The 129,194-nt window shown below is 31.2% G+C and overlaps 1 protein-coding gene, 1 long non-coding RNA gene and 1 other non-coding gene across 3 annotated transcripts; 1 reads left to right on the forward strand and 2 right to left on the reverse strand.

The window, feature by feature from the left end:
• Positions 1 to 19,472: 19,472 nt before the first annotated feature.
• LOC148276632 (uncharacterized) lies at positions 19,473 to 78,269 on the reverse strand. The gene is made up of 2 exons (XR_015823689.1): positions 78,213 to 78,269; positions 19,473 to 20,526 (listed from the first exon to the last, which is right to left on the reverse strand). It is a non-coding gene; the product is annotated as an uncharacterized LOC148276632 (long non-coding RNA).
• A 25,392-nt stretch (positions 78,270 to 103,661) lies between these two features.
• Positions 103,662 to 103,734, forward strand: TRNAA-AGC (transfer RNA alanine (anticodon AGC)). The gene has a single exon. It is a non-coding gene; the product is annotated as a tRNA-Ala (tRNA).
• An 8,934-nt stretch (positions 103,735 to 112,668) lies between these two features.
• Positions 112,669 to 114,707, reverse strand: LOC148276634 (glutaryl-CoA dehydrogenase, mitochondrial). The gene has a single exon (XM_088233997.1). It carries the CDS (start codon positions 114,231 to 114,233, stop codon positions 112,917 to 112,919), a length of 1,317 nt encoding a protein of 438 aa, XP_088090123.1. The 5' UTR covers positions 114,234 to 114,707; the 3' UTR covers positions 112,669 to 112,916.
• Between the last annotated feature and the right edge of the window lie 14,487 nt (positions 114,708 to 129,194).

Below are 129,194 nucleotides of genomic sequence, written 5' to 3' on the forward strand. Positions count from 1 at the left end.
ACATTTCCTCAACTCTTCCATCTGTTGACTTTTGTGAATTAAAATACCTAAACGAAAAGTACGAAAATTAAAAAAATAGTGTTTCCAAGCGTTGGGTCAGCGTCCTTGAGGTGATTTTCACAAAAAATTGCGCTATATAAATTATCCAAATATTTTTATTATTATTATGTTGCTTATAAGGTGAAATAATTCGGAAAGGTGAATCTCACCCACATCAATAAAGATTTCAGCGATAAATCTAAACCCTTACAACTCTCCAAGGGGTAAATTAAGTGTATCTACAGACATTTCAGCGTGCTCAAAACATTAATAAGAATAATTTTATAATTAATTTTTCATATTGGTGCAATAAAACTGTACAAGAAAATGTGAATATCCTTTTTCTAATAAAATAAAATAATTTTACTCCGGCACTCTGACCCCCTATCGGTTTTTTTGTTCTGCTCCTATACAAATAAAGTTTTCTTACCCCTGCTATAGCACATAGGAAGTTAGCAATATATTTTTCGATGGTAAAGAAAATTCGTAACAAAACACGTGTAAGAATAAAACATTCACCTTGATTCATCTCGCATCTAAACCTTTCACAGAACGGGACGTAAAACCCTTTTTTACCGGATTTCTCATCTGAATTATTCAAAACCCTGGTCAATCCCTAAAGAACCACCCCCACCCCAACGTGTTAGCTACGTTAGAGTAAAGAAACCCATTTTTAAATCTCATGTTTTACAGCCATTATTAAACGGGGAGAGAAAACATGCGGGCTTTAATACTTACAACAAGGTTCTTACAGCTTTAAATAAACTTCCAGTTTACACAGATTCAGCAAAGATAAAAAATTACACAATTAAACTAACTTTCGTCATAATCATACCTTGATTATTTTATTTTCTTTATGTTCATTCGTCACGTGTATGTAAGGTGATCTTATACAAAAATGACAATTGGGTGGAGACAGGAAGAAAATCCTAAAAAAATATGAATAAATATACTTTGCTAGAGAGTAAAATACAAACTTTCATTCTATTGACCCTTTCGATTGTAATAAAATAGGTTCTGTAATAAAATCGGACCTCTAAAATTAATATTTAATGCTAGTCTTTAAATTTTTGTTGATATTTTACATTTTTTATGTTCGTTTACTTACTTAACTCTTTTTTACAGTTATTCTTACAATGTCAAAATTAATTAATTTTGATATTTTATAATGTTTGCGTAACTAACGCACTCTAATTTTCCAAGACAAAATTGAAACTTATTCACATACACACATATTCTCACCCTAACTTTTACATCTTAATACATACCTTCGTACACTCACATATACCTTCACCCAACCATTCTCTTTCTTGCACATGCTGTTGATATTCCAAATAAATTAAATTAAAAAACTGAAAGAAAATTAGAATTTTTAGTCTGCATAAGCGGCTCCTGACTAAAGTACAAAGTTTAACCCGCCTATTACTGTGATGTAACCGGGGTCGCAGATTGCCTTTAATTATTTAATGTCTCGGTGACTATTATGAGTTATCATTTAATCAACAACATATAATATCATTTTGCAGTAAGCTGCCTGTTGTATGCTGATGATGCAGTCTCTAGAATGTATGATGTATGCCTGGAGAGTGAATTTGCGATGAACAACAGTAAGTCAAAAGTGATGGTATTTGAAAGGGATAGTAAGGTTACTAACTGCATAATAAATGTAAACAACGAATGTCTCGAACAAGCGAAGAATTTGTGTATCTAGGAAGCATGTTTTCAAGAGATGGAAGAGTAAAAAAAGATGTTAAAAGGAGAGTGAACACGGGCAACAAAATGAACGGAGCACTAAACACAGTTATTGCTAATAAGAATATGTCGATCGAAGCTAAACTGGCAGTACACAACGTAGTTTTAGTCTCAACACTTATGTATGGAAGTAAAACATGGAACTGCCAGAGGAAGGATGAAAGCCGGGTGAACGCGGTTGAAATGCGATCTTTTTGACGAATGTGTGGGAAATCAATGTATCACAGGGTTGCAAATGATGAAATCCGGCGAGAGTGTAAATCTGAGTCAAGTATAATTGATAAGATTAAGAATGGGGCTCTGAGATGGTTTGGTCACGTTGAACGAATGGACTACGAAAGAATGGTAAAGTTAATATGGAGAAAATGAACGGTAACGTGAGACGAAGACGACCAAGGAAGACGTGGCATGTTCAGATAAACCAAAATCTTAAGTCTGGTCATGTCAAAAGCAGACAGAACCAAAGGGCATGTGTGAATGTGAAAGGAGCTAGGAATGTATGCCAGAATAGACGTGTGTGTCGGTTCATTCTCTCTGCCTACACCTACGGGGAAATGGCGTGATGGTAGTAGAAACATAAGTATCTCCCTTGAAATGCTTGGATTTTTTTTAATATTCAGTTTCTGAAAACATTACACAGTGGTTATGAGGGGCACATTGTAATTAGTAGTTGAATCGCCCTCCAGTCGTCAATAAAAGGCAGCTCCGAAGATGGTATCGTTTTATTAAATTTACTTTTGAAGATAACAATATGTCTCCAACTACACTCGATGGGTTTACTGTACTTATAATGAATAATATTCAAGTTAACATTTAATAATAAATTATCGTAGTCACGACGTACTAAGTAAGGAATTTAATTTCAATGTGTCCTCCTAGAACCAACGTATTTGGTTATGAAGTGCATATTTACATTCAGTAGAGAGATGCAAAAAATATAAAATTTTACAAGTCATTCTACAGGGAAGGATTGAAGGAAGACGTGTGCAGGTAGAAGGCGCATCTCTTGGCTTAAGAACTTGCGTGACTGGTTCAATAGCTGCTATGTGTTTTTTATAGCTTTATTTCATATTACTTGTATTTCTGGTGGACGCTTTTTTATGGAAAATCCCCAGCTGCATGACGAGTATACCAAAAGAGAGATGAAATATTTACAATATCATTCTTCGAAGGTAACTCTAAATCAATAAATATGTAGAATATATAACACTTTAAGAAATTAACATGCAAGCATTTACAAAGTTTATTATCTGCTACTGAAGATATATGAAAAAAATAAAAATAAAGGTCTTATTTTTAGAAAAACAGTTTTATCAATTACTCACGCAACAAGGAAAAATCAAAAAGGACCATTTACGTTATCTCTACAATTGAAATACTTAATGGCGACCAAACAGGGGCGTGAGATTTTCATGTTTCTATCGTAAAAAATATTGAGGAAACGGAAGCGACATCGCATCGGCCCGGACCGTTAGGGACGTAAAACCGAATGTCGTAATAAAATTTAACGATTGCCCTTTGCGGGAAGGCCATAGGGTGTGACAGCCCTGCACTTGACGAGATAGGTTCCAAACCAAAAATAGTAGATATCTGGTTCTGACGTCATATTACGTCACAAAATTTCTTGAAAGAATAAGTTTTTTCATATTGGGTAAGCTTTCCAAGGTAACGGGTAGATTTTAGAGGGTGCTGTATATTTCAGAATTTAAAAAAAAGAATTGTACGACGGAAACGAAAAAACTGTTTTTTTCAAACGTCAAATGGTATATATCACAGCGAGGCACTATTGAAAACCTTTGAATTTTAGTAAGCAAGCATAGTTTCATTGAACAACAAACAGTAAAATTGACTTAATAGAACTTTGCCTAAAAGTTTTTGTTGAATTACGCGAAAAAAAACAAAATCTTGTCTGTATAACCTTTTATAGTAGGTGGGCATTATTCATATATTTGTTTCAAGATAATTAGATGCATGTAATTTACAAACGTAGACTACTTAAAATGTTTAATTTATATATAAGCAATACTGTTTTCAATATCCTTACTATAATGGGACAGTATCTATGAAAATACAATGTTTGTAAGGAAAAGCAGTTACTTGTTTAAATAAATGGTAGACCTGTCATCAATTCTCGTAACAAAAATTACCTGGATCTTCCGTTTCAGAAAGGTCAGTAACTCATTTATAGTATGAATGATGCATGCAACAAAAATTATCAAGATACGCTGCGATTGGTTTACCAATGCAGTGTCCTATGCACCATAAGGTGCGGAAAGGGAATGATGATGATGAAAATAAATTATAAAATTAATCCAAAATAATTAAATGTTTGAAGATTAACTATAAAGTCTTTGAATGTGTAAATTACACAGATGCTTGGTATAAGACCAATTTCAAAATGTATATTTATGTAACTTCTTTGAAAATAAACTGCACTGATCTGAACTATACCTTTAAATTATACATCCAATTTACAAGTAGGTGTTTAGAAAATCAATTTTATTCTTTTTAAAACACTTTTTTGTGTCCGGCTAAAATTATGCCTGTAGTTGAAAAAAAAATGTTTAAAAAAATATTTTATTTTTTAAATGTGGCTTGCAAATTATTTTAATTATTATTTTTTTTATCTTTTTTTTTATGTAAACCTCATGGTCATTTGATGGTTATTTTAATTATCGACGTTTTTGCTTAAGGGCTTCAATTGCTTTCTCACATTCACTAATATGCTAAGTGTACCCCTTTTTACGGTTTATTTGTATTGATTAAGGCAAACATGAAGTATTATTATTTTACTGAACTTATACTAATTTTCACTCGTACCATTAGATATAATCCTTCATTATATTATTTAAGATGAAATTTGACATATCATCGAAAATATAAGAAACCTTCAAGTAAACATATTTTGTTTTTCATGTACAAATAAATAAAAATTACAAAAAAACATGTAGATTGATAATGAACATCATGCAGCATTATCACATACCAATGCTGTCTTTGCTGTAGAAAAATTTAGAACTAAAGTCGGATTCTTTTCATCTCTGCCAAGTATCCTCAAAAAGTTAACGAAATCTCCTAAACAGTACTGTCGATGAATTCCTACAGCAAAGCCAATCATTCAAGAAGCAAGCGGTGTTATTACTCCTGGTTTAAAGATGACACACTCGCCATGTTTGCCTAGATCATGCTATTCCCGTACCTTTTGTAATTTAAAAGAGTTTCTGAAATTACTTAGGTTAAATAAATAAATGTACTTATATATATTTAATACCAATCCATTAAGGCATTCGTAAGCCTGTCAATTGGCTTGTAAAACACGTATTATCGTTAAAGGTAACTCGAGTGTTCAAATATGTGCACCTCCCCTTATTCTTTAATAAAACGTTTGCAGATTTCTCGTTTCCATACGAAAATAATAAAATCCATCTGAAATCAAAACACACATGCGATATTGTTATATATTTTTCAATTTTATATGTTTCTAGTGCCGTAAAACCAGAAACCTTCCCTTTGCCATTATCAGACCCAGCCTGGCACTGTTCACGCGAGATTTGCTGTTTTCCGATACAATATCTTTAGAATTTGGCTGTGAAATGTAGCCGGGTCTAATAATAAAGAATGTACCTCTCCAACAAATCTACTTTAGTAAAAATATCAGCAGAAAATAGCTAGGAAAACAATTTTACTGAAGTAGGGTTAATATTTAAAATTTCAATGTATTTCGTGTTTTTTTTTTACTATCCATCCTTAAATACTTATTTATAACGAACAGCAATTATATTACAAAATTCCCAGTTCGTTGAGGTATAATTTATTTTCAACGCGCTATCTATAAGTTACAACGCGTTTTAACCAAATACAACAGTTTTATGGCTTATTAAATATTTTAAAGATATTTTAAGTGAATTTATTATTAAATGCATACATAATGTGGAATTCGTGTCCCATAAAATTGATTATAACATGTAAACTTGATTAAAATGGTTTAGTTACGTAGTTGGTTTCAGTGTATTACAAAAGGATGGTAATATTTGTGGTTTAAATATATAACAACAAGAGGAGACACAATCAAATGATATGTATGTTCAAGTGTATGAAGAAAAAGCTAAAAACTAATTTATTATAGACGCATGAAGCGGTCCATCCTCTCTGCCAAGCTAATGGCAAAAAAATGATGTTAGTAATAGTAGATTTAAGTATAATAGACGTTTTTTATAAAATTATATAATTTATTTTGTTTGTGTTAATATAAATATTGCTTTCATAAAAATTTTATATTTCTTTTTTATTTTTTGTTGAAAATTTACTTATTGAATCTCGTTGTATTTTTTTTTTTCATTTTATTCTCCTTGTAAAAGTTGAATTACATTGTTGAGTCATGTTGTGTTGTAGTGTATTGGGGAAGTTTCTAGCGCATTTCACTTCTACAGGTATTGTAGGACATAATTACATTGATCTAGTGTGGTGTGTCGTGCAAGTCACGTCAGCATTTTTTCCCCCTAAATTGATGCGATATGAAGTTCATTATTTTGATAACTTTTTAATTAAACACCATAAAAAACTTTGTAATTTTATAAACTATGTAATGTATTGCTGTGCCCTTGAAGACCGCATGTTTATAATTCACACGTAATTATTACGTGAATATGCACAGTAAATACACGAATGATTATTCAAATGTCTTGGATGCACGAATATTTAAAAAACTTACAACGAAAAAAATCGTTTCCTGATATAGAAGGAATAATGTTTGTGAACATTTTTGGTTAGATATCTGATTCAGAAATGTGTAAGCACCATTTGAAATTTGCTTCCAAAGCAGCAGACAGCGTAAAATTACGTGGTTTTCCTTACTCCGCACAGGTAAATGTAAAATGGCGGGTAATACGGAACGTGAATTCTTCCGCTGTCGGTTTCTTGAAATTGCTAACTACATGTTGACAAAAATGCAGCACATTTTTGGCCCCAAAAAGCTCTATAATGCAGGTGAATTTTTCTTAAAATAAACAACTAATATTTTCACATAGTAGCTCAATAGCACTTTCTGTAATAAACTTTTAAAAAGATATGCCTCGGTATTATTATTTTTTAAAGAATAAAAATAAATACTCGAGTTTTTACTATGTATTTAAATATTAAAATTTTGTGACCATTTATAAATACAATTAAAATCGTGTAATGGTAAAGTAGGATTTGAACCTCGGACCTTTGGTCCGTGAGTCCACAATACTACCACAGGAACACAACCCGTTTCAAATATTGAATGGAAGCTTTTATTCATTCTACTTTAAGCCAACTCAAACCTTCTTAAAGTTATAAATAATTGTACCTGAAAGGATATACCACGGAATTCATATTGAAGGAAATGTTCAGGAAACAAAATTTTGTATTTTTGCGATTTTCAAAACATGATAACTTTTGAACCAAATGAGATAATTTTAATCATCAAAGAACTTTCAATGTAAAGTAATAATTATTTTGATACCAAAAGTATATTTTAAAATAGCATGTCTTGGACTACTGACATTTTTTTGCGTTAAAACAATAAAGACTTCAGATTTTTATTTCAACTTCTATGGATTTTGACTTTTTAATTTTATTCACGAATAAAATAGCTTATAGCGATAACTTTTGCATTTTAAATTTCAAAGTTGCGGAAAGTAAACTCCCGTATTTTATTCTTTAAGGTCCACATATTATCGGTACAATGTGAAATTATGCAGAATTCAACAATTTACACAAAAATATCAGTGAAATCGAACCTACAACAACATTCCTGTATTTCATAAGTGTCCGGATTTGTGTTTGAAAAAGACTTGACCTTGCCGGGACAGAATATTGAGCATTTATAATTTCAAACATTTTAATACTTTCTGCATTCTTAACTGCCTGTTATTCAAACATTTTGACTCTACATTTAAACCGCGAGTTACATTTTTGAATGCTTGCCTAGCTGCATTCTCCGGTGGATTAAATCGCTCCTCAAATTTTTCATTATGTATTAGTGATTATATTTTTGGTCGCACAAATATTTCGACTTTTATTTTTTCATCACTAATTTAGGGAACTTTTGTTTGAGATACATGAAACCAGAATTGTTGTCCGTGGCATTGATGACATTCTATAGATGGTGGAAAAATAATGCATACATATTTGAAAATTGGATAAGAAACTGCAATTAGTGCACCTATTGGTACTCGTGAGATGAAAATCATGTTAACCAGTGTTATTTTTAGGAAGCTTACAAAACTGTAAATAGTGGAAATCTACCTTAGAAATCAGTATTTAGTTTATCAAACGTAAGGATTCTTCGTTAAACTATGAGTTTACTGAGTAACAAGTTAGGCGACAACATTATTTTCATAAATGGTCCCGTAATTTGCCTATATGATCCTGTGATGTAGCACCGTTGGAATATTTTCTTTAATAAAACAAATTAACAACTTTTGAAGCAATAAAACAAGACACCCCGTTTTAGAAATAACGCCGGATTTGTTGGTAAAAGTTTCTTAAAATTGGACCGATGGAATGTGCTACTTAATTGCTTGTTACTTATGTCATTTTTTTTAAAAATTATTTTAAAAATATAAATGTGTATTTTTTAAACTTTCGAACACAAACAAACATAAAAATTTCGAATCCAAACAAACATTTGTTTTTTTTATATTTAAATTTAAAGTTCTACCACGCTTAGAAAACACAAAATTTACTCCCAAATATAAATAATAATATTCTGTTCTGCTTTTATTATCCTTATCCTTATTTCACTTCAACAAGAAGTATGTGACACGCTCGGCTCAGCTGAAATAATTTAGCGTTGCTAGTATTGAAATAATTCTATCAAGTTTTAATAACGCCCGTAAATTTACGTTAAAATTATAGCCCCGGTTATTCGTACTTTCATAATGCCAATTTAGCGCCATGCGTGACACTGTAAAATTACATCACTTAACCGAAACCATAGGTAAATTTTGTAACGAGAAACACATTTAAAGGTACGAATAATATTTATACAATCGTCAGAAAATTAAACTTAGTTAAAAAAATATTTTATGTGTCCAAGTGGACAAGAATAAAGTTCTTCGTCTGAAATTGAGCCATAACCCCGGACAAGTGCTTTCTCGTTACTGTTAACTCTCAAGTAAAATTCCTTAATGTTGAGTGGAGATATTCCGCCCCCGTGGTGTAGTGGTTGGGGCGTTTGCCTAACAAAGTTGAGGTCCTAAGTTCGAAATCTGGCAGGGTAGAAGTAAAATACTTATTTTTAGGTGGTTCTACATTGCAATATTGCATTTTTCATAGACTGCCTCCTCGACTAAAATATGAATCCCGTAACGTTGAAATGGCTTAATAAAAATTGATTAATCGATTTTTTAACATCAAAAATATTTTTTTAAATTAAAATAAAAATACTTTCTTTAACGTCGGTAAACGACCGGCTTCTTAAAAACTACGTGCATCATTATTAAGCCATATTTTTAAAAACTTTAATCTTCACTCCATATCTTCAAAAACACAAAATGACATTTGACATAAATTCTTGATGTTTTACCTCCAAATGTACAAGATTTAGGTAGATACTGTTATGGCTGCGATACGCACCCACTTGCTATTCAATGATGCTCAAGCTTACACACAGCTGAAAACTTACTCTCACACAAATAAAGACGAACACACCTCTACAATTACTTTCATACAAATACATACAAACACACCCTTTCGTTTACCACAATTTAATATATATGATTTGTATTTCAAAACTTCGCTGGTGTGTCTTTAAACCGTATCTTTTTTATGTTGACTGTTGGTTTCTGTAAAATAAATCAATAAATAAAATTATAAAATATAATCATATAAATTTCTTAATTATCCCTTGGTAAAAGAGCTCGTTGTAGCTCCGAAACCGGTCGGTAAATAAATAAACAATACGTGGTTAAAAACATTTTTATTTTATTGTGAATACCCACAAACTTTTTGTTACCTTAACATTTTATTTAACTACATAACTGACTAGATTTAAGACTCCCATTATAAATTTGTGCATCGTTTAAGCAAAATTGTATTTTATTTCAATCTTTCTTGACCAGTAAGAATGCAGAAGTTTCCAGACTAAACCGACAAGAAATACGAAAAGCAGTTTAAGCCGTTAGGAAATCGCTGGTACTTTCAGAGCATATAAAATCGGACATTGCAACTGGTATATGGTGCATTTATACATGCATACTTGTACGTAATACACCTTTATCCTCGTCTGGTTGCATTGTTAGGAGGCCAAATAAAACTTCAGCCACTGCCATAGGAAGCTTTAGCTCTTAACAGGGGTCTTGAAACATAAGCTCGTGATATAACATTATATAATTATTACACATTGACCCCTAAAAGGCCTTTCCTCGAACATAATTAATTAACTGTATACATAATAAATAACTATAACATATAACGCCAGAACCGTGCAAACGTTGTAAAAACCACAAGCTAAAGAAGTTCATACTTTCATTGATAAAATTGGTTGCAGAAATCTCATGGGGTTGACTGATAGATGGCCAACACATGATAATATTTATCTTTTGATCATTATTTTACTATGTGACCACATTTAAAAAAAATAAAAAAATGGTATCTTTTAATTATTGTTTTTTGTGTCGGGTATTAACGTAAGTTGTGTTTGTTTTTTTCCAGATTAAAAATGAGCATAATGGTAAAAGGACACTCGAAAGAAAATTGCGCCATGAAGCGGAATGTCAAGTACACGAAAATGAGCATTTTTAACACCTCTTGCTGTCCGCGTTCAATCTAGAAAATAAAACTACCATAGTTGCTCGCGATATTGATGTATTTTAATATTTTTTTTAATTTAGGTTTTGACGTTTCAAATACGGAAATACGATCAAAGATGGCGATGTACAGTCATGTGACTACAATTAATCTGCTCACCCAAGTCTACGGCGATTTGAAGAGAATATGGTTTAAGCGGTCTTAATCGAAGTTTGCTGGTCATCCGAAACGCTTCATGTATTTTAAGACAAAATCACAATTTCAGTGTACACTGCGCAAATATTTCGAGCCGCTTTGGCAGCTTTATTCACTCGATTGAACGCGCACAGAAGGCGGTATCGAAAATGTTTAGGTTTGTGTCTGGTATTTTAGGTCGAAATTACCGTATGAAGAATCTCACTAACATTATTAAAGGTTTTAAGCTCTTTTATTTCACAAAAGTTTACAACTGGCAGAGTTGAGAAAATAATGGAAGACAAATATGGGCAGACTAGTGAATGATACACAGTGCGTAAAATGGCCTCATAAACCATCCGATGCCAGGTCATAAGCCCTGCAATGCCTAGCCTTCCATATTCTTTTCTGAAAAATGAATCATTTTTCTGTTGCTATAATATATGTTTATTTATTATCATTTCATATACTCGTACATCAAATTATACATTTTTACAAGGTTGCTTTGACTGTCTAACTAGGATTATTGTTTTCATTCTAAGACAGTAAAAAATATATATATATATATACAGTAATTGAAATGTAGAATTAATAAATAAAGACAGAGAAAATAAATTTAAAAAAAATAAAATTCAAAGTAAAAAACAAAGTATAAAATTAAAAAGAACATAGTAAAATACATAGTTAAAAGTAGACTTAAATTGTATTTAAAGACAAAGTAAAAGGCAAAGGAAAATACATAGTTAAAAGCAATGTAAAAAATGTTATAAAAGGCAAAGTCAAAAACAAATTTAAATGCATAATAAAACATGTAGTAAAAATAAAAAACAAAGTTAGACATATAGTTTTAAAAATAGGTGTATGTATTACAAAAAACATAATAAAATACTTAGTAAAAACAAAAAAACATAGTAAAAGACAACAAAAAACCAATTAAAAAGTAATGTGGTTCTCCAAAATTCAATCAATTAAAAATTGTAATTACAATTTAAATAGAAACCTATATATGTTAGCCATCTAAGAGCCCACATCAACCCCTCATTTATAAGCTAGTATATTTTTAACAAATTACAATATAGACGGAGAACATTTTACAGAATGGGCAAACTCAAAATATTGTAGTACATTTTGATTTATTTTCTCGTTTTTTGTCAAATTCAAGGTCCTCGCCGGTTGATTCTGGCCCGCGGGCCGTGGTTTGCAGAACCTGAAGCTAAGGCCATAAGCGAAAATGGGTTCCTGGTCCAAAAACGGACGCAGAATTTACGGAAACCACGACTTAAGCATTCCCCGGCGAGGTGGATGGAGATTGTGGCAGTTTCAGAAACCGTTATGGGACCCGTGAATAGAAACTGCAACGCGCAAAGAAACGGCAGAATGATGGCCAAATTAAATAAATATTATCTCTTTGGGTGAGATTCAGACACCTTATAATTACAAACATTTAGATTTTGTTTAACATTGTACAGGAAGCACAGACTCGTTAATCAGCGGAATATAAATAACCGTTTGTCAACAATGTTTTTAGTTTGTCAATTTTTTTTGTACACAAGAACTGGATGGAACCCCTAGGAAGTTGTTAATATTAAAAAAAAATTATACGCCCTATGGGCTTTTTTAATTAGTAGCAATTCATTTACGTGCAGTAGTGTATCATAAGTATATGAATGAAGTTAACAGTAAGAGTAAAGTAAGAATAAAGTAAGCTAAAATATCAAAATATACCAATATAGGTTTGTATATATACAGTAAGATAATAAATACATTTACACATATACATATAAACACATACATCCACATGCATATGCACATATTCACACATACATATATACATATACATATACATATATATATACACATGCATTATGCTTATGTTTAAGTATTTCCTCAACTTCTCCATCTGTTGACTTTTGTGAAGTTAAAAAGTTGAAACCTTTATCATGTGGCTGAGATTCACCCGGCTGAACCATTTCACCTACTAGGTACCGCTTAATTTTTTATTTCAATTTTTGTACTTCTTATTCCAGTTAGTTAAATTAATGTTTTCTGTTTATTGAGAAAAAAAAATGGCTTAGGTTAAGAGTCTATTAGCAAATTTAAAAAAAACATAGAAACATAGAAGTAAATTGTTTTGTATTTTTAAATATTTCTATTATTGATGTTAACTATATTATCCAACAAAGTTTAATTACATTAATTTTTATCAATAAATTTTGTTCTATTAAGGTTGTTTTTAAATTTTATGTTATAGATTTTGTTTCTTCACAAAACTTTGCAATTTTACTACAAAGTTAAATATTCAAACTGTTTTATATAATTACCTGTCTGAACGTACGAAAAATGCATGTGTTTGAAAAAAAACCATCTTAGGTTAAATCCTCAAAATAAATCGAGTAATGATTTTTTTTGTTTTTTGTTTTGGATGTTTATTGCACTAACTTTGTAGTTCATTGTTATATTTTATAGGAATAAATAAAATTACTTTGTTTTATGAACCAGTTTTTTTTATAGTCACAACCTAATGGTTTCGGCAACTCACGTTGCCCTCTTCAGGGTTATATAATCCAATATACTTTTTATATAATCCTAAAGAAGGCAACTTGAGTTGCCGAAACAAGTTGGTTGTGACAATAAAATAAGTGGTTCATATAACAAAGTCATTTTTATAAATTTTATATTTGAAGCACTAACTTGTGGTTATTCATTATAATGAAATGAATAAAAAAACTTTGTTTTTAACCACTATTTTTTTTCCACCAACCGGTTTCAAAGCAAACAAGCTTCTTCTCACTAACGTTACGTTACGTAAGAAGCTTGTTTGCTTTGAAACCGGTCGGCGGAAAAAAAATAGTGGTTTAAAACTGTTTTATTTATTTTATAACAAAGTAATTTTATTTAAAATAAAGTGATTATTTCATTTGCGCACCATTTCTTAACTGTGTGATATATTACCGTAAAGTCAAATTGAAAATATTTTTTCATTTATAACAACATAAGATTGCTTTTAGATACTCGTTTATATCATTGAAGTTATTTTCAAATTGATCAAAATTAAACAATTATGGGAAAGTTTTCAGTAATAAAATAATCATACAGTTATAAGGTACGGGCGTTCAAAAAATACAATAATACGAGAACCTTTATGGTCTATTTACTATGTTTCATATTACGAAAAATGCTCCAAACTTGACTAATTTTTAAAATTAAAAATATAAATATGTATTAGTACCCTAACTGTTGGAGATTTATTTTTTTAAGTCACGTAATTTTTTTTGAAATCAAAATATTTACGTGTTTCAGTCCTTCAACCAAGTCACCAAAAATCCCAGTCAAAATGTATCAGGTAATTTAAATCATATACACCACAGGATACTGAAGTCATTTTCTTCATTTTTTTAATAAAAACGATGATTTTACTTAAAGAAAAGTTTTTGAAGTACGCAATCACACGCAAGAAACAATTCCATTTATAAATGTATAATATTATACAACAATGTTTAATTTAGAAAATTAACTAAACTGTTGCATATTGTTTCGCAAAAAAGTATGTGTTAAAGTCGTATGAAAAATTCACACTAAATTAATGTTAAGTCAACAATATTAAGAAAGTCATTTAACATTCAAAGCGCTTGTGTCCGTTTATTAACACAAACTAGATGCATATAACGTTGTGGCTAAAGTGATAAAGAAAAACGATAGTATAGTTATCTTTTTCGCTCACATACAAATCATAGTGAAGTCACCTAGCAATTGGCTGTCAGTTTGAATATTGACAAGTCTGAACTGGCAAGTTAGAATTGACGCCGCACCGGGTCGAGTAATTTGGTGATTTCAACAAGTGAAAAACGTAAAATGATTGCATTTCGCACTTTTTAAAATAAAAGTGAGTTTGTTTTACATGCTTGTAGTTTATTTCTTCTTTTTATGAGTTTATGAGTTCAAATTAAATGAATTTGAACTTTATTTCGTAATGGTGTTTTTAATCAGATTGAAGAATACAGTTCATATGTGTGTGAACTAAAATAAGAACTTTTAGAGATTGTTTTTAAGTCAGTTGAAATTCTCAGTAAAAAAAAATCCTAAAAAGAAACCGAAAAGATGTTATTTGGCCTCGTGGTGTATTAGTTAGCGCTTTTTCCTGCCATACCTAAGGTCCCCCGATTAATCCCTGGCAGGATCGAAGTGAAATATCTGTTTGATAAGTGGCTTATCATTGTAAAACTTCGCTGCCTCTCTACTAGCGCTTGAAGCATGAAAATTGTCATCTTGCCTTTGTGTTTATTAGGTTAAAAAGATCACATAAATGCTTTGATCGATGAATCAAAGCAGGAAAAGAGAATTAAAAACGATTTTTGATCAAGGATGATTTAATTAACATCTGGTAACAATTAATAATTTAATTTGATTAATTACTCAGTTCTCAAGAACCTTTTTTGCGCGACCATACAGCTCAGCTTTGGTGCACTAATTAGTGATACGCTTTTAATACCAGGCCTAGGACTAGGAAATATTTCATTGAATTAATACTATTTGTAGAATAAAATAATAGTATCAATATTATAAGAATAAAAACTGGACCTAGTTATTGACTGAAACAAGCATTTTAATAAAATATAAATACATGTAATAATCTTTAAAACAAATAAACATTCTTGAGACTTTGGGAGTGACGTTTTTATATAGCAAGATGATATGAACATTACCATACATTTTATTGAAATGAATAGAACTCTAACCAACTGCACTATGAAAACCGAGACATGAATGCTTCCTTATCTAGTATTAGCGTGTTTTTAAACAATTTCTGAATAAATTAGGTTCAATATAAATTTTTAAAGCATTAGCTTTATGATTTTTTATGTTAAATAATGTAAGCACGTGTTTAGTTATTGTAAAACCACTCATATAAATTAAATGTGCTAATCGGTTTCAGAAAGCAACTGCTCCTTTGTATAGGATTAAAACGTGTTCTGAAACCGTTCGGCATTTTAAATTTATTTTAATAAGTACAAACAAACTAAATACTTTGATGGGTTCAATTAATATTTCAATGACTTTTCAATCTTGTAGTGGATTTTAATAACTTTTGAAAATAAAGCTTACGTGTTATAGATTTATTGAATTATATATTTGATAATATTGATGTTTTTGTTGATATTTCTTGATAAAACTCCATAGTTAATGATAATGTTAAATTTATAAATAAATTTATCAATGAAACTTCTTGGTTTAATTTTACTTTTTATTATTTTAACCAACGAGCGCTTTCGCCTAAGTAGGCATTTTCAAGACTGGTGAATTGTTTACAATGTTTACAGCTTTCATACTATTCGTAACATAGTTTAAAGATAAGATCAAATAAGTATTTTAACAGGGGACAAAAAATATAAATATTTATAACTAGTTTGCTAAACAGTTCATTTTTGGGTGTTTTTGGACCGAAATTGGGATTCAGCTTTTATTATTTAAAAGGTGGGAAAATAACACATAGCAAAATACAACAGAGTAAGAAAAACACGTGGAGTGGTAAGTTTCATTGATAAGTTTATTTATAATTTTATCATAATCACATTTGATTATGCTTAAAGTCAAGAGTTTGTACATAAACTAAAATTAAATATCAACATTTATGGATAAAAAAAACCGTTTTATTATTCCTACTAACAATAAAGCATCGTCACAGTTTGTCTCATATAATGCAAAACGCATGATTATTTTGTTGAATTTAAAAATAATATAAGTTTTAATTAAATTGAAAATAGTCTGTTTCACTGTAAAACAAAAATTATCACAGTGATAGCGCGCGGGTGGGCGTCAAATACGCAACATTATTAAAAATCTCGTCTAATGATCATAAAGTACACAGACCCGTTTTTCCGTTGTAATATTCCTTTAACGTTGGTGAAAACAAAATGGTGGGGCGGAAAAATCGGTGAGTTCAAAAAACGTAACCATCCAAACATTTTCGCTAATGATACCATCAATAATTACCCCATGCCAAGCGACGGAGACGTTATACGCGCCAGGATGTTATGTTCCGTCAAAATTTCCATGGTAATGAGAGTCATTAGGCCCGCCTACCAAAAATTTACTTGTGTTCTAGAAAACCTTTTCTTCTGGAATATTATTCGCTGTTTCCATTTTAAAAAGCGACGTGTCAAAATCCAGGTAATGAAAACATTAATTTATTTTAATGATAATTGATACGCATCTGAAGAGATTTTTTTACGCTTTGTTAAAGGGTCTAGTGCTAATGAAATGTATTTAAATAAATGATTTTAGGGAAATTACAATGTAATTAAAAACGAATAATTAATTACAATAATTAAATAACTTTTTTGTTATTTTTCAAAATTATTTAACAGTAAATTCAGGCCGTTTTTCATAACCGCTATTTGAAATAAATATTTTCAGGCGTTGCCTAGTATGTAGGTGAAATAATTCAATTAGATGAATCTCGACCGCATAAATAAAGGTTTTAGCTCTTTAACTTCAGAAACATCAACAGATGAAAGAATTGAAGGAATATAGATGTTCAAATATAGGCAGAATGGTGAATGTTACACAGTGTGTAAAGTGGCCACTTAAACCAGCCATTGACAGGTCAAAAGCCGTGTAGATGCCTAGACTTCTATATTACCTTCTCTTAAATATTCTTCATGTCTGTTGTAATATGTTAATATAAACAGCTCCCCAGGGAGTTGAATTCAGTTCTTGTCTACAAAAATTTGGACAAACTCAAAATATTGTTGATAAATTACCTGGTCCATGAAGAAGTAAAGAAATTGAAAAAATAATATTTTCAGGCGTTGCCTAGTATGTAGGTGAAATAATTCAATTGGATGAATCTCACCCGCATAAATAAAGGTTTCAGCTCTTTAACTTCACAATCATCAACAGATGAAAGAATTGAAGGAATATAGATGTTCAAATATAGGCAGAATGGTGAATGTTCCACAGTGTGTAAAGTGGCCACTTAAACCAGCCATTGACAGGTCATAAGCCCTGTAGATGCCTAGACTTCTATATTACCTCTTCTTAAATGTTCTTCATGTCTGTTGTAATATGTTGAAATAAATATGATTTTTACGCTAACACACTTCAGAACGTTAAACATAAATATTTTGGAATGATGAAAAAGTGCAACGAAGTTATGAACTGAACTGATTGTCCATGATTTATGTTTAATTTTTTTTTTCATTTAATAAGAAAAAAAATTCAGTACCACAATGAAATGCCAGTAGAAATATTCATCATTTAAATAAGAAAAAGCTAGAGATTAAACAAATAGAAAACAGCGTATAAAGAATATTCAATATATAGTATTCGCTAATAAGCGGAATGGGGAATGTTGTAAATACGTAAAGTGGCCACTTAACCCAGCCAATGACAGGTCATAAGCCCTGTAAACGCTCGAATATCCATAATCCTGAATTTGAAAAAATTCTACCTCATCTCTGTAGGGATATTAATAAAAAATATAAAGAATATCACTCTTTATTTTGAGGCTATTTTGATTTTTTATAACTAAAACATTTAATATGGTATTATTTTATAACAATAACTATGAAGAATCAAATAGGTTTCTTTTATCTAATTCAAGATCCTTAATAAATACCCACTGCGAAATATTTCTTTAAAAGCAATACATACAGACAATTTGAAGTTTTGTAATTTTTTTTTGTCATAAGCTGCTATGAATAAGGATTTTTTGAAACAATAGAATAAAAAATGTAATTAGCCTAAAAGAACTTGTAAAAATATATTACGCAATAAGTCAATCAGTTTTGGAATATGGAATAATTGGATGGGGATGTGCAAATGACACATTGATCTAACAAATAATAATTGCACAAAAAGCTTTAGTAAAAATTATCTTAAGAGTCCCAATCAGAACTAACTCCCTCGGTACGTTCGAAAATCTTAATGTAAAATCTACAAAACAACTATTTGTAAAATTTCTGTTACTATACGCACACAAGCATTATTCTCTACCTTCTTTAACTTCTTACACAAATACAAAAGTTACTAGATACTCCACCCTGAAGCTGCAAAAAAAAAATTAATACAACCTTCGGTCAAAGAGGATTGGCCTACTCGGTTAAAGTGTACAATCTACTTCCATTATCCATAAGGACAATTAGTAAGTACTCACAATAAAAAAATGCTATTACAAAATTGATAGTGGAGGTGGGTTGCACATGGATCGATGAGGGGGGGGATCAAGACAAATAGGTAAAATGTGTGTACTGTTAATGATAATTAGGTTAAATGGACTAATAAGATTTTTTTGTTATGATTATGTTAACTTTGTTAAATAGATAATTTAAGGCATGTATGCCTCGTATCATGGCACTCGTATGAAGACTCTTCTTTCTTTCATAGTTTTAGTTCCCTTACTAAACGTAGAAGCATTTCGGATCTGTCTGTCCTCTTCAAAATTTTAAACAATTTTATTGATATTCTTTTTTTTTATAATTCATTGCCCAAAAAAATTATGTTCAAAACTCGCCTATTTATCGTAGCTGCTACAAATTTAATTTACTTTGTACCCATTTAGATATTTTTAATACAAAATTTTGTGACTTAAAAAAAAATTTTTTGAAACACTGTAAAATGAAACATTTGTCAGTGTGTAATAAGTTTATGTTCCTTTAATTATGTTTATTTTTTTTTAATACCAAAATCTTGAATTGGTCTACTATATTATGAAAATCTCTCTCCTCCACTTCTTCACTCTATTTCCTCATCCCTCAACTTTCTTACGAGCTCTTTTTTTTTCTCATGTCTTGTATAATATATTATTTTTCTCTTTACTGTGTAACATGTTCTCTCATTATATTTGTGAAAAACTTTAACTGGATGTATGTACTATTTTTTATATTTTGTATTCTTATATAACAACTGTTGTTTTTCCTTAATAAATAAAAATAAAAATTAAAAATGTTTCACATTTTGTAAAATGTTTTCCTCAGCATGGCACACCCCAGTGAGGGAACATTATTCTGTATAAAAAAGAATACAAACAATGTTAAAGTATAAATAAATTGATAAATTCATTTCTACCGTTTGAAGATTTAGAAAAAAATATTTATCAGTGTTTGAAAAATCATTAACCGGATGAATTACAATAATTATCGAAGCGGCTGTAAGAATTTTCTCTTAGGATGTTTTCGATAGTTTTTTTATAAAGGCAATTTTACTTACGCGAACAGTATCTCGGCTCATCACTTTTGTCCCCGCAGTTATCCTCCCCGTCACAGAACTTATCCAAAGCTATGCATTGTCCTGTATCGCAGTAAAACTCACTGAGACGACAAGGAGGTCCATCTTCTATACTTTGTCCTAGCACCAAAGACACCGAGACACACAAAAACAACACAAACAAATTTATGGTGTCACAAACATAATTAGTTTTCCCGCGCATTTTCACAAAATTTACCCAAAAACACTATGATTTCAATTTTCCCGACGCAACACCCAATTTTTTAAGATTTTACGCTTAAAATGACGTTTTAATCTCATCAAAAAAGTGTATTTATCTCACATAATAAAAATATATTTCTAAGATGCGCTGTGTTCTTATAGTATTAATCTATGAAGAAGCTGATATTTTTTTACGCAGACACTAAAAACTTAGTTATATTTATTGAATACATACGGAACGCTTTAGCTTTATTTTGTTTATTTTGTTGTAGAATATTATTTAACTGTTTTAGTTACTTGTTTCAGAAAGTCCATTCACTGTCTTAATCTTCTTGATCAGCATCGAAGCGTCCATTAAATCTGAAAAAAATGAAAAAAAAATATTTAACATATTGCATATAAACGTTTTACAATATTTGAGTTTGTTCAAATGTTTGTAGGCAAAATTCTGGATTTCACCCCCTCGGGAGTCATTAAGATTAACAGATTACAACAGGGATGTAGAATACCTTAAATAAGGGGATATGGAAGTCTAGGCATTTACAAGGCTTATGACCTGTCATCGGCTGGTTTAAGTTGCCACTTTACACACTGTGTAACATTTAGCATTTTGCCTATGTTTTAACATCCATATTTCTTCAATTCTTCCATTTGTTGATTTTAGTGAATCATGATTATTTTTTTTTTAAATGTTTTTTTTTTTTAAATTAATACAACGAACGTTTCATAAAATATATCATATACTACAATATGTTTATTATTATGACCAAATCCTTGTTTATAAGTTCTTAATATAATTTACCACGGAGTTCGTTGGTAAAGATTTTAACAGAGAAGGAGAAGCTATTTAATAATGTCATATGACTGCCCAAGAGCAATGCGTCTTTGTTGCAAATCTATCAAACGAAAAAAAAGATTTTAAGGGAAAACATATCCGTCAAATGCCACAATACTCAAACCGATATTTTACTGGTTAACATAATATATATCCAATAAAACACAAAATTAACTGACAAATTAATGGTCTACATATTAACAAATGTCACATAACTAAAACTGATATGAATGCTTAACATATTGATGAATGTTATGATACGAAATATATATTTTGATGCCATAATCGAAATATAAAAGTCCAGAAACCGCGTACACGCATCAAACTGAAGCCGACTAAACTACTCATGAATGAGTAGTTTTACGTTTTAGCCATTTGTACTCTGTAAACGTCGCTTAGTACGCAAGTGCCGATTAAAATTCCGTGTTATGTCGTTTATAAGAGTCAAAATACTGCTGGGATTAAAGGGGAATAGGGTAAGATCATATTTCATGTGTAAGTAGCGAAATAACAAATAATATTATTTAAGAATTAGATTATTTTACTTTCTATCAGATTGATTATATTTTTTTATTTTATTCAGAAAACATACAGTCATACATAATAAGTATTAAAAACAATATTTTTTTTAACATAAAAACACCAATTAAGTTTTCATAAATTATGCAAAAGATATAAACATTAAAAGTGACAAAAAAATTAAAAGTAAATAAGAATTTCAAGTGAGAAAAGAATAATTGTTGACATTTGCGTTTTCCATGGGGATAATAAATTAAAATAAATGAAAATACCGAATGTACACTCCGAGTCATCCACGCACACATATGAACGCACATATAAAACATACACAAACATATACATTACATGCGGCACATATACATAGAATAAACCACTCAAGATGCACATTCAGCAACTATTCCAAATAATCGACCCCATGAAGAAATTTTCTGTATAAATGCAACGTGCAGTTAAAAATGTCTACATCAATACTGAGTCCATTATAATTTCTACAGGTACGTCTAATGAATGAATTCGAGGTAGTGCCAAAGTAATCGAATTTTTTACTCGGCTTTCTATTAACAAACCTCAGTATAATATTAAACGGTATTAATTTACTTAATAACTAAATGATAACTCAAAAATTGGACCGACAGAATGAGCTTCGAAATTGTTAAGACGCGGGGGACATTTATCCGATAAGTTTTTTTTAGTTAATGTTTTTTTTTTTATTTTGAACATAATTCAAAAAGCTCTGAACAAAATAAAAATTAGTACCCATAATAATTTTGAAACCAATTTTATTGACAAAAAGCTTGTTGATGCAAATTTATTATCGAATCAATGAACGCTGAGGTCACAAATGTATAACATTCTGATCAAATTATTCACTAAGCCACGTTCTGATATCCTGCAATAAGGTATGGTATCGTGTGTGCGTTTGATTTGCTTTGTGTAGAAGAACAATTGAATTACAATAGAACATCACACACATACGATTATTGCAAACTGAACATTAGTGATTACATTACGCGAATATCGTTTGGAGCATATAATTATAAAGTTTGGCAAGCACAATGGTATTTTAATAAATACATTTCATTTTCAGGGACGGCTCTTTTTAAAATTGTTTTATTTCACTAAAATTTTAAAAAAATAATTTATTTATGAGTTAAATTATAAATTTTTCAAATATTATACTTATAACTCCTATAAATACGAACTTTTACTTTTTATAAGAAACGCACAGTGAAAATGCATGAAAGCTATTTTGACACTATTTTTAAAGCATACATAAAAACTGAAAAATATTGGATTTTAATAAAACTTTTGAAACAGCACATGTTGAGACCATAAATAAAAAAAATAACATTGTAGTAAAATTTTAAGAATTTAAACTACTGAAATTATACTTGACAATTTGGAAGCAATACACTAACATAAGTGAATAAAAAATTCAAATACTCCAAGTTAGTTTTAGAGTATTTTATATATTAATGAAAAATTTAGTATTTTATATAATAATGACTTATATCTGTACAAGTTCAAAGGAAAAAATTATGATGTAGGCCAACGACATTTGACTATTCTATAAAAATCAAACTGTTGTAAACAAAAAATACATAACTATGTTGACTAAATGGGCAAACAGAAACATACTGACACTGAAGGAAAAATGAGTAATATTATCCCTTTTGGAGAAAAAAAAAATGCTTACACAAATAATGAACGACTAATTGAAATTAAACATGTTTGATACTTAGGACTACAAAAAGACAATTGACATGGACAATTCATAATAATTTAATGAGCAGAGTGGCAAAATAAAATGTCAATGTTGGCATATGACCTTTTCTAAAAGCGGCCAAGGAAATTTTTAAACAAACGAAGCAATTAAATGTAACTGAACTCTTTCAACTAGAATCCTTAAAGTTTGTTCATAAATAAGGCACTGATGCAATTATAGACTAAGAAATTAAACTTGAAAAAAAATGTACTAAACATGAACCCAATACGAGAATATCAGAACAATATCATATGAAACATTCTAAAACGAGAAAAATGAGACTAATAAATCAGGGACTAAAATTATATACCAGACAAAAATTAGAAAAAAATCAGAGAGCCTTGACAGAGAATATTTGAAATAAAATCATTAACAACAGAATATGAATATTAAAAACCTGTTTTTTTATTTAATGAAATTAATTTAATATTTTACAAAAACTTTTAAAAAGGTCCTAACCCTATGAAAAATTAAGCTTTTAGTGACGTACAATGCATACTGAATGCTTTTCAATAATTTTGTTCCGATTGCATTAAAAATGCAATTTTAATTAAGGACGTTTCAGAGAATAGTTTATATTATTAGTCACATTTATATAAAACCAAAATATTTAAAAATGAAATTTTGTTTTGCCTATTAGCTTCATATTATCTGTTTTATAATTTTGTAAAAAAAAGAACGTTTTATAATATTCACCAAATACTTAAGAAATACATCAACTTCTCAAGCCTTTAGTAGAACAAAGAAGAACTACAATGAAAAATATTTCAAGAAAAATGACGAGATTTTATTTTTATTTTGAAATTTAGTCATGTAAATTTATTTGATTTTCAGCTTTTATTTAAAAATGAAGTTGGACACTAGGAAATAAGACCATCGGTCTTATTTCATCCGCCCTCCAGGCCGTAATTTATGAGCGTTTTTGGGCCCTCGATCTTATTAGCGTCAAGGTTCAGAACAATTTTAAGGCGATTACAAGAAAATGATAGCAAAAACTTGAAGAAATCGCACAAAAAATGATCTTTTTGAATACATGCCATCTTCTTATCATAGCCACACTCCCAGTCCCTTTTAAACATAGGTATTTAAACTAGTACGTTTTCTGGACGTCAGGCAACTGTACGCTAGGCCACTTCTCGTTCACACACATAAAAATGGTGACAGTAAATATAATACAATCCATGAAATAAGATTAAAAAAGATACTATTATTTGTGTCACCTAAAATAGCCACATCGTTTGGTCAGAGGAGTCATATGTACCTTGCTACCAAAATTTACAATTGACACTATACTTCTTGATTCAAAATTAAATACAAATAAACAGAAATTTCAATTATTTGTTAAGAAAGGGCTTCTGGATTTGGGTCCCGAGAACAGCCTTGAGATGGTCACACCACCAAAAAAGTAGTCTATTTGAACTCGGAATAACTATTGTTGCTGGTCTAATATTTTTATTTATTTATGTTTGTATCTATAAAGTGTTTTAATTATCATATAAAGTATTGTCGTTTATGTATATTCGTAGGTATTTGTGCGGAAGTTGGAGAAGCAGCAGCTGGTCGGTGAAGAGCAACCAAAAAACCCGCGACGGTGGCATGCTTCTCGGCTCAATATCTGCACAGTACCTATGTGTATTATATTACTACAGTTATGTTTTTTTTATTTATCATTATTGATTTAAATATTAATGTACATCTATGCATACATTTATGTGTGCGTATATATGCGAATATATAAATACCAACTACTGTAACTAGAACATAAATACTTTAAATAAAAAACTAGATACACAACTAATGTAAATAAATGCCTCAACACGGGTTATGCCCAGTGAGGTGTTCATGTAGAAAATATATATATATATTTATTTTAATGAAATAAAAAGCGTCTGGAAACAATGTTTCGTTTTTAAAATTATGTATGCATATTTGTTTTGTTAATTAGTTAAGGTTTGACTAGATGTTCAAATTTAATTTGTAAAACTATATCAAATAAATGCGATACAATAAAAATAATTATTTTTTTAATGTTGTTTTTTTTCTATTGTTAACACTCGCAGGTACTTCAAATTAAAATAAAGTTTTATGCAAGCGTTATATAGTCAGAATTTGTTTTATACAGGCTGCCCGTTCCACAAAGCAAAGTCAGTTAATTAAGAATGATTTTTTTATGAATCATGAAAATGTTTTAAGGTTTTTTTAAGAATTCGTATATTTGTTTTAAGTTTTGCTTTAAACTTTACATTTCTCAACCAACACTTTCCATGCTTTTCTTCATTTTAGTACGCAAAGTCGTATAACAGGGGGCGTAAAACTTTAACGTAGGTAATAAAATTTCAGAATGGATTTAATCTTAGAAATGAGACGAAATTTTGTTTTAAATGAAGGAATTATATGTTTTTATGTTCGTTAAAACGGCTCAAATATAACAGTTTTTCACTAGTTACTATGTGATATATTTATTTAGTTATTGATCTAGCGGTTAGTTTGTTTGTCTATCATGTAAAAGGTCTCAATTTTGAAAAACGTTGACATGAAAAATTAATTTTTAAAAAAAATGTTCATTTACTTTAAGAAAGATGGATTTTTTTGAGTAAAAAATATAAAAGGTTAAACGTGTGCATGGTTTGTATTCTTCTATTGGCGTTTTTTTTAAAAATGTTTTATTGAACTACTGTAGACAAAATATAAAATTAACAGTTTAGCCTTTAAACATCTTTATTTTTTAACGAAATGTATTGTAATTTTTATTTGTTTTATTTCTTTGTTTTTAGTATTTACGTATTTGTTTATTTTTTTATTAAAAAGGACATTTTTTAAATTTTATATTAATGGTTCAATATTTTTTATAATCGTTATGTTTTCTAATTTGCCTTCATTCAAAATTTTTTGGTTTTAATATTATTTGAATTTTTTGAGTATCGATTAATGAAAAAAAAACACGTTTTAAATAGAAGGTTGGATTGGGTTGTGATCCCGTGGCTAGTGTTGTGGACTCACAGGCCAGAAGCCCGAGGTTCAAACCCCACTCTGCCCCAGCCGGATTTCTATTTTCTAATAGTGAGTTATTCACAACTTTGAATCGGGTTGTGGTCCCGTGGCTAGTGTCTCGGACTCACGGACCAAAGGTCTGTGGTTCGAATCCCACTCTACCCCAACTTGATTCTCATTTTCTAATAGTGAGTTATTTACAACTCATTGAAAATGGCCCTCAAAGTTAAATATTTGGGTAAATCATAAGAACGCAAATATTTCTTTTTACAAAAAAAAAAAACTTGTTGGCCACCAAAATTGAATTGAAAAAATATTTTTAAAATCCCTGTCTTAACATAGCAATTCCCTAGCTAGTCGAGACCTGAATTAAAGAACCTTTGTACATTTTAAAACTGTGAAATAAATAAACGCATTCCTTGTCTGTTAACTTTTGTAAAGTAAAAATAAGAGTTTGTTTTTACACAACAATCTTTCATGGCTTTTTTAAGCTAGGGTTTCCTAGGACAGCGGTGCCCGTATCTTAACGGCCGTAGTAAACGGTAATGCGGTGGACAGCCGTCGTAACAGTGACTAGAGAGTGGTTTTATTTTTTAACGGCTTTATCAACACCGTTTTCCTAGGAAACCATTTTCTAGGCACCGTTACGACGGCTGTCCACCGCATCACCGTTCACTACGGCCATTAAGATACGGGCACCGCTGTCCTAGGAAACCCTAGATTTTCTGACATGAATTTTCAATTAAAAAAAAATGGTGCCAAACGGGATAATGAAACTCTGCAGTTTGCCTACCATATACCGCATCTGAGGACTAATTCTTTTTAAAAAAAGGTGGTTTTCCGTGCGAGAAAAGTTTCGTGTTCGATACGTCGCCTCTTTTATAATTTTAAACGAATTTTTTTTTTGTACATTTATGGCGTTTCCGTTATTCGCCGGCGACCTTTCTTGCGGGGGTTGAACATCACCATTGGATTGATGCTGCTCATTTTGCATGCATTGCTGCTGTCAAGTGGTTGTATTTGGCATCATACCGAAGGATGTCGTTTTACCATCGCCACCAGCAGCCCTAAACCTTATCATTTTATTTCCTAGTGCTTGATTTTTCTCCCTTCCATGTCGCATATAAACCAATTGTATACCAAAATGTTCTATTTTACTTTTGAACTTTGTCAAATCGGCAAAACTAGACATTTTTGATGCGGAAATATTGCCATCTACAGAATCCTAGGTATTATTTTTATTTAAATAAAACCTGTAACATCATCAGATCCTTTATTCGCCTCAAGAAGCTCCCTGTAATTTAGCTGACTAGGCATATTTGTGCTTAGCATATATTACATAGTTAAATACTAGAGAGACTGCATGTCCACTACGTACCGCTAACCACATCCGAGGACAGAAATCTCCTTGGTAGTGCCCACATACACGGGAAAATGCTCGTTGCCGAACGAAAAAAACTGCCCGAAAGAGCTCTCAGTCAACTTGTAGCCTTAGCACCTTTATACGGAAAGAACGTTATCAAGAAGTTCGTAATGTAAACTTGATTATATTGAAAAAAAATGTTAAGTACATGTTTTACTGACTAGGATTAAATTGAATGGGCATGATTAACTTGCCAAACTGATTACGATTTTTTTGAAAAGCCTAGAAATTATTTTTGGAAGCCATCAGATCTGAATATCTGACAAGTCCTATAACAAGGCCACATATAGTAGCTTCTCGCTACTATATGTGGCCTTGTTATAGGACTAAAAAAAAAAAAACAAGGCCACATGTAGTAGCGAAAAGCTCCATTCGGCAATCATCATAGAGATATGAAAAGGGACAAGACCACAGGATGTGTTCAAAAGATTGATTGGGATACTTGCAGAAGCGCGATTGTTTTTTACTATAGTCATTTTACATAGTAATGAAATTAATCGTTTGCATATACGAGTACATGGGCACTTACATAATTTAATATTAAGCACGCCTTGCTTAATATATTATATCTAATATCAAGTGCCTATGGGCCTTAGCAGAGGTAGGAAAGGCTTCTAAATTTCATCCCATATTACATAATTTCATAATGCCTTTAAACCCTTTCACACGTGAATTATTTTTGTGGATATACAAAGTTTTTCGTACTCTGTGTGTACTAATTTGATTTTTTTTAAATGTTTTATAATTGAGAAATTATTAAATGTTCATGTTTCATGAACACAGGCCTTCACAGTGATAAAAATTGACAAAAATCATAAGAAAATAAACTAATCATCACACCGTTTTCCCGTAAGATTAGGCAGAGAAGATAGAACGCCATATCACTCTGTCGGACCTCGCTTCAGAAGAAGTGTAGAAACACTAATATATTTTGTTGGATTTTGTCATGTCAAGTAGTTTTTGTTTTCTACATCTATCAACATTCGGATCATAAATCCTTTTAGCCGTTCTATCACTCAGCGTGTCTAAACCAACGCAAATTACTTTCTTGATTTTGTCGAAAATGCTTATCTCAACCTTACATAATGTACATATCTCGATATTTGAACACCCATCGTACATAGTTCTACCACACATTCACCTGAGAGTTTGCATTTCGACAACATTCAGTATACTTTCATAATTAATTTTCCCATTCCATACTTTGCTCTCATACATCAGGGTCAGAACCAGGACACCATTGTGAACTGCTAATTTTACCTTTTACAACAAACCCGTGTTATTATTTAACAATTTAATACGTTTAATCAATCAAATTAAATACAATCAATAAAACTTGACAATATCATTCAAAAGGACAACATGAATTTGCTCCAAAACAAACAAACCAGCCAGAAGCCAGCTGTAAAATTAAAAAATCACTTTTTTTTAATGTTGACTAACAACATAAGCAGAAAAACAGTTACAAATATCGGTAGTAAATAACTCACTTAATAAACGGTCAAAAACGGTCGGTAAATCAATTTTAAATTTCGTGTATGTTTAAATGCACACCCGGGATGAAAGGGTTAATCTCGCATACGTTTCAAACTACCTACTAGCATTACGCAGGATCTACAGCTATCAATTAATTTTAATCTAAACTTCATTACAGCCACACCCTTCCACAACCCATATTACTAGTTAGAAATTATTGCTAATTACAAATTATTTTATAAGCATGCTAATAGAAACAGCATAGTAAATGGTGTTTGCAAACACTCTAGAAAGTGAATATTGGATTATATTGCAAGTTAAAAAAATATTTGTTTTTTTTGCCAAAAATTAATTTTTGTTTCCCATGTTTTTTCAAAATAACGCTTTTTGAATTCTACCAAAAACTTCTCTTTGTCTTAAATAAGACATCACGCTATTTCTTTGTAAGGGTAGGCAGAGAATATATAACGTTATTTTACGACTTTGAGTACAGATTTCATTTTCTTTACATACATACATATGTAGAAGTCACCCGAAAATTCTCAGTGTCAGCTGACCCACTGTCATTTTAAATACACGCAGAAATAAAATAACACATTTCTTGTAAGTAAACAATTAAATATCAAATCATTCAACTGGTGTCAAACCGCTAAGAAACAAAGAATTAGTACACGACCTTAAAATCTCATCCTGAAGTAAAATGAACACAGGACAAAATGATAACATCTTCAGTGCAGTTATAGCGTGTTGTTCAGACAAGCACAGTCAGATAACACAGCTAATCTGCTAAAACATGTACCTTAATTATTCAGTTCATAAAATGCAGTTTCAACATGTACAAACACAGTCAGTCAACAAAGTCAATCTGCTACATCATGTTGTTCACTTACTAAGAAATAAAGTCTAGTCGGACATACACACAGATAACACTGTCCATCAGGACAACTTCAAACAATCCCAACTGTGTTCAGTGATTCATCATAAAACGTCTACGCAGTTACTCTTTAGTGTGTAAAGTTCCAACTTAAACCAGCCAACAACAGGTCAGAAGTTAGGACTTAGAAGAGATGCCTAGACTTCCATATTACCTTCTCTAAAATGTTTTTATTCAAAATCAATAGTCTATTTTTTGGTCACAATATTCATAATCAAAAGTACACTTGCTTAGTAAAATAAGTATTGTATGTGAAACTGTTTTTTGTATTAAAAATTAATAAATCAAACTAAACCAAAACAAAGGAAATGTATGCAAAATAATGCACGGGTTTTTCCAGTGTTATAATTAAATATTAAATAAATAAATACATTTTCGCCATAGTTGTAATTACGTTCAGAATGATTTGTTATGTTATGAATTTCTGCACGTTAATTTAGCAGTTGCTAATGTGATGAAATATTCATTTTGATTTCAGGATGCGAATGCTATTAATTCCATCACTAATTACAACATTCGTCCCTCAAGCTGCGCCATGTTGTATCCAGCGCTCAAAATTACAAACCTCAAAATTATAAATTTCAGAATAGTAAATCAAAAACGAGGAAATGGTTTGTTCATACGACAGGATAAACCATGAAATAATTCATTTTATGCGCATCGTTGGCATCTGTACCAAATTTGTTTCAGAGCAAACAATTTGATAAACTTAAATTAAATTTTAATAAAACCTAGAGTAAACAATTGATTAATGACTTGTCATAAACTGATGTTCTCGTATTTTATTTGTATATACGTGAATCAATTAAGAGAAGAAGGGGTGAAAACCTCCAAAAATGTGGTTGACCCCTTTAATTCCTGAACACAGATTTAGTAGTTTAACAAAAATAAAAATATTTGTGCTATTTAACGCTTGAAGACGATTACACATTTCACTTGTTTTTTTTTTAAATTGCATATATAAAAAAAATAGTCCCATAAATGTGTACCGTCAGGGTATTGCAATACACGAAACTCGAAAAATCTTCATGTATCTGAATTTCGCTCAACTAGGTTCGACAAAAAGTCTCTGGAAAATATTGGCCATTCCCAATTGAATAAACTGCCCGATGAACTAAGAAACGACATGTCGAATGACAAATCAATTGAAAAATATTACTTAAGTCTTTTTGAAAGTAAAAGTTCTTATGTAATTTATAAAGATAATGTAAAATACTGTGTTTTACATTTTAATATCATGTTTTCTTGCTATTTTGGATTGTATCAACTGATATTATGTATTGTCACAAAAATGTTTTCATTTTATGATTATGTACCGCCTCAACTGAGTTTTTTTTTTAAACTCCTGGGAGATTCTAGTTTATCTATTAAATGTTTTATCAATAATAAAAATCATTGGTCACTTTACACGATCTGTAACATTCACCATTTTGCCTATATTTGAACATCTATAGTCCTTAAATTCTTTTATCTGTTGATGTTTGTAAAGTTAAAGAACTGAAACCTTTATTAATGCGTTTGAGATTCATCTGATTTAATTATTTCACTCACATACTATCAACGTCTGATAACATTTTTTTTCCTCCATTTAAACCAGCCAATGACAGGTCATAAGCCCTGTAGATCCCTAGACTTCTATATTCCCTTTTCTCTATCTCTGTTGTAATATGTAAATACAAATAATTTTTCATTTTTTTCTGGGGAAACATTTTTATAAGCTGATTTCTGAAAGTATGTAGATAGTAAGTAGATAATGTAATATACTCCAAATATACTGAAAGAGATCAGTTTGTATGTTCCCAATAATTATTCTAGAGCAAGATCTCTTGCACTGTTTTACACACCCAAAAGCTTATAAATGCAAAACAGAATTCACCCATTATTAGGGCAACGCGATTGCTGAATACGGCTTCTGCGGATAATATGGATCTATTTTTCCGTGCATATCGGCAGTTAAGCAGCTGTCTGCTTTCTATTCATTAATTTCTAACTTACATTTACAGTCTACATTACGTAAGGAGTTAAACAGCCCGTTAAGTAATGCAGACTACAATTGTCAAACAAATAAATAATATTTTTTTTAAATAAGGTTGAAAAGAACAAAAAAAAAAATTATATGGATACATTAAATAATCAGTAGTAAAAGTCAGAATCAGATTATTGAAATACTCTACATTTGGTTTAGTAACGCTATTCCTATGCAGAACTGGGTGCGAAAGGGAAATAATGATGATTTATGGGATACCTTGTTTTAAATGAATTACAAAAACTATACGAATAAGTTTAAATTTAATAAGCCCTTCAATTGAAAATTAAACATGTAAATTTCATTCATTAATACCGTTTTTATGATTCGATGCTTTGTTTAAAATTACATGCCGACATGGAAGATATTAATTATGCAAAACATCCACGCTTCATAACACGGAAAATGTGGCCATCTATCTACCTCGTTTTTATACCTGGCTACAAGATACACATTGAAAATAACAAAATCAGGTTCCTGAATTTCAAACCGAATCGCAATATCTATCTATCTATGGGCGGGTGAACAATCGCACAAGTCAACTTTATCAAATAGGGAAATAACACGTTTTTTTTAAACATTTTTAAAGTAAAAAAGGTATATAAAATACTGTCATATTCATCATTCATTCATCATTATTCATCATCATCATTCCGTTTCCGCACCTAATGATGCATAGGACACTGCATTGGTACACCAATTAATCAATTAATCTTAAAAATTTTTTACATGAAGGTAAGATGATCAGTCTTACGCTTCAGGTACCAGGCCAGGGACAATGAAATATTCTTGTGCGAAAACACCCTTTTCAATAAATATTTCACATCAACCATGTCGGAAATCGAACCCGAGACCTCTTGCATGGCAGGCTAACGCGCTGACCATTACATCACGAGGCCGACGCTACTTCTTAGTTGCATAAAAAATATTTTTAAATTTGTTATTTTGAATTCCGCAAAAATGGTCGTTGCATTGGCCACGCCTCTATACGTCACGATCCATGTTCATTTTCAACTTTGTACCAAACCAATGTGATAACAAAAACAATTGTTCTAATTCAATTTCAATTTTTAAGTCTTCTATTTAATTTATTTATCTATCGAATCACTATGTAAAGCGCCCTCGAGGTATTATTTTTATTACGATAATGGCACTTTATAAGTTATCCATAATAATAATAAAAACCATTTAAACTTTTTTAGAACATCGTCACAAATCTTGACGTCACAACTATCAATGCCAAACATGTCAAAGGCATTGAAGGTATCCTGAGGGGTGGGGACGACGTGTTGGCCTCTGTCCATACGTCCTCCTCCCCCCTCCTTAATCTGAATAGAGTTTATAATATTTATAATAACTTTCCTCTATGCGCAGCTGACAGAGTCCCCCAGGGCTCTATAACTCTCTCCCCTCAATGCCAAACATGTCGCGTTTTCCTAGTGACTTTTTTAAAATTATTTTTTTTTAAAGCTATATATGAAAACATTTCTTCACAATATCTGTATTGATTTTGAATGTACAATTAATTTTTCTAAATCCTTTTCGTATACTTTTATCGGTATTCGTAGAACTTGATATTTCCCCATTGTTTTTTATTTGATCATCTTGTAGTACGCAACTATGTTCACACGTGCTGGCAAAATGCGTAAGTCATGTAACAGTATTAAGAATAATTTTATCAATGTTCTTAATTACACAAATTAAATTGAATAGTTTTCGGGTACAAAAAACGTTTTCTCGAAGAAGAACCTTTTCTAACTCTGTGCCTTAAACGACTTAACATTTAAGAGTTATCACTTCAATATGTTTTTCAGATTATAAAAAATAGTATTTTGCCTATAAATATGGAGAGAAAAAAAGGACAGTCTCTCAATGTGAGATTTGATTCTCGCAATGTTTGAGACACAAGAAACAGTCTCCTTAAAATTAAGGCATTTTGGCTTTTATGATTGCTTGTGATTTGTGATTGCCTTTGCCTCGTGGTGTAGTGAGTAAGACATTTGACTGACGCACGGAGAATTTCGGGTTCGATTCCTGGTGAAAACACAAAAACTTAACGTGACTTTTATCAAGCCTAGATTTTATGTGCTGTAATTGGGCTCTCTGGTATGTTGTAGTGTAAAAAAATAATATCAATCAATCGAAGTTACTATGTCTGCATGCAATCTACCTACTTGGGAGTCTAGGTTGAGCTCGGATGTTTTAATTTATTTATTTTTTTATTTCATTGTGATCGTTTACTTTTGCACACCCAGTGGTGCATATGGCACTGTTTTGGTATACCAATAATGCAGCATATCTGGATTATTTTTATTACATGAATGGTAGGGTGATCAGTCTTACGATTCAGGTGCCAGTTCAGGAACAATGAAATACTGCAGTAAAGAGCTACATTTGAATCAAATACTTTAAGCCTACTCTGCTAGTAATCGGTAAACAAATTTTCGGACAGTGTCCAATTTCAAAAAATTATTTAATGAAAAACAATAATAATACAGTAAAAAATAATAGAAGGAATACAACAAAGCAGGCAAAGACAAGTTAATACATTAGACAGGCATTATGGAATCCAGGTTCATTCTACAAATATACATTCAATTTATTGGGAATATTTCTTCAGCCTATTTGTAAAAAAACTCAATCAAGATAGAAACTCAACTTAATCAAGATTGTTACCTGATATTAATAAAATGAATAAAAATGCCATTGAAGAATTACAATTTAAAATACTGCATTATTTACAGTGTGATAACTTACAGATTGAACATACAAAGTAATGTATTTTTCATGTAGAATAGTATTGATTTATGTTTATGTTTTACACTGTTTTTGTAAAACATAAACATAATATCAATCATCATTATATATATCAGTCTTACGATTTCCGTGGTTAAATACTTAAAACATTTACTGTACGCACAAAGGGTTTTGAGTTTGATTCACAGTGATATTTGAATGAGAAATTGAATATTTTTCAAGCCAGGGTGTTTTGTACTGTATTTCAGCTTTGTAACCTGTTATGGTTCAAAAAAACAAATGAAACTATAAGTCAGCCCGAAACGCAGGGTGATTCCACTGCTTATTCCAGTTGTAATAAATTGGGGTCTCTATCATGAAACCTATTAATGATTTGTCGGTGACTGCTAGAGACAGGCATCGGCATTTTCCACACTTGTTTCAGAGCACAGCGAGATTCTTTCAATATATCAAGAAGGATAACGGGATAGCAGGATATTCCCACCCATATTCTGTGTTTAAAGGCTTTTTCTGTCGTTTTTGTATCGAACACCCGCCTGGGGAGAAGTTTGTGCCTGAACGAACCGAGAGAAAAGAAAAAGAGTGCGGAATTTCATGTTTTTTTCCCCACCCTCTCAGAATATTGCGGTAACAATAATCCAGGGATTCGGGTCTTTGTGGCTTTCGAGTATTTTCAGAAATTTCCTGAAACAGGGAAAAACAATTTGGAAAGTAATGTTTTTTCAATAAGCAAAATATTACTCGCTCCTCAATAATACCTGCGCATTATTGTGCCAAAAGTTTGTTTATTTAAGAATTAATCAACAAACCGCTTTGTAGCGGTTGTAAAACTTTAGGAAATCCGTAGGAGTTTGTTAAAAAATGTTATTTTTGTAAACAGATAATTCAAAGAGGCATTACATGTATGTACAGTAAGTAGAGCGTTAAAAAAATCAATGGTAAAACAACAACAATGTAACAAGATTACGTTTATAAGGAAAATAATAACAAAAATATAATTAATATGAGCATTAATTCGGTTAACGCGATTCGAGATCCAGGAATAAAGCTAGAGTTTCCTAGGACAGCGGTGCCCGTATTTTAACGGCCGTAGTGAATGGTAATGCAGTAGACAGCCGTCGTAACGTCGACTAGAGAGTGGTTTCCTAGGAAAACGGTGTTAAATGGTGTTGATAACACCGTTTTCCTAGAAAACCACACTCAAGTCACCGTTACGACGGCTGTCCACTGCATCACCGTTCACTACGGCCGTTAAAATACGGGCACCGCTGTCCTAGGAAACCCTAGCTTAACTCTTGTACTCACGATTTACGTTCTCCACTCATTTTAAAAATATCAAAGAAAAAGCTCTAAGGATGTTAGGATTCCAATATAGAATTTGTAAACCTTTTAAATACATAATGTAAATTTATCGATCATATGTTTATACAATGACAAGCCCGTAGTTATTTGGAATTTAGATGTGTTGTCTGTTTACCACATAAAAAGTACAAGACTCACATGAATTTAATTCAGTCTATGCAAAAAAAGTTTCTTCGTAACAAAACATTGAAATGTAACCTGAGCATAACCCTTCAGTTTTGTGATCAGCGCTAAGAATATGTTGGTATAGATAAGTTGGAATTTAGGAGACAGATTTTAAACTTTATATTTCTTTTTAATATGATTGATTGTAATATTGACTCTACATTTCGTTTAAAGAATGTAACTCTGAATGTCCCCAGTTGGCGATTGATAGCGTAAATTTTATATTCCAACATTAAATAATAATATGGCGTACTTTAATGCATTATCACGTACGTTAATATTTAATAATTATGTAGAAAGTAATGCTGATATTAATATCTTTAACGATACCTTAAATATATATATGCAAATGCAATTTAAAAATTCAAGTAGTCCCTTATACGTATTAGTTAGGTGAAAAAAGTTGTAATAACCTGCTATTATATATTTTTTAAATAACTTTAGTAATATTAATTGAATTTAATTAAGCTTGTCCATTTAAAAAAAAAACCTGTTTGATTCTTATATTTGCATTATTGTAAAACCTAATAGTTTCAATATGTTTCTCTTTTGGGTGATACCGTGTGTGTTGGATTTGTTCCGACATTTCGGTTACCATTGCAGGAGCCATCTCTGAGGTAAACTGATTGTTTTGTAGAAAAAAGTGTGTGTTTAAGTACCAGAAATTTGTTCCGTGTCGCAGTCGGCAGTAATCACATTTCTATTATTTTTTGTAATATGTAGTGCTAGGAACCATGTTGAGTTTAATTTCAGCCCGTCGTCTTTGTTTATGTTTTTTGGGTGTCTATGTACTTCAATTGCCTTTTTATTATTTGTGCACTGTAATTAGGTTTATGCCAAATTTTCGGTGTACATGCGAAAAAATATCCGGTGTCTATAAAGTGTTCCGCAATTGCAGATTTTTCTGGATGCCCAAGTTTACACGCTCTTTTGTGTACGTCAATCCTTTTCTTTGTTGTGCGCCCTGTTTGTCCTATGTATGTATACATACTTTATCACATCCTGGTAACTAGTTTATAAACAGCTTTCGTTTCCTGGGGATTCTTATCTTTTGGGCTCAATAATGGTTCTTTATTTTTCCCACAGTCCCAAACGTTGTTCCAATATTATGCCTACTGCCGACTGCGACACGGTACAAATTACTAGTACTTAAACACATTTGTTTCTATAAAACCCTCAGTTTACGCTAAAAATGGCTCCTGCAATGGTAGCCGAAACGTTGAAACAAATCCAACACACACGGTATCACCCAAAAAAAAAACATATTGATAACAGTGACCGTGAAAACCTTCGCACCTATTTAATCTAATAGTTTGTTCACAATAAATTTTTCTTCTTTTTCTTAGCGTATTCTTCCATCTTGAAAGGCCCCACCTACTTACTCGGATCTGTTTAAAAGGTTTTGTGGCCTCTTTTCAAATCCGCACATTGCAAAATCATTTTTTTAAATGTTGCAATGAACGGTAATTTTCAATTATTAAAAAAAATATTTTTTATAAATTTTTTGAGTATGCCAAAATGAATGTTTGAAGAACATTTAAATTAATGATGGAAGATTTTATGAAATATGGATGTTTGAACATAGGAAAGATGGACACCTAAAATTTTAAGATGGAGACCTTAGGAGAATAAGAGAGGCATCGAAAGACCTAACAAAAGATGGTCCGACGACAAAGTCGCTGTGGGGGTTAAAAATTGGCTGCAAGCAGCAACCGACCGAAAGAAATGGAAAGATATGGAAGAGGCACATATCCAGCAGTAGATGACAGAAGGCTGATGAAGAAGAAGAAGAAACATAATCAAAATTGCGAATGTTACCACTTAAACCAGCCAATGATAGGTCATAAGCCCTGTAAATGCCAAGTCTTCTATATTACCTTCTCTGAAATTTTCTCCATCTCTGTTGTAATTTGTTAATCTAAATGACTCTTTAGGGGATAAACTGCAGTATTTTGTCTACAAACATTTAGACAAACCAGCGACAATCTTCCACTTCAGGGAGGGTTACCTTTTTTTTCTTAAAACTTTTAGCGCTTAAAATATTTTTGAGTTATCCCGGATCACTGGAATATGCAGTTTTTATCAGGTCATTGTAAATTTAAAGACGATTTATTTGACAATGTTTGATTATGTCCAAATGCTTGCAGACTGGCTGGATTTCCTCCCTAGGGAGTTGTTCATATTTAGATTTATTTCAACAGAGAGGGAAAAACTTTTCGAGAAGAAATTTGGAAGTCTAGGCATTGACAGGGCTTATGGTTCAGCCGGATGAATCTCACCCACGTGATAAAGGTTTTAGCTCTTTCACTTCACAAAAGTCAACAGATGGAAGAGTTGAGGAAATGTGGATGTTCAAACATGGGCAGAATGGTGAATGTTACACAGTGTGTAAAGTGGCCACTTAAACCAGCCAATGACAGGTCATAAGCCCTGTAAATGCCTAGACTTCCAAATTTCTTCTCGAAAACTTTTTCCCTCTCTGTTGAAATAAATCTAAATATGAACAACTCCCTAGGGAGGAAATCCAGCCAGTCTGCAAGCATTTGGACATAATCAAACATTGTTGAATTACTACCTGGTAAAAGAAGAAGTATAAAAAAATTGGAAAATTGTTTCCAGGCGTTGCCTAGTAGGTGATTTGGTTCAGCCGGATGAATCTCACCCACGTGATAAAGGTTTCAGCTCTTTCACTTCACAAAAGTCAACAGATGGAAGAGTTGAGGAAATGTGGATGTTCAAACATGGGCAGAATGGTGAATGTTACACAGTGTGTAAAGTGGCCACTTAAACCAGCCAATGACAGGTCATAAGCCCTGTAAATGCCTAGACTTCCAAATTTCTTCTCGAAAACTTTTTCCCTCTCTGTTGAAATAAATCTAAATACGATTTATTTGTTTTAAGTATTGTCGAGTCCCCCTTGTGTTGCTGCGGATATGCTAACGAATCTTCAGAAGACATCCTATGGTCTTGTCCTTTTCCCCCTCTCTATGATTACCGAATGAAGATTGGTCCTGTCGGATATACACATCTGGTGTCTTTTAAAAAGTTTTGTAATCATGACGGCGAATTGATCATGTCCAATCAATTATATCTCAGTCAGTGAAGAATTCACTTTTCTCTTTTCCCAATCCAAGGATTCCCACATTTCAGCATAAAGATGTTAAGGATCTCAGATTACAGAAAGCTCCTTCGATCAGCTTTTATTTCTTTGACCGAAACCGAAGCTGCGTCCAAAATTCGTTTTATTAGTCGAAACTGGCTGAAACTGAAATTGAGACTTAGATCAGTCATTCAATGTTTCATTTATACGGCATGTATTTGTTTTTAAAAAAATCTTTCCAACCCATAAACGTAATTATTTATAACTGGATTTGAACTCAAAGCAACCTCATACATTTATCATGCCAGAAAATATTAATTTTCATTGCACCGTATTTTATGCACCGTACAATTTAAGATACAAATTAAGATCTTGGTAGAGAATTTATATCTTTGACTGAACAGGGAACTCTTGCATAATATTACATGAAACTTTAATTTTTAATTACATATATTCTAGAGTTCAAAAAGTACCCTTTGCGAAGATATATTTTGTTCTTCTGAACATAATTTCTGTGTAGTAAATTGTCATGCGCTCTGACAATGCAACATAAAATCATGTACCAAGATATAACATTAAAAAATTCAGTATTTAATGCAATTAGAAGTTTTGTTAAATTTATTTGAAAAATACTCTCTATTTTATAAACCAATCATTATTATTATTTATTTTATTTTATTTAGTTCTATGATAAACATAGTCTTATATATATTTACAACTCAATATTTACATCCAAACTTATTTTAACATTATTTTCGCTATTATACACTATTATACACTTAATATTCTAATTTATAATATTCACTGTTTCATATGTACATTTTCATTAATTATATTCACTATTTATTCTCTAATATTTTTCATATATATACTTTTTATATTTAATTTTAAATATATTTACATTTAATTCATTTTTTATGCTTTCTGGCATTTCCTCAAATAATTGTATTTCCTTGTACATAAGGCAGTTCTGGGACATTGCTTTTGATTTCTTTTCAAGTCTTATATTTTTAGATCCTCTTGTTGCATGGTTATGAAAGAACTCATTATTTTTTAGTATATTTGGAAAATATCTCGGAACTATTCCTTTAATAATTTTGATTATTTCTTTAGCAACATTGAATTTGATTCCTTGATCAATTGTCATGATTTAAATGATAATTATATTTATTCAAAACATAGTTAAATTTTAATTTATTACATATCCAAAAAAAACTCGGTCCATCTCCTAAAATAAACGATTAACTTGTTCTAGAAAATGGAATCAAGTTGTGGTCAAGGGAGATTTGAACCTCAGATCTTTGGTTTGTGAGTCAAAAATAGTACTTTGATCGATTCAAATCAGGTTGTGGTTCCTTGGTGTGTTTTGGACTATGAAGTAGAAGTCCTAAGTGTGAATTCGACAAAAATCAATTGTTATTTTTTAGCAAATCAAAAATTACGGAAAAATAAATATATTGTTTTTTTGGGACCTTATTACAGTACAAAACACCTAGACCCTTAATCTAACACCTTATCGGAATAGAACCCGAACTCTGCGAGCAAAATAAAATGTTGTCAAATCGGTGTTCTAAAATCTAAATACTGAATCAAATTTACTACTTTTTAAGTTCCATTCTCAATAATTAAATCAATTAATTAGAAATTCAGATTTAATTTTATATGGCCATTTTTTGTACTATACTTTCCTAAAATTAAACAATTTACTTTTATTTTACAACGGAGTTTTAGTCCCTACACTTATGTATGGAAGTGAAACATGGAACTGGCAGAGGAAGGATGAAAGCCGAGTAAACGCGGTTGAAATGCGATCTCTTAGACGAATGTGTGGGAAATCAATGTATGACAGGGTTACAAATGATGAAATCAGACGAGAGTGTAATCTGAGTCAAGTATAATTGATAAGATTTAGAAAGGGTCTCTGAAATGGTTTGGTCACGTAGAACAAATGGATGACGAAAGAATGGTAAAACAAGTATATATAGCAAAAATGAACGACAACGTGAGACGAGGACGACCAAGGAAGACGTGGCATGATCAGATAAACCAAAATCTTAGTCTGGTCATGTCAAAGGCAGACAGAACCGAAGGGTATGTATGACAAGATGTATGAATGTGGTAGAAGCTAGGATTGTATGCCAGGATAGACGTGTTTGGCGGTCCATTTCCTCTGCTTCCCCTTACGGAAAAATGGCGTGATAATAGTAGTAGTAGTAGTGCTTTTATTTTAACATTTAAAATTCTGCAGACGACGAACGAGTACATCAGCAAAAATAATCAAATAAATTATTTCATCAAATATTTTATGTACTAAGAAAATAATGTTACAGTCAATTATTTTAAAAATAATAATAGGAACGTATAATAATCTCACCTTAAGTCCTTTATTATAAGTGCTTTTATACGTACCAGTTTAGTAAAGAAACGTTGTGCTACTGTGGCACCAAAGCTTTTTTAATACTCGCAGCTCAGACAATACTCTCCACTTAGACCAATTATTATAGTGCTGAAATTAGGAAAATCCTCTTTTCTGCAGAATAGTATGGTGAAATGTACTTTTCACTACGTTTAATTAAATAATATCGGGTTGTTAATGAGTAGTACGGATTTCATCCCGGATGTTAGATTGAAGTAAGTAAAATTATATTTATATTTAATGTGATAAATTGTAACTTTCTATTCATGGAATTAAGAAGAGTCCAGAAGCCGCATACGAGCATCGAACAAAAGGTGATTTAACTACTCATAAATGAGTAGTTTTACGTTTAAACTCATTAGTTTCTTTGTAGACGTCACTCAGTACGAAAATCCTGATTTCAATTCAACTATGCCGTGTTGTTTTTTTTTTTTCTTTTATAAAGCAAACACACAGTGCAATTACATAGTTTTATATTTTACACAGTAAGACGACACTCTAATAGACCAGTAAAGTTGTGTCCTTGTAAAGTGTAGAAACACTGCTAGGATCTTGAAGAAACAGGATGGGATCACATTTTTATTGTAATTAGCAAATGAATGTGTAACTAGCAAATTCATTACTTAAAAATTGAATTATTTTTCCATCTGTCAGATTGTCGAAAAAAAGAAAATCGACATTTTGTTAGTGTTGCCAGGGTAGTAATTTTTTTTGACCCTTTTTAGCCCCATTGAAGGCAGAAACTAGAACACTTGTCATACCTAGGACTCACCATTGACAAAGATTAAAAACAGATAAAACCCATAAATGAACTTATCAAAGTAATGGCATTATTACATAGCCATCATCATAGACCTCATACCAAACAAAGAAAAAATTATGATATATGAAGATTTGCGAAAAGCAAATCAAGTGACATGATCCTTCTAGGGAACCGGTAAAAATGCAGATCTTACAAGGATACAAAGATAACAAAATAAAATAATGAAACTTATATACAACTTACTCTACGTGACCCCAACAAATAAACTGTATAAAAACACACCAGTTTGACATATTATACTTGACAAAATTCAGACTGAGAAAATTGTACGCAAAATTGCACTGAAAAACATACAAGACAATGACATAACATTAACTGAAAATTCTGTCACATACAACTATAACAACAAACAACAACAGCACTGCCACATTGGAAAAAAAAACAAAGGTAGGATAGTCAAAATAACTTTACAATGGACTTAAATACTACAATGACGTACCTTACCACTTGAAAAATCACACTAGAGATAAATTTAATATCAACCTAAAAAGCGTATCATAACTATACTAACCCGACGCGACATAACATGACTAGACCCTGAATTATTTCTTATTTTAAGCTTGTGGGTTTTAAAAAATAAGAAAACAGTAAAAATCTCTCAGAGATTGGATTACACGTGAGAAGATAAGGTTTGTCTTTCGTGTTAAAGACATAGTGAGATGAGGAAGAAGTAGAAGGCGCTTTTGGAGAGATCTTGTGGACTGCATGGAAGACACGATACTTGCATAAATTCCTAAGACTGAAAACTCCAACAGAAGATGTTTACCAGAAAGGCTGCCGAAAAGAAGAAAGAACATCTATGATTATTTCAGAACAGTCCACCATCACAAACAGGTTATACAACCTAGACTAAAATAAAGCAAAAAAAGGAGCTAAATATTTGTTATAACAGCTGACATTTTTGCACAAAGTCGTGATGTGCTATAAAAAAACCATTGGTATAATTCAAACACATTTTATTGCTTGGAAAAGGTAACCATTACAGGTTATTTACGAGTTCATAAAATTAAGCAATCATTTTAGTGCGTGCTACTGGCTATAAAATTGTAATTTTTCTTCGAATAAATGAAACGCATTAAAAATTAAATATTTCAGACATTGCCACTTTTCATAAAATTTAGTAGTTTAAAAATACCCGATCAATCATCGTTATATCAGGTAAATCTAAGGCAAATACTTTTACACGATTTCTAGTACCAAGTAACTTAGAACAACACGTCAACATGTCAAGTTTAAGAAAAAGTTACTGGAGTTTGAATACTTCCGGTTTAAAAATTATGTTTGTAAATCATGCGTAAATACGACGTTTTCTGGATATAAAAATCCTTATAGATTTACGTTTAAAACTTCGTTTTACTAAAGTAAGGAATATCACTCAAGGCGCTAAATAGACAATACTATAGTGTAGACGTAACTTTTGGCATATTTAAAGTAGAGTAAAAAAACATTTTAAAAGCTTACCTTTAATAAACTGTAATTTCTTTATGTAATACGGTAACACAGATAAATCATAACTAAATATGGGTGAAAACGCTAAAAAATGCCTTAACTGTAGGCAAAATTAAAAGTTTTATAAGGACAATAACTTCAAATTGTCCTTTTAACTAAATATAATAATAATAAAGATAACATTATAAAACTAATTAAATAAAAAAGTGAATTAGTTTTGTCATTAATTTTTTAGTTCGCGAGTTTCATATGAATTTGTGTATATTATAGAAAACTGAGTGAATAATATTATTTTTTAGTCATACGCAAACTTAGTTCTTACAAATTTCTTCATTTTTTATTATCTTTCCGCACCTAATGGAGCATAGGGCACTGCATTGGTACACAAATCACAGTGTATCTTGATCATTTTTGTTACATGAAGGAATGATGACCAGTCTTACGCTTCGGGTACCAGTCCACGGACAATGAAATAGTCTTATGTATAAACATCGTTTAAAATACATATTTCACATCAACCATGTCGGGAATCGAACTCGAGACCTCTTGCATGGCAGGAAAACGTGCTTAACACTACACCAAGAAGCCGACAATATAAATAGCCCTTAAAAATTTAATCGGAGATAAATATTAGAGCTGGAGCCAGCCAATTTTGTTGTTTTATCTGAAGTTACCCGATTGCTTTCATTAAATTATTTGAAAAAAAAAATTTTGTACAATTATTTGATCATAAACAAAACTAATTTTAGCAATCATGTTTTTTTTTATCAATTTTAAATAATTACAAAATATTTTTTACACAATACTTTACATAATAATACAATTGTCATGCCTTACTCGTTTTTAATTAAAACGTTGCATAAATAACACAGCTACAAAACATTTATTAAAAACATTAAATAACATGGGCGTGTATAAAAAATAAGTATACCAATTAATGACCATTGACCAAACTCCTAGAAAATCCATGTAATTAAAATTAAATTAAACAATTATAATGAAACTACCCCTTTATTTCGGTTAAAGCCTGTGACTTATAAGATCGCGTGACCATCCCCTTTATTCACAGACCTCTAGAAAACACCCCTAGATATTCGATATTTGAATCACTAATGAGAAAGTCTTCTTCTTCTTCTTCTAGTGCCTTGCCGGGTCCCCCTGACGTTGGCGATCACTACAGCGAAAGCATGTGTATCTGTCCTGCGCTAATTTTTCATTTCGCAGCCAGGACGACTGCTTATTTTATTTTATTTTTTTTGTACATAATGTTATTTGTACATTCTCGGGCTAATTGCCAAATGGCAACTTCTTCCAACCAACCAATAAAATAAAAGTTTTATTTTTATAATTCAAGTTACAGAACATATTTAATAGAAGAAAAAAAAGATTAAAAAGTTAAAAATATATATAATAATAGAAATAAACGTATTTGTTTATAAATTACCTTAAATCAAAACTATTACTCAATGGGAAAATCGAAAAAAGAGGAAAGAGGAAAAAAGAAAGGAGGGGAGATTAAGGAAGAGAAATGAGATGTTTTTTCAGACGTGATTTAAACAGAGATAATGTTGTAACATCTTTGATGGTGGATGGGAGATGATTCCACAGTCGAGCCGCATGGACACTATATGAGTTAGAGTTATTGATGTACTCGCTGTAGGGTTTCCTGGGAAAAGATGACCAGAGTGGTTTCCCGTTGCCTTCTCTGATGGATTTTCTCTCGGGGTTACCTTCCCTTGGCTGGTTGGCTTTGGTTTTGAGGCGCCAAAAACTCGCCTTTCATCATTTCGTTATCTGCTGTGATCACACCGTTATGAGTATGATCCCAGTGCCCGGGGTTCGCGACGTGGACGCTTACGAGTTGGACTAGTCAGTAGTGTTGCACTGGGCGTTCGCAGCATTTTATAGAATCACATCCTCTAGCAAGATGTGATTCACTGCGACCCTACTGACAGTTCGAACCCCGAATCGAAGAAAGTCTAATTTCATTTATTTTTTAAATTGCGTTTTCATGACGCCACTATGATTTCAAACATACAAAAGTCTTTAATTATTTATTTTATTCGTAAATTTTTGTGATCTCTTAAACCCGCAAATAACAAATGTTAAGCCTTTTAAGTGGTTTTCCATTAAATTTTAATTTATGTGGGTAGATCCTGAAAGAGAATATGGTAGTCTAGACATTTACAGGGTTTATGACTTGTCGCTGGCTGGTTTAAGTGGCCATTTTACCACTGTGTAACATCCACAATTCCTCAACTCTTCCATCTGTTGACTTTTGTGAAGTAAGTGCTGAAACCTTCATCATGTGATTAACTCCCATCTAGCATGTCTACAATCATTTGGAAATACTCAAAACATTGTTTTGAATTATAAATAAAAAATAATTTTAAAAAATTGCTTTATAAAGAGTCGTGAAACACAGAACACTCGAGCTTAAGGAAAAAAAAGAATTCTTACAGGGAATCGAACCCGGAACCATTCTTGCTTGAGTCAAGTGTCTTAGCCATGATCCCACGGAGACCTGTTAATGTTATATTTGTGTTTAACAGTTAGAGGTCAAAACGACTCGTATATATTTTTACATTATTCACAAAACACGAACATTCTGAAACACTGAATTCCAAAAAATATGTTTTGTATGAACAACGCGACACCTTAATCAAGAAATTGTATTTATGTGAGGAAGATTAATAAGGTTTAGTCAGGCGATAACTTAGAGTATTATAATTCGGAAGTATCGAAATAAATTGGAAAATAAGCAAGTCATTACATTAGCTGTAAATATAAGTTAGTCCGTCTTTTTTTTTGATAAAAAAATGAGCACCAAAAATAAAACAAAATATTTCATTCTAAAGAAAATTTTCTGCTCCACAAGATATTGCGTTTGCTTTTACGTTACAAATTTTTATTTGATTACAAATCTTCAAAATAGAATGTCAAGTAGACGAATGTGAGCATTTTCGACAACCCTTTCAATCAAAGGAAATTTGAAAAAAAAAAATAAAGATAATTCATTATTGAGGTATTTGTTGTAAAAAAATGAAGACGAATACACAATTTTCTTATTTATTGTTATTCGTTTTCTTGTTTCATTGATTTGAAAAAAGAGGACATAACTTTTGTTAACACCCATCCCTAAGATAAAAGTCATATAATGAAACTTTAATGTCGGTTTTCGAGAAAGATATTTTTATTTAGGACCATCTTCAATAATAGGGAAATAAAACTTTTTTTTTGCAGTTTTTAATAAAAACTATAAAATACAGATTAACAAAAAAAAATTCACTGCTTTTTAGTGGAATTTTTGTTATTTCCCGTAAAAACGATCAATGCATTGGTCACGCCTCTAATACGTCAAGAGTAAATTTTGAACTTTGTTTGTCACCATTTAAATTATTGACTTACACTCTGTGTAAGATTCAACATTCTATTTGTTTCAATACATCAACTTTTTCCCAACTCTTACATCTGTTGACCATTATAAAGTAAAAGATCTAAATCCTTTTTTTACGTGGGTAAGATTTATCTGGGTAAATTATTTTATTTACGACTGAAAAAGTTATAACTGTTATTTTTATCAATAATATTTTGAGTATGTCAATTTTTTTTAAAACTAGACAGGATTTTACTCCCCAGGGCAGTGGTGGTGAGCTTATGACCCACAGGTCAGACACTGACCCACGCAAACTTTTTAAATGACCCATGCGTTGATATTTATAAATTCATTTTTTTTCAAGTGACACCACTGATTTTGTGATCCCATGAGCTAGTATCAAAAAATAAAAAACAAAATTTTATCTTCTCTCCAAAAAGGTTCACCATCTATGCCCTAGGGTATCAAAATTCTTCCAAGGGATCCAATTAAGAGCATGAACATTTAGGCTACTCAAAATATTATTGACATGGCATAGACAATTCGATATGATCGTAGAATAACGACGCATGTAATTTTCTTCAACTTTACATGAGAGCGGTTTAATTTTTTAAATAATAATAATAATAATAATAATAATGTTTGAATAATTTATATAGCGCCATTTTTGTGAAAATCACCTCAAGGACTAGTCATGTGTCATAACTTGATAAGTACAGAAATATATCATTCTATACTTCAATTAGTCATATATATGTTTATTTTTTCAAGCTTATAAAAAAAGCCATTTTAAAAGTTATTCAGTATCAAATATACAAGAAAGTCATTGTCGCATTTTCCACACATCCGTCGTTGTTCTACGATCCCGACGAATTTCTGTCCAAAAAAAAAAGAAAATTTCAATATTAAAATTAAAATAGTTACACAGTAATTGTCAAATCGATACTAATAAAAAAACATTTACAATTATATATATATATCACCATCGATTTTTACTTCTTCAGAAATGTTCGATGGAATACGATTTTGCTTCGATTACTCTTTTTTGTGTATTTAAGTTACGCTTGACGTAGAAAAAATTCAATTAAATATGGTTTATTTCTGATACCTTTTTAACCTCCCTTTTCGAACCTTGCACGGAAGTTAATTTTTCCGTTGAAAATTACAGGAAACAAAGACGAGGGGAAAACGTAATTGGTTGATTGAACGATAACAAAGAGAATTGAAAAACTTTATCAGAAATCCAACTATTCTAGCAAAAGCATATTATCCGGTCATTTCACTTATACTTTGTAGTGAATATAAGGATAACGATTGATCTGGTAGTGTAAAAATATGACATTTTATACATTTGCCGAAAATACGTAGCGTATTTCTATTAAAAAATGCTGGTTAATTTTGAAACGGGTTTTCAATAAAAATAGTTAAAAACATTCATCATAAAATATAATTTTCCACGCTTAGAATAAAATACTTATGCCCGTTTTAGTGACTTCTACATAACGATGGTTCAGTTACATTTAGCTACTCGTATAACTAGAAATGAGTAGTTTTGAGAAATTTATTTACGGTCACATATTTATAACAGCAATTTACATTAAGATATATATACAACTAGGGGACCCGGCAGACGTTGTCCTGTCCGAACGTTGGTTTGCCTGATATTAGCAGAGATAATGTAGAACTAATATCAACTAGTAGAACGTCTGGATATAAGCTTGAAAAAAGACTTTTCATTGATAAGTAGGTACTTAGGTACTTTTTTGTTATTAAATTCCAAAACTAAAAATTGTTAATATTCAAATGTTTAATTAAAATGGGTACCTAGGTACTTGTTTATGGTTGAATTCCAAAACATAAAATAAATATTTTTTCAAATATGGCATTCTTTTTGCAAACGTCAAACTCCGGTCGTCTCACTAATAAAGGGGTGTACTTATGTAAGAATATGACTTTTAAAAATGTTTTGAATTTAATATTATTTTAATGTTACCAAAAATCCAATAAAAATAATTAAATATGTAGAAATTATAAGGAACTCGAGGAAAGAATCTGATTGAGATTCACAAAAAAAATCTATTTGTAAACATTCAAAAACAAACTTTTTTTATACACAAAAAAACATCTTTCCATTTTTTTGCAAATGCATTCTCCTTGTATGCAACCCTGGTAGATCAATGAATAAAACACTTATGCTCCTAACTTATATTTTACATATTTGATTGAAGATTTTAATATCTACGAACACGCATAGCGCATAGATCTATATTTTTCCGAAAACCGCATGTAAATCGGTTAAGCCATTTAGGAGGAGTACGGGACATCACACGTACAGAGGAATTATATACATAAAGATATGTTTCTATGATATGTTTCTATGTTGATATGGTTTCATGAGTAGCAAAATCATACGTACCTGTTTTTAGTTTTATGCTGGTGAAACATTTAAGCCTAACAAAGGATAGTTGGCCCATTTTTAGACAGTAAATGTATTTTTTTTAGAATCTGTTATTTTTATCATTAATATAATCCACTTAAAATATATTTTCATCATTTTTATTAGTTTTTCCATTTTCAGAATTAATACTCAAAAGAAGAACAAATTAATACCTTGTATAAAATAATAAAAGTAAACATAAAAAAGGTAATCTATTACAGTTTTTACAAGTTTTTTCTTTTTTGCACCACAACAGGCCAGGAGGCCTAATTATAGTGGTGAATTACATCACAGAGCACCCAGGCTTGAGAAAAATCACATTTTTAATTTTTGTGTTCTCACCGGGAGTCGAACCCGGAGCCTTCCGTGCGTGAGTCAAGCGTCTTGACCACTACACTACGGAGGCCGCCATATTGTGTATTTGAATAAAATTGTAAAGTAATAAATTATATTTTTTATCGAAAACTTTCTATTGGATTGAATATGCTTATCCAGTAGTTTAGTTCTTTTTTCACATATATAATTCCTCTATACGTGTGATGTCACCGAACTTTTCCTAAACGGTTTAATTTAGTGCGGTTTTTAGAGAAATATAGATCTTTGCAATGTGCGTGTTCGTAGATATTAAAATCTTCAATCTAATATGTAAAAAATAAATAAGAAGCATAAATGTTTTTTCATCAATCTACAAGACAATCTAAAAGACATATGCTAATATTTAAGTTATTAGATGCAATGTGTACGGCTACACATAACCAAGACGGGAGAGTTAAAAGTATCCAACAATCTAGTAAATATTGTGAATTTATGTTATTACGATGGTCAAAAGAATGAAACCCTTCCTCTGGGATACTCAAAAGGACCATTTTGTTCAATTCGGGTATTTTGTTGGAATATAATACGATATCAGTGGCCATGCATCTGTTCCCTAGAGCAAATAAAACGATACAACCCTGTGATGGCGGGTATTTGGGGATAATGTATTGAGACTGATACAAAGTAGTTTTATTCCGATTGATTTGCTTTTTATTGCAAATTTTGTTTTCGTCATAAGCCAACTTATTTTTTTAAATCTACCTCGTTTCCCAATGTTACATAGGACACTGTATTAGTTCTTCTAATTATACTTATTTTTGATAGGTTTATGGTAATGTGACTAACGTTACGCTCCAGGGACAATGAAATATCTGCGGTGACACGGAAAAGGGGCATAAGTAAGCATGGTGAAATTTTTCACTACGGCTGTTTTATTTACTGACTACTTTAACCTAGATGTTTTTTTAATTATTACAAAGTAAATAAGTTATATTTGTTCATTTTAATAATGAAATATATTTCTGTCGAGGTTTGTTCAAGAGTTAACAAATTCATTGCTTGTCGGTAGAAGTTCGAATTAGTTCTATTTTCTTAGACAGTTTTTTTTACAAATATTGTTTGTCATTGAATGAAGTTTAAAATGATAGTGCGAACTCAAAAAAGTAAAAAAAACCTGACTTGTACCCCCTTTTTCACGACACCACAGATATTGCCGTATTAAACTATGTTCATCATCATCAACACTCCCTTTCTAATGTTGCATAAGGCACTGCATTGGTGCATCAATAGGGTATTATCACCCGGGAGATATATCGAATTCATACCACTCTCCAAATAAAAGATTACATAGTGTTTATATAAATTATTTTCGTTTCGAAAATAAGGTCTCTCGAAAACGATCGTTTCGTAAGTTGGTAATAAATTTTGTCACAGAAGTTCACGAGTAATGCATTCATTTTAATGTTGGTAAAGCCACAGGCCACTATACAAGGAGAGTTGTCTATGCATATTAGCTTAAGCCTCCCCTTTACCCACTCCAGTTCCAGGTACTGACAGATGAAAGTAAAACGAATTACATCTTACGTCTCGATTTTTTTTTTATGGTTTTCAACCTCTTCTAAATATTTAATTATTATGATAATGATAAATTCAATTATCAATTTATCATGAAAATTATAAATCACAACTCGTAGCGTTTGATAAGTGACAGGACGCTGTAAATGTAAACAAACGACACATAGAAAAAGAAAGCTATCTACAATACTCTATAAAATCCTAAGATATTGATGAAAAAAAAATCCAATGACCGCACAAAACATCCAAAGACGTCATACTTGATGATTTTCGTTTGTTTTTGGCACCATTCAAATTACTTGAATATAATCCTTTATATCTCCCTTATTTCCTTACAGATTTTAATAAAAATAGTACCTATCGGCTTGTAACTTTTTAGATTAATTTATTACCTAATAAAAAAAAACATGATAATTGCCCATTGCAGCGCATCTTGATCATATTTTTTGCATGAAGGTAGATGATCAATCTTACGCTTTAGATACCAATCCAGGGACTATGAAATATTCTTGTGTAAAAACAACCTTTTAAATCAATATTTCATATCAACCATGTCGGGAATCAAACCTGAGACTTGTCTTATGGTAGGCATACGCGCTGACCAGAGTATCACGAGGCCAGTAAAATTTTATGATTTCGGTTCATAATGTGCTAATAGTTTATGAGTGTATTTCAGCAAGTATTAAAGACTTATATAAAAACCAAGACATGTAAAAAAAAGTCCGGAAGGCCGTCAATGACGATCTTTAGACTTTATTCGGCAGAATCGAGGGGCTCTGGATTGACATGGGAAGAAGCGAGAGTGCGGGCTGGCGATAGGGTCTCCTGGAGGCAACTGGTGATGTCCACAGGCTCCACTTAGGAGCGGATGTGGAAAAGAAGAAGAATGAAACATAGTGTGTAAAGTGGCCACTTCAACCGGTCAAGGTCATAAGCCCTGTAGATGCCAAGACTTATGCGTTTTCTTCTCTAAAGTGTTCTTCATCTGTGTTGTGATATGTTAGTACAAAGCTTATAGCTTGTATTTAATATTTTTTCTTCCTTAACTCTCCAGGAACGGTTTGTTTTTATCTAAGAAACTCTAAGAAGTCAAGACCACTTACTATAAGCGGAATTAATGCGAAAGCTAACGGTTGTTGTACCCCTTGGGAGGGTTTAATATCAATATCTTCTCTCACTTCTTATTAGCAGTTAGTTCATAAGCATACCCTTTATTATCTAGTGGCACTTTGCTTATTTTTATGCCTTTGTTATTAGGAAATAACAATCTCCATTATAAACTACTTGCTTACACAACTTAGTCCATCGGCATCATCCCCTTTTCCGCACCCAGCTGTGCATTAAGCACTGCATCAGTAAACCAAATTGTCGGTTTGCCTATAAAACCGACAAACATGAATTGGATTGAAAAAATGTGTTCTTCCGCGCGGTAAAAATTTAAGCATTAAATTGTACTGCGAAGTTTCTTGAAAACATATGTCGAACAAACTACTTTGTATGACGTCGCTAGTTTTACTGAATTAACTGTTAATAAGAGAGTAGTAATAGATTTCCGGTTTACGGTAAGTCAACTGACGAATTAGCAGAACTCGAAGAGAACTTGAAACGTCCCACGCGTAGTATTTCAAAAATACAAAATAAAAATAAAAATCAAAGCGCTAATAATATGATACATGAAAACCGACATTGGAATAGTTTAATAAAAAAATATTTAAAAATCATTGATGTTCCTCATTCCATTATGTTTTGAAAATAAAATAGCTGTTTCTGTTTAACGCTTTAGGTGCCAATCCAGAAACAGAGGATTATTACAGTTCAAAAACCTTCAAAACTAACATTGTATATTCATCCTACCAGGAATCGAAACCCAGAACCTCAAGAATGGAAGGCGAACACGTCAACCACTAGAAAACGAGAAAAACTTTAAAATAAACAAAATTTAAACAAGCAACACGATATAAAGAAAAATGTAAAATTTAATAGATAAATAAAAACCTTTTCATGTGACAGTACGAAAACCTAACCTTGTAACCAATGGTAAGAAAAATTGCAGTTTGGTAAAACAACGAATTTATCGTCACTAAAAGAGGCAATTATAACGTACCCCGCACGCTGTAGGTAATCTAAATTAGACTATTTTGAGTTATGAATGCAGTTTTACCAGACTTTTTTTTATATCTCTTTACCACATAAGTCACACATCCACAATTCCTCTTTTTTCTCTAACTCATATAGTGTCCATGCGGCTCGACTGTGGAATCATCTCCCGTACACCATCAAAGATGTTACTACATTATCTCTGTTTAAATCACGTCTGAAGAAACATTTCCTTTCTCTTCCTTAATCTCTCCTCCTTTCCTTTTTCCTCTTTCTTCTTTTTTCCTTTTTCCCATTGAGTAATAGTTTTGATTTAAGGTAGTTTATAAACAAATACGTTTATTTCTATTTTTATATATCTTTATATTTTTCATCATTTTTTCTATTGAATATGTTCTGTAACTTGAATTATAAAAATAAAACTTTTATTTTATTGGTTGGTCGGAAGAAATTGCCATTTGGCAATAAGCTCGCCAATGTACAAATAATATTATGTACAGAAAGTTAAATAAATAAAATAAAAAATATCTATGCAATTTCTTTGAACAATATATACCGCGCACTTCAGTATCCTTTGAAATAAATAGAGTAAAATATCAAGAACTCTGCAGTCATTATAATGCAGCATTTTGCAGTAATTTTTATCTTTAAACGGTCACAATAGCAAAAATAACAAAATTAAGGAAGCCACCGCGGTGTAGTTATTAAGAAATTTGATTCACATACGGAGGATTCCGGATTCGATTCCCGGTGAGAAGAAAACAATTAAAAATGTGATTTTCCTTTGCCTGAGTATTCTGTATTGTAATTCACCACTGTCATTGGGCCCCTACAAACGCTATCAAAATCGGTACGTTTTGAGACGGTATGAAGTAAAATCGATATTTATGAACGAAAATTTAAGCGACCGATCGAAACAAGATTTGCAGCCGAAACCGAATCCAAAACCAAAATTTTAGCGTCTGTTCTTGGCTAAAACGAAAACCGAAATAACAATTTATTTAAATAAGTCAACAGTCACTTCAAATCACACAAATAAGGTTTTTTATTATTTTACCTTACAAGTTCATTAAAAAAGGACTAAATAAAACAAAAGACACACATTTTCAAATCATTAATGGAATTAAAGGATTAAATTTTGCTTATTTTTAGCGTTTTTTGGTTTTTTGTTATGTTATACATATAACTTTTATGTAACAGTTCTTCAATATACCCTGTACAAACTTTAACTTATAAACTATAAAGTATTTAGAAAAATATAAATATAAAAGATCTAAGAACCATAAAGTATAGTCAACAAATCAATCTATCAGTTTGTCGTTCTGCTAAGACGAAGTTTCGGCCAATTTTCGGCAAAAACAGAAACAGCGGCTGTAACTCGTTTTACTGGGCTAAACTAGCCGAATTCGAAACCGAAACTTCAGTCTGTCACTAGAAAATGTGTATATGTGTACCTCAATTCAAAGCATCTTTGTCGGTTATCTGTAATTGAAAAGGTTTAGACAATCAAATGTTAACATATTATATTTTTCATACTTAAAACAAAATTATCCTTCTTCATAAAATTGAAGATAAATCTTTACTTTCCGTCGTAATACTATTTTTCAAATATTTGACGTTGTAAAGACAATAAACATTTTATTTTTTTAAACTTTGTTATTGCTCTCCTGCTAGAAATCCGATTTAAACATATCACAGTGTTCTTCTGGGGTTGTGATATATATCTTACAAAATGAAGCGGCAATATCAATCTGAATATTTAAATTTATTTCAACAGAGAGGGAAAACGTTTTTGAGAAGAAAATATGTACGTCTAGGCATTTACAGGGCTGTCATTAGCTGGTTTAAGTTGCCACTTTCCACTCTGTGTAAAATTCACCATTCTGCCGATATTTGAACATCCACATTTCCTCAACTCTTGCATCTGTTGACTTTTGTAAAGTAAAGGAGCTGAAACCTTTATTATGTGGGTGAGATTCATCTGGCTGAACCAAATCACCTACTAGGCAACGCTTGAAAACAATTTTTTAATTTTCATACTTCTTTTTCCAGGTAGTCAATTAAACAATGTTTAAGTATGTCCAAATGCTTGCAGACTGGCTGGATTTCCTCCCTATGGAGTTATTCATATTTTATTTTATTTTAACAGAGAGGGAAAACATTTTTAAGAAGGGAATATGGACGTTTAGGCATTTACGGGACTTATGACCTGTCACTGGCTTGTTTAAGTGGCCACTTTACACACTGTGTAACATTCTCAAAACACCCTTCTCAATAATGTTTTCCCTCTCTGTTGAAATAAATATTACATTTACATTTTTTACATTTTTTTTGCACCACAACAGGCCAGGAGGCCTAATTACAGTGGTGAATTACATCACAGAGCACCCAGGCTTGAGAAAAATCACATTTGTATTTTTGTGTTCTCACCGAGAATCGAACCCGGAACCTTCCGTGCGTGAGTCAAGCGTCTTGACCACTACACCACGGAGGCCGCCAAATAACTCCCTAGGGAGGAAATCCAACCAGTCTGCAAGCATTTGGACATACTCAAACATTGTCAATCTGAAGATTTTAACTCTTAAGAAGGGGACCGGTTATATTATATTATCTTTATTATTCTGCTTATTCGTAATTATCCAATTTGCCAACTTATTCCTACGGTGGCTTCTTTGATCCTGTACAAAGACTCCCAGGAAATATAATTATGACCCTTTCTTATCCAAGACTTTTTCCGTATGTAAACATCATTTACAAGTCCGGTGGAAATCTCTAGCGATTCCTATTAAATTCTTATCTTGCGTCAATTTCCTTGTTTTAAATACTTATTTCATTTCCTTCTGCACTATACAGCATCTTTCCCTTTTCTAGAACAATCCCTCGGGGGCTAAGCTTAGGACAAAGAGTTCGGAAGCTTGTTAACAAACTTCCTTCTCCGTTAAATGTTCCATCTCCACCGCTCAAATATCCCACCTGGCACGGAAGAAAAAAAACCGAAAATTTATTCAAACTGCTAGATCCTTATTTTCTCTTCTCCGTCCCCTTTTGTGGGTGTTCAGAGTTTATCTGCGGATTACTAAAGGCCCGCTGGATTCTAGGGGTAAGGGTGAACCATCTTAGCCGAAATATTCCGTTTTGACAAACTTTCCTAATTTCACGCTGGCATCAGTTAACAACAATATCTTATACAATAATTTTTGCGAGAATAGCAAAATTTTGCTTTATTCCATCATGTGAAACAATGCAAACAAAGGAAGAAATTCCCCGTCAAATACTTTCTTGCAAAGTATGTTTATTAGTTTTCCTTTTGTATCAGTTTAATAATTTTGAGTATTTGATATCAAACATGAACTGAGTTGTGAATAACAACTGTGTTCTTCTTAATTACTTTATTTATATTTCGATTATTAATTAAAAATAACAACATTTATTTTATCCAACTTCAAAATTAGTATATTTCTGTTTTGAAAGAATATGTGGTGGCATAAAAATGGTATCAATAGGCATTTGAACATTGTTTTTCTATTACATTAGCAAATACCCATAGATAAAAATATTTAATATTTTTTAATATTAACGGCACGTAGTACCTTTAATTAATTAATAGAAATAAACACTCCATATAAAATACAGTAGATAAACGAAAAAAAAGTGCATAAAAACTTTACACGTACATATTACAACACAGTGGTTTCATACAATAATTACGCATGTTGTGTAAAAAATAAATTATTGAAAGGCAAGTAAAAATTATAAAGTTAGATTTTTTTTTGTTTTCTTAAAAGAGGACAGCTTGGTAAAAGAGGCAAAGGTATATCTTAAAGCATACGTACATTTAACAAAAAACATAACAAAATATAATAATACCAAGTTTAAGCTATTGTACAAAAAAGACAATTGCACGGCGGACTGATTATGCCCAAAAAATCGAGGTTTCAATGTCTCGTTTCCCGCACTCTCAAACTCAACCGATTTTTTTTTGTCTTTATCTTTTATCTTAGTGAATTTAAATTATTTTTTATATGTGTTTCTAGTACGTCCGAAGACAGCAAACAAAACAAGGCACAAGGGTTTATTGATGGTCCTAGTTCCCATAAGGAACTATTTTTAAAAAAGCAAAACAATAGTGATACGCTTAATATCTATAGTGTTAAAAAAAACACTGATCTTGTGCCCTAGTTCAGGGGTAAAAAAAGTGAATAAAAAAGAAAAGTTAGACCACGTTTCCTTTTAAACAAAAACAAAAAAAAACATTTACTCGAGAAGTTTATCTTTGTAACATGCTTCTCGAAATGTTTAAAATTAATTATTGGACGTATTCTATAGATTATGGTTTTTTCGTAAATTGAAAGTAATGCTAAAAATATATTAAATATAATGTATACAAAACAAGATTTATTTATTATTTTTGGGTTAAAAAACGAGCACATACAAAACGGTTCGCAATTGGGCGTCACGTCATTTTGACGTTACACGTCATGCCCGCCGAGTGCGCTTCTAACAAATACTTGGTACAAAAATGAAGCGGTTACGTAATACGTGACGTTTGACCCATAGGGTGTGAAACGCCTCGCTTGCAGTGAATTCAAAATGTACCTATTTTACCATTGTATAAAATTTATGCGACGTCGCACGGACAAAGATAATGAAACTAGCATTTTCAAATTTTTTTGCTTACAAAATTTTTTTTAAAGAAAAGACGTGAAAAGATTGAATTTCAAATCGGGCTCCATTGAATGGGTCACTTTTTTATGATGTAATATTATTATTTGAAACAGATAAGTCATTAAAAAAAACAGGAATAACATTTTAAATTGTTTTTCTTACAAAACTTGCTTCTGTTTTGCCATGTTATAGAATGTGTAAGATTATAAAAATCTTATTTTTCCTAAATGCGTATTTTCATGTTACACAAAAATCTTGTACTATAAGTAAAAAAGAGACAAAACTCGTTTTTGTATATAGGACATAACATATTTAGTATACGTGCAGAATATATCTCTACGAGTTTTTTTCTTGTAAGTTATGGAGACAATTCGATTTTTTTCATGTATTTTTCTAGCCATTATTTCGTCGCCATTGTTTTACTGCCACCGGAAACACTTGTAGCTAGTCCTGTTGGCCGACTATTTCCGTTTCCGCTGTCGAGGCGCTCTGTACTTCCGGCGAGGTTGAGGCAGCATCAGCTTAGCCGGTCCGAGAGAACGGGATTGTTTTTCGAGACAACACCGGAAACGATTGCCGGATACTAAAAAAAACTTTAAAAGTGTTGCGGAGATTTTTCCAATTCGCTTCACCCCAGTTTTACCACTAAAATATCCTACTTCCTTAGAACCATACTAAACTATAGTTATGTCTTTTTTGACGTTTTTCGTCGACATAAATTTAGATACGAATAAAAAAAAATTTTTTAATTGACGTATTTAAATCTACTAACCATACCAATAAAATACTTTAGAAACAAAGTAAAACTTTAGCATACTGAAATACAAAAACAAGAAACCATTCAAGTTAAACCATAAAAAAAGTTCTTCTAGACATTGTACCATGAAATATTAAGATACATATATACATCGCTCATTGAATCCATTATATCTTACGGAGTGCGTGTCTGGGGTCTTTAATTTCTCTACTGAAATTTGTATTACTGCTAAAATCGCTAATAATGAAATTTTATCAACTACTCTTGGTCTTCTCCTTATATTGCTTTTTCAAATTTCAAAGACTACTTGCTACACCTGTTATTCTTTCTTTAATATTTTTTTTCTCTGCTGCATTGACATGTTTTTATACTTTTAAACTACTTTTAATTTCTAATATTATATATAAATATAAAATCAATTTATTGCTGCTCTTACTATAATGTGTCATTAATTTTGAAGATGTTTTTTAAATATACTTAAATTTATTGTCTTATATTTCACATAAAGATTCTTCTAATTGTGTCTTTAAATTCCTTAAAATATGTATGTGTATATTTATGTTTTTCTTTTTTTTTAATGTTATGATTATTTTATTTTATTTTTACATCTGAGCATGTTTTTCATTATTTATTTTAATTCTTAACTTTTAATTATTTTTACATTTTTTTTTTATTTTAAATATTATTTTCATTTGTAAATACTAACTACAAACTACAAACTTTAGAATAACTTTTTTTAATTTTATTAAAATTTTTAAACATTTTCCATTTATGTATTTTTTTCCTTCTCTTTTTTGTACTTTCATTAATAACCTTACATATAATTACTTTAAAATATGGAAACTCCACTGATCCATTAGAGTTAAGTCTAACTGTGTAAAATATAAAACTATGTAACTGTATTGTATGTTTCCTAAATAAAAGAAAAAGAAAAAAATATATAAGGTTAGTAAATTTTCACTAATTATTTAGTTTAATGATAAAAATCAGAGTCTTACTCAGTATTTATGACACAAAATTAAATTAAATCATCATTATTCCCTATCTGAACCTAATGGTGAATAGGGCACTGCATTAGTACATCAATCGCAGCGTATCTTGATCACTTTTTATTATATAAAGGTAAGATGATCAGTATTACGCTTGAGGTACCAGTCCAGGAACTACGAAATACTTTTGTGTAAAAACACCCTTAAATAAATATTTCATATTAACCCTGTTGGGAATCGAACCCGAGACCTCCTGCATGGTAGGCAAATACGCTGACTATATAATATATACTATATAATTTTTGAAGTATTTATGTTGTATTAATTTTTTTATTATTATTATCTAGTTATTCTCAACTTTACTGTGTTATATTTATATTTAGTACATAAGATTTTCTCATGGTTATTGTTTTCTTTTATTAAAAAAAATTATGTTTCTTATTAACTTTTTGTATTATGTGTTTACAAAATTGTTTAGTTTTAACTATTCTATTATTTCATTCCATGTACTACATGATTATTGTGCACTGCTGTGATTATTTCTGTAAATATTTTTTTTTTGTAAAAGGTTCTTTGAACCGTTGATGTATAAATAAATAAATAATTTAATGATATTATATATATCATTAATTTATATAGTATATACTTATTCTAACACTATTTTTAATATGTTAATGTCGTATTTTATAATATTTACATCTTTCTATTCATGCACGAATGATTAAAACTGTTAAGCTATTACTTTTGATTTTATTTATTGTGTATTAATTTATTTCTAATTACAATTAAAACTTAAATTACAATGGGGGCACCTAAGAAGGATCTCTAACAGAAAATAGCTTTTCTCATAAAACAAAACCCCTACCGTGTCCTACTTGTAAATAATATTCCAAGCAAGTTAATAACACGTTTTAATCAAATTAAACAAATTCGATTGAACATGCACATATGTTTTATGAACTTTGCTGATCGACTATTAGTTTGAGGGTGTGAAGTGTTCATTAAATAATAACGTTCAAAAATTTCGCAAGACAAAAGAAATACCTAAATTTTTAAATAATTCCTTTAGTACTTTTTTAATACAAAATATTTTTACATCCTCAGAAATTGATTTAGGTCTAAAGGGATTAAAATTATTTTATTTTATAACAAAAAAAAACTGTAATCTCTTAATTTTATTTATAAACTTTTTCACTTTTCAAGAAAGCATAATTCCGTAACAATTTATCAAAAGTCTTTTCTTACTTAAAGACAAAAGCTTTTCTACGTTTGCTCACCTGAAAGTGGCTTATTAGAATCACTTAAGTATCACTGGAGAACAACGAGACCTGGAGACAAGCGTAAATATAAAAGGAGGAAAAGTATACATATTCCAGGTAATTAAGAAAAACAAATAAGTAAGCATGGTTTTCAGAGGTGCCTGTTTGTTGGAAAGGAGTTTTGAATTTTCAGGATTAAATTCAAGGGTACGGATTTGTTGAGCTCAGGTAATGCGGGGGGAAAAGTGGACGAAAGAGGAAGTCAAAAACACATTTACATAGAAATTCCATTAATCCTTTCTAACTATGTAGTCGAATTTGAGATATATGTTAATTTTGACTGTAAGGGATGCCATAATATGATTAAACTTCTAACATTTAATGCTCATCGGTTCTGGGTATCTTTTTAAGTTTTATTACTAAACCATAAAGGAAAACAGTATTTTCGATATTTTTGGTCTCATAAAAATTACGTAATGGCAAAAATAAAACGTTTGAGTACTGAAAGTTTGTCGATAAAAATTATATTTTTATCAAAATTTTGCATATTTGTTCATATACAACGATTATGTATATTTTCTTTCGTAGGTTTTTCAAATCATTTTTGTAATATTTTGCCCATATGTTTTCATTTTTTTTAGTTATTATAAACTCTTTGAAAATGTAAAACCAACGTGAAAATATTAGAATTATTTTAAAATATGCAATATATTCCCTTTAAAATAAAGATTAACACGATTTCTTCTTAGAAGGTCTATGGTATGTGTTTTTTTACGTGATCTCCCATGTGAACAAACAAAATGCGTGACATTCACGTGATCGCAAAGGGCCCAGTTTTTTAATCTAAACTATTAATATCTCTAGCGCTTTTTTTAGAAAACAACAATGAAGAAAGTTTTCTGATGAATAAAGTGTTAAAAAAAAGAATATCAAATTACTTTAAGTAAGAAGTTAATGTGCAATTCGTAATGTTGTTATAGACAATTTATCATACCAGACCAAAACAGCTATCGGCTTGATGTCAGCTTCGTGGTGTAGTGGTCAACATGCTTGCCTACCATGCAAGAGGTTTTGGGTTTGATTCCTTACATCGTTGAGATGAAACATTTATTTGAAAGTTGTTTTTAAACTAGAAAATTTCACATTTCCTGGATTGGCACATAAAGCGTAGAACTGACCATCCTACCTTCATGTCATAAAAATGATCCAGATGCGCTCCGGTTATGGTACTAATGCAATGTTCTGTACTTTATTAGGTGCAGAAATGGAATAATGATGATGATTATGTCAGCGTCCAAGTGGACAAAAAATACAGTTTACTAGGTAAAATTGAATCAGTTTCTTAAAAAATAAAACTCTATGGCTACCATTACATAAAAATCCTTTTTAAAAATTGAGTGCAAAAAAATCCACCTCGTAGTTTAGTGGTTGACGCGTTCGCCTATCATGGTTGAGGCCACTGCAAGGGGTGACTTTATAAAAGAGAAGCTACAGTTAAATAAGTGTCCTTTTATTTGTCCCTCCATTAGCGATATTAAATGGCAAGTCATCGGACTGTATTTATTTTTTAAATTTGATTTTTTTTACTAATTAGATTTATTTTATTTGTTGTTTTTTTACAGTTTATGTTTATTTTTTTTACATTAAAGATAATGTCCTCTCAATGGGGTAGGGTGTCAAACATAATGAAATCATAATATCATTTAAAATATAATAAAAACACATAAATCTTACAAATAAAAGCACCATAAATAAAATCATCTTTCTACCTATTTGGCCGGATCCATTCATCAAACCGTGCGCATCTCACCTTCGTTATCCATTTCTTTATGGCGATTTTATAGTGACAGTACTAATTAATTGTACTTATGGACAATGGAAGTAAGTTGTACACTTTAATGGAGAAGTAGACCAATCCTCCTCAACCGAAAATTGTGTTCATTTTAGATTGCTTTTGCAGCATCAGGGTGGAATGTCTAATAGCTGTCGTAATAGTGTTCGGTATTTAATATTTTTTGTATTCACACATTATAGCATAAATTTGTTTTAGTGATTAGTTGTTTGAGTAATGTGTGATTTGCACATCCCCATCCAATTTTCCAAAACTGATTGAAAAACTTAATTATATACAAATAAAAAAAAAACCTAAAATACAAGACGTTAATCATGAAAGTAATAATAAACCATCAAAGGAAAACATCGACAGGAATCGGTGTGAAATTTAACGTGTGTTACAACATTAAATTCGCCGACGACGTTTCTATCCCAATGTGATAAGTCTCTCTGATTAAATAAATAATTTGACTAACCGTTTGTTTACCAGAGAACTAACAAATACTGGGGTTGGTGCCGCTGTGGAAGATTACAGAATGTTCCAGAGGATCAATGAAGCGCTTCAGTAAACAAAGTCTTTGATGCCCCCAATCCCATCCTAAATTCGTATTACCAAGTAAGAGAACATGTGGGCAATTTTGATATCAATCAACTTGATTGATTAATATCTCAACCGATATATAAAAAAAATCCAAATCGTTTGAAGCAGTGATCCTTTGGTTGTTTTTAATTTAATTTAAAAAATCTGAATATTTTCAAAACATTAAAAAAAAAAAAACACATTTAGACGTTTGAGTAACAAATAATTTTTTAACAAGTAACTAAATTAAATATTTTTAATATTTTCAGCATTAACTTTATGGTCAAATACCTCACTAATTTTTATGAAATATTTGTATAAAACCACTTACCGACTTTTTTATATCTACCGGTTTTGAGAGGTACCCTCATATAAGACGTACCCTCTGTCGTAAAATAGTTTAATAACATCAGTGCATGTAAGGGTTTGTTAAATTGCTTGTTGAAATGCATGGGGTGTTGATTTTATATTTTTGTGCAACAACTTTGGTGAAGGTGTATAGTTGGTTTTGCATGTTAGTTTAATTCATGTCCTGACGAAGAAACGGGTACGTATCGAAATCGGTAGACATAGAAAAGTCTGTAAATGGTCACATTCAAATATTTAGTAACATTAATTTAAGTGCACATTACTGAAGAATGAATAATAAATCTATAGAGGAAATAAAAAAAAGTTTTATATTCTCAATTTTTTTTTTCTTTGTTAATTATCTACAAAAGAACATGTATTATGAAAACTTTATTCGTTAAATTTTAAAAAAAATACAAATATGTATTATTTTTAATTCATAAATGAGGGTACTACTTGCAAACACGGCAAAACCCATCTTTCTTTATTTTGAGCAAATCACAAAAAACTGATAGAACACTTCACTTCAACTTTTTTTTAAAACTTATTTTTTTTATCATAATCAGTAAATATTTTATACGTAAGCAGTGATGACAAAAGCGTCATTGTGTCAAGAAACAGTAGTGAAATAATAAATTTAATTTTATACATTACCAACTATGCAATACTTAAGTAAAGATTGCCATGTTTGCAACAAAGCCGATAATTTAAAAGTCAACTCTTACAAATTAAGCCGTATTTTTTAACTGACAATGTAAAAATTATTGTAAAAAAGTTGTATTCTGAATATTTTTCAATTAACGTCTCACTTTTTTTAAATTTTGGATTTTGCCGGGTTTGCAAATAGTACCCTCAAATAAATACACCCAATTGATAAAATTTGTTTTATTTCATTTTACTAAGGCAAATTTAAAATTTAAAAAAAATAACGTCATATCAATAAAAAATAATAAACGAGGGACGTAAATAAAATTAAATTTTACTTTCAATGCAAAAAAAAATACTCTTAATCTTAATGCAACACTAACATGGAAAAATGATATTTTAAAGTACAACTATGTACTGCTGTTTTTATTACTTACAAAATTTATCCAGTTATGTTTTATTGGTTGTAATAAATATTTAAAATTAGAGTGCTTTTTGAAAAAAAAAATTGACAAAGAAATTTCTGATGAATAATAAAACATGTATTTGAATTTCAGCTCTGAGGGTTTCTTTGATAAAGTCTCCTTCGTCTTCCTCTTTTTATGAGTGGATAAAACCATAAACCTGTCGAAATACAATGGATTTATCTTCTTTGAAAATCACCACGGCCGCGGCTCTTAAAATCGTATACAAATTCCTTTCCAAGTACCAAATTCCTTATGCAAAAATCAAAACTGAATATTTTGAGGAAAATCTTCAAGGTCTGTTTTATTTTTGAAGGTATTTTTAAAAACATTTTTCCGAGACACTGAACTTACTTTAAGCCTTCCCACAAAGACTAGGATATTCCAATTTTAAATCATAAAGGAAATTATGCTTGAAATCCCTTGCATGTGATTTCTGAATTTTTCCCAAACTTCTAAAATAATTCAATAATTTCTTAAATAATTGTTTATTTATTTTTAAAGCATGAACTTTGTGAATAAACAAATAATTGCGTTGGCGATCACTCGGGAGTAGGCGTTTCTGTCCTGCGCCAATGGTATCGGCTCACACTCCGCACACTACCGTCTAGTCATGGATTTTTCTCAGCCAGGGCCTCGATTATGATGGAAAGATAATGACATCATACCTTAACCTTTGTGGTATAGTTAAAGATAAAATCCCTCTAGCAATTATAAAGATATACTACCGCCTCCCCACCTTCAAGTTTTGGGTAGGTACATCGATATGAAACAAGAGGAAGCGTACGTCCGGTATCTATGCTCTAAAATGACATAGCTTCAGTATGACGTCATAGTTGAAGATAAAAGTCTTCCGACCGACTACAAAGGTATACTACCAATACCCACCACCTTCAAGCTTTGATGTAAGTACATAATTTTATACCGACGGATCTAGGACCCTCCAATACGTTTATCTACGCATTAAAAGTGTCAAAAATTTTGTTCCAACGAGAATTTTTTCCTTTAGTTATAATTTATTAAACTTGTTTATCGTTTTTAGGTTGGCAATATTTTTCTTAAAGGCTTAAAAATATGAGAGAGAAATAAGTAAGTTTTAAAGTCGAATTAAATACCAACATGACTGTCACGTTAATAAAACAAACGCCTAGATATGAAAAAAATGTCGCTAGATTCTCTACTATTGACAAATAAAAGTATCTAGGCGTCAGACACAGATTATATGCCTCAGAAAGTTACCACTCTAAAAACATAATTTAGTTATTATGTTTTTTTCCATCTGTTTTACTATCTTTCCGAGTGTATGTATGCTTTGTAGTCGATTGGTAGATACAAACAGACGATCGTCAAGCGTACATTTTCAAAAATCATGCAAAATTCATGTTCAAGCGAGCATTTTTTGCTTGAATTGGGATTTATTGGAGTTTATAATCGCTTTGAAGTAAGCACTTTTTATTTCAAAAGCCTATTTAAAATATAAATGTGAACTTTCTTAAATGTTAATGACGTAAGGAACGCGGACTAATTGTTTGCGGTCATTCCATCGGCTTGTTTCGATCATTTGTTGTCGATATGACAAGCAGGTAGAACATACCGAGGTAAGATACAGATAGTACAGAAGTTAAGTATACCATCTCGATATATACATATGAAGATAGCGTTCATAATCGAGGCACAGGACATGTATCGCCTTCGAACTCCACGCATGCCCTCGATCTTTTCGATCATAATTAGTTGGAGAAGCGCATATTTGCTTCCGCGTATGCTGTATCATAGATATGCAAATTTCCTCACGGGATTCTCAGCATTCTTCGGTGAAGCCACATTTCCTCAAAAGCTTCAAATAGGTTCATGGAGCTCACCTTAAGAGTACATGTATCGACCATCCTCTGTCTCATTTTTAAATTAAGACTATTACTGCAGAAGAATGATTTCAAGCCATAAAATCTAATCGCGCTATTTTTAGTCTGAATTTAATTTCCCTATCTGAGTCCAGATCAAAAGTCATTTAATCAAATATTTTTACAAATATATTCAGGCATTACTTAATACCTATATATCTTTGTAAAATAACTCAGTCGGATGAATCTTACCCGAATTAATAAAGTATATCTGCTCTTTAGTTTCAAAACTGGAGGCCTCTGTGGTGTAATGGTCCCGACGTTTGACTCACGCGCAAAAGGTTCCTGGTTCGATTCCCGTCGAGAACACAAATAATAACGTAATTTTTCTCAAGCCCATGTGTTCAGTGCTGTAATTCACTCTGTATTTTGACCTCCTGGCCTGTTGCGGTACAAAAAAAACTTCAACAGATGGATGAATCCAAGAAATAAAGATGTTCAAGCACGGGCGAAATAGTGAATGTAACACAGTGCGTAAAACGGTCACTTAAACCAACCAATGACAGGTTATGAACCATGTGAATGCCTAGACTCCTATGTTCCCTTCCCGAAAATGTTCTCTGTCTCTGTTGTATATGTAAATGTTTATATCAATTACTCCCTGGAGTGAAATGCAGTCTACTCACATACTCTAGAGTCACAGTCTACTAAACTCAGAACATTTTTAATAATAAATACTATGTGTTTTGAAAATTCACTTTATTAGATTATGGAGTTAAAAGCTTCTTAACTTTGAGATATCAATTTTTTTAAGGTTGTTTTATCTTAAATGTTAGCTTACTAAAATTGTGTCCCTTAACATACTGGTGCATACATTTAAGATGTAATAATTCTAATCTTAACGACTTTTTCACGTTATAATCTGTTTACTCTTGTTCTCCATAGTACCTTCCCTAGCGATGTGAAGGGGTGGCTAAGGTCTATAGTTTAATTAAGTGAAAACACAGCACCCCGAGTGTCCGAGATTAAAGTGTTCTTAAACATGTACTCGCATGTATATACAAACTTCACACTTTGTGTAAACCTGCTTACATAAGATTATAAGTAGCAATTTGAAATGGGGTAAAAACAAACTTTGCACCTTTTATTACTTGATGTATTATTAATATTATGCGACTGACAAGTCTTTATTTAATCGAAAAAGATATAATTACTTTCTAATTCACACTTAATGATGTACAGAGAACTGTATCGGAACTCCAATCGTAGAAAGAGTATTACCAATAATGTTATAAATTACATTAACTTACACGATATAAAATGTATTTTAAATATTATTACTATTCCGTTTTTGTTTTATCAATTTGAATATTTTCATTATTTTGTATATTGGATTATATTTGTAACCACATAATATTGTATGAACAATATTTGGAGCTTGTCCAAATTTTTGGAGACAAGGACTGGATTCAACTCCCTAGGGAGCTGTTTTTATTAACACACTTTAACTTGACAAACATCAACAGATGAAAGAATTGAAGGAATATAGATGTTCGAATATGGGCGGAATGGTGAATGTTACACATTGTGTAAAGTGGATATGTAAACCAGCCAATGTCAGGTCATGAGCCCTGTAGATGCCTAGACTTCTATATTACCTTCTCTGAAATGCTCTTTATCTCTGTTGTAATATGTTTGTAGGAAGGAAATCCAACATGTCTACAAGCCTTTGTTTATTCTCAAAAGGTTATTTTTTTTTCAAATTTAAAATGTGTTGTTTGTTGACAATCACCAAGAAGTAACTGACGCTTTGTATCTTAAATCGACGAGGAACACGACAAGAATTATGAACAGTGACATATTCCCTTCTGAAAAATGTTTTCCCTCTCTGTTGAAATAAATTTTAATCTGAATAACTCACTAGGGAGGAAATCCAGCCAGTCTGCGGACATTTGGACGTACTCAAACATTGTTGAATTAACTACCTGATAAAAGAAGAAGTATAAAAATAGGAAAATTGTTTTCTGGCGTTGCCTAGTAGGTGATTTGGTTCAGCCAGATGAAACTCACCCACGTGATAAAAGCTTCAGCTCTATTACTTCACAAAAGTCAACAGATGGAAGAGTTGAGGAAATGTGGATGTTTCAAAGTTCAGGCAGAATGGTGAATGTTACACAGTGTGTAAAGTGGCCACTTAAACCAGCCATTGACGGGTCATAAGCCCTGTAGATGCCCAGACTTCTATATTACCTTCTCTTAGGTGTTCTACATCTCTGTTGTAATATTTAAATATTGTATGATTTGAAATTAAATCATACGTATGATTTGAGTTTGATTATTTCTTTTATTTGGTATAAGATAGTAAAAAAAAATGTGTAGGTATAGCAAAAAACATGTATTTTTTAAAACATAATGATTATTCTTGGGCTCAAGCCCAGGAACTAATAATTTAGAAAAGCATCGTTAAATGCTGATAAAGGTAGCATTACATTGTTTTCGTGCGCTGTGGAGTGGTATGTTGGGGAGCCATCTGGCGCGTATCACTTATACGAGCATGGATAAAGAATGGGTAGAATTACATTTTTGTGTATCGTGTAGAGGAATGAAATTTTACCAATACAATTGTTCGGAAAGTTCGGCCACTGTTTGGAAGATCATATAGAAGCAAGATGCACAAATTTAGATAAAACATCAATTTGCAACAACTGCTGTACGCAAAATAACAAGTTCAACGAAATTAAAAACTCCATGAAGCACACAGCCAACCACCAGAAGGACTGTGATAATAAAAAAAATATATATATATTAGCAAAAAATTGAATAGATGACGAGTCAATAGTGCATAGTTTTTGTTCCTTAAAAAAAAACATGTCAGAATATAATATATACATATACTCATATAAATATATACATGCATATTTTTTTTTATTTATACATCAACGGTTCAAAGAACCTTTTACAAAAATATAATCACTTACAGAAATAATCACAGCAGTGCACAATAATCATGTAGTACATGGTATAAAATAATAGAATAATTAAAATTAATACATTTAGTCAACACGTTATACAAAAAACAAAAAAGAAACATAACAATTCTAAATAAAAGATAACAATAACCATGAGAAAATCTTATGTTTTTAAGATAAATATAACATAGTAAAGTTGAGAATAACTAGATAATAATAAAAAAAAATAAAAAAAATATTTATCAAAGAATATTTTTATTGTATGTGAATTTATTATATATGTATTTACTATACATATATTTGTTTATATTTTTTAGTTTTGAATCTTGAAAAAGGACACACTTAAACATATTCTTATGTGTGCTTTAATAATAACAAAATACATATATTTCATTTATAAGTTAATTAACGTTTATTATATTTGTTATATTATAATTGTAGTGCAATTGTTAATACAATAAAATAAATAATGATTGACGTACACATAACTCAATAAGTGATACAAATTCAATATATCATACGACTGAAAATAGTTCTACATTATACCATATAAATATATGAAGTATTGAACACAATTTTAACAAATTCTTAATTTAAATAAAATAAAAAAATTAGTTACCTAATTTCATAGTCACATTCCGTAATTAAATACATTATTATATACCTGGATACACTTACCATACTGCAGTTATCAAACTAAAAAAAAACATGGAAGTGTCAATATTTATGTCAACCAATTTTAACGTAATTAGATTAAAAGAAATGAATCATGATAATAATGAAAACATTTTAAATATTGAAGCGGAAGGAAATAACTAATATTTTAACATTATTGCTATTTACCGTACCCATTTATCAAAAATTCAGTAATTAACTAATGAATTAAAAAATATATTAAATGGTTTCAGAAATAAATATAAAAATATTGTCGACGATATAAACTTAAATATTGCAAACGACTTTCCATCAAATGACCAAGATTATTACCTCAATATGCTAGCAGAACTAAGTTATTTATCGTGCATAAATTCATTTACTCAAAATGTACAAGGCCTACGGCCCTCATGCTTGGATCACGTATTTACAAATATTGATGATTTACATCACATAGTAGAGGCAGTTATTTTCACAACAATTATCGATCATTACTCGTGCATATTTAAATACACATACAGCAACTCAAACATTACTACTTCCAAACAAAATAATGGTTGCAATCCAAAAATAAATATACATTTGGAAAGATATACGAGTAAATTAGCAGACAAAAACTGAACAGATTTATCATCATCATTCCATGTCCACTCCCTAGATGGAGCATATGGTGTCCACAAAGATCCTCCAGCATCTCTGTTAACTTCCAGGTTTGCGTCTTGTAGTTCTGACATGAACTGCAGATAAACAGTCAGCAGTGGACGTCCAGGGCGTCGAGAACCTGATGCCTTGTAAAGTAGGCAAGCGAGGTTAAGGCTCTTAGGAGGCATCTGCAGAACGTGGCTAATCCAACTTTATCGCCAACGCGTGGTGACAGTTTTCACTGGAGATTGTTGCATTATTACTTTATTCCGCACAAAGTCAAACCACCGCACACCCAAGATTCTTCTGAGACACCTTTTCTCAAAACTCAGTATTTTTCTGTTTTGGGCCCTAGTGAGATGCCACGATTCGCATCCGTAGAGGAGAATAGGTTTTATGTAGGCATTATATAGACTGCATTTGGTTTTCCCTGAGTAAATACCCGATCTTCAGACAGTCCGCACACTGTTGAATGTGGCGCCTTCTATTCCTACCCACACTCCCAGTTCTTTTTGAAACCTGCTGTTTTCCGTAACATATACTTCCAGGTATTTGAAACCCTCTACTCTTTCGATGACTTGGTTTTGAGTCGGGGGATTTTGGGCATCAAGGCATGAAGTGTTACACAGTACATGGGTTTTCGCAATATTGATTTTAAAACTCATGCATGCGGAGTGCCGATTTAGGCTATCTGCAGTGGCTTGAAGACCCGTGACTGAATCCTCAATTATAACCGTATCATTGGCATATTCTAGATCACGAAGTTTTGGGAGGATGAGATGGAAATTTTTCGATCTAGTAGAATTAAGTTCCTTCGGATGAAGTCTACAAGGATTATAAAAAGGAACGGAGCAAAAACGCAACCTTGACTCACTCCGGTGGTGACCTGAAACCAATCTACAATCGACAATATCGTCGATTCTGATTCGGCATTAGCTACTTGACAAATGTATTTCTAAGTGATAATGTTAATGAGTCTTGCAAAATGTTTGAAGTAACATTATCTAAAATCAATAATAAATCGTCTTCTAATTGTATACATAAAATGAAAAAAATCTATGTAAGCCTATCAAAATTTAGAATTCTCATGGTCTAATAGTACCTCTAAGGCACAAAGAAACGCTTTATAAATTAATTCCCAAAAAATCTTTTTAAGAAAAATTGCGCAAACATTTCAAAAAACATAAAAACAAAATATCTTGGATAATAAAATATACAAAAAAAACTATTATAAGCAAAAGCTAGAATTGTCTGAAAATAATAAATGAAATAATGGATAAAAAAACATGCAAAATAATGAAATTAATGCAATTTTACACGGAGACTCTAAGTTGTATTCGAACCCGCAAAAAGTTGCAAAAATTTATTTAATAAATATTTTTCAAACGTTGGAAGAAACCTTGCATAAGATATTTTATCAAATATAACAGATACAAATTTGTAAACTAATACTGAACTCGGTTCATATTAACATATTTCAAAGCACTACAAAGAGTAAAATAGAAGACATTCAAAAGTATGAAATGAGGTTCATCTCCAGGTTTCGATAAAATTTCTACTAACAATTTAAAACACATTACAAAACTAACTTTAGCCCACTGAAACAGAAAATAAATATATGTTTCAAAAGCGGTATATTCCCTTCTAATTATAAGAAAACCATAATTACTCCAATATTTAAAGCATGAGATTCAGAAGAAATAACTAACTACCGTCATATTTTAGTAATTTCTAATATGGCTAAAATAATTGCAAAAATAGTTTTAAAAATTAACTGAATTTATAAAATGTAATTAATTGATTCTCGACCGATTTGGATTTTACGGATAATTCATTGGAATCATCAATTAAGTGTATTGGTGTGTTTATTGATTTTAAAAAAGCACTTGATAGTGTATCACAAAATAAACTTCCATCAAAATTAAAAGGGGTGGTAATAGATAGAAATGCCATTGAATTGTTAACAACTTATCTATTCCATCGACTTGAATCGCTAAAAATAAAAAAAGGACTTTAGTCGAATGGAGACTAGCAATTTCGAGATTCCTCAGAGTACTGTGATAGGTCCCTTTCTGTTTATTCTATATGTCAATGACATATTCTATCAAAATTTTAATCAAAAATTAATATTATATGCTGATGATACGGTTGTTATAGTAGAGGGAACAAACTGGAATTCTAAAAATGGTAAATTAAGTAGCTTATGATATTTTTGTAATTTTATGTCAAATAGGGAAAATATATATGTTTTGCATTTTTGAAATTATATCACGCTGTTTCTCGGAGGAGGTAGGCAGAGAGAATAGAATGCCACATCTCTCTGTCTTTGCATACAAACCTCGCTTCTTCTACATTAATACATCTTTTCATGCACCCACGCTGATTATTTTTACGTTTGATATATTTATCTTCCAGTTTTTTTGTGGAATTTGGTCATGACATGTCTTTCATGGTTTTTCTCGTTTTTTGCATCCATCCACATTCGCATCGTAAATCCTTTACGTCGTTCAAACATCCAACGCAGCATAACTTTCTTGATTTTGTCGATAACGCTTGTCTTAGCCTTACATAATGCACGAACCTCGACATTTGTGTACACCAATCATAAGTTTTACAACACATTTATTTTATTTTATTTTTATTTTACTAACATAAACGGTAAATCTGCCTTTTACAAACATTTATAATACTAATGGCTTGATATGTAATATTTTTAAAATTTTCTTATACCCAAGATTTATAAAAAAAAATAAACCTAAAAATCATACAAGATTTATATTTAAAAAAAATAACCTAAAAATTATACAGCATATTCAGGAGAAAGATTAAATATTAAAACAATCTACAGTAAAACAAGAAAATCATTAGTACTGTTTTAAGCAGCTGGGAAAAGTGAACAAAAAACTGTATACATTATGAAATGCATGAAAAAATAAATATAATAACCATTCACCATCTTTGAAAAAGTTCAAAAGGTTTGTTCTATAGGAACAATACCCTACACTAAATATATCAGATACGTGGGAATAACTATTGCCGAGTTCATGAAGTCTATTTAATACGGCATTACAAGTATACACTGTCCGTGAATTGTAGCTACAAAACGGTGGCACCTGTCTAGTCATTCTTCCAGGCACTCAGAATTTGATGAGAGATAATAGTTCAGGGCAATCCCATTTGCCCAAGAATCTACATTTTAACAACATTTAGCCTACTTTTATCCTTGTTGTAAAAGTAGGCACCAGAACTCTATTACTAACTGCTTTTTTTTTACAAATGATTCTTACAACTGAATGCGTTAAATAGTTCTCACATGGTGCATTGAGTTCTTTCCCTCCCTAAATTTTTCAATTTGATTATGGCGGGTCTTGCTACAAAAATTGTAAAGCATTTTTAAATGGGTAAGACAATCCAAATTCAAATGTCGTGCCTCGCGGCTGTGGCGGGGAAGCGTTAGTGTCGCAAATAATAACTTCGAAATACAAGGGGTGAGATAAAACTTTGCATATTTTCAAATATATTTCAAGATTTATTTTTAGGGTGAGCACCCCGTTTTGCTGATCCAAGTAGATTTTTAGATTGGAGCGGTTTCTAAAACGTGCTACGAATTAAATAAATAAATTTTTACATAAAGATACGAGTACCATCAAGGGACAAATGAGTCGAATTTCTTTGGAATTCCGATAATTTATTGATTTAACTTTTTGTACATAATGTTATTTGTACATTGGCGGGCGTATTGCCAAATGTCAATTTCTTCCAACCAACTATATATATATATATATACGTATTTATATACAGATTACGCAGACAAGGTGTCGGTTATGTAAAACAGTTCATTATCCATTCAAGTTTACCATTGTTAGAGAAAACCATTGCATTTCACAACGTTATGATATTTACGGTCCCGTGCTTATACATAATACGTCGTCATGGCGGTGAAAAGTTTTTAAGTGAATTTTTGCTTAATATTATCCTTTAAATATTGGTTCTTTATTGAATGGTGAACTCCTTGAAAGTGTGAAAACAATTTTAGCCGTTTTTTTACTGTCTATTTGCTACATTTCTAGCAGTTTTAAATATGTTTTTGTAGATAATGTTAATCAAATCTTTGCATTTCTCACATATTATTTTGTATACACAGTACACTATTATTTTGCTCTTTTTCTTTATCAATGCCATGCTCTTGGATTTGTTGGGAATTCGATTTTTATTTAAGATTGTGATGATAAAAATAGTTATTATTCCAAAGTATAAGGGTTTTTGGTAAACATCACAACTTTTTAAAGTTTGCTTCTTCTTATTAGGCAAAAATAGGCATTGATGCGCAATAAAGTGTTCAAAACGGTAATATTTCCATATTAAAATATACCGGTAAAATACAGTTGTACGTTTTTATTTCGTCCCCTTTATTTATCACATAAACTAGCGGAATCCTCTTTAACAGGATTCAAAGAGCTATAAAGGGAATTATTATATTCAATCTAACCGCTTGGATGAAAAAAATGGTACCGTAGATTAAATCAAAAGATATTTTCCCCCAACCGAAACAATTTCCGTCTCATTTTATTAAACGTAAAGAATAATTATTATTATCGCCTAACTGATGCCAAGAAGTCCTCTTAATTTCTGAAAATGGAAGTTTATTATTAAGAAAATCTTTATCGCGGAAATGTGCCGGTTAAGAAAAATCCGTTAGCAATAAAGTTTTTTCAATAATCAGAAAAGCAACGAAAGAAAATCTACAATAAGAAATTTTTCAAAGAAAACTTTGTTAGAAAACATTGAGTGGAAGTATATTTTATTTAGTTTCAAGCAAAAAATTAAATTATCAGTAACGTTTTTCTTTATTCAATACTTCACAAGAATACATTATATAATTAAATTAAGAATGTTTTCCCCACTAGAAGAGCGCCTGCCAAGGAAGACATTTTACACTTTTTTTACACAATGAGTAGTTTTTGGATTATGCAATAAATAATTTATTTTAAATTGAAATAAATTGTGAAAAAATTCAATTAAGTGTACGTAGCTTGGATTATCGGGTATCTTGACTTCACTAAATATAATTTATTTATTTATTTATTTAATCCAATATATAATACAAAAACATAGTTGACAAAAAAAATGTTTATGCAATAGGTACATTTAATAACATTTGCTTTTTATTTATGGATGTAGCCACTCCATTGGCCCACAGGCACGTTTCGGAGTGTTAGTGGAATATTTATTTATACATAATAGTACATACTTTCTCATCCATTGTCAAGTCAGATCAAAGTATTATGGGTGTAAAAATGTAAAAATAAATAAAAAAGATTTTAAACATACCTACATGAATAAAATGAGAAAAGATTTTCATGAAATTTAAATTATATTCTGATGTACGAAACATATTCCATAGCTTCTTGTCTAGTCCTTTTCGTAATCTATTTATGGACTAGAGTTTTGAAAACATTGTTTTTCATTTGGTCTACCGATATATCCATACTTACGTTTATCCATACCTACATATATTCAAACATAGGTACATAAAAAAAAATAAAAAAAAATTTTTTTGAAAAAACTTAAAAAATTGTATGTCTCAGGGGTTAAAAAATAATAGTGTCTTTGTCCGTAATTTGTTTTTTTTTCTTTGGTAGCAGAAATATTGGTTTTGTCTTTGCCTAGTGTCTTAAATGTGTTGTCTGTCATAATATCTGTCAGGCTTTTGATTAAAGTGTCTTAAAATTGTCTTTATGTATATTTGAATAATCTATCTTTAGAGTATTGGTAGGGCCTTTTGTTGGCTACTCTCCGTAAGGCTTTTTGTGCTTCAATTAATGGCTGTTTTATGGTTTAACTTGTTCCTCCCCATCCTATTATTCCGTAATTTATAACTGATAGCGCTAGAATAAAGTATACATTTATTCAAGTACTTTTGTTCAGAATGTTTCTAATGTTTTTAAATATGTATATTATTATTATTATTAGTAATAACATGATATTTTGTTCGAAAAAATATAAAGCAAGTTTTTCCAGTAAAAAAACGATTTGAATTACTTAGTTTTTTTTTATCATTAAATAACCTAATTTATTTTTTGATTACACAGGTAATAAACACACACCAGGAGCTCTTCGCATCACCAAGCCAAAAATCCGACACTTGTCCTCACGAATAGTGCTATGTGTTTATAGACGACTGAATATCACACCCTTTAGATTTATGTATTAAAATTGACATATGTACATTATGAGAGATGTGGAACATTTTTATGACATGTCATGAACAATAAATGTTACACAATGTGTAATATGAGCAATCTAACCTGCTAAAGATATACCATAAGCTCTGTAAATGCATAGACTATTATATTATTTTCTCTAATATGTTCTTCATCTCTGCTGATATACAAGTAAATATCAATACTGTTTTATTAAATTTTTAAAAATTAGCTCAAGGGATTATTAAATTCAAACGCAAAACGAAGTTCTATAAAAGTAATTCGAATAGCAGGAAGAGAAAAAAATAATTGAGTTAAACGAAAATTAAGGAAAAATTGTATTTATTATTTCTTACCAAAAAAGGTTTAATTGAATTTTTCCTCTACATCCCGGTCTCCTATTTATGCTACCTGTAAACAAAAAACATTAATATATTAAAGCAAATTCGAAAAATAATTAACTAACTTTTAATTAAATTCTACACTCAACGAAAGAATGAAATAAGAATGTTTATTATTCATGATTTTCTTAATTATCAAAGATTTGGCGTTTCTTTTACCAAACTTTAAAAAGTTACTTATTAAAAAGTATCCGTCAATAAAAAATCTTTGATATCTTTGAAACAGAAGGTTTATTTTTATCAAAATTATTTCCTTGTTTAAAAACTTTACAAAAAATTTGCCATGCTGAAAATATATTAAAATACAAAACAATCCGTTACGCCGCTTCCCGTGGGGGTAGGCAGAGAGGAAAGTACGCCACTAGCATGTATTCGCATTCAGACCTCGCTTCCGTTACATTCATACCGATATCTTATCATACAAGCACTACGATTAATCCGACTTTTAATAAGCCCATCTTCAAGTATTGAATGTGAGATAATACTTTTGACATAAAACATTATAGTTTTCTTATAATGTTATATTTTTTACCCATTTAAACATAATAATAAATGGGATTTAAGGTCTGAAGTCAGATTGAAGCCTTGCATATGCATACCGTACCTACTTGGGCCAATAGTTTTAATTTTTAATTTAACCAAAGCATGTAGTTTAATAAATTGAATCGGGTTGTGGTCGCTTTGCCAGTGTTGCGGACTCACGGATCAGAGGTCCGTAGTTCGAACCTTACTTGACCCCACATGATTTCCGTTTTTCTAATAATGAGTTATTTACAACTCTTTGTATAATATATTTTTTATTTTAATTTACTAAGGAAAAACAACAGTTGTTATATAAGAATACAAAATATAAAAAATAGTCCAGTTAAAGTTTTACACAAATATAATGAGAGAATAATATATTATTTATTTAACAAATTACAACGGGGATGGTGAATACCTTAAATAAGGGAATATGGAAGTCTGGGCATTTACAGGGCTTATGACCTATGATTGGCTGGTTTAAGTGGCCACTTTACACACTGTGTAACCTTCTACATTTTGCCTATGTTTGAACATCCATATTTCTTCAATTCTTCCATCTGTTGATTTTAGTGAAGTTAAAGAGCTAAAACCTTCATTGTTGAGAAGAGATTCATCTGACTGAATTATTTCACATACTAGGCAACGCCTGAAAACAATTTTCCAATTTTTAAACTTCTTCTTGGACCAGTTGGTTTCATTACAATATTTGAGTTTGTCCAAATGTTCGTAGACTGGATTTCACCCCCTCGGGAGTCATTAAGATAAACAAATTACAATAGGGATGGTAAATAAATTTATTTATACATTTACATTGTTTGAATTCTTTTTTTATACAGAATAATTTTCCATCACTGGACACCCCAAGAAAAGAGAAAAACAAGACATGAAAAAAAAAGAGCTCGTATGAAGGTTGAGGGATGAAAAAATAGAGTGGGGGAGAGGGATTTTTATAATATAGTTGAACAATTCAAAATTTTCATATAATAAAATAAACATATGCCCCTCATGTTGAAATATTGGAATTAAATATAATTTTTAAAACTCAAATATTTCTGTATTAAAAAGAATAGTGTAGAAAACTGTTTAATCAAAATATATCTACAAATACATGCATATTTCATTTTGTTGTTTTCTTTTTACATTTGATAAAAAAACACTGTTAAAGGGATAAATTTTAAATTCAAAATGCCTGTTAAATAATATTTTGTCGGAAAATAAGACAAAAACCTTTTCTTAACCTGTCCGGGAGTGAGTTTCTGCCGACAAAACTGTATCTGGGGAGTGAGTTTTTTTTTCATGTTTTTTTTTTACTTTTTATAATTTTATATCATTGTCAATGCTATAAGCAACATATTTTCTTGAATAAAAATAATAAATTATACCAGTAAATATGATTTATATCAAAATTGTCGATGTTTTATTTCATGGGTTGTCAACCATCGGTTTTACAAGCCCAAATAATATTTCTGAAAATAATCGGACGTACATGTACGCCCATACTCCATTGATGAAAATTTTGTTTGGACGACCATGTACGGCCATACTCCCGGACAGGTTAATAGAGTCATTGACACATTTCTGGTTATGCGGTTGCAAGAGGAGATCCCAGCAGAATGCTCGTACGAGGTTTTCTTGTAATTTGAATTACGTAGTATTGGTTGATGCAACTGAGATCCCCATAGAAAGACTAAAAAAAAGTCCGAAAATACCAAAAACACGTACGACTTTCGGTCAGAGAAATTTTTCTATTGTCGCCCCAAGAGTGTTCAATGTCCTTCATGAACATTTCAAGTTTTTTTTTTTCAATTATTATGATTTTTACCATCATTATTTGACGTGGGTTTACTATTCTAGAGATAAAGTTAATTTATGAAAACTTTTTTTTTATCTACATATTCAGAAATTAATATTATTTATTTTATTTATTAATCATATAAAACAAAGTATTTTACAAGTATAATACGTTAAATTACATTCCCAGGAGTTACAACAACTCAATTCGTGACAAATATTATTAGCATTTAGAAAATAACACATATTGAGAACAACAAAGAAACAAATCAAGTTCAGCACCTTTATTACTAAATGTAGCACAACAATATATACGCCAAAAACCTTTTCTTGCACAAGCAGAATAAATATATATAAAAAAACGCTTTTAAGAATAAAAAAAAAGTAGTGAATCTACTAAGTGAGTTAGGGTCATTAACATCACATGCCATGCAGATGATGCTGTTATAGTGATGAGAACATATCCATCTGAGTTAGTAAACATCTAGATGCCTAAGAAATGTCGTGTAGTACAATGAACACATGATTATTGGAAACATAATTCAGATATTCAAAACGTGTGTCAGACCAAATCATGGTGTATACAACAGAGGCGAGGATAGATAGAGAGAAAATAAAAAATACGAAAAACCTAGTAGAAAAACTAAATAGAAAAACCAAAAAAGAGGCAGAATCTAGAGTCAAGAAGTTAGACGGATTTGCGATACCCATTGCATAGTAAATAGATTATGGAGAGATTACGTCAATAATTCCAATAATTCCATAAATCGACAGCTCTAAAATCCCCAATACCAATGCTCACGAAATCCCAGCCGTTTGCAGTCTGCCCGGAAGACCACCAAGGAGAGGGAAGAACAGCTGAAACTCAAAGTCTCTGGAGTTAGCTTTTAGCAGATACCAAATTAAACGATCTTAACCGAGAAGAAGAAGAAGATTAAACCTTCAGAAATAATTTTCACTCAGATCTTCCAAGAAAAGGTTAAGGTAGAAGTCCTTGATAGCCACGCTTTGCAATTTACGCACTTTATTTTCTTTAATTTTAGTCGGTAGTTTATTATACAGTGTTCTTGATATTCTCCAAGGACGTTTTACCAAACTTGGTAGAGTGAAATTTCGGTATATGCAGGTTTTTCGAGCTGCGCGTATTGTGGCTATGGATATTGCGATTAAAATTTTGATTTAAATTTGAATGAGCTGAGGAATTCAAAATGTTTAAAATGATGTTTGTAATATCATGCATAGGTATTACTTTAAAATGAAGTATTTTTGTTTGACTGTAAATATCTTTTACAAGTGTATCCCAAGGCAGACCAAGAATGTTCCTCAAACTTCTATTTTGAAAAACCTGAATCTCAGAAATTAGCATTTTTGTAGCGAATCCCCATATACAGGATAAATAAACAAGATGTTAATGAATCATGGCATAATAAATGGAAAGCAGAATAGGCTTAGGAAGTAAGCCCCTAAGTATATACAAAACTCCAGTTATAGGTGCAACCTTTGATTTTACATGGTCAAATTGATTGTTCCATGAGAGTTGATAGTCTTTAATTAACCCTAAGTATCTTGTGACATAAACTCTTTCAGTCTTACTAGATCCAAGAGAAATTTTAAGACGCATGTTTTTATTATTGCTGAAGTTTTCTGATGATTATATTTCAAAAGTTATTATGAAAGCCATTTTAAGGAGAAGTGCTCAAGTTTACATTTGTCTTAGGAAAGAGTCCATTGCAGGAGACTACTGCGAGACATTGCATAGATTTATATACTACTAAGCGTGTTGTCCAGATGTTAATTAAAATTTATGTTAATGCAATAATTTTTATTTAAAGTATTCTGTAAAAATATGCATGCTTTCCAAACTCAACACAGGGCTCTTGGCCTCATACAGTTAGGGATACGTTATAATGTTTTTTGTTATTTGTATTTTTATATTAATAAATAAATAAAAAAAACTTACATGATTTCGCTACTAATTTATACTCCTTACAATGCCGTCTGAGATTTTGCGTACATTTACTTAGCAAAATAAATGCAAATTATGCAAATATCAAATACAACATTAATCCTTGAAAATAATGTGTCAGCCAGTGAGACGGTGGGAATCGGTAGCAAATAATTCATGTGAATTTCTGTTAGTTGATATACAGAATTGAGAAGCAAATACGAAATTTACTGTTTGATTTGCTTTTCAACGGCACGAGAATGATTTGCAGCTCCAAAGGAAACCGTGAGATGTCTGATTCGACGTTCTAGGATATGAACGCTCTAAATTCCACGTTTTCAGAAAACCACGTGTTCATCTACGATAAAACTATACAGTATGGCTTGAAACTGGGGGTAAAAAAATGTGGTAATAGAACATTCTAGGACCTGTATAACAAGGGTTTATTATTGGTAAAATTAACATAATTCAACGGAGATCAAGAACTTTTTATATAAGGAAATACAGAAGTCTAGGCATCCACAAAGCTTATGACCTGTTATTGGCTGGTTTAAGTGGCCACATTACACCCTGAGTAATATTTACCATTATGACTACATTTGGACATCTGTATTCCTTCGATTCTTTTATCCGTTGACGTTTGTGAAGTAAAAGAGCTGAAACCTTTATTGTTGCGGGTGAGACTCATATTGTTGAACTATTTCCCCTACAAACTAGGCAACGCCTGGAAATATTTCTCAATTTATGTACTTCTTAGACCAGGTGGATTTATCAACAATATTTTGAGTTTGTCCAAATTTTTGTAGACAAGGACTGTATTCAACCCCCCAGGAAGCTTTCAATGCTGTGGATGCCTAGACTTCTATATTCCTTTCTATAAAAAATAATTATCTCTGTTGTATTGTGTAAATACTAACAGCTCCCTGGGGTTTGAATCTAGTCTCTGTCTAGAAAAATTTGGACAAACTCAAAACATTGTTAGTCGGTAAAATGTTTACCGTTTTGAAGATGTTTCAGATTTACTTTTAATGTTTTCCCTTGGCTACACTTCAATTACCTAAAATATATTTTACTGGACAAATAATTATTTATTTTTATTTTTCTTTTCCTATAACAATAATTTACGTACATAATATTTTATCACACAAAAAATTGAGATCAAGTGGATGAGATACCTTTTAGGAATTACATTTAAATTTCTAAAAACTCAGTACCAAAAGTAAAACCAAATGGTTAAGGTTTGTACGTAATTCGAAAGAAAATTTTCTGCTATATAAGGTATAGTATATGCTTTTACGTTACATATATTATTGTTTAAGATAACAAGGCTTTAAAATAGAATGTAAAAATACTAGAAAGGGGGGGAGGGTTTCTACATCTTCTTTTGTTCGCGTTCAATCGAGGAAATAAAGCTGCCAAATCTGTTCGCGATATTTGTGTATTTGACTTATATGCTTAATTTGTTTTTTGTCCTCTTGTATTTGGAAAAATACGGGCACAATATTTATATGATGTCAATACCAATTAATCAATAATTCAAAACCTATTTTCCATATACATCGCAAATATCGCGAGCAGCTTTGGCAGCTTTATTTCTTCTATTGAATGCGAAAATATAGAGGTATCGAAAATGTTCACTTTCGTCTACTTGACATTCTTTGGTAAATCTTGGTGTAAAGATGAAAAGAGATTCGAGGATATAAGAAGCATATTTCATTATAATGATGTAATAACTTATATTTACATAAAGGCTATTAATATTAAAAATACTTGGTACACTTATTTATTTTGAACAATTAGTGCTTTCACCCTCTAATGGGCATCTTCAGACCGGTCTACACACAAACACATACTAGACATAAACACATACTAGACATAAATAATTCAAATGAATTTCCTTGAGGATTTCCTCGCAAAACTTATACAAAACGTTTCACGTTTTTATTTCCAGCTCCTTTCTTGTTTCTTTCGAAAGTTCTCCAATTGGTTTCAAAGCTAATTCTATGACTCCAGGACCATGAAAACAATCAGAACGTCATGTTTACGTAAAAAAAATCTTGAAAAGCCAATTGAACTTGAATATAACTTTAACAGGTTCTTTACTAGACATATGAAATAATATTTCTGCAAAATGGCTAGGGCAGGGGGCGGAAGTGTATTATAAACCAGCTGACGTCTTTGATCTGCAGTCAGATCTCGACCGTCTAGAGGATTACTGCAACTCCAACTGCTTGGACCTTAATCCTTCTAAGTGTTCAGTTATTACATTTAGTCGCAAAGTAAAATTTTTACGTACTAACTATGTGCTTAAGGGTCAAAACCTCCAACGCTCATTATGTGTAAAGGATCTAGGTGTCTTCCATGATAGTAAATTTCTTTTTGACGCCCATGTTGACAGCATCATAAAAAAGTCATCGCGTGCGCTTGGCTTTGGTATGCGTAGCTCTACGTCGTTCACTATGGCAAAGACACTTAAAATCCTTTACTGTACATTAGTGCGAAGCAACTTAGAATATGCATCACAAATATGGAATCCTATGTACAATGTGCAGATATCACGCATTGAAAATATTCAAAAAAAAATCGTAAAGTTCATGTGTTTCCGGTTGAAACTTGAGTTTAAATCTGACCAGTATATTCATATATGTAAAAAACATCACCTACTGCCTCTGCAAAAACGTCGTGAAATAGCGGATATAATTTATTTACTTAAAATTGCCTCTGGTTCAATTGACTGTCCTGAACTACTTTGCAAACTTTCTATCAATGTTCCTTCCAAAGTTTTAAGAAATAACCCTCTTCTTCACATACCTCTTGTTTCATCTAATTATAGGCAAAATTCATATTTGTGGCGAACTTTTAATAATTTTAATGTACTAAATAAATCATTTAACATAGATTTATTTGAAAATAATCTTAATAACGTGCGGCGTTTGCTTTCAAAATAACTCGTAGTATTTTTTTTCTTTTCTTTTAAATTTACATTTAATTACTATTCATTTTATGTTCGAGAATCTTTTTTAACTTACTGTGATGCTACTTGTGAAAACCTGTAATTGGCTTATTTGTTATTTGTTTTGTTATATAAATATGATATAATTATAGCTGTTGGTTATCCAAATAAATAAAATAAAAAAATAAAATAAATAAATAAACGCAAATATTTTTTTTCGCAAAAAAGTTGTGAAAAAGTTTTTCTGTATTTAACTAGAACATTTCATCATAAATATGCGTATTTTAGTTATTAAAAGTATATCTGTTGCTTCATAATTATTTTAAAAAAATATAATCGCTAAAATAAAACACGGGAATACACGCTTCCGCTCACAATTGTAACCGACTTAAGCAACAGATCCACGTGTGATTTCACAGTGTTTTTTGTTTCACTCCATGAAAGCAATTTTTGGATTGAAAAACACACTTTAATACACAATTTATCAGTGTGTGAGTTAAATATATTAAGAATGCGGTTTAAAAAACTTTACACATTCTACTTTTTTTCGTGAATTTTGAATTTGGTTCCACAATGCGACGCTGACGACCACTCGGGAGAAAGCTTTCTTATCCTTAACAGTGCAAAACAGCTCCTCCGCAGTTCTAATCCTGGTACATGTTCGCATGTTTCGAAGCCAGGAAAGCTGTTTTCATCTGACCCTTCTACGTCTCTTTATCTTCCCTTTTATGCCAAGCAGAAGTATGGCATATTACAAACACTTGCTGTACGGGCCGCTTCTATTTTGCAGTTTATCTCTGTGTCGAGGTCTAGATTCTCAGTGATGATACTGCCCAGGTACCTGATAATAGATATAAATGTAAATATTGAAAACGGTAAACATTTAACTGAACATAATTAACCATTATTTTACAGGTTTAAGTGCGTTCTATCACCACATTTTTTTACCTCGAGTGTCTGGCCACCCTGTAAATTATACTATCTTGTTGTATGTGTATGGGTACAACGGGCGTTAGCTAACCACAGCTTACACCCTTAAAGAAGAAACATGCATTTAGCAATGACGTATTATTAAATAGACACGTTGCTAGGGTAAAGAAAATGGCGTCTAAATTCGTGGGTAGTTGACGGACTTTTATCATGAACAGACGTGATGCTACGCATAAGTATTTAGTTGTGTGCACAGATATATTAACGTTGTGTGTCATGAAAAAAGCTTCGATTTCGAGGAACTTTACAAAGGCCATTTTGTTTTTGAAAAATGTTTCCAATTGGCTGCTGCACATCGATAGGGACGATGTTGTGAATCATTTTAAAGTTAGAGACTAGTAAAAATTGACCAATCTGCTTTCTTTTAAGACTTTTATTTGCCCATTATATCGAGATATTTTGATGTTTTTTCATTTTTGTATTCTATAAACTAGTACTTTCTGTTATTTGACATACTATATATTACGAGTACACTTATATGTTTTTAATTTGTATAAACCACTTTAATTTTCTCATCATCAGAAATGAAACTAACTTATTATTACACGCGTTGCTATTTATATTATAATTTTTTTTCACGAAAGAGACAGAAAAATGAATGAAATACAGAGAAAGAAGATTAAATGAAAAATAACAGGGTTGTTTTTAAAAGAGGACTAAAGTTAAATTTAATTAATTATTTATTATTTGAAGTTTTTTATTAATTGCTTTACTAATTTCTAATCGTTCTTAATTGTCTCAAACCTCGAAACCGGTCGGCGCGTAACTCAAAATTAAAGTGATTTATACTTTATAAACATATAAATGTAAAATGTCATATCACAAAGTGAAAAATGTTTTTGATAACAACAACATATTATTAATAACCTCTATTTCTTACTATAGAGTTAGTTCATTGAGACCATATCTCAATTTTTATCATTTCAATTATGTTTTTGTATTATTTTCCATTAATTTTATTTATATTATTATTTTGTGTATTTGATAATACATGTAACTAAATTCCTATTTTTAAAAATAATATTTATTTTCTTTTATTTTTTTAAGTTTTGGCATTTTATTATCTATTATTTGTATACTTTGTTTTTTTGGATTGTATTTCAAATGCATCACATGTTATTATAATTAAATGAAGTATTTTTTATTGTCAATTATTATGGCTTAACACGGACACAGTTTGAAAAGCCTAAATAAATTCACAAATAGGTAAACGAGTGTAATTTTGAATGAATAGATTAATGAGTTTTTTTTTAATGTATGTCGAATCTTTGGTAATAAGTTGCTTTTTAATAATACAAACGAAAGAAATTTGTATATTTCTTTGTAACATGAATAATTGCAAGTGTATCGTTATCCGCTATCTCTGTTTTTTTTTTTATTGTTGAGGACAACGTTATATTTTCTATATTTTAAATTTATTTATTATAATTCAGTAGCATTTACTTATAGTGTTTAAATCATCATCATCGGACCCTTATTTGCACCTCTAGTGCATAGGCCACTGCATTTGTATACCAAATACAGCGTATCTTGATATTTTTTTGCAACACGAAGGGACAATGATATATTCTTGTGTAAAGCACCTCTTTAAATAAATATTATTTAGTGGTTAAAACGTAAGAAACTGCTTTTATTTTCTAAAATCTATTTAGAAAGATGTTTTTTATTCTAAAAAAATACGTTCAAGCGTCATTGAATGTTTTTTAAGGATGTTCTTTTGTAAAAAAATACTTTGAGAGTTTTAAAGTTCTTTTAAATGGAAATTTTCCAGAAAATAAAAGAATTTAGGCATTATGTAAGGAAAGTGGACGAAGTGGGGTACTAAAGGCGCAAGAAAAGTTGGTTAACTACATTTATCAACTTGTTCGGAGTAAATTAATAGTTTTCTAGGCAAACTATCTCGAATTTTCAAGTTTATTAAAGCGAGGCCTAATGGTATGAACTAATTTTCTCCTTCCGATACGAGATGTATAAAAAAACAGTAATACATTGACAGACATCTCAACAAAGAAAAAGATTTTCTAAAGGAGAGTTTTGCTCACTATTGTCTTTAAAATGTAAAATGATTAGAATGACAGTTGTCAGAAAAACTGACGACATAACTTTGTAGTAACGTCTAAGGAGTAATTTATATTGACACACGAAAAATCATTCGTATTTGGTGAGTTAATTTATTTTTTTAATACAATTCTTGACATATAGATCAACATATATATAAAAAATTAGCATTCTAACTAAAAAAAACTAAAATAAAACTAATTATTAACGACGTTCTTACTATGTTACATCATTTTGCAAAAACGTTAGAGATGGGACAAATTGATCAATGTAAATAGATCGAATAAAAAAAAACTTCGTTTGATAATGCTCACGAAAAAAGTATAAATTTCTTATTTTTGGTTAATAATTGTATTCAACACACTATAATAGGCTTGTTTTTGCGTTTTTTTTATCAATTTTCGGAAACAGAGTTTAATGTTTGCATGAACAAACTGATAAAATCAATTTGATCGGTCATGATCAGTGATCGTAATTTCCCATCACTCTTGATTTGAGTTTGACAGCTGTCATTCTAATCATTTTACATTTTAAGGACTATGACAAAGTATGTTTGTTCAACACTATTTTAAGTTTGCCCAATCGGAGGACATATAACAACATTTTAAAGAAAAAAAAGCATTTACAAGAACTTATCTAAATTAACGTTCTCTATCATTCACTTTTTACAGACAATAATCATACTTGCATGCACCAATGTCATGATTTTGTCGCATTGTAAACTAAAGACAAAATCTGGACTTTTGAGTGCAAGTCTTTTTACATTTAAACAATCACTAAGATAGACCAGATCTTGTCAAGTGGTACTAATTATTATTGATTATTTTGTCCTAGCTTCAATTTTCATCAGTTGTATTTTATTTTAATTGTATTTGTATTTATTATAATTAAATGTATTAAACATTGTTAAATAGACTTAATAAGTCTGTTAATAATTCATAAATACTTCAGAAAAGAGCTAGTTTACAATTTAGAAAAAATGCGATATTGCTGTTATCGGGTGCAGTAAGGTCAACTTTATGTTGTGCTAAAAATACTTGGCCACTTTAATACCAAAAACTGAAATTATCAGCTTTTTAAAATAGAGTTGATCACAAAAATGGCATTTTTTCAATTTGCAGAAAACACGCACTGCACTAGAAAAGTCTAACGGTATGGATGATTATTAATAACACATTCAACAGAAAACAGCCAAAGTCAACTTCAGCAATAAAACTTAAGTTACAATATTTTTTTACAATCAGCAGAAAACGTCCACAACCGTTGTCTGTTTTCAACATTATACCTGTCGTCAAAAATTGCAGATTTTCACTAGGACTGGCTGTATTCTACAAAATGCACATCTTATGTTGTGTGGTCAACCAGCTTTATAAAATCATTTAAAGTAGTCAAATATGTAATTAAATTCTTTTTTCTATTTAAAAAAAACATTCCAACTGTTGTGTGAAATTGATGATGCTCTCTATTCACAAAAGTGCTTTTATCTCAGTTTCACTTTTCTACAGCTGTCTGCCGTACTTATATTTTTTTTTAAATAAACAAAGCAAGTTCGACATCTTTGTAACTAAATATATCACAACAACATTTAATAAAATAAACTTTTCTCACACAAATATTTAAAAAAAACGTTTTTAAGTATGGAGGAAGGGTTGAATCTAGGACTGAGGGAGATAAAGTCGTTAACATCACATTCTGCTTAGATGATGCAACCAGTTCTAATGTTCACTTAGTGTATGAATAACAAAAGACCTTTTAGTGCTCAAATAAATTTGGAGGTTTAATTTTCTAACATAAGAAAAAATACTTTTATTCGACCATGAAAAAATCGTCGATGAAAAAATATTCCTGGAGACCTGTTGAGTTTCCTTTTGACTGGACATTTTCATTTCCTTTTCAAAATCTGACTAACAATAATTATACATAACAAAAGAACCGCCCTTGCGCGAAATACAAAGGAGACGCTAGCTGATGAGACTTTGCGAGTATTGCTTGCACTCTTCACCATGGTTTTAATTTGGAAATTCTTTATTTTCTTTGTATTTTCGTAATGATTAAGGAGGCGGCTCCAAGAACAATGTTTTTATAATGGCTTGTTTTGTGACACAGTCGAAAACAAATGGTTGTTTTGTCTTTTTGTAAATAGATTCTTGTTTTCATATTTGTTATACTTTTGAGTTATTACATAGATATAGAGGTACCTATACACTAAATGTCGCACTAATCACCCGTCTTGTGTTCCATTCAACGAAGGTTCCGGAACTGATCTTGTATTTGGTTTGAAATAGTGTTTTACGCGTTTAACACGGCAATGTTTGTAGTATGACTTCTCAAATACTTACACTCTCTAGGCATTTCTCCCATGGTCACCAGCTAACTAGATAAAAATACTGTACGGGACCGCTAAATTAATCTTTAAGTGAGAATTTCTACCTCCATACAGTATCTCAATGTCTTCCGCTATCTCAGTGTTGCAAGTAAGGGCCCTTTAAACCCAGTTGGTTGGGTGGGCTCTTAACAGCAATAACTCCACCAAGATGTCAAGTTAACTTTAAAGGGTTGTAAAAGATTCATCGACTCCCTCGCTCAGCCAATGAAAAGGGCTAATTACATATAAGTAATTTGTTAAAATATTCAGACACGTCTCAAATGATCATTATAACGGATACAAGGCTACAAAGATAGCGATAATTCAGTTATAAATGAAACAACTGATGAGCATGTTAATTAAAAATAATCGTTGGTTATAAATGGTACTTTCCGTTTATTAAATCACTCAAGATTACGCCAAGGTATTTATCACATACATTTCCTGGCCCGGGATTATTACTTATGTTATAAAATAAACAGCAGTTCTTAAGTAAATTTTGTTCCTCAGATATGTCTAAATATTGAACAGTACAATGTTGGTGGTGCGTCGTTGCGACAGGTTATAATATTGTTTGAGATATTTCACGAAACCAGCTACATATTTCTATATTATACCAACCGAAATGATCAATTAGGGGTGATGTGACTCATTGGACCGAAAGTTCGATGGAATCGAGTGGTGAAACATAGCGATGGCGTCATCTTAAAAAAGGGCGCGAAGGTCATCTCCGTGTTTTATTATTTTAATCCAAATTAATTTCAAACATAATTTGGAGTATGTCAAAATATTTGTAGGCATGGGTTAATTATTCTCCTCAAGAAACATTACAAGTTTGTGGTAAATGATAGCAGTAGGCTTTTTTTATGTCGAATTTCAGCAAAATTTAAAAAAAGAGATAAAATAAGAATAGTTTACTAAATTTTACTCTCGGAATTTTTTTTTAACAGGTACTTACGTAAGAAACGCTGTTATAAATTTCAGAATGTACCTAAGTAAATTTAACATTTTCTCTTCTTACGGACCAGCCTCATATTCTTCAGAATTCCATAATAAATCCATTAACTTCGTCAGTCATCCCTAGTGCTGAAAAACGGTACCCAAAAATCTTCCTTTTCCATCTTTATGACAGCCGGAGGATTTTTTCCTGGATGACTCCATTATGGAGATGCATTCTTCAGGAGTATATATGTACTTGTTGGCACATTTTAAGTTCACAATCATTATCACAAAAATTCTTTTCGTTTGGAATAGATTTTTTTACAATATTTCGTTGTATGAAAATAATTCTAACGTGGAAAATTCTGAAAGTCACATAGAAATTGAAAACGAAATCTAGTATCGTTGACATTATTATTTATTTATAAAATTTACAACCCATTCATATAATTTTTATATAATGTAGGCACATTACATTATTTATACACGGGTTAAGAATTGTTTCATTGTACAACATATTACGTAACATTGAGACGTTTAGGAAGAAAAGATATTCCCAACGTCAAACAAGGATTTATTATTCCATCAACGTTTCCAATTACAGCAGGAACAAATTTCTATTTCATTTTTCTGACATAAAACATACTAATGAGGTTTTTATTGTTTCCTCAATGTTTTACGAATCGTAACATGTACATAAGTATGTACGTTTACTGCTAAAAAACTAGTTTTGTATATTGTATTACAAATATCTATTCAACGCTGCGACTAATCTTAAAAAATCTCGCTGTGTTAAAATATGTTTGTTTAAACCTAACAATATTTTGAGTGTCCAAATTTTTCTAGTCAAGCACTGTATTTTATCCATTTTTTATATTGGTCTTTATTATTTCAATATTGGTGCATACTATTTATTTATTTTATTCTAATGATGTTACAACTCTGATATTTCATTAACGCTCTCTGGATTTGTACCTAGCAAGCGGTTAATTTTTAAGATTGGTAAGCTGCGAAAATTATGAAAAAATGTCCATAGCGGTAGTATGGTATATCCAAAAAAATGTATATTTTATATTTGATAAATAACGTGTAACAAATGGCGCTAGCGGCAAACAATTTTGGTTTAAATATTTTTTAATTTAACAAAAACATTTGATTAACAAATAAAAAAAAAACTTATTGCATAAAACAAGTACCTAATAATAAATAAAAAAAATTAAAAAAAATTATTTCGTTGAGTTTAATATCACTTTAAAATTCACGAAACGATATAAATTATACTTCAAATTATTCTTTACACATATGTATTTACTCTTAACACTATTCACTATTAATTCACTAGACACGTTTTTATCATAACTTTAATATTATTTTTTAAGTTTAAATAGGTGCTGAAGAGTAACATGTAATTAAACTGTCATCGTCTCCATAAAAACATTTTATTACTCGCATATATTTTATTTTTGTTCAGCGAATCTTTGTTTTTTAAAACCCACCAAAAGATTTACGAATACGCTCATATTAAGTATAAAAACGTCAGTTTGTAATATTATTTATTTTACAATAAACTTATTTTCAAACCACCGAACAGGACTTGCCAAGTATAATACTATTATAATCTAACGTTCTTGTTAAGGCATAATATATTCGTTCTCTTCCTCACGTATAACCGGTGCGTATAATGTTACCCTCCTTGCATGGTCTTCAGTCAAACAGTTTTATTTAAAAGAATATAAGCCATTATGAAGGAGTGTTGAAAAACTAAATTGAATTTAAGAACGCTGCAAGTTTCAACAGTAATTGTTAGTGTAATTTTCAAACGAAAATCTGAAATTTGGTGTATAAGGACGTAATTAAATGCATGTATTATCTTTGGCCGCGCAAGCTCGTATAATCCAGTAGTTATCATTTGGGTCGATAAAAGCGCACTGACTCGCTGTATGAAATGAAGTTTTAAACTAAATGTGATGTAAATTTACTAAAGCAAGAAATGCAAACGATGGCGTGTGATATATTTTTTTCTAATAATAATGGAAAATAAAACATTACTTTCTATGTCAAAAATTTGGTGAGCTGCAAAAAATCTGTTATTAGGAGAATTCGCCCCCGGTAACTAGTGAGAAAATAAGTTTTCAGAAATTAAAATAAATAAATAAATAATTAACCCTTAATCACTAACCATTCTTGGCGGCCTCCGTGGTGTAGTGGTCAAGACGCTTGACTCACGCACGGAAGGTTCCGGGTTCGATTCCCGGTGAGAACACAAAAAATATAAAAAAATGTGATTTTTCTCAAGCCTGGGTGCTCTATGATGTAATTCACCACTGTATTTAGGCCTCCTGGCCTGTTGTGGTGCAAAAAAAAAATCGATTCTCGACATGATTGATATAAAATATTTATTTTAAAGGGTGTTTTCACACTGAAATACTTCATAGCCACTGGACTGGTACCTGAAGCGTAATCTTATCTTTATGTAACAAAAATGATTAAGATACGCTACAATTGGTGTACCAATGAAGTACCCAATGCACCATTAGGTGTGGAAAGGGAATGATGACGATGAAATTAAGAACGCTCGATACACTTCCACTTATTCATTCGACCAATTAGCACTTTCACCCTCTATGGGCATTTTCGGATTGGTAAAATTTATACAGTGGAAGATTCATTCATAAAAAAACTAAATATTATCTTAAGTATAGGTATATTTAAAAAACATGTCAAAAGAGATACAAAACATATTATTATGATGAAACAGAGTAGGACGATGTTAATGAGAACATAATATGTTGGCGGGGTACAGTAAAGGAGGTTTCTATTCTATAAAAATATTTATTGTTTTATTAACGTATTACAACAGAAAAGAAGAACATTTTAGAGAAGGTAATATAGAAGTCTAGGCATCTACAGGGCTTATGATCTGTCATTGGCTGATTAAGGTGGCCACTTTAACACTGTGTAAATTGTTTATTGTTTTATTCAAATAAAGGGAACGAATAAAGGTTAGGTTTTAAATTCGATCTGATGATTTATAAAAAAAAAAAAATATTTTATTAAAGTCCGCCGCCAATCCGTGGAGGAATTTGGTGACCTTCCTGCTTGTTGAGTTTATGACTTGAGGGACCACAATAAATTCAGAAATTTTTTGCGAGACCTTGAAAACACTCAGAAGAGCCATCCAAAATCACCGGAGAGGAAGACTGACGAAAGGCGTTAGACTGCACCACGACAGTGCGCGCCCGCACGTCTCTTGCCAAACCGAGGATTTAATCGAAAATTTTGGCTGGGATCTCATTTTACATGCTCCCTACAGCCCTGATCTTGCACCAAGTGACTTCCACTTGTTTCCAAAATTAAAGCAACACTTGGGTGGACAACGTTTTGAGACTGATGAAAAAGTGCAGGAAGCGGTCACCAAATTCCTCCATGGACTGGCGGTGGAATTCTTTGAAGCTGGATTCCAAAAGTGGAATAGCCGTCCATAAAAATGCGTTGAAAAAACTAGTGATTATGTTGAAAAATAGTCGAGAAATTAAGCTTTCCAATGATGTATTTTTCAGTTCAAATAAACAATGCCTTAAACCTGAAAAAAATGGAGAACCTTATTTTTTACACAACCCTCGTATGTTCTGAATATTTATTCAAATAATTTAGTGACACGTGATAAAGCCATCCTCAGAATAGGTTGTCCTAGTGAAGAGGACTCTTGAATTGATTTTGTCAGGTTAGGTATTAGTAAAAAATAAGTAAAAACAATATGGTTGGCAATAATTTGAACTAACATGAAAATTAACGACGGAAAGCGGGAGTTTAATGATCCTATTTATAATTAAACACTTAAGAAAATTAAAACTTTTTGTTTAAATTACCATAAATTTTCGTGCAACTCCTCCACAAATTATGGGTGGCCAATAAAACAACAGTTCACCGTCTAATATCATGCAAATCTGTCATCACTCTCGCTTCGTCAACTTTATGCGCGGGCGTCCATCTTGTTGCCGTTCGGAAATTAAAAATGGCAGCCACCGTTTTATTATTTCGTGATTTGAAGGGCCGCGATTTGAGCGCTCATTTAATTTTAGCATCGCGCCCTCGGGGGCATATTTGTAAAGCTGTGAGTAGGGATGTAAACGACACATCGATATTTTTAAACATCGATACATCGGAAAAAATAATGTTGTTAAAAACAATACGGAATTGCAAAAAACATGTTTTCAACGAGTTTCGAATACTCAATACATAGGAATAAAGTTGTATAGAGCGGGGTTTGAACGTCAAACATTTGATTCGTAAGTCCTAAGCACTACCACGAGTCAACAATCTGCTTGAAAGCGATGTCGTTTTGTTTTTTATTAACGAATAAATAAATTCAAAATAATTATTTCACCGAACTTATAACGCAGACTGTTAAAGGAGCAGATATATTAAAAGAGTTGAAAAATTTATTTTAGACTTCCATAATCCAACCTCAAAGGTGTGCTCTGTACCTATCTGCTGAAATACAATATGAAGACTGGATAGAAAAAATATGGTAGATATTAGATTATATTTGTCTTTTTTCTTCCATTAACTTTTTTTATTGACTTATCATGTTTAAACGTAATTATACAGAAAGCAGCCAGTCCACAATTTCGAAAAAATAAGATCTTAGTGTTATCGGATGCAGTAAGGTCTATTCTATGTTCTGCTAAAAACTGCCAGATCACTTTCGTACAAAAAACTGTTATAATCACCTTCTGAACATAGTAGCGATAACAAAAACGGCATTTCTCAATTTGCAGAAAACCCCCACAGAACGAGAAAATGTTACGGTATTTTAAAAATCATAAAAATCGGTCAATTACGTAATTCAATTCTTGTTCGTAACATCAAAAAACTAACGCATTCATTGTTCATCATTTGTCAAAAGTCGAAAACATTCCAATGGTTGTGTAAATTCGATTATTCGCCCTTTTCAAAAAAGTGCTTTTATCTCAGTTTTACTTTTCCATGGCTGGCTGCTTTCTGTATAACTGCGTTCATTTCTTCCACCTGATTCAAAACTTTGTGACCACTTTGTCAATGACTGATGTTAAGCCGAAAATAGTTAGGCCGACAATATCTCAAATACAAACATTTGCAAATTTACAAACCCGCACTATCAAAATTAGTTGGTTTTTGGTTAAGAAATAAAGAAAAATGAAGTTTTTTTGTAACTGGTTAGATACGTCTTAATAATTTCACTCACTAAAAAAAAACGTAAAGTTACTTTGAATTCAATAATTTCAAAGAGATAATAGAGATACAAAAGTTTTGAAAAAGGTTTTTTTATATCTTCTTTTTTTCCACATCCGCTCCTAAGTGGAGCATGTGAACATCACCAGTTGCCTCCAGGAGATCCTTTTGCCAGCCAGAATTTTCGCCTCTTCCCACGTCGATCCAGCGCCCTTTAGTTTCACCGAATAAAGTCGAAAGATCGTCATCGACGACCTTCCAGGACGGCGTGAGCCCGCAGGTTTGAAGAAAATGCAACATGGTTATCCTTAAGCATGCACAGCACGTGCCTAAGCCAGGTCCACCCCTGCATCTTCAAGACGCCCGTTATAGGAGGCTGTTGGGTCCATTCTCGGAATTCAATATTAGTTATATAATCAAACCATCTAATATCTAATATTCTTCTCAAGCAATTACTCTCAAAACTCAGAAGTTTGGTGTTTTGAGCTTTGGTAAGGTACCAATATTCGCACCCACAAAAGAGTACTGACATTATACAAGAGTTAAAAATTGGCATTTAGTTTTGACCGAGTATAGACCAGAGTTTCAGACAACACGCATTATGTCAAAAGTTGCTCCAGCAATTCCTAGGCGGATTGCGAGCTCTTTGTGTATGCTTCCATTCTTAGTTATGTGAACTCCCAAAAATTTAAAGCTCTCAACTTTCTCAATTCTCTGTTCATTATTATAAAGAGGCTGATCAGAGTCAGGACAGGATTTGTTGCACATAATCGGAGTATTTTTAAATTGTTGAAATTTAAGGGATAAATTAATATCAACAATTATTTTTAATCTAAACTTTCGTTTCAAACATCGATGTCTCGTTGCATCGATGTTTTGGAAAGCGATTTACAACCTTAGTTGTAAACTAGGATTGTATAACTCCGGGTAGATTCGCCAGAAGTTATAAAGCCAGATTGTAGCGGGGTAGCGGTAAATTTTTATTTGACCATCTGTTATTTTTCCGATGAAAAATATGCTCCATAGATTTTAATTGGTATGTAAAATAATAATTTACATCATTATTTTTTTTGTGACGAAGCAAATACGGTGTGTTCTAAAAATGTTTTTTAATCTAAGTGAATCTAAAAAGTCGTAATTTATTTATCTTACGTTGACAAATGAGACAATTGACATTGTAGCCATGTACATATTGCCAATACTTTTACATTGTATTAAATATTTCTTCATTTTATTTTAAGTATTATATCTAAATAATAATCATCTATCAACAATATTTTGAGTTTGTTCAAATTTTTGTAGACAAGGACTGGATTCAACTCCCTGGGGAGCTGTTTATATTAACATATTACAACAGAGATGAAGAACATTTAAGAAAAGGTAATATAGAAGTCTAGGCATCTACAGGGCTTATGACCTGTCAATGGCTGGTTTAGGTAACCACTTTTCACAGTGTGTAACATTCACCATTCTGCCCATATTTGAACATCTATATTCCTTCAATTATTTCGTCTGTTGATGTCTGTGAAGTTAGAGAGCTGAAACCTTTATTGATGCGGGTGAGGTTGATAAATCCACCTGGTTCATGAAGAAGTATAAAAATTGAAAAATAACATTTCATGCTTTGCCTAATATGTAGGTAAAATAATTTAATTAGATGAATCTCACCCGCATAAATAAAGGTTTCAGCACTCTAACTTCACAAACATCAACAGATGAAAGAATTGAAGGAATATAGATGTTCCAATATGGGCAGAATGGTGAATGTTACACAGTGTGTAAAGTGGCCACTTAAACCAGCCATTGACAGGTCATAAGTCCTGTAGATGCCTAGACTTGTATACCACCTTCTCTTAAATTCATCTCTGTTGATTACAACATATTAATGTTAATTTAATATTAGGTCTTCACGGATGTTGCATTGTGATCGCGAATATGATAAATAACCATGGTGAGAAGTTGTTATCGTGTCGCTCATTGGTACGTCGATAGTTATTTGTGAAGTCCACATGTTCGAATAAGGAGTGGACGTAGAAAAGAAGATAATAATCCCTTCATCTATATTGACACAAGTTTATGTCTTTCTGAAATCATAAAATAATTCAATTAAATATTTATCTACAAAAATTTGAGCATGCTCAAAACATGCATTTATCAAAGTCGAATTTTACTGCCCATAAGGGAAATAGGCGGAGTTTTGTAATCAGAAACAAAGTTTAAAACTTGTACAGATAAAATAAAAAGATTTGTCTGTCTGAGCCCTTAACTTAGGGAACAATACCGTATGATTTCTTGAAGAGATCACAACTGGTGGTTCTCTGGTTTGACCATAAGGGAAACTTTTATCAAAATGGGAAAAAGTCAATTTAACTTCTAGTTCTTTCGATCGTTTGGGAATACACCCCTATTAGTTTTTCGTTCTCCACAAACGACTTTGCAGATTTAGGTATCTGCTTTGGCAAAAACAAACTTGAAAATTTGTGATTTTTTGGTTTGTACATATTATTTTCCCCTGAAACTCTTTAAATTTACCTAATTCATCCAATAAACGATTGACTGATTATTATATAAGGATATCAAAACAATTATTTTTTATATGGTGGATTTTTTTACCCCTAAAAATCATTTTTAAACAGGCAGTAACGTAAAGAACAGGAGAAGAAAAAAGGAAAAAATAATTCTAGGAAAAATTATTAACAAATTCATTTAAACGGTTAGAAATTATAATTTGAGAGTTGCTGGTAGAAAAATAACTCAAAACATAACAAAAAAAAATAATTATGATATCCTCTTTCCTATAATGAATTATTTAAAAATACTTTTATGGTTATATGGCATCAATTATTTACATATTCTGTACCAATTTTGATTTTATAAAAGGAAATCATCAGTTTCCTTTTCGCACCCGTTGGTGCATAGGGCACTATATTTGCAATTCAAATGCAGCGAATTTCGATTATCCGTTACGTAATTAATATAATACAAATTTTATTGTAGAAATTTTATTTAATTTTATAAAATATTTATGTGTAATGTTGGATTCAAAACTTACATTTCACCAAAACGCTAAGATGGTAATAAATAAGATTGCAAAAAAAATATCAATTTTGGGAAGGATCAGAAGATTTATTGATAAGGACTCCTGCAAAACTATTTACAAAGCAATTATTGAACCACACGTTAACTACTGTAGTAGCATTTTATTTTTATCAAACAAAGAAAACATAGATAAACTAACTGTATTTCAAAATAAAGCCTTTAGAATCATTTTGAAAAAAAACAGATACACGAGGGTAAAGTCGATGGTAAATGAAATGAAATTATTAACATATAAACAAAGAATATTTTACAATACAATGATATTTGTTCATAAAATTATAAACTCTAATAAAAAAACACAATTTTGGAAAAAAAATTATCGGAACCAGCATGAACACGATCACAATACTAGAGAAAAGAACAAAATTAGACTTCCATTTAGGAAAAAGGCAAATTATTAGAACACACATAACAATATGTATGATATGTGTGCCCTACTTTAAGTTTAAATAAAAAATAAAAAAATGCAATTTAAACTCTAAAGTTCAGAAGAGTGATTGTAGATCAATTATTTATATTTAAACTTGTGAATAATGTCATAGATTGCCCTATAATAACAAGTTCTTTAAAATTTATTGGGCCTAACAGGACAAGCCTCCAAACTAAATTCAATTTACCCATACTCACGAAAAAAAAATTAAAAAATGTTTTTTTTATAAAGCATGTCATTTTTACAATACCGTTCTCTCCGGTTACGCAGACATTTTTCATCTTTCGTGTAACAAATATAGAAAATTTCCTATAGGCGTTGATAATACGTCCGTTTAAGCAGATAAGTTTGTCATAAAAAAAGTACATTCATGTTTTGCATCTTCTTCAATATTAAAAAAAAATATTTTATAAAAATTTCATGTATCCTAAAATAAATATTTTTAGGAGTGAATGCATTTGCGTAAAATATTATTGATATCAAAAGCCCGGCTCGGGACTAATTGCTAAACAATATTGCAAATTAATTTCAGCTCAATGGTTACATAAGGGATGTTGGTAAACGTCATGATTTAGCAGTATTTCGTGTTTGATCGTATGGAATATTTCAATGCATCCAATAATCACAGTGTCAAAGGGAGATTATTCGAATTTGTATTAAATGATTGAACCACTCCCCCTATTAATTATTATCTCTAATAAAACGTGAGTCTTTAATTATTTACCAAAATATTGCTAGTATTTCGTTTAATTTTTCAAATAATTTTTAATTAAGCTTGTTCAATAATGAAAGCATAGAATAAAATTATTGTTTTATTAAAAATACTTAATTTTGTTTCGTTTTATGAATTTTGCTGTCATGGTGTATCCAATTTTTTTAATATTGAAGCTTTTTTCTGTGAGTGAAATATAAGCCTGTTATAAAAAAAGGAAATAAGATTAGTGGTAAAAGATAAATGATGAAATGTGACCAGATTTGAAAATAAAAAAATATTGAATTACCAATGACGAGAAAAACAGAATCTCAAAACTAATAGTACAAGGGATTGAAGCTGTACAATGAGTTACCTAAAGAAATAAAAGAGATAGAAAAGATCTAAATATTACAAATTAATTTGAAAAAATATGTTTTTGAGAAATTTTGATAAAAAAATTTAAAGGTTATTTAATGTTATATTAGTTCTTAAGATGTTATGAACTAACTTAAAAGAGCATAAATAAATAGATTTTATTTTTAGTGGTAGATATAAACTCAACCATCTCTTTGGGATTCAATTTGTGTATCAACTGGAACGTTCATGAGGGTTTTAGAATTTTCTTTGACCAATCCAAATACGGTTGATAAACATATGAAAAGGCAAGGGTCAGCTATTAGGTTGATGAGGGTAATAATAGCAGTCCATACATTATGCGTAATAATTGGGGCTGTAATATATTATGATCATTTGATGACTATACATTAGAGGTGTGTAGTTCGCGAACGACCCGGTTCATACTGACAAGGTCGAAAACATTAAACTAGAGATACGTTTCTCACATCTCGGTCAGTTAGTTCGCGACCGAAAAGAGCGCCAAACTAAATGTATTTTCGTGTCTTTTGGATCTCTCATTCATTTAGTTCATTCATTAAACTAGATTGTAACTATCTCTGTGGTTGGTAGATAGATCAGGTACCTACAAATAAGCACTGCATCTATAGTAGATACCTAAATACCTGCTGTTGTAAACGATTATGTATTCGTATTTCATTTAATGCCCTCAAATATGAACAGCACGTTAGTTTTTTCCCTGGAATTAGAGTTTTTAGATATTTTATGTTTTGTTGTTTAATATCAAAATTTAAAGAAACACTTTTTCAAATTCATTCGTTTATTTATTCCTTCATTTCAAAAATATTCATATGTACTTACCTTTTATGGTTTTTCAGGATGTGTCCGTGTTAAGCGGTAATAATTAATACAAACAAAATAACTTGAAACAATGAGTGAATAAAATAAACAAATTAAAGAATAATGATCCAAATGGAAGATGTTACATCAAATTATTATTACAAATGAAACAATGTTAAAAATGACAATTTTGTTGTGGAATAACTTATTAGATCAGTTACTTATTTTGTGCAAGAGGCCGGTTTTTTGATTTTTTTAAAATTTTATTTATCATTTTTTTTTTGCATTTGTTTATTTTATAACACATTGTATAACTACACACATTATATAAAAAAAAAAATTAAAAAAAAGTTGAACCCGCTAGAGGGGTTTAAAAAAAGGTAAAGCATTAATTCTAAAAGTAAATAAAACATAAATAACTCCTGCATGAAATGTAACTTCTGCGTCGATTTGTTCCATAAAAAATGGCTTGTAGTACTATCGTTATTTTTGTAAATTAAGTAATTTGTCTGTTTTATATAGGTTTGTAATATTATAACACCAACAGAACAATATTAATAAAATCTACAAGGAAAATCATGTTGATAAACCTGCCAAAGGCATAGAATTATTTGTTTCATTCACCGCTCATGCACATTTGGCTAAAGCAAATAAAAGAGCTAAACGAACTAGAGACACATAAGACATGAAAGATATGAAGATACAAATGATACAAAGATGCGGAGATATGATAACCTAAATGAGCCAAATGAACTAAAGATTAATTTTCTCAATTAAACTACCGGTCACTTTAGTGATCCATATCAAGTAATACGGTGACAGAGTCTTAGATGACAACTTATTTACCTGCAGAACGCTTTGAAAATATGGACCAACAACGGAATGACGAAGAATTGATCGATGCCCGTTTTCAGGGACAAAACTCAATATGATGAAAATACAAACTACTGTTCTCACTTCCTTTAAGTTATTTTCTGATTATGAGATTAGAATGACGGCGTAACGTACTTTCTTTCGTTTAACTTTTGTCTTTGTACTCATGTTGTAGATTCTGTTTGCGTTCTGTAATCTAGTGGCTATATAAATATTTTAGTAGCTGATTGTTGCTGACATTGATACAGACTCGTATAATTATACGTAGTATTATGTACAAATGTATGATAACGACCTGGTGATAAAACAGTCCATTACTATCTCTTTTGTACCTGGGGGCGTAGCTCAGATGGTAGAGCGCTCGCTTAGCATGTGAGAGGTACCGGGATCGATACCCGGCGCCTCCAAACCTATTTTTTTCCATGATTTTTTTTTTAAGGAAAATATTTGCCTTTTTATTATTTACCTAAATATTTCGATTGTGGAGGCATTTTCAACAAGTTGTAAATAACTCACTATTAGAAAATGGGAATCAAGTTGGGGTAGAGTGGGATTCGAACCTCAAACCTTTGATCCGTAAGTCCGAAACACTAGCCACGGGGCCACAACCCAATCAAATTATGATATTAGAATATTTAAATATTTAAATTATGTCAAACAAAAAATAAGAGCATAAAAATGCACGGCGAATGTTCTTGAAAATGTATAAAAAATTTATTCAAAATAGTTTTAATAAAAATTAAGTACTTTGGACGCCGTCATTTGTTCTTCGGAATCAACCAATAATAAGAGAGTTGTGATAAATTTTCGGTTAGTGGTAAGTCAACTGACTAATCAGCAGAACTAACCGAGAAGAAGGGGAAGAGAACTTGAAAAGTCACACGCGGAGTAATTTCAAAAGTACAACATTTTTAAAAATCATAACGCAAATAATACGACACATAAAAATGAAACAAAAATTTATTGGCTTGGTTTAATAGTATTTTACAAATTAATAATAAAAATAAAAAAAAACACAGATCTTCCTTATTGAAAGACGACGAATATTTTTTTATATCCAATTTCCCGTGGGGCTGAAATTCTTAAAAGCACCTTTTTAATTAAATTTAAAAAATGTACCAACTTCTTCTTCTTGCAAAGGAAGCATAATATGAAAGTATATGGTCTTCAACTTCCTTCACAAGAACCTTCCATTGGTCTAGCTCCACCACACATTAGGAAGAATACCAATATTTACTGCAAGATGCCAGGAAGGCTTTAAGTCGTTTTACCCGTCTTAACCGCTTTGTTTAGATTGTGGTTCCCATTTTGTATTCTCGTGTGTCTAGAATCCTCTTCTCTGCTTAGAATTTGTTGCTTTTCTAGATGTTTTGCATATTTCAATTCTTTTAAAAGGAAACCTAATGCCCTTATTTCTCATCATGATTAAAGATTTATTTTTTTTTATTCACTGAAATATAATAAATACATTTTTATTTGGTAGCGCGCATTTCAGTCCTTTAGATAAATATCATGTTAATAAGAAAAATGTACTTAAAAAATATTGTAATATTTTTATACATTATTTGTTAATTTTATATTGTTGATTTCGACCTGACCTTACAATCAATAAATAAATCATGATATACATCTAAACTTTTTAAACATTTATTTAACTTTTTGGATAAAATGTTAATATTGCATTGGCGGGCTTATTGCCCAATTGCAATTTCTTCCAACCAACCTATAAAATAAGAGTTTTATCTATATAATTCAAGTAACAAAATCGCATTCAAAAGAAAATTAAATAAAAAAAATATACACAGAGATAATTGTATTTGTTTATGAATTACTTTAAATCAATATTTTTACTTAATAAAAAAAGGGAATAAAGTGGAAAGAGGAAAGGAGAGATTAAGGAAGGGAAAGGATATGTTTTTTTTAAAACTGGATTTAAAATCAAATGCTGTAGTAACATCTTCGATAGTGGATTCATTCATTTCATTTTTTTTTTCACCACAACAGGCCAGGAGGCCCAGTTACAGTGGTAAATTACATTACAGAACAACCAGGCTTGAGAAAAATCACATTTTTAATTTTTGTGTTCTCACCGGGAATCAAACCCGGAACCTTCCGTGCGCGAGTCAAGCGTCCTGACCACTACACCACGGAGGCCGCCGATGGAAGATAATCTCACAGTCGAGCCGCATGGACACTATATGAGTTAGATAAGAAAGAAGATTTTAGGATGGTTACAAAAGTGCTTTGATTATTAGAAAGAAAAAGTTAATTATAAACTGATCAACGTTTAAATTTTTTAGAGTAAAAAAAAGGTTTTAAAAAATACCGAACAAAATTATTGCGTCAAAAGGAAATAAATCTTTCATGACGTATTCGATTTCTGTCATGAAAGCAGGTAAAGTTTTCATGAAAACTTTTCATATTTTTGATATTCATACAAGTTTTCTTCAAAGGAAAGGGATACCCATTATGTCTCTTATTTTTACCGTAGACATGAATTTCATGGTGACCATTCACTCGAGAAGGTAAATGATTTGTAAAAATACACGTTTTTACAATATTTCCACTGGAGCGGCGAAAAATAAATAGTAAAAACCTTTTCACATGGTTAACTGAATAAAAAGCCTACTTGAAGCGTCTAGACGCAAAGTTAAACGTCTCGATCCTTTTGCCTCATGATTTCCCTAAAGGCTCTGTCCACTACCATCGCAACCCTTACTTCCTTTACTTTGTAGGTTTACACATACATTTACACAGTGCAGTGCAAATATTTTGAGGCTAGATAGGGGCAAATATTTGGATAGAATACGAAAATTCAAAAGCCTCATGAGTCTCGGTCTTGATAAGAAATTAGTATGGGAGAATCTTAATTTCAACTCATAAAAACAACATTAGACGGTATAAGAGCATAGATACCGGTTTTTCGATAATATCGACAAACCGGAATATCGGACCAAAAACGCGATATTGACTTTCTCTATTATCGGGATATTAGATGAGCTTTTTGTTTATTTTGTCTAGTTTTAAAGTGTCATACTTTAAACATGATTCTATGTCACCCATACGCCATTCCGCTCATTCAACCAATCAGAAATTAGAATGCTGATTTCGTTCCATCAAACCCGTCACTAGTGTCAGTAGCTACCTACTTCCCAGTCCCCTCAGTTAGTCAACACTACTACAATAAGCTACGCCAGCTAACAATACGCTGAATATTTTCTTTATTGAGATTTTTTTTAATACTCACAGACTTGCTCAAAAGTTGCTTATTTTTGTATTTTTTATTAACTTATTTTACGTTTTGTTGAATTTGTTTAAAAACATAACATAGTGTCTTTTAAGAAATTTACGTGTTCGTTAGGTTACAGACGTTATTGAAGAGTTTAAAATACATGTACCGAACTAAGCTTAAATTAAAGTTGAAGACCTCAAAAATAAACTGCGCATTTAAATAATTATTCATTATTTCCATTTAGATCTGAAAACTGAATACGGTAAAGCAATAAAAAGAGTTTTGAGTATTTATTCAATATTAACCCTGGACGTCTAACGTTTGTACAAACCCTAATAAACCTATCCATTCGTCTATTTGACGAACGGTTTTTGTGGAGATTCATCTGGCTTAAACACTTCACGTACTATGCAACGCTTGAAAACACTTTTTAAATTTCATACTCCTATTTGTACCAGAAAGTAAAATAAATAATATTTTGAGTATTCCCAAAGTTTCATATACAAACAAAGCTAAATATAAATACCTAAACTTCCATATCCCTTTTTAAAAAATGTTTTTTCTCTCAGTTGCAATAAATTCAAATAAATAAATACATACATTTAAATAATCAAATAAGGCTGAGTAACACCCTAGGGAGTAAAATCGAGCATTGTTTACAAATAATTAAACATACTTAAAGTATTTGAGTTTGACTACTATTTAATTAGACTTGGGAGTTATTCTCGATACGAGATTGCTGTTTGGGTCTCATATAAATTATACTGTAGAAAAAGCTTACCAAATGCTGAGCTTCATTTTAAGAACTTCCAAACACTTTAAAACTTTATACATTTTTGTATGCAGTTATTTAGAGTTTGCATCAGTTGGGTGGAAGCCCATAATATATAATTTGCATTAAAATGATTTAAAATGTTCAACGAGCATTTTTTTAATACCTAGATCATGAAAACAATAAAACGCTTTGCCTCTTCAGCCAATCTACTAAACAAATCGAATTGTTTACCTTTGAAAATAGACGCACTAAATCTAAATTATGTTTTTTACATCAATTATAAAATAATAAAGTAGACTCTTTAAATCTACTCTCTAAAATAAATCTGTATGTCCCCTTTCGCGTGACATGAAACAAATATTTATTCCATCTGCCAGTCTGTATCACTGACTATGCACAACAATATTTCATCTTTTTTTTATTTTGTACCAATAAAAACATTAAGACTTATTTATCAATCATTAGCGGAATCAATTATTAGGTACGGTATTACCAATTAGGGCCTTTCTTGTAAAACCAACATTAAAAAAATTCAATCCTTACAAAACTCGGTTCTTAAATTAACTGACAGATCAGCTAGAATTGATGAGGAAGAGGTACTCGAACATTTTAAAAAGCAAGGATGCCTGTCCGTTAATGCTATTTTATGGCTCAAATTTGTTACTAGATATCAATTTGATGGTAACTAACAGAAATTGTATATACATACACACAATACAAGGCTAGCCCAACGTGAAAGCTTGGCAGTATCGAGGTATGTTAACAAGTATGGCCAAAGAACACTTCATTATACAATTACTAAAAATTTTAATAAGATTCCTAAGCAGATCTTAAAAGAAAATGTTGACAAAACTTTTAAGGAAAAAATAATCAAATGGCTCATATGTAACAAGGCTTTATATTGATTACTTTTTTATGTTAACAATCATCTGTTTATTTTTTTGTAAATAAATTTTGCCAAGAAATACGTATGCTTTTACTTTTTATTAATGTATATATTACCTTTTAAAATTAGATAATTTCTCTAACGTTTTTCTGTGTAAAGGAAAAATAAGAAGCCTGCTGACAAACCGGTTTCGCGGTTTAGTGGGTTTCATTATTTTTCCTTTTATATTTTTCTGTTCATGTTTATCTTCTTAAATAAAAATAAATACAAAAAAAAACTATCGTTTTTCTTCATCTATTGATATATTTACAATGCCCCTAAATTTATTTAAAAATAAATTACGCCCCTTCTATTATTCATGATACTCTCCCATTTGCTTTTTAATGATGCACACGCTTACACACACTTGAACACTTACTCTCAACACCCTCTTGTGTATATATATATATATACGCATACACACATTTAAGAATGTACCATAATTTAATATGCATGGCTATCATTTTCGAAACTTCGCTGGTCTGTCTTTCAACCTTATCTTTATAACGTAATTTAACCATTATTGACTGTATGTTTCTATAAAATAAAATAATAAACTAGACAGCGAGAAATTTAAGCAAACCAGACTGATAACAGATGTAATTTCTGATTATAAATGCGCAATAGTTCTGACTGCCGGCAACGTTTGCATGAAGGAAATCTGGCTGACAAACAAGAGCAACAAAAAAATCACTTGGAGTAATCCCGGCCAAGACTACACACAGTATGAGATGAAAAGAGCTTTTCATCTTAGTATTTCACAGAGCAATATGCGGTTTTTGTTTTACGAGCGCCTTGCGCCGCCACCCCGTATTTTTAATACATAAATTTGACGTAGGAATATATTCTCGAAAGCAATGGGAGCGTTCCTTAAGGGTTCTTTATCTAGAATTTAATAAGCGTAAATTAGATGCTTCTTGAGCTTTAAGTATTCTGACAAATAAATCATTTTCTTCTGAATGTTCTCGTAAACCAGCACGTATGTTCAATTCCAACTTAAGACATATAAAAACAAAATAATAATAATTCTATTTTTTGTTTACCTGTTCAGAACTGAATTAATTAATGATGATGAAAAAAATAAGTATTCTGCACTTACTAAAGGAATCATTTGGAAATTTTTGTTATATTTTAACTTTTTATATCTTTCATACATATATAATATTTTACTTTAATTTTTAATGAACAATAGGTCTTAAACTGACAAGGAATCGAAAAAGTTCATATAACGTGTGTTACTATCTTACAGTGTATGTTTTTTCGATTAAATTAGTTAAATGTTGGTAAATTATGTATCATTTGAAAGAACGACTAGAATTCATTCTAAAACAAACAAACCAGCCAGAAGGCAGCTGTCGAACTAAAAAAAAAGAACTTTTCGTTGTAATGTCGACTACTAACATAAGCAGAAAAAATATAGACGTATTTAGAGATATCAGTACTTAAAAAAAAACAACTCATCGTTTTTGTATTTCGATAGATATGGGAGTAAATAAATCTTAAATATCGAGTATATACTTGAATGATCACAAAGGGGTAATAATTTAAAAAAATATATCCTTCTAATAATTGACAAACTTGAATTTTGGGGTCTATCTTAACGAATTGTAAATAACTCAGTATTAAAAAATGGGGATCTTGGGGTAGAGTGGAGTTCGAACTTCGGACCTCTGATATTTGAATCCGGGCCACTGGCATTGGGACCACAAGTCGATAAGTGTTATTTCTAATCATAGAGTTTTATACATTTTTTATTGAGTTGATAATACATAATGATATCTTGATTTTAGAACTGCACTTCAAAGCAAGGTAAAATGTGTTATTATTCGCTTCAAATAATAATAATTAATGTCATTTATAAATTTTGTTTTCTATGCGCTTTTATTAGTTATTTATCAAGACATCGCACATCCTATTTAATAGTCATAACTCAAAATTGCAGAATTTCCAGAAGAGTAAAAACTAAATTAACATTGTTTTATAACCATGATTTGTTTTTTGCTCTTTTCACCTTTTCAAACAATGCCGATGTTAAATGCAAAACTGCCACTGTCCATGATCACTATTTTAGGAAGATCAACAAAACCAGTAGCCATATGACAATTTATTTTTTGTTCAATGTGCACATTCAACTTAAAATGAATAGTCTTTTTGCTACCTGTTATACCACGCACAAGTTGCACATTGAACTTAAAATATATAGTTTTTTTGTTGCTGGTTTTGATGATCTTCCTATTGCGTGTGCCATCTAGACCGACAAGACAAAGTCTTCTGTTTTATACAGATAATGTGTCAACAAACTATTTAAAACAATTGACAATACCTAGAATATGCGACCAATATAACAATAGATTTATCGTGGCGGATATTTTTTACGACAAAGTATGTAAATTTATGCCAAAAATCATAGAAATATTGAGAGAAGCAGATATTTAACTTTATTTTTATAAATATATGGATATATATATATATTTTCGTTTCTTTTCTCTGACATTTGTTATATTTAACATAATTTAAACTCTCCTGTCCCCCCCAATAAACGTGTATTTAAAATCCTATGTAAATATCAAGTTATAAATGGTGTAAAGCTGTAAATATGTTATATTATTATACGAGTATGTTTGTATTATATTACGAATACATGTGTAAATATGTAAAAAAAAAAAAAAAACTCGACACTGGCCAGAACACCCGAGTTGAGATGTGAAAAGGCTATGAAAAAACGCAGAAGAAGAACATAATTCAAATTATTGTATTAATTGTAAACAATTTTTCCGGTGTGTGCATGAGTGTCCTGATAATGTAAATATTTGCGTACATACTGTTTGTTAACCTAATAAAATAAATAAATAAATAAAACAGTAATGTTTGATTATGTCCAAATGCTTGCAGACTGGCTGGATTTCCTCCCTAGGGAGTTGTTCATATTTAAATTTATTTCAACAGAGAGGGAAAAAGTTTTCGAGAAGGGAATATGGAAGTCTAGGCATTTACAGGGCTTATGACCTGTCATTGGCTGGTTTAAGTGGCCACTTTACACACTGTGTAACATTCACCATTCTGCCCATGTTTGAACATCCACATTTCCTCAACTCTTCCATCTGTTGACTTTTGTGAAGTGAGGTTTCAGCTCTTTCACTTCTGAAACCTCACTTCACAAAAGTCAACAGATGGAAGAGTTGAGGAAATGTGGATGTTCAAACATGGGCAGAATGGTGAATGTTACACAGTGTGTAAAGTGGCCACTTAAACCAGCCAATGACAGGTCATAAGCCCTGTAAATGCCTAGACTTCCATATTCCCTTCTCGAAAACTTTTTCCCTCTCTGTTGAAATAAATTTAAATAAAACAGTGATCATGGACACTGATGGTTCTTGTTTTAACCCCCTTATATATAGAATTGTCTCGAAACTGCTATCACATTATTTTTAAAAGTAAATCTCGATTGTTACCAATTTTGCGTTACTCGATTGTATTTTTTTTATTGTTTCTGTTAATTCTTTGTGTTGTGTTAAAGTGATTTACGATTTTCTTTTTTATTCTAACATTCATCTTATATCCATATTTTTTTCTTTTTTACTATGCAAAGTTTCATTTTTTATTTTGCATGCAGCAAGCTTTTTTTGTTCCTACATGAATACAAAAAAAAGTGTTGTTTATTTTATAAAATTAAGACTTACTATGTTTGTACTTACCTGGATAAATTTTTGTAAATGCCCCTTGGGCGTATTGCAAAATTAAATTAAATTGAATATATGACACTGTTTGACATTAGATGCATTTAAATAAGTATGTATTACAGCAAGTGGAACAATAAAGCTATTAAATAGTTAATAAAGAATTTTGTGCCTATTTTCAACACATGGAAGTTTTTCTCATAATTTATTACGTATTTTAAGCTTAAAATCAGATTTTTTGGAGATACCACTGTATTTTATCGGAGATGCGACATGTCATAAATCAAAGAGAGAATAATAAAATAAAATACTTAAAATTGTAAACCAAATACTGGATTATACAAATAAAAAAAATAAAAATAAATAAAAAAATACCCCTAGGGAGTTATTAGGATTTACAAATAACAACAAAGATGAAGAACATTTTAGGGAAAAAAATGTTGAAATCTAGGCATCTGCAGGGCTTATGACCTGTCGTTGGATGGTTTAAGTGGTCACTTTACATACTTAAACCAGACATGACAGGTCACAAGACGTGAAAATGATTAGACTTTCACATTTCCATTTCTAAAATGTTATCTATCCTCGTCGTATTTCGTAAAATGTTAACACTTAAATTTAAGCGTAATATTTGTACTTTTATCATGCAAGAAATAATGAACGCAAAGTCTGTAAAAAAATAATTACGAAATTTAGGCGAAAGCTTTTAAAATTAAAATAAAAGATTTTGACTTTGATAAAAAATGGCAATTATGCGACTTTAATTTAATAGCTAGATATTTAACCGAAATCATTTGGCAGCTTAGAAATAACATGAAATTTAAAAATTGTTTAAAAAAGAGCTGGTCATATTTTTATATTTACATTGTAATAAAATAAAGAATAATTTAGGTATAATTCAAGTATTGCATGTATGTATGTTCTATGAAAAGGAGTTTAATTGTATTTACAGTATTTAACAGATTGGGAAAATGTAGTTATTATGCAGCGGCAAACGCTGGAATTCCAGTAATAGCTCGGCCCAGGATGAGTGCGTGAATATCATGCGTCCCTTCGTACGTGTTCACCGCCTCTAAATTCATGACATGCCTTATGACATGGTACTCGTCAGATATTCCATTTCCCCCGAGCATATCTCTAGCGTTTCGTGCGATTTCTAATGCCTTTCCGCAGGAATTCCTCTTTATTAAGGATATCATGTCAGGTGGAGCCAACCCCCTGTCTTTCAAACGTCCAACTTGTATACAGCCCTGTAGTCCTAAACTGATGTCTGTTATCATGTCCGCCATCTTCTTTTGCATGATTTGAGTAGCGGCTAGAGGTCGCTGGAATTGTTTCCTGTCGAGGGTGTACTGCCGGGCGATGTGGAGGCACGACTCGGCGGCCCCCAGCGCCCCCCATGCGATCCCGTACCTAGCGTTGTTGAGACAGCCGAAAGGACCTTTAAGTCCTTGTACATTAGGAAGTAGATTTTTTTCTGGGATGATGACATCATCCATCAGAATCATGCCAGTTTCTGATGCTCTTAGTGAAAATTTACCTTCTATTTTCGGTGTTGACAATCCGGATTTAACCTGTGAACGATCTATTATGAATCCCCTAATAACGTTATCTTCCGTTTTGGCCCAAATAATCAGTACATCGGCGACGGGTGAACTAGTAATCCATGTTTTCGATCCTGATAAACTGTAAGTCTTCGTTTTCGAATCGTACTTCGCTCTTGTTTCCATCGAACTTGGATCGCTGCCATGATTGGGTTCCGTCAATCCGAAGCATCCCACGAGCTTTCCTTTGGCCATGTTAGGTAAATATGTCTCCTTCTGTTCCTCCGAACCGTACATATAGATGGCGCCCATAGCGAGAGAACTTTGCACACTGAAGGCCGATCTGTATGCCGAGTCTACTTTCTCAACTTCTCTAGCGAGCAGTCCGTACGTTACATTCGACACACCGGCGCATCCGTATCCTTTTATGGTGCATCCTAATACACCGAGTTCGCCCATTTCGGCGAGAATCTCCTTATGAAAAAGTTCTTTCCTGTTGGCTTCTAAAATCCTAGGGAAAAGTTTATCTTGGCAGAAACTCCTGAATGTGTCCCTCACGGCTATTTCATCTTCCGCTAGCTGTGATTCTAGATTAAGCGGATCTTCCCAGTTGAATACGGGTTTCGAAGTTGCTTCAGACTTTGAACATAAGACCGAACATTGAGAAAATGATTTGTTCGGTACAGATGTACCCCAGACGAAAATTCTCCGCGGCAGATTCGTCAGCACACTTTTTATATGAGACACCGACATTGTGGATATGTACTAAACTTTAACTTTTACTAACTTATTCAATTTTGTTGAAAAGAAAATCTTTTGGTTGATAAAAAATGATAACTTTGTTTACTTGCGGCACTCGTCAACACAACAGGTTACGTCACGATATAAATTGCCCTTGAAACGCACTTATAAGTGCCAAAATATATAGTTAAAACTTACTCTTATCAACTGTCACTAGGCAAGAGTATGGCAAAATAAACAGTTTCCAAACAAAACTTTCCACGGTAAAGAACTGACAAAATTAACTTTGAATACTTATTAAAACAACAAATAACTTCACATTTAAGTAGAGTATATCATTATTATCACATTTATGTTTTGGTAAGCGTCGTCGTTGTAAATATTTTATCGTATTATCTCATTGACGCAACCGTCCATTTACGGCGTGAATAAAATAAATTGACATGTGCAGCTTACTTCACGTCGCTAGCAGACCTAACAACGTAACAACACAAAAATGCTCGGCGCGGTAAAATGTTGCGTCACTAAAGTTGATACGCATGAGCCGAATACTGACGGAAATTGACAAATTTTCACGAGGTCCGGCACAACGTTCTCGGCACGTTCCAACTATAAAACGCTGTGAATTATAGAATATATTTTTCAGAGAAAAACTTATCACTTATTAACAATAATGAAATTAGTTTTTAAATTAATTTATTTTATTTACATAAAATATAATAATGTTAGGTTGTACGAAAATAAAAATCTTTGTAAAGACATGGATATATATAAAACAAGAACAAAAGATATATGTAGGTATATATACATATATATTTATGTAAGTCAGCATTCAAAAGATATAAAAAGTCGGTTTATTGTGTGTATAAAAAAAACTACATTAGTTTATTGGTTGGCTTTTGGCAATTAATCTTTAGTAGTGAATATTATAAAATATATACACAGAGACGGTTTGAATTTAAAGAAACTCAAGTTAAAGATGTCGATATGAGAGGTACCTACATTTTTTAAATTTATTTTTTTATTTGGAAGTTCAACAAGGATACATAAAATACATACAATTTGTAAGTAAGCATTGTTAACAGTCTTTATACATATACCCAATTAAATAACTCCACCATCTTTTATAAATCATATAAAATAAGTGTGTAGCTTAATTGAATAAATTTACGTTATAATAAAGATTAAATGAAACATAATAGATATTGAGTTAATGAAATAAAATTCAGTAAAAGATGAATAACTAATTGTTGTCTTAAGAAAGGGAAAGAGAAAATAAGATATAGTAAGTAATAAAATGAACTAAAATTAATTTACGTACATTTACATTTCATATGTCTGTACGCAGAATAGGTGAGTGACAAAGGTAACTGGTTTTATTACAATATTTGAGTTTGTCCAAATGTTTGTAGACAAAAGACTGGATTTCACCCCCTCGGGAGTCATAAAGATTAACAAATTACAACAGGGATCGATAATACCTTAAATAAGGAAATATGGAAGTCTAGGCATTTACAGGTTAAGGTTTCAGCTATTTAACTTGACTAAATTAACAAATGGAAGAATCGAAGAAATATGGATGATTAAACATAGGCAAAATGGTAAATGTTAGACAGTGTGTAAAGTGACCACTTAAACCAGTCAATGACAGGTCATAAGCCCTGTAAATGCCTAGACTTCCATATTCCCTTATTTAGAGTAATATCCATCCCTGTTGCAATTTGTTAAGTAACCGGTTTTAGAAAAGTGACAATAATTTATTTTTTTGTCTAGTTATACTTGTTGTTATGTTAATATTTATTATATCCATGAGTTTGCAACAACCTAATCTAGAAATAACGATATATTTTAAAATACTAAATCTTTTATTATCCTGCACCCTTCAGAGGAAGTAAATTCAGAGAATTTAACTCTTAAAAGACTGTGGTAAATAATACCTTTGCGTGCGGTGATGTAAAATCCTATTACCAATAGTAAAAGATGAAATGTTCTAAAGCTCCGACAGTTAAAAAAAAACATGTAGAAATACAGTTTAATTTTTTTTTCCATCATTTATTAAAATAAACATATAATTTAGCCCTATTATAGCAACAACAACAAAAATCACTGCTCAAAATTTACACGTGCGTCCCCCATCACTGTAAGCAACCTATTGAATTTGTTTCACACACAGTGACACAGTCTCATACAACACCGGCTACAGAACAGCGTCTCTGTCTTCCTTGGTGTGTGTTCTATCTTAGAACTGTCTCTCTAATGCAGATGTTTTGCTGTATTTGCGGACATCACTCTTCGGGTGGCAAGGTTAAATATTTTCTATATTAAAATCTAGCAAATTGATTCAAATTTTACTTTCCAAATCCGATGTAAAAATGTCCATTTGAAGTTTACAAAAAATACTATTTCAATATTTTAAAGAACAAGAGAGATATATCAAGAATTTTATCGTATGTCGACTTGTGTGACATGTGGTTAATTTGTTCTAGCATATGCAATTTAAAAATTCTCCTTTCTCTTCCTTAATCTCTTCTCCTTTCCTTTTTCCTCTTTTTTCCTTTATAATTTTTTAAAATTTTCGTTAAACGCTTTCAAAAATTTTTATGTGAATTTTGAAAAAATGGGAACATGCAATAAAATTGTAATTTAATTGGCTTCTAACTAACGATATGTAAATGAGTTTTATAACTTTAACTGGTTCGTAATCCTCAATAGTTCTAACAATGAAACCCAAAGTTTTCATACTGGCTTTTAAAGTTACACCAAAATCTCAAATCTCTGCGACTTGTGATATGCATTTGACTTATTGTAACAGTGTGAGCTATTTAAAAAGGGGAATATATAAATTATTTTATATCAGTATAATGAATGTTTTTAAGACTTTATATCAAAAGTTTGTAACTTAAACCTTAAACGATCAAAATTGAAACAACGGTTAATTAAAATAATTTGCACAGACACGAACACCTTTTCACTTTTATACATCAAAGTATTCAATAATCATTATCATGACAACATGTAACTAATTTTAATTAATTGATGTTACAATTCAATTGAAGAACATTTTTGAGAATAGAATATGAAAGACTATTCACAAGTCTTTTGACCTAAGTGACTAAGTGACTGGCCAAGCGATCAATTTGTGTTCTATGTAACATTTAACATTCTACAAATGTTTAATCAAACATCCCCTTTAAATTAATTTGAGATAAAATTTATACCGATTTATTGAACGCAGAACCTCAAATATTCTCAAAAGTAATAACACTATTTTTTTGTGGGGTCAGTGTTGATTTTATAATAAAAAATAGTCATCTTAAGATGATAATTTGTTCTAGTAATTCATTGACCACCATAAGACCGTTAGTGAGTTAGTTAGTTAGTTACCATAAGACCCGTTTGATTTATTTTACTAAATTTGTTTGTGCTCACTCGTGGCGTATACAATTTCAACAATATGTCTAAATGTTTGCAGGCAGGCTAGATTTCGTCCATAAGAAAGTATTTAGATCAAAATTTGTTGCAACTGAGAGGGAAAATATTTTGAAAATTTAGATCTAAATAACTTCTCAAGGATGGAATCCAGCCTGTCTGCAAACATTTGGCCATAGTCAAAACATTGTTGATTAAACTAACTGGTATAAGAAGAAGTATAAAAATTGTAAAATTGTTTTCAGGCGTTGCCGAGTAGGTGAATTGGTTCAGCCGGATGAATCTCACCCACAATCCACATGATAAAGGTTTCAGTTCTTTTACTTCACAAAAGTCAACCGATGGAAGAGTTGAGGAAATGTCGATGTTTAAACAAATGGAGAATGGTGAATGTTACAGTGTGTAAAGTGGCCAGTAAATGCCTAGACTTCCATATTACCTTCTCAAAATGTTTTCTCCCTCTCCCTTGGTTATAACAAAGTCATACCATTTTATTTCATGATCTTGACATCCATATAAAGATACTATTGAACAAAATAAACCAAAATGTAAACAAAAACTCAAAGCAAACAGAAAATCCAAAAAAGCAAACAGAATGACAAAAAAAAACTTAATTAAATAAATCGGCGTCATTGCATGTCAAATAAGCGTTAATTTTGATGAAGTCCAAAGGACTAAGTATATGTAATTCATTCGATGTTTTGTTTTTTGTTTATTAATTCAAATTATTTATTATTATGGTTCATAAACAATAAACAATACATATGACATTGGTACAATAATCACTAATTGTTATTTTAGATACTGTTCGTCAATTAAATGTGAACCTAGCATGCAAAAATAAAGAAAAAATAGTTTTTTTTTTTTTTAATTGGCTAGTTTAACTTAATTCTATGATTGTTATAAAATGTATAACAATAAAGAATTACTAACAAGATATTACAAATTATTTAACCTAACTAACATAAGTGACTATTACATTGAAATACATTTATATTACAAATAAACGTATCCTAACTCTATGAGGCCCGGAGTGTGTTAAGTTGGGATACAACATCATATACACATTATTGTTTAATTATATAGCAAAAAAAAAACTAAAAATATTACATAAACAAATATTTCAATAAACATCTGGACAACACGTTTAATAGTAAATAAATATAAGCAATATAATATAAGGATACGGCTCTACCCAATGTAGGGAGTGCCGTTTTACCCACCGTTAAACTACTGGGAGTTTTACTCAATTCTGACCTATCTCTTGACGCTCAAATTAGTAGAACGATAAGTTCATGCTTCTACCAGCTGAGACAAATTAAATGCATACGCAAAAATTTGCCGGTTGATGCCGCCCGTCAATTAATAAATGCGTTTGTAGTGTCTAGAGTCGATTATTGTAATGGTATCTATGCAGGTCTACCAATGAACAAAATAACTCGCCTACAATCTGTATTGAATGCCGCAGCGAGACTTATTTTCGGAATCTCTAAGTTCAGTCATATCACTCCACTACTTCGGGAACTACACTGGCTACGTTTTCCACAGAGGGTCGAATACAAACTCTGTTGGCTTATGTATAAGTCACTGCACAACTCGGCTCCGGAATATCTAAGGGAACTATGCATTCCAGATGAACTAGCTGACAGGCGTCTCACGCTTAGATCAGCTACGTCTACGGCGAGAGGAAAAGTTATTATACCTCTACGCAAACAGCGCACTAAATTTGGTGAGCGCGCATTTGCGGTCGCAGGCCCTATGGCATGGAATACTCTCCCAGCAGAGGTGCGAGACTGTGAAAGTGAAGTGATGTTTCGGAAAAAACTTAAAACCCACTTGTTCTCTAAATCATTTGAATAAATCCGTAGCACGTGACAACAAAATAAATTATTTTAATTAAATTACCAATTTAAAGCTTCAATTAAATTAACATAACAATAGAATCACCATGTAAAGCGCCCTTGAGGTATTTAATTACGAAAATGGCGCTATATAAGTTATCCACAATAAATAAATAAATAAATAAAATATCTCGCAGCAGTCTCCTACAATTCAAGCGCCATTTACAATAGCAACGACTTTATAGTATACTCGTATGTGAATTTTGATCTATCCGCCTTTTTTTAGATAAATGCGATTCACAAAAACATATAAATTTATCTTTACAATTTACACGATAATTCAATCATTTTAGTTCTGCCAAGAGTGAAAATATCATGATAGATACGCTACATTCGCACGAAACAATACGAATACGAGTGTTGCCAGCGCCGAATAAAAATGGCGGAACCTTAAAGACATTATTATTATGATTAAAGCGCGCGAGACAAAGGGCCTCTGTCACGTATTATAGATATAGAGTAACACCTACACAGAGCAGGACGGCACACGGGAACTGCCTTCAGAGATATCCACCCCCACAATACGCGGATCTATCACAAAGGTAAACACGGGACAGAAATTAATATCCGCTAAAACTGCGCACAAACAATGCCCCGGGTTGTTTGTTGATGTGAGCTGTCTGAGTTACGTGCCAGAGCCGGGGGCGGGGGCAAAGTCACAAATTTAAATTGATTTATTTATTTATTAATTCATTCAAAATTACACTCGTTTCAATTAAAGTGAACTTATTATACGGCAGGCTGTGCCCGTATCAAGCCATATAATTAACAATAAAAAAATACATAGTAAATTTAATTAGATTAAAATATAATGACATGGATATATATCTATTTCTTTTACATGTACCGACAGTTTGCGCCAACTATGCACAGAACTCTCCTCTGATTAGCTTGGCGCGTAATTATAATATATTTTCCGATGGAATAGATATAGTTAACTGCAGTACACCCACTTTTGAAATAAGAATTTAAAAACTGTTATTTGAAAAAAATCTGTTTCTTTGTAATTTTTTTTTATACATTATAAATTTAAGATATTTCTATTCACTCGTGTCAATCACACACATCCACCCTCCATATATCCCCCTTACACCCATATACACTGACACCCATATTTACAAACCTACCAAAACCACACTCCGCTCACTTATCCACGCATCTTCACACACAAAAACTCGCACACGTGAACTTTTGCATGTATTAATATCTAACTGGACTAAATTTGTATAATTGTATTTATGTGGAAAACTGATTTGGATTTATTTTATGTTGATTAATTATGTTGTGTATATATTTTTTGTATCGGTGTTGTTTTTCTGAATAAACAAAATTAAAATTAATTATTACACCAGTTGGATTCAACTTTGTTTTGATTATGCCCAAATGTTTGTAGGCAGGTTAGATTTTTTCCCTAGGGAGTTATTAAGATCTGAATTTGTTGCAACAGACAGAGAAAACATTTTTTGAGAAGGGAATATGGAAGTTTAGGCATTAATGGGGCATTATTATTTCTGAATATCTTTTTTGCATTGTATTCCTTGGAATTCGATTATTTATTACATTTAAGTTTTTTTCTAGATTGTGATTCCATGTCATTATAATTTGATCGAATTAATTTTACTTTGTATTTTTATTGTTATTTATTGTGGCTTGACACGGGCATAGCTTAAAAAGCCTTAATAAGTTCATAAATATTTAATTTTGTAATTTTGAATGAATAAATAAATAAAATAAAAAATGAAATAAAATAAAATAACCTGTATTTGGCTGGTTTATTTATTTATTTATTTGACACTTTATATACATATACAATATGTATATGCATAAAAGGGCGGGCATATTGCCTTAAGGCAATTTCTTCCTACTAACCCAGACCGTTTAGTTTGAGAAAATTATAAATACATGGACATATTGAATCTTACAATTTTATACAAAAATTAAAAACAAAGATTAGCGTGCGATAGTCGATTTTGTGGTTTCAGTGGCCACTTTACATATTGTGTAACATTCAATGAACCAATCGGCAAAACTGTCCGAGAAGGAGTATAAAAGAACTAAAGACGTCACACGTAGAGTTATTTCAGAAATAAAACATTTAAAAAAATCATAGCACTGATAATGGGGTACGTATTTTTTTTTAATGTGACTTAATTAAATAATCAACAAATAAAATATCACTAAACTTTCTTATCGACGATTTGTTCCAAATTTTTACACCTATACAATTTGGGCCAAAAAATTTCCTCGATCCGGATCTAGACTCGGTATCAATGGAAGTGAGACTCGCCTGGAATGTTGTGAAACCAATGGGAGAGAAATTCCATTTGTGCGGTGTTATGACGTTATGACACGTCCACACTGATTCATTGATCCGCCAGCCTTTGTCTTTATTATATCCTACTCACAAGTTCACGGCACAATTTCAGGAAATCGGCCTTTAATTTCGTCACAGTACACGCGTATTTGTATCACGTAATATTTATCTGTGCTTTGTCCGAACGTTTGATATTCTCTTTGTCACTTTTTGTGACATCCTGCGAACGAATTTTTGAAAAGATTTTACAAAAAATGAAATACAGCAAGCGTTTAATATAACAATGTTTGAGTATGTCCAAATGCTTGCAGACTGGCTGGATTTTCTCCCTAGGAAGTTATTCATATTTAAATTTATTTCAACAGAGAGGGAAAACATTTTTGAGAAGGCAATATGGAAGTCTATGCATTTACAGAGCTTATGACCTATCATTGGCTAGTTTAAGTGGCCACTTTACATACCGTGTAACATGGCACAGGTTGCTGCATCGCCGCTACGCTTGCGCTACAAATCCAAGTACTGTATCTTATCCTCCATGTAATAAATTTTATAAAATTTTGGTTCGTAAAAATATAATAATTATTATAAAAGAAATCTAAAAATATTCTTAAACAATCGAAAGGGCTTAAATACATGTTTTTTAAGTGACCTTAAAACCAAAACTTCCTATAAAATCATTTGAAAATGCTTGCTTGAACTATATATTATCAAGTCTACACCCTTTAGACTATTCAATATTCTAGTGAAATGAGGAAAAATTGGTTTGCCTAATAGAATTTTCATTGTTTTTGTTAAAAATTCAAGAATGTACAAAGTTTTCCAACAAAGGTGAACCATTATTTTTAATGAGTTTTGAACTCAGTTAATTAAGTGCTGCTAGGAATCTGTACAAGTTAAGAAGTTTGTTTTGTTTAAAATTCCAAATGTAAACATTGTTCATTTATTCGTTATATTTTTATTAATATACACGTCACGCAGTGCCTTTTACGTTACAAAAATACGTTTTTAATCAAATATAAACACTTTAATATAATGTGAAAAAATAATTAAAAAGTATTTTGTTACATATATAACACAGCAATTTCATATAAAGAACATGTTTGGATATAGATTGTAACAAACAAAAATATAAAAGAATTTAAACAATATGTGCATATTATTTTATTTTTTTAAAATACGAAATATAAGTATATTTTATACTAAGAGCAACGAAATTCTTTTTAATCTCAAATAAATAAAAATTAATTAGCAATATTTTGAGTTTGTCCAAATTTTTGTAGATAAGGACTGGATTTAACTCCCTGGGGAGCTGTTTATATTAACATATTACAACAGAGATGAAGAACATTTAAGAGAAGGTAATATAGAAGTCCAGGCATCTACAGGGCTTATGACCTGTCAATGGCTGGTTTAAGTGGCCACTTTTCACACTGTGTAACATTCACTAATCTGCCTATATTTGAACATCTTTATTTCTTCAATTCTTTCATCTGTTGATGTTTGTGAAGTTAAAGAGCTGAAATCTTTATTTATGCGGGTGAGATTCATCAAATTGAATTATTTCACCTACATACTAGGCAACTCATGAATCTCACCCGCATAAATAAAGGTTTCAGCTCTTTAACTTCACAAACATCAACAGATGAAAGAATTGAAGAAATATAGATGTTCAAATATGGGCAGAATAGTAAATGTTACACAGTGTGAAAAGTGGCCACTTAAACCAGCCATTGACAGGTCATAAGCCCTGTAGATGCCTGGACTTCTATGTTACCTTCTCTTAAATGTTCTTCATCTCTGTTGTAATATGTTAAAATTAATAAGAATAATTAAAAATTAACCTAATAAATTATACACGTAAATACCCAATAGTATGCAAAAATGAACATATAATCAATGTTTGAGTATGTCCAAATGCTTGCAGACCGGCTAGATTTTCTCCCTAAGGAGTTATTCATATTTAAACTTAATTCAACAGAGAGAGAAAATATTTTTGAGAAGAGAATATGGAAGTCTCTTTTACTTTACAAAAGTCAACAGATGAAAGAGTTGAGGAAATTTGTATGTTCGAACATGGGCAGAATGGTGAATGTTACACAGTGCGTAAAGTGGCCACTTAAACCAGCCAATGACAGGTCATAAGTTCTGTAAATGCCTTGACTTCCATATTCCCTTCTCAAAAACGTTTTCCCTCGGTTGAAATAAATTTAAATCTAATTAATTAGCTACATAACATTAATATCATTATATGTATTCTATCAATTTGTGATCCATATTACTCCAACCCTTTACATACTGTGATTCGTAAAACTATACAAATTGAATTGGATTGGGTTTTTGGCATTGAGTTTTTAACATTTTAATGATACATTATAGTAAATTAGGTAAATATATTCAGTATTATAATAATTTGATTGCGTAACACTGATAAGAAAGTTTATGTTTTGGAATAATTTATATGAATTGAGTATACTAAAATGTGTTCAAACCAAAATATTATTTCCCATAATTTAGTATGTAATTAAACTTGTATTTATTATATATAAAAGTAACCTATGAAAAAAATCATTTAATTGATGTCTGAATACAAAAGTGTAACCTATGGAAGTATAAACACCACTGACGTTTAGAAAATTGATACATTTTTTTTATACTAGTTACATCTAAATCATGATACACATGCAACTATTAATGTAAGAAAAGGATAAAAATATGTTCTTATTTCTTTATAATCTTTGTGTTACTCGTAACCACAAAAACGACAATAGATGGCATGTATCAAAATTAAAAAAAAACTGTATTTAAATGTATAACTTACTTGCACTTAATGAAAAAAGGTAATATAATCCATTATGTAAATATAAAAAAAATACACAAAATAATGCTCACGTACAGTACATTATGAACAACTAATTGAAATTGAACATGTGAAATACTTAGGACAATAGAAAGACAATTGACATAAAAGTGGCGACATGATCGAGTCATTTTTATAAAATCAAAAACTTTGTTCGAAAAACGGAAAAAATATATAATATTAGAAGCCTAGGTCAAGACTAAAATATGTTATTTGCTACTACTATGTGGAACAAGAAATCAAAATTACATAAAAAGGCCACAAAGACAGCAAAATAAATTTATTTGTAAAGTATTACTTTTTTATTATTTTGACCACCGAGCGCTTTTGCTTAAGTCTTGAAGATCTTGTCTTGAAGACTTGTCACCAGTCATGAAGATGCCTATTTTGACGAAAGCGCTCGTTGGTCAAAATGATAGGAAAGTAAAACTAAACCAAAAAGTTTCATTGATAACTTTATTTATAATTTTATCATAATCATGAATTGAATGTCAGTAAATATCATCATTCAACTTGAATCCTTAAAATGAATTCATAAATTAGCCTTTGATGTAATTATAGACGAAGAACGAAAACTTTTGAAAAATGTAGTAAACATGGACACAATACGAGTAACTGAACAATGTTTTATTTATTAAAAAAAAGAAAAAAAAAAGAATTATTTGTGTTCTTATGATTTACCAAAATATTTAATTTTGGGGGCCATTTTCAATGAGTTGTAAATAACTCACTATTAAAAATTAGAGTCAAGTTGGGGTAGAGTGGGATTCGAACCACGGACCTTTGAGCCGTGAGTCTGAGACACTAGCCACGGTACCACAACCCGATTCATATAAAACATTCTAAAACGGGACAAGGACAGTCAAAACGAATAAACCAGGGACTTAATGTATTCAATAGACTAGCTGACAAAACTAAACAAAAGACTAAGACAACCTTTACAAAATATAATCATTGACAAAAGAATCTGCTATTTTACCTACTAATATACTTATTGTATTATTTGGATGGAAAGGAGAATGCTGGGTATTTCGTTGAGAGACAGAAAAACCAATTTATGGATTAGAGCGAGAACAAAGGTCACAGATGTGGTCCATAGGGCTGTTAACCAGAAATGGAGCTGGGATGGTCATATAGCCAAAACCACAGACTCTAGATGGACCAAAAAAGTCCCGGAATGGTGACCCAGAACGGGTAGAAGAAGTGTCGGCAGGCCTCAGACAAGGTGGTCTGATGACATAAGACGAGTTGCAGGAAGTGGTTGGATGCGGTGGGCTCAGGATAGGGAAATATGGAGACTAAAGGGCGAGGCCTATGTTCACCATTGAACAAGAGATGTCTGATGATGATGATTATTTGGATTGTATTTACGAATACAACGATGTATTTGTTTTGTATTTAACTGTTGCAGTGCAACCAAAGTAATTTTTCGTCACAAACGACGGCATATTTGTTTGAGACATGTAAAAATCTATGTTAAATGTAATAATTGTGGTAGCGAAAATATTTTTAGACTGAAGTCACGTCGATTTTATTAACGAATGCTTATCGTATTTAATAACAATTACTAAATTATCGAAACAAAAACGATTTAAGGTGATTTATGATATCAAATTGCTGAAATCAAGAACATAAATAACGATCTTCGCTCTACGCGATGTTATAAAAAAGCTTCGATTATTGATAAAAAAATACATTAACAATGAACCAATTTCCAATGCTAAATATTCTGGCCTTTCAACTAAATGAATCTTCCAAACATTATCTATTATCACGCATTTAACTTTTACCCATTGAAGTGTGCGAAATTTATGGGATTAATATTTCAAATACGCGATAAATTCGACTTCGTGAAGTAAGCACCTCGTGGAAAGCGTCGAATGAATATATTACATAAAGAAGGTGGGGTCGGTCGGCAGTTTGCCCATTTACTTGAGACGGCCCTATACAATAACATACTATTTCAATTGGATTCAATTTCCTAGATGTGTTCTTGGTTTCAATATTGGTTAAATCCATTTTGACGAAAATAGCGCAAAACAAATAATATTGTATGGAAACGAAGTAGAAAAAGCAGGCTGAATGCTATCGAAATACGATCTTTCAGGCATATGTGCGTTTGAAGTGTGTACGAAATGTGCATAAATTGAATTAACAGTTTCTTCGATCGTTCAAGTGAAATGTACGTAAGGCAAACAGTCAATGCAGATAACTCACTGCATCCAAGGTATAGTGCAGTTTGTCTTGAAAAATATTTTGAAAATATGCAAATATGTGGCAAGTAAAGAACGCAATGAGGAAGTTTATGCTACCTGAAATTTTATTTTAATGATTTTTTTTGACAATGTTTATTTATTTATCCCTTTTTATGAAATATGAATCTTGTATATATATATATATTTATTTGGATAATTTATATAGCGCCGTTTTTGTGAAAATCACCTCAAAGGCGCTGTACAATAAATAAATATCCCACCACGTCTTGCAGCTAGAGAGCGCATAGACAATAAGAAATCTAGCCCCCATTTACATTTTTTTTTTATTTGACAATAAAGTTAAGAGTTAGATTTAGTGATATTTATAAAAAAAAAAAAAAAAAAAATATAAGTTAGATTACAACAAGTCTTGCAGCTACTGAGCGCATGGACGGTTGGAATTCTAGACCTCATTTACTAAATTTGGATATTTGATAGTTGATCACATTTACCTATTGAAGCTAGATTACTAATCGTCTTGCAGCTACAAAGTGCATGGACGAGTGAAATTCTGGCAACTTAAAATTATCAATAAATTTACAAAAACAAACATTGAGCATGATAGTAAATTTGTAAAGTGTTCGTGCTAAAAAGTAAACAATTAAAAACTTAACAGATAAAGCATTTCAACACTTTGAATAACATAACAGATAAAAATATAGGAAGAGTAGCTTTCATAGATTTTGGGTAGTCACTAGTCACTGTCGCTGTGTCGCAAAAGTGCAAACACATGTTGTTTGCTAAACTTCTAGAAGATGGTCCGGTCCACGTGTAGTTGCCGGAGGGGGAAAGAAGCCTATTGTTCCAACGACTTCGTATCCATTTTAGTCTGCATTATTTCGTTTTATAATGAGTGTGAAATTCCCGCTCAATTTTATTTATTTTTTACATTATTATTAGACGAACGTGTGTATGAGAGTGGTTTAAGGATTGGACGTATTATTTTGTATGTACGAGTATATTGAAAATATTATTTTTAATCTATTGAGTATTTATCAATAAATTCACTTTTAGTAGCACTGTTGTAATTTATCGTGGGAGGTAGTATTCCAGAAAGTTCAATCTTGGTACATTCGCATCACAAATTAATACATTCTCAAACGATTTTGATGGGTTCATTTACTTTTTTATGATTTTAAAGTAGGCGCACTGTTGTTTGAAAGTTTCCGTTATTTACTACTTGTCACATATTTTAGTAAGAATAAAGCGCAAAATAATGCTTTAAAATGAATAGTCTTCTTTTTCTACTTTTTGTCTACACATCGACCACTTATCTACACTAACACAATGTTTGTTTAACAGTTAACAATTTATTTTCGAATTTTAAGCTACGATTGGAGAGAGAAACTATAATTCACGCCCAGCCAGTACGGAGACTGAGCTTGAAGAGTACATCATAAGAGAGCTAAATAATGAATGCAATTGCCATTTACAAAATTGAAACCATTTTTTTTTTTAACTGGTTTGACTTCCCCGCGAACCGCGTGGTAAATCGCGCGCGGCACCCGCGCGCCGGCACCTGAACTACGCCGCATCCCTTGCGCCGTGGCCAGGCACTAGCAGGATTAATTTTTTTTTAATTAATTTTGGATTTGACCGATTGTTAAACTAAACCATACAAATGTGCTTCCCAGTCCCGTTGACCCGGGCCGGGTTTGTCTACCTGCTGCTGAAGTTTCAAGTTATGATAATGCGAGTTCAATTCAATCCAGCGGGCGGTAAATGTAGCGTGAGTAAGTCGACTTACTACTTAAGTGACTTACTTATGCGAGCGCTGCTCACTAGGGCGGCGCGTTTTCCGATTGCGCCGAAACTACACTCGGAAAACCGAGCCCCGGATTCGAAGTACGTAATGCTATGTAATAATTAGTTGTGAAGTGTATATCAGGCCACGTGATATGAAATGTAGCTTGCGAGTTTGTGTAAGCTGATCCCACTATGTTATTGGAGGAAATTTTACACATGCTGGTGCATAAACACATGTATAATGAGGAACTTCAGCCCTCCGGGAAATTGGATTCAAGAAATGTTTTCTTGCGCGGGGTAAAAATTAGAGCATTAAATTTTATGGCAAAGTTTCTTGAAAATTTACGAAAAAATAATAATAAATATTTTAATAAAAACGCACTACTTTGAATGACGTCACTGGTTCATATGAATCAACCTATGATCTGAGAGCTATGGAAGATTTCCGGCTTGCTTGTCGTTTCTGGACCA

The sequence above is a fragment of the Micrasema longulum genome, unplaced genomic scaffold (genome assembly GCF_059751315.1).
Source record: "Micrasema longulum isolate JH-2025_06_02 unplaced genomic scaffold, ASM5975131v1 h1tg001172l, whole genome shotgun sequence".
NCBI lineage: Eukaryota > Metazoa > Arthropoda > Insecta > Trichoptera > Brachycentridae > Micrasema > Micrasema longulum.

Excerpts from the sequence above, each read along its gene's own strand:
- LOC148276634 (XM_088233997.1), bottom strand. The coding sequence starts at position 114,233 with ATGTCGGTGTCTCATATAAAAAGTGTGCTGACGAATCTGCCGCGGAGA.